We start from the raw sequence: 144,179 nt of genomic DNA, 5'->3' as shown, positions 1-144,179 counted from the left end.
AACAACCTATATTCAGTAAGAGGTAATAAGGGTCACTGGCATATTTGTCAGATACCTGTACATAAAGGATTGTGAAACTCTGTTTGATAGAACCAGAGTCACTTTTCAGTCATGTAACCAACCATGATAATTTTAAGTATATTTATTTCTTTTCTAATACATATTATATTAACATATGATATGTGCTAAGGTTACAAAGAAAAACCAAAAAAAAAAGGGTCCTGCTCTCAGGGAGTTCCTAATCTGATGGGGAGAGATAACATGCAAACAAGTAGTAAAGGGAGCAGAACTAATTGAACATTGAAGGAAGACAAGGAAACCAGGAGATGAAGTCAGAGAATTTCAGGTATAGGAGGCAGCTAGGGAAAATACCCAGTCAGGAGATGATGGGAATGGTTTATAAGAAAAGTGGAAAGGTGGGATGTTATTGGAGGCAATATGGAAAAAGATAATAAAAACAAGAGTAAAGAAAACAAGGAGAGTAAAACAGAATACAACATAAGTAAATAGAGATGATTGTCCTTGAAAACGGTAATTAAGCTACCCTTTATCCTTATCTAAATTTCAATTCAGTCATTAGAATAATTACAGCATTTAAGAGATAGAAAGAACCCCAGAGATCATCTAACCCAATCCATAACCAAATAGTTAATTGTGGGCTAACAATCTATGATCTATTTAATGGCTTATTCTGACTGTGGAATCACAATATGTATCTGCTTGGACATATCTTGGAAGAATAAAAACTAGCAATTTGTCTGATTTTTACACCAATTAAACAGCACAATATGAAAATAAAATCCTTCTGCTACATTCAACTTCTGTTTGAAAGATAGTAGTGTGGTATAAAGAGAACCAGATCTGAAGCATCTAGCTATTCTACTTGCTACTCCAATGACCTTAGGCAAGTCAATTAGTTTTTCTAGGACTTATGTATTGCCTGAAAAAAAAGAGAAGGAATTAGACAAAATGAGTTCTAAGGTCTTTTCTGTTTATATTTATTTTCTAGTGATCTTTAGCAATGGATAATTCAGCAGTTACTAGTCAGTTTCTATTATCATCATAAAAAAAAGAGTTATAGCTAAATAGCAACAGCTTGATAACACCAGCAGAAGTGAAAAAATCAAGCAAAGGTCCTTCCCCATGGACCTGGGACATTTTGTAATGGAGAATATTTTACTTCCTAGGAATTTTCCTGCCTAGGATTTTGAATTAGACAGTCTTTCCCAATGCAAATTTAACAGGTGTTGGATAGATTTCAAACTGAACCTAGAATCCAGAACCAGGTTATGTTTGTGTATGTGCATGTATTCTTCTCTACTTTGACCAGTTCAAATTAGAGTGAGGTTCAAATGTCAGTTGGTCCACCCATTTTTCTTCCTTATTTGTATAGATTTCTTCTGGCATATATTGATTACATGAGATACTTTCCCCTAACCTTCCTTAACTTTCTTCTTCTAGAGGAGAAAGGGAGGCTGGAGATTTTGCACAGTATCCCATAACTTTGCAAATTCAATTCAATCCATTATATATTTCTCTTCCTCCTTTCTGTTTTTTTAAGATAATTAAAACATAGCAAAACTACTCTGAAACCTTTTGGCTGATTAGACTTCCTTTATAGCCCCTAATAATGATAGGGTTCAAAGAAGCATGTATCATTTCCCTATATCAGAATGTGAGCTATTTATCTTTGCTTAATCATCATCATTCATTTGTATTTGCCTTTCTTTGCTTCTCTTCATTGCTATGTTTGAATTTCAAAGTTTATATGCATTTCTGGTCTTTTCATCTGCTGTGCTTGGAAGTCCACTATTTTATGAAAAACCTATTTTCCCTCTGTAGGACTTAATTTTTCTAAGTCATTCTTGGTGTTAAACCAATATCCTTTTCCCTTGAGGAATATCACATTCTAAGCTCTCTGCTTCTTTTATAGACGTGGTTGCTAACTTTTGTATATTCTTAACTATGACATCTTGGCACTTGAATTCTTTTTTTTCCTTTGATCTGGAAGACCAGAATATTGACTTTCTCTGATATTTGTTTTGATCTGAAAGACTTGGATATTGGCTATCAATGTTTCTGGGAGTTTTCATTTTTGGAATTTCAGATGATTGATGAATTCTTTCTATTTTTCCTTTGTGATATTTAGGTAGACTGCTGATTCTTTTTCTGCCTCCTCAACAACCTTTGTAAGTCATTCGTTTTTGCTTTGAGATACCTTGTTTTCTTGTTTTTAAAGTCTTTTAACTTTATTTTAATCTTTCTAGTCTCATAATGTCATTTACTTCTATTTGGTCTATTCTAGTATTTAGGGAGTTTGTTAGTCATGCAAGGTTTTGTTTTTCTTGAACCAAGCTTTAAATCCGATTTTCATTTTTTTCCCCATACTTCTCATTTCTTTTCCAATTTCCCTCTGTTCTATTTTTTTCTTCTACTCAATGGAATTCTCATTTTATTGATAAAATAATTTTAAACTTAAAAAAGCAATTCTTGTTTTATCTCTTTCAAGAACTCAAGTTGAACTTGCAGCCAAAGTGTATTTTTCTTTTAATCTTTGCTCACAGATTTTTGGAGTCCTTTTCTTAAGGGTTTATGTCTTGAGCATTTTTGCCACCATAATATCTCTTTGTGGTGGGATTATTTGTTTGTTGTTGTGCTCATTCTTTTACCCTCCTTCTTGACCTGATGTCAAGAAGTTACTTTGGAAGGAAAGATCTTGTTTGCCTTGTTGCTGTTTCCTTAGTATTGACTATTATACTTTTCTAGGCTCTTAGAAACAGTTCAGGTTTAGGTCCTACTAGCTTTCAGCATTCCCAAAGTGCTTACTATATCTAGTTCTGACACATCTTTGTGAGACTGTAGTATGACCTTAGAACCCAGTGCCAGGATAATATCAGAAAAGGTGCCATGCCAGAAAGCGTACACACACACACACACACACACACACACACACACACACACACACACACCATTAAAATGATAGTAATTTAGGAATTCTAACCATCTTCCATATCTTATTCTTATGAATGTAAATTTTAATAGTTTGCTTTTACTGAATAAATAAAATCTTTGCTCTTATAGCCTAAGGACTTATATCTACTTTTGTGCTATAAATGAAAAACCCTACCTAATCAATTTTATGTGTCTTCAATAGTAAAAAACAGACAAAGAAACTGGAGGACTGTTTGAAATGAAAACTGACATTAATTTCTATATTGTGTGTGTGTGTAAAAAAACCACAAAGAAATCTCAAAGACAATAGAATTCTGAAAGGACACGCATTTCTTCTCCCCTTATTGGAATACAAGAACCTTATCATCATTAAACTCTTTCCAATTACTCAAATTTATTTATCTTTAAAAGTCTTTCTTGTCTTTTATGTTTGCATTTCAAAGATTCTATTTAACTCTGATCCTTTCATCAGGAATACTTGTAAGTCTTCTATTCTAATAAAATATTTATTTTCCCTCTATTGCTTTATACTCATATTTGTATAATGCTATTTTCCCCCTTACTGTTTACAGATTGTGATCTTCTTGGTGTTTTCAATTTTGAATGTTTTTCAGGAGGTGACCAGTGGAATCATTTTTCTTTTAATTTACTTCAAAGATTCTACTCAATTCTAGTTCTTTCATCAGGACTACTTCTATTCTACTAGAAATCCATTTTCCCCCTGTTGAATTATATTCATATTTGTAAGATGTTATATCTCCTCCTCATTCCAGCCCCAATAAGATTTTGGCTGTGACATTTCCGTCTGTTACCAGTTTCATGTATCTTGTCCTCTCTCTCTCTCTCTCTCTCTCTCTCTCTCTCTCTCTCATTCTCGCTCTCGCTCTCGCTCTCGCTCTCGTTCTCGTTCTCTTGCTCTCTCTCACTCCCCCCCCCCCATATTTCAAAAAATGTTTTACTGATGTCTTTTATTTTAGGTATTTATCCTTGACCTGGTCTTTTCCATCGCATCCTCACTCCCACCTTCAGCTCTCCCCATGGAATACTTTTCACTTAAGCAAAACTGCCTCATAATTACTATATCTGACAAGGTATATAACACTTTACTCCCTTACCTCTATCTATTCTCCCTTATCCTTAATCTGTTCTCTAGAGCTATTTTTTTTTTTTTGCTTTTTTTCAGTGACTCAGAACTTGGGTTTCTTCTCAAGATTTTTGCCTCCTATTATAGTAGTCATAGTGAATATTCTTAATTCGGCTTATTGTACTCCATATGAGTTCATAAAAATCTTCCTAAATTTCTTTGAATTCCTCCAATTTTATTGCATAAAAATATTCTTAACATTTTCATACCACAGTTTACTTAGTTTTCCATTGGCTGAATGGGAACCCACTTTGTTTCCAGTTTTTTTCTATCACAACGAATCTTGATCTGACTTTTTAAATTTTTATCTTGGAGGTGCTTGAGGAAAATACCTATAGAAGGAATTTTTGAGTAAAAGGAATAAACAATTAAGTACATTTTTTGCATAATTTCAAATGAAGAGTCAGAGGATTGGACCAATTCATAGCTCTACTAACAATAAAATAGAGTTCCTTTCTTCTTACGACCTCTCCAGCATCAAATATTCTCATTTGTGTTATGTTGGTCAATTTTCTGGCTGAGGGTGAAATTTAGAATTGTTTTAATTTGAATTTCTATTATTATTATTATTATTGATTTGAATATTAATATTTAGAAATTATTTTTAAAATTATTCATTTCTTTGATTACTTATCTATTGAGGGATGGATTTTGACACTACTTTCTATTCTCATTAGTTTCAAAATAATGTTATGACTGGTATTTCCTAATTCTTCTTCTTGATTCAATTTAGTAATTATTTATTGAAAAAATTCTGAGGTTAAACTATAGTGAGAAGAAAGGTTCTTGGACCAAGTAATAACCTTTTAAAACCAGTTGTAAAAATAATATTATCCTAGTTGAAACTGGACATTTTTCCCCTTCCCCTCCTCTTTAGAAAGTAAATTGAATCTTAGTTCAAGACTATTTCTTTCCCCTCCCCTGAAAATTGGTAAAGTTCAATAGTCTTATTTCTGCAGTTCCAAATTTTATTCTTGTATGTATTTGAATTCAACTAGTTTTATGTCTCTGACTTACTCATACAGAGCAAAATGAGTATGAGAAACCAGACTCCAGCTGATAACTACCACAATCCAACTGCATTTCAAATGAGAGAATATTTGTAGCATTGCTTAACACAGTACCAGACACATAAGAGGTAATTCTGTAAATGCCCTACCTTTTCCCCTCCATCCATTCCATGCTTACAACATTGGGCAGCTTGAGAGCAGAAATCTAAATGAGGTCACTGTGTTGAGAAAAATGGGTATGAGTTAGGAGTAGAAAAAGATGAGGAGGGGCAGCTAGGTGACGTAGTGGATAAAGCACCGGCCTTGGAGTCAGGAGTACCTGGGTTCAAATCTGGTCTCAGACACTTAATAATTACCTAGCTGTGTGGCCTTGGGCAAGCCACTTAACCCCATTTGCCTTGCAAAAACCTAAAAAAAAGATGAGGAGTTATGTGTCTTTAACTTCACGAGTGACAAGAAGTACAAAAATAAAAGTTCTTTCTTGTGCAACTTCCCCTTTTCACCTTGCCCTGGGAATCTAAGCAGAGCTAACTAGACACAAACTTAGTCCAATATAGTATGACCCAGGAAAAATGAGACTTTTTCCACATACAATGTAGACTTTTCAGTGGAATCTATTTTACTTTGCCCTCTGTTTCTAATAGAGCTGGATAATTTTAAATATGGTCTCCAGACGTTTTGTTTGGTCTAGGTTTTCAGAAACTGTTATTTCTTATTTTATCTCTCTTTGACCTATTTCCCTGGTTAGTTTTTAAGTAGTCTCTTACATGTTCTAATTTTGACAAAGGAAAACACTACTATGGGGAAAGAGTTCTATCTTTTCAATCATCTCCAGAAATTGGTATTTCTAAGACTGAGACATAACACAAAAAAATAAGGTCATGGATCAAGATTTACAAGGCAATAACATAGGAGCTGTTTAGAAGACATGATAGTCCAAAGCAGATGATTTAGTACCTTAAATTCCATGAGAAACAGAGAAATTAAATAAAGAATAAATAAATATAAGTGTCATCAGTGAAAGAATAAATATAGAATAGACAGAAAGGGAAAATAAATAATGAAGGAAGAAAATAAATCTTTTAAAAAATGTTATTTTTCCCAATTACATACAAAGATCATTTTCAAGATTATCTTTTTATAAGCTTTTGAGTTCCACATGTTTTTTACCTCTCTCCCCATAACATCAAGGAATCTGATATAGATTATACATGTACAATCACGAATAAATCCTTTTAGAAAAATAAAATTTAAAACTCACAAACAAAACATATTTAAGAAAAATAAAGGGAGGAATACTTAATTATATCATTGAGAGGAAAAAAGAGGAGAGGAATTAAGAACTAGGTAAAAGGAAGAAATAAAAAAGAATAAGTTAAGTAGTATAACAAGTGAGGGGAAGAGAGCTGATGGAATAGGGTTGTCTTAAAGTATATTTTCATAAAATAACTGAAGAGACAAAATGTTATCTTTAAAGAGGAAATCTTAACTTGTAAAGGGGATCAATATTAGAGTCAAATAGAGAAAAATATGAATATAACTCATAACTTAGATATGAAAGATTTTAAAAATCCAATAAAATTTAAAAAGAGATAAATTGGCTAAGAAAACAAAATTCCATAATCTGTAACTTGCAAGTAAAACAATAAAAATAAAAAATATACAGAAAAAATAGACTAGAACAATATTAATTATATATTAGTTGAATTAAAAAGATATATTGTAACCATGCAATTAGACAAAGCAAAAAATCCCCCAAAATATAAAAGGGATTAAAAACAATAACATTATGCTGAAGGGAAACCTAGGAACAATAAATCAGTATAATCAATCAATCAATATTGATTGCCTGCTATGTGCCAGGCACTGTGCTGTCAGTATTATACTCTAAAATTTTAACATATAAAGATATATATATATATATATATATATATATATATATATATATGTACAAAGAAAAAATAATTGAATTGCAAGAAGATATAGCATGGCAAGAGATTTCTGGCAAGAAATCTGACTACTACAAGGGATTCCAATAACCATCTTTCAATTTTGGACAAATCTAACAAAGATAAACAAAAATAGAAAGTATAGAATTGAACACATTTCCAGAGAAACTAGAGGCAATAAAATTTGGACTATTATAAGCCTACTAAAGAATATGCATCTTTATAAAAATTTTTTATGAAAAAATTAAAAAGTCAAAATAGTCAAAATGAATCCTTAAAGATCGTATTACAAAAAAATACTAATCAGTTCAGAAAGAACAAATAAAAGACACAGATCTACCTAATGGAGTCTTAATAATGAAATTATAAATAATGGGTTGGTCAAATACTAAATGATAGGGGCAGCTAGGTGGCACAGTTGGATAGAGCACTGGCCCTGGAGTCAAAAGGATCAGATACTAAATGATAGAAACAAATAATCACTATGTAGAAGAAAATAACAATTATGAAAAATACACAAAATTTCTGGAATGTAAGTAATGCAGTTCTCAGGAGAAAATTATATTCCTATAAATATACATTACCTAAATAGAAAGAGTCGGAGCAAAGATGACAACTTAGCTGAAATCTCTCTCTCAACATTCCCCTCCAAACAACTTTAAATTAATGACTCAAATAGAATTCTGTATCAGTATAGCCAGCAAAAAGTTGGGGTGAGATATTATTTCTAGCCCAAGACCACTTAGGTGATTGGTATACGAGTCCTTTGATACCAGGGGTGAGGGGTGATTCAAGAGCAGTACATGGCACAACAACAAGATGGTGATTGCAACAGGGACACCAGTTTTGAAAGCTTTCTGTCCAAAGACATTATGGGAGTTTGACAGCTTGATCAGAAGGTGATTACAGGGAACCCCTTGCTGTCACTGGGTACAGGACTCTGATGCATTACCTATATACAGCTCTAGGTAGCAGTTCCAAGGTGAAGAGGTACACTTGTGCTTGTGATCATAGGGAAATGTTCTAGGTCCAGGAGGAGTGATAGTACTTGCAGCTACAGGGTAGCAAAGTCCCTTCCTAGGTAATTCTACTACAGAAAATAACACCTTAAAAGCAGAATTGACTAAATATTGTAAGATGGACAAAATTCACTGAAGAAAAGAACTTCTTAACAAAAAGAATTGATAAAATGGAAAAAGTTACAAAATTTCACTGAAGAAAATAATTCCTTAAAAATATATAGCACTGGGGAAAACAAATGTTTTGGAAAATAGATCAAGTAGAGATAATTTAAAAATTACTGAACTACTTAAAAGCCATGATAAAGTCTCCACATCATATTTTAAAAAATTACCAAGGAGAATCAGAGAGTAAAATAGACACTGAAAGAATATACTGATCACATCCTGAAAGACATCCCAAAATATAAGCTACCTGAAATATAATAATAAAATTCCAAATATTACAGGTCAAGGAGAAAATAATTGCAAGAAACCAGAAAGAAACAATTCAAATATTATAGAGTCAGTCAGGATCATACAAAAGAGAGAGGTAGAAAGAGAGATAGAAAGAGACAGAGACAGACAGACAGAGAGAGAGAGAGAGAGAGAGAGAGAGAGAGAGAGAGAGAGAGAGAGAATGTACAGGGGAAAATAGGGTGGAATAATCATTGTTAGGAATCTTTACTGTAGTTGTGAATGGGATAAGCACATATTAAATGGCACTGAATAGCAGAATGGATTAGAAATCATAATTTTGCACATATGGTATATCTATTTATGATTACTTCCCAAATGCATACACATAAATGAAATCATAGCTATAATTTTATTATATACATGTACACATTTCATATTTGTGTTTGTATTTACAGAAACTATTCACTAATGATAAGTTGTAAAAGTTGGAAACAAATTGTTCTCAAAAAATAAGATTATCATATTATTAGCAACTATACCAAGGAATTCTCTAAATAACTAATAAGAGAAATTCACAGTACAGCATTACTGAGGTTTCATCTTAACATTTAACAATTTGTAAAAATGTGCCTAGTCAATATTGAATGGGTTGTGGGAAGATGGGCATGTTATTGTACTATTGTACTATTGGTAGCACAATAAATCCAATGCAACCATTTTAGAAGGCATTTGGGATTATTAAAATGAAGTGACTATAATGTTCATAATCTTTGTCCTGGAGATCCACTCCTACTCCTTGGTAGATTCAGAAGGAAGAAAATCATACACCACACTATTTATAACAATTTATAACAATGCTTTTTTGTATTCTATTGATTGTGGAATAGCTAAACAAAGTGCATATATGAATATAATGGAATATTCATGTGCTTTAAAAAATAAGCTGTAACAAATATAGAGAAACAGGAAAGATCTATGTGAACTGATGCAGAGGGAAGTAAGCAGAGCCAAGAATGGTTGTTCAATTCAAACAATTCAAACAGAAAGAACAACTATAATTAAAAGTAAATGTTGCAAAATTACAAAGACAAGTATCGCTCAAAATAAGAAATATGAGAAGGCAATCTCTCCGGTCACCTCTACAGAGTTGGAGGTCCACATTTGTCGTACATACTTTTAGACTTTTTTAAAATATTGATCAGTTACACTGATTTTGTCTCCTTTTGAAATATATTTTGTTTTTTAAAACATTCATTATATTGGTTGATTTTCTGTGAAGGGGAAGGATACATAGAAAAATTGAGGTGATGTAAAAAAACACAAAATAGCTATAAAAATAAAAAAAAAACATGTACATGTTCACATAGGATATTGGCAGACTCTAAAGAGAAGTTGTGGTGGTTTTTGCTTTTAATTTTTTTACCCTCTGCAATCCTTATTGATGTTTAAATTACATTTATCTTTGTGATGTTTCACCCTCCATCAGAGGACTTTATCAGTCCCCACCATTCCCTTTATTGATAATGCCGTCCCTTAAAAAATTATCTTCTCCATGCTTATCTTATATGTACACAGCTTTACTTCTGTGTAATTTCTGTCATTAGAATGTGAACTTCTTGAGAATAGTGACAATATGGGGCAGCTAGGTGGCACAGTGGATAGAGAACTGGCCCTGGAGTCAGGAGTACCTGAGTTCAAATCCAGACTCAGACACTTAATAATTACCTAGCTGTGTGGCCTTGGGCAAGCCACTTAACCCCAATAGAGACAATATTTTTTGCCTTTCTTTGTATTCCCAGGACTTAATATACTGACATATGGTAAATACCTGCTAAATGGCTGTTTGTTTTTGCTCAGTTGCATCTAATTCTTGGTGACACCAAGTCCATGGGACTTTTTATTTTTGGCAAAGATACTGAAGTGGTTTGCCATTTTCTTCTCCAGTGTGTCCCCATCATACTGATGGGAAACTGAGTCAAATTAGGTTAAGTTATTTACCCAGGGTCACTCTGAGATTGTTTGAATTTAGATCTTGAGCTCTATCCACTTCTATAAAATAGCTGATGAGTACTAATCTAGTTTTTGCTTAAAAGTCTCAAAGGAGAGGAAAGTTACCATATCTCTTGAGATAGCCTATTCCAACTTTGGACAGCTCTAACTGGCTCTTGATAGAGAACTGGACCTAGAGTAGGAAAGATCTGTAACCAAATCTGGACTCAGACACTTATTAACTGGTCAATATAATTAACTCTGTTTACCTCAGTTTCCTCATTTATAGGATAAACTGGGAAAGGAAATGTTAGGGCAACTAGGTGACATACTGGATAGAATACTGACCTGGAGTCAGAGGACTTGAGTTCAAATATGACCTCAGACACTTAATACTTACTTAGCTGTGTGACCTTGGGCATGTCATTTAACCCCATTGCCTTGAAGCAAAAAAAAAAAAAAGGAAATGGCAAACTACTTTTGTAAGAAAACCCCAAATTCGGGGCGGCTAGGTGGTGCAGTGAATAGAGCACTGGCCTTGGAGTCAGGAGTACCTGGGTTCAAATCCGACCTCAGACACTTAATAATTACCTAGCCTTGCGGATTTGGGCAAGCCACTTAACCCCATTGCCTTGAAAAATATCTAAAAAAAAAAGGAAACCCCAAATTCGATCACAAGGAGTTGGGTACAATTGATCTACTGAATAACAGCAACTTGACCAATTATTGATTTGATTAATGATTATTATTGTGATTATTATGACTGTGGGATTATGTAAGTATAATGCTTCATAATGTGATGCCTCATAAAATGATATTTCTTATTGTCTCCTGACCCAGGATATAATCAATTGCACCCACACACTTACACATTTCTTGGAGGAGAATCAGGTTGCAGTACTTTCATGTAACTTCTTTGTGTTTTCTGGTTTAATAATATGTAATAAAAGCATCAATATGAATATGATTCAGTTCCTCCTGTGGTTTGCCAGTTCATTATTACTCAGAGCACAAAGACTATTTATTTAGAGTATCAACCATTAGTTTTCCTAGATAATTTAAGAGCTGTGTAATTCTTAACATCCTTAACGTGTTTTCAGTTTCCTGCTACCATTCCTGTGGAAATAGAGGGAGCTATACAGGAATGAGGTCATATTGAATTTCTCTCTATTTCCCAGGTTATGATGGTTAGAAAACAAATCATTCCCTAGTGACCTTTCTATTTTGCAGATTTAAAAAATTTTAAATTTAAAACACAAAATGAGAAAAGAAAATTGTCATAAACACAACGACCAAAAGAGATGATTCAATATAAAACAGTAAATTTCCTCAAGGAAACCTATATAATAAATACTACATACTGTTTTCAAAATGTCTCTTTTTGTTTTTCTTTTGTTCTCTGTTGTTCACATTTTAGTTTTCCCCTTCTTCCCCTTACCACCCTAAAGAAGACTATAATTAAGCAAAGATATGTGTGTATGTATAACTGTATACATATAGATATCTTTAAACACATATATGTGTGTATATATATATATATAATATTTGCATACACACTCAAACACATATATGTAAGGCCATAATATGCTTATTTCCTCCTATTATCTGTGTCTCTGAAGATGGATAGCATCTTCCTTCACAAGTACAAATCTTTCCATGTTTTTCTAAATCAATCAGCGCATCCTTTCCTACAGTACAGCAATATTCCAAAATCTATCACATTCTATCTAAAAGACTGTATAAGAGTTTTTCCCCTCAAATTTTCTGCATTCCTTCTATTATTACCTATATAGATTTTAATTTAAAATAGTTGAAATTATCCTTTATATACCTTAACATTGCTTTCACTTTAAAATATAGTTTAACATCTGATACTGCTGAATCTTTCCTTTATATCTTTATTCCCCTTGGTTTTCTTGAAGTTCATGAACTTTTGTTCTTCCAAATGAAATATTATTTTTCTAACTCAGAAAAATACTTTTTAGTAATTTAATTGGCATGACATTGAATACATAGATTGGTTAGCTAAAATTTGTTTTTAAAATTATATTGGCTTTACCTACCCATGAGCAAAACATATTATTTCAGTTATTTAGATTAGATTTTATTTGTATATATATACTCTCAAGTATTTTATGCTGTCTAGTTATTTTAAATGATCTAAAACATTACAAAATAATATTGCTGACACAGTGTAGTTTCTGTATTTTTCCCCTGATTAAATCTATTTTAGTTTTACTTTTGAGTTAATGATTTCTATCCCTGCTTTTTTATATATACTTAATTCTATCCCTGCCCTTTATCTGTAAGAGACTTGTGTATGAGAGTACTAGCCTGAGGAAGTAAACCTTTATCACCTGTGTTTCACAATCACCAGCACCAGAGTTGTTGGACTTGTAACTAGAGAATGCCCGGGGATTGAGAGTAAAAAAGGGTATTTAAGCACTTGCTTGGGGTTGAACAAATGGAGAACTTGCCATCTTTGTCTCCAGCCTCTTCAGTGTTTGCCTGAGAAATTGACTACAGCTGGACTGAGTCAAGTCATAGGTTATGAATAAGGATAGCCAACTAGAACATAACATATGACTCTTAGTGTGGTGCATGAAGGCAAGGAAAAAACTGATTTCAGGGTCATCTGATCAGAGTCTAGGATAAGGACCAAACAGAACCACACATCAAAGGACAGAGACTTTGGGCTGTCATACAAGCAAAGGAAAAAAAAGCTTCCAGGTGACATCCCAGAGCAAAAGACTTTGGAGAGGTAATAAATTAGTTGTTACCATGGGACAGATATTAGGGGTATTTGAAAGGAAGTTGGAACAAGGAGGTGTGGAGGAATCGATGATAAAGGGGGAGTGTATTCTCTGAAAGAAGAAGCAAATAAGTATTGTCAAGAAAAGCCTAGGATAAGTCCTCCACTACCACCTAGTGAAGCAACTTCAGCATTATAAAAGGCCATCAAAAGTACAAAGAATAAGGGAGATAGTTTGGGAGATTTAGGAGCTGACTCTCAGTCATATTCTATTATGGAGGAGTCAAATCCTTTAAATCCAGGAAACCTTAGGAGGAGACATGAGACAGTCGATATAAAAGCAGTCAGAAATTTAAAGAAGGCAGTGGGGGAATATGGGGCAAGATCACCTTTTGTCCAGTTATAATTGGATACTTTTGCATATTCCATATTAACACCTAATGATTGGAAACAGATAATTAGGGCATGTTTTCCACCTCGACAATCTGTCTTTTGGATGACAAAGTTTATAGAACAATGTAGATAGATGGCTCTGAGGCATGCACAAAATCCCAATGCCATCACATATTATGAACAATTAAGTGGCACAGGTCAGTTTCTAAACAATACAGACTGATTTTATTATGGGTTAGAACCATATGAAAGAATTGCTACCTGTGTAAAGAATGCTTGGAGACATATTCCAATACAAAATGAAAAGAAAGAACCTTTTGCACTTATCAGACAAAGAAATGATGAGGCTTTTGTAGATTTCTTTCTCCGGTTACAGGAAGCAGTAGGAAGAATGTTAGGAAATATAGCAGGAATAGACATATTAATAAAACAATTATCATGGTCTAATGCTAATGCTGATTGTCGGAAAGCAATGATTGGCTTGAGAAAGGATGACACAATTGAGGAAATGATTCAAAGATGTGACAGAATAGGGTCTCAAGTGTAACATGCAGAATTAATGGCTGAAGCATTTACTAATATGCACATGGGAAATAAAGAGAAATGGACTTGCTTTGTTTGTGGAAAGCCTGGACATTTAGAGAAAAACTGTTGTAGTGCCCAAGGAGCTAAACCCAAAAAAGGTCAGGGTGCATCTTCCTAAAACTCTGTGCCCAAAGTGTAAAACGGTAGGGCACTGGGCATCAGAATATAGACAAGGGAATTTAAATGGGGCAAGGGGCCCTCTCCCAGGGCCCCTCAAAAACAATCATGGTTCAGGGCCAGCAGGGGATGGAAATGGAAAAACCAGTATGCAGCTTTGGCAGCAAGCCAACCCATACGAAAATACTGATGCTCAGATTGATGCACATGTTTTTACTGAAGTGCCTATTCACCCTTTATGATTAGCAGATAAGGAGTTTGCAATCATTTTGGCTCCAGAATATACTCACATTTTATCTTTAGTAAAGCACGTGAGTGGGGAAACTTTCTCTATTGCAATAGTGAATGCTAATGATGATGATAGTTACATAAATGAGAACCAATGTATAACTCAGTTACAGGTTTTCTCAGGATCTTGAATAAATTGGAAGGAAAAGGAGCTAACAAAGGGGACAAAACTGAGAAACAACAATGAAACTATGTTTACTACTACAATTTCTTCAGAAAAACCTCTTTGTGTTATCCAGGTTGAAGGAATTGCTTTCCTAGACTTGATTGACACTGGGGCGGATTGGACTGTGTTCCCTATACAGAAGTGGCCACAAACTTGGACTAAACAAGCTGCCTATACTAACCTAGTAGGCATTGGAAGTCGACAGGAAACAGAAATTTCTTGTCAGCTCTTGAAATGGAGAAAAGAAGATAAAGCAGGGATTATTACTCCTTTCATAGTTGAAGGACTCCCCACAATATTATGGGCAAGGGATATATTGTGTCAATTACGGGCAAAAATTAGCATAGATTCTTTGATTGGGGCTGTTGTTGAGTTGGGAAGGATTAATGTACAGATTGTTAAATTAGAATGGAAGAATTCGCAACCTATATGGGTTGAACAGTGGCCCCTTACTGAAGAAAAGAAATACCTTTCAAAGACTAATATTGTTATGGACAAATCCCACCCCCCAAGATATTCACTCATAAACAACATCGGAAAAAGAAGGAATTATGAGATTGAGACACCTTCTAAGGATAATGAATGTAGGGAATGTAGGGAATCCTTCAAGAGTACTTCAAATCTTTTTAAGGGTCATAAGACATATAATATAAATCATAGGCATGGGTATAATGAGTTTGGAAAACACTTTATTCAGGGTAAACACCATCCTGATCATAAAAAAATCAGTACTACATGGATGATTCTCCTTAGTGTCCAAGAAAATCAAGAAAATTATGAAAAGAAAGTCAACCAGATTCACATAGAGAATCAGAAACAATTCCTTAAATTGGACAAAAAGAAGCTAATGACATTCTAATACATTAAGGAATAAAACAAAATCAAAAGAATGAAAAAAATCAAGAGAATGTGAAACATTTCATCAGAAAAAAATCTCATCTGGAGAACAGATTGAGGAGAAATAATATAAATATATAATTTAATATATAAATTAATATAAGAATAGTCAGACTTCCTGAAAATTCTATAGAAAAAGAATTTTGATACATTATTACAAACAAATTACAAGAAAAATTACCATGAAGCTCTAGTTTAAGAAGGCAAAATAGAGATAGAGAAAAAATTCACTAATCACCACCTCTAAAAGAGATCCCAAGTGGAAGACAAGAATATCATAGCCAACCTTCAAAGCTTCAAGGTTTGGAGAAACTTTTTCAAGAAACCAAAAAAAAAAAATAACCAATTTAAATATTATGGAACTACAATAATGATTACACAAAATCTAGCAGTACAGGAAGTCTATTCTTATATTAATTTCTATATTAAATTATATCAATACATTGTAATATAGCAATTACCTATAACCAGAGCTTCAGGGTGGATTTCTTTTTATTGTTTTTTCTAATTTTTCCTCAATCTCTTTTATTTGATTTTAAAAGTCTTTTAAAGGGCATTCAAGAAATGCTTTTTGTGCTTGGGACCACCATTTGATATTTCTAATTGAAAAAGGTAAGGCTTTATTAGCTCCATTATCTTCCCCTGAATATGAACTCAGATCTCTATTTCTATAGTAGTTTCATATGATAGGGTTCTCAGAGCCTTGAGGTATGGGGAATAATGATGCCCCAAGTCTCAAGTCCTTCTTGCTGTTATTTTCTGAAGTCTGTCCTGTCCGGGGTCTTCTTCCCTGGAGCCCCGAGTGAGCTCCTCAGTGGGCACTGCTTCGGGCGTCCCCGGTTTTTCCCTCCCCCGGGGATCAGCGAGGAGGGACTCAGGCAGACACGTCTTCAGGAGGCATATGTTTTATTAGGTGCAGAGGGATCCCCCGAATAGCTCAGGGTGTTGGCTAATATAGGGAGCTAGTCCTGGGCTGCCACCCCAATCCGCCCCGAGGGCAGAACCTACCACCCGATTGGAGCAAGCGACACAGGCCAACCAGGCGAAGCCACTGCTCCCCTTAAGGAGCCGTGTCTTCTTTGGGTTGGTCTGACCTCACTCCCGGGGAGGTCCTATCCACCCAGGCTGTCAGGGCCGATCCCCGACACTGTCCTGAGGCTTAACCTTGGGATCCTCCCCCCTCCAATTCTCAGCCATGGCTTGAGCCTCTAACCTACTTTCCTGCAAATGATCTTACTCCCTGAAGTCCCTCAGCGTCTGATTGAAAACTTGAGCTATCCTCTCTAGCCTGGAACTGAAACCAGGGACTGCCAAGGCTTTCCTTCAGTGCCCACGGTCAGCAGGATTCCCTCTTCTAGTGCACTTACCACATGTGTACTTGGTCTTTCTCCCACCTCTACCCCCACCCCCACCCCACACTTCCACCTCTCTGCAGCAGCAACCCAGTCTAGGATGCCTGGGGTCAGCACAGCTGTGCTTGGGGTCCCTCATCAGTGCAAGGTCCTTCAATCTCTCTCTACTCAGCCATCAGACTCAGACATGAAACTTTTTAAGGCTGGGGCTGCCTTGCAACCCCAGCTGCCCTCAGGGCTTGATGTTTATTGATTCCACAGAGTTGACCAGGAGGTGTTTGCACTTCACTCAGATTGAACCTGTGTCCCTTGAAGTTAGATCTATCTTAGGGGTCTTCTTAAGTTGTCTTAGGAGAAGAGCCTCTTTACCCTGATTTGTGTTTATTTCTGCTTCCCTACATTCCCTCTGAGGCAAAGTTCTGGAGAATCAAAAGTTTTCTGACCTTCCCAGAATTCTTCCTAGTGACCTACTTTTTTACTGGTGACTCTTTCTTGTCTACCCTGGATCCTTGCAGTGAATACATGGAGCAAACTGTTCCCAGAGATCAACACCGCTACAAATGGGATGTCAGCCATGGGGGAAGGACACATTCTAAGGGAGATGAGCCTAGGGAATACCCCGAAATTCCTACTTCACAGACAAACTTGTTACTCAATCAAACATCACTGCCCACTTTGATTTCAGGACCTAAGTCAATCGGAGATCAAACTTATCAAGAGTTTTAGATAGAACTGACATGACTTTATTAGTGAGTCATATAGACTACTGAAAACAGTATATTCTGAATTGCGCAACAAGGAAAGTGAATGAGAGTCAGGGACCCAGAAAATTTAACTAATCTTGTGTTTCAAAGAAACAAGTGATTGGGGAGGGGGGTAACTAACATTTACTTAGTTGTTTGTTGAAAGCATACATCTTGGAGGCTAGGGCTGTAGTCATAGCAAGTCATCACTGGGAAACTTGTGGAACACTGAGTAAATAATAGGTACTTATTAGATACATGTCCAGTGGTTAGCCAAGGATTCTTGGAAGTAGTGGGACCTAAATATTTTGTTTTGTTTTGTTTTGTTTATTTGTTTTAGGTTTTTGCAAGGCAATGGGGTTAAGTGGCTTGCCCAAGGCCACACAGCTAGGTTATTATTAAGTGTCTGAGGCCCGATTTGAACTCAGGTACTCCTGACTCCAGAGCCTCTCTCTACTGTGCCACCTAGCCGTCCTGGGACCTACATCTTTTGTGAGGACTGTTCTTGAAGAAAAAGTTATCTTAGATTACAAAAACCTTGGGATACAAACCTTAGCAGTCTAAAGACTTTTCTGACAATATTGGGTGACAAAAACAAAAATGACTTCTGATGGAATTAGGGGAATAGCTCCTTTGGTAGGAATGGTATCCATATATCAACCTCCATTTAATCTCCACTCCTAGTCAAAACAACATTAAATTGATTAGGTCTTACAGCATCATGAAGGAGTATTAAAAGATCACTTCAAGAGAAAATTCAACGAAAAATTTTAGCTTGGATCCTAGATAATTTACAGGGCAAGGAGGCATTTGATTTTCCTAAGGGAAAATCCCATAGGTGTTTTCTACAATATTTCACACAATGCTCATTAATTTTTACCTCCAGAAACAGTCAAAGACATGACTTTTCACTTTCCTTAAAGGCTAGGAGTAAGAAGCTAGGTGACACAGTAGATAGAGGACTGGTTCTGGAGTTAGGAAGAATTGAGCTCAAATATGACCTCAAATACTGTGTGACTGGGCAAGTTATTTCACCTGTGCTTGTCTCAAGTTTCCTTAACTATAAAATGAGTATTATAATCGCACCTATCTTCTAGGCTTGTTGATCAAATGGTATACTGAATATGAAGTGCTTAGAATAATGCACTTCATTTTGTTGTTGTTCAGTTGTTCAGTCATGTCCATAGATCATCTCACAACAAGACTGTCCATGGGACTTTCTTGGAGAAGATATTGAAGTGGTTTCTCTTCTCCAGTATTCCAGTATTTACTTCTCCATTAGATTAAGGTAAATAAAAGTCAAGTGACTTACCCAGGGCTCCATAATCAGTAAGTATTTGAGATTTCTTTCCTTTACATTTGAGAAAATAAAATCAGGATTTTTATACTTCTCTCCTGATATAGTTGGTTACTTTTGAAGGATGAGAGAATGGACTGTTTCGGGGATTCAAATTCATTTTAATAAAATGGTCATTAATTATACCCACTTTTCTTCTTTGAGGCCTTTGATTTAGTAGAGCAACCTCTATCACAAAGATCTGGTGTATTTTCATAGACCTAGGGTCATTGTGTAGTGTTTCCATAAGGAGCAGATCATTCCTGACCCATTGAATTTGGGCACAAAAAGTTCAGATTACAAAGTAATGAGCCATTGAAGTCATTGAATTTTCTTCAGCTTAATCAAGCATTTTTAATTTTTTTTTTTACCATGGACCTTTTTGACAATTTAAGTAAACCTATGGACTCTTCTTGGAATAATGTTTTTGGATGCAGAAGATAAAATGCATATGATTATAAAGAAACCAATTATATTGAAATGCATTTATCAAAATATTTTAAACCAATTTATGGAACCTTGTTTAGTGCCCTCTAAAATTTCTTTTGCCCCTATCTTTCTTTCCTACTTAGTGAAACATACCAAAATACCAGTTCAGTGATAGAAAATATTTACCTATTTCAGGGTGTACATAAGGAAAACCATAAGACCTGGCATGTGGTCCTTTTCTGTTCTTTTTTTTTGTGATCTCACTCATTTTAGGAGCCCTATGTCAAGTCATGCACTGGCAGGATGTTTCATATGGTTGGGAAGAAGATGATACCGGCAGTGATGATCAGCCATGCCCTGCTCCAAAGAAACCATTTTGGAAACAATGGACAACAATACCAAATGAAACAGACTACTGACATATTTCAAGAGAATGCCAGTGAGATAGTCCCCATCTATATATCACCATCACCAAACCACAATGGCAGAGGATCAAGCTATCATTTCCAGATGACAAGTATTTCTTCTGTGGTGAGAAAGGAAAATACTCAGTTTTTCCTTTTGTAGTCCCATCCAGAATGATTTGAAGAGTTAAAAGGATAGTTCAAAGAGGAGATGGTTAGGGATGCTACAATTAAACATGAGTTTCTTAAATAAATAAACCCTGCCTCCATTTGTGGCTGCCTAGACACATATAAGTGAAAAAACCTGGCTGCATCACCCTGTCTTTCCAAATGAACATCATCATCATCACACAAGCTAATTATAAAACAGATTCAAGTCAGGCTTTAGCTTATGTATAAAGGGAAAAATTAGTTAGTATTCTGATAATTGACATTTTAGAAACAGTATTGATAGAAGGAAAACTACCCCTGGGGTTATTTACTATTTCATCATTACCAGAACAGATGGTCATGGCTACTGTATAGCCTCAGTATTTTACTAATGAGAGAGAGAGAGAGAGAGAGAGAGAGAGAGAGAGAGAGAGAGAGAGAGAGAGAGAGAGAGAGAGAGAAAATGATGCAGGGACAGGGTACACAAGGGAGATATGGGATGTTTTGATTTTCTCTCTCAGAGGGATTGACTAAATAAGGACTTAAGTTGCCTTCTAGTTCTTTCATTCTAAGAAAGATTCTATTTATTTCAAGTGCTGTTGTTAAAATTCAATGATGCATTAGCACCACCTAAAGGTTTTATTCAAATGTTCCATCTTTATACTGTAAAAATGAAGGCTGATGAAATTCTTGCCTGCTGGAGTGATAAGAATCAACTATCAATTGCTACCCTGCTGGCTAGCTGTGCTCTCCCTTGCTATTAAAATTTAGAAGCAGATCCTCTGAGTAATTTTGCAATGTTTCCTCCATAGAAGTTGCCAATTCTTTTTTGTACACCAGTTTTCTTTTCATAGGAATCTTTTGTAAAATGGCTGTCCACAGGTCTTTGTCTTTTAGAAGCTGTCATAGTATGTCTCTTTGTACAGGTCTCTTTCTCAATCTTGTGTAATATATTATTCAGCATAAAGGATTGAAGTTTGTCATACAAATGGGGTAAGAATGAGTGCATAACAGATAACACTTGTGGAGAAAGACAAATATTTTGAAAAGAGTGTAATTTCCCCACCCTTTTTCCAGAGGAAAAAAGGTGATGGATACTAGATGAGTGTGTACATATATATATATATATAATTTGCATATATAAATATACTAATATATGTATATATTTAAATATACAAAAGGTGAGTATATTTATATATATGTGAGTATGCACACATATTTACATATATATATAAATACAAATATATACACACAGAAACATATATATATATATATATGTTTAGATAGATAGATAGATAGATAGATATACACCCTATTCTACCCCTGACTCTGACATTAATTCATTGTTATCTTGAATAAGTCATTTATTTCTTATGGTACTCAGTTTACTTATCTGTAAAATAAGGGCTGGACTTAATGAATCTCTAAGGTCTCTTCACTTAGAGTATTCGAATGTAGTTAACATGACCTGGGGAGGCAGGTGCTATTATTAACCTTATTTTTCAGTTGAAGACATTGATCCAATCAGAGGTTAGGTGATTTTTCCAGAGGTGACATAGCTAGTAAATGTCTGTTGCGGTTCATTCTTTGTTTTCAAAAAGGACCAATGACATGGGGTGATATCTTGGCTGGTATGTGAATGGGATTTAAGTGAGGTGGGATCACACAAGGTTGCCAGTTTTACTTTCTCTTCCAGGGTCTTAAATTCCAGGACAAAAGTCAAGACGACTGGCGATGGTCCAAGATAACGGTGGGTGACTGTGGTATCTTCAACCTCTGACCAAGCTCTAAATGCTCCACAGCACCTGTTTCAGTCACCATCATGGCCATTGGAACAAATTTTTCTTATCTTCCCTTTCACATTCTTGGGTTAGGTGAGACTTTTCATTTACCGCCCCCTCCACAGTTTAACTCATCTGCCATGATGGTTTTACTAGGTGGTGGCATGCTATAGCTTTTTGAAGCCACAAGTGACTGACTGACCTTGATCAAGTATTTCTCCTTTATTGGGTCTTAGTCTCCTCCAATCCATTAGAATGAGAGATCCTAGAGACTAAGGACTGTTTTCATCTTTTTTTTTTTTTTGATTCTACAGAGCTTAGCACAGAGTTTAGCAATAGGCATTTATTAAGGGAATTTCTAACCCAGATTTAAACTCAAGTCTTCCTGAGTCTACATTCATCACTTATAGGCCTCTAGTAAGGATGCATAATTAAACTTCTTCCCTTTTCTTACCATAGATGGTTCTTAATGAGGTAGCTTTGTATAGAGTCAGTCTTGAATAGGGTACCCTGTAAGACTTGGATTTAGCCACACACTGTGAATTTCAAGCAAGTCATGGGATGACTCTTTAAGAGTACAAACTGCAGAACAGCTGTGGAATCAATATAGATTCCATAGAGAGTTTCTTCCTCTAGAGTTCCCTTACCAAACAAAATTACAGGTCCCCAAAGTAAAACATTGACTCATTTTTTACTCCCTATAGCTATTTGAGCCACATAATGCAGCAACATCTTGGTCCATAGTCTATAGCCATGAGATGGCTCCTTCCTTTGGAAGTGTGACACCTCTAGGTTAGAGACTAATGAATAGAACTAGTTTTCTTAGAAACATGTATCCTATAAAGGATTTGAAGTTCCTTGAATGGTTTGTCAATAATATTGAAATGAAATGAGACTGAAGCAAATTGGGTTAGAATATTAGAAAGGGTTTGATAATCCTGAAGAACTAGAAGAGAGGACAGAGATTCCAATTGCTTTTGATGCAATGTTCATCTTTAGGTTCTCAATCTGCCTTTTTCTCTCTCCTTTCTTACTTTTGAAACAAGCTCTACTGATGGATTGTTAATAAAACAGACATTAACAGCTAAGGTACTTTCCCAATATTTTTTGGCTCCTGATTATTATACACCAAGTGTTATACTAAGCCTTGGCATGAAGGGGGTGGGAATCCCTGCTCCTAAGAGAATAATAGGTAATGAAATGTTGAATGGATCCCTAGATAAGTAAATTGTCAAACCTTTTCCTGTATTTATTTGACCATAATTCTAGAACTATATTGAAGAAGACTAGGGAGTAAAGCATGGATCTCAAATGAATGTTACAAGTTTTCCTTCCAGGATTCTCTGATTCCAGCTCGGATCAGTGTCTTTTCTTCTCAAATGATCTTGCTTTTTCATTTTTGCTTGATACTTATCTTTTCCAAGATAAAAAAAAACCTCAATGCAGCACAAGAATCTCTATACTGCCTTTGCAGTTGGGATATATGTTTTTCTCTTTTCTGGAACAAAACCAAAACTATTTAATTTAAGTTGAATAATCTTCCTAGGAGTGTTTATTCAGCATATGTTTTATAAACCTCTGAGCTTCAGACGGTCTCAGAGTAGTTAACAAATGGAAGGGCTTTCATCCACTCACCAGCAACAACAAAGATGCCTGTCCATCTGTTATTGAGGATTTTTCTAATAGGGAAGAGAATGAAAGAGGAAGATAGAACTAGATGAAAAGGAGGCATGTTTGCAAATTTGAGGTGGAATATATCAACTTTAAAGAGTAGTCTTCTCAAACAAGAGCTTGCCTTATCTGAAACTCAGTTTGAAAAAAATTAACCACATTTCACTTCTTCTGTAATCAGGCAATACAATGTGTGCTTTTGATGGTGCCTCCAAATCAAGTTGGGGAAGCTTGGTGGAATATTGGATAGATCACTGGTCCTGAAGTCTGAAATACCAGAGTTCAAATCTTATCTCACTAGCTTTCTGACCTTGGGCATTTTACTTATCATCTGTTTGCCTAGGTTTCTTCATCTACAAAATAGGAATAACAGTACCTATTTTGCAGTGTTTTGTGATTGTGAAATGAGATAATATTTGTAAAGATAATATTAGCAGAACACTTGGAACATAGGAGGTGCTATAAATGCTTATTTCCTACCCTAGATGTGAAATAGCTCTTGAAAAAATAGAGAAGAGAAGCTATCAGGAGGCAAGGGGAGAAAGGGTGCTCTCTGTTAGTTGAACCAATTGAAGAAATAAAATGAACTCTCAGAAGAATATATGTCTCACCTCAGGCACAATATACATGAGAAGTGGTGGCCTGGATTGGATAACAGGAATTGGGTTAAATGCTAGTTCTGCTGAAGACTAGCTTTGACTATGGGTATAATTTTACCTTTTGGTGTTTCAGTTTACTCATCTGTAAAAGGAGAGAAGTAGACTTAATTACCTCTAGGGTTTCTTCCACCTCTAAATATAGAATCCTCTATGTACCTGGAAACATTGTAAAGAGTTCTGATCTTAGATTCAAAAACCCTAAGTTCTTTCTTTTTTTTTTTTTAGTGTTTTTTTTTGCAAGGCAATGGGGTTAAGTGGGTTGCCCAAGGCCACACGGCTAGGTAGTTATTAAGTGTATGAGGCCGATTTGAACTCGGGTACTCCTGACTCCAGGGCTGGTGCTCTATCCACTGCACCACCTAGCTGCCCCCACTGTGCCACCTAGCCGCCCAGGTCTTAGGTCTTAATCTAAATTCAAGAACAGTCCTCACAAAAGATTTAGATTCCAGGTGGCACCACCTAGCTGCTCCCCAAAACCCTAAGTTCTGATACTGATTCTGTTACTATGTTTATTGTTGCCATTGTTCAATTGTGTCTGACTCTTAGTGACCCCTTTGGGGGTTTTCTTGGAAAAGATACTGGAATGGTTTTGCCATTTTCTGATTCAGCTCATTTTACAGATAAGGAAACTGAGGCAGATAGGGTAAGTGACTTGTTCATGATCTCATAGTTATTAAGCATCTGAGGCTGGATTTGAACTCACAAAGATGAGTCTTCCTGACTCCAGGTTCAGCACTCTGGTCACTACAGTGCCAACACTATACTACACTAGACAAATTATTTAATTGCTTGGTGACAGTCTTTTCATCTGTAAAATTTCTTGCATTATATACCTCATGGGATATTTGGTAGGAAGATGCTTTATATGCCGTAAAGTATTTAACAATATTATTAAACATGCTTACATACATAGATATATGGACACAGGGATGCTTATATTTCAATGTGTAGAATGAATTTGATGGAAGTTAGAACTGAAACTTTAAAGAACATCTAGTCAACTCCCTCATTTTATAGATATGGAAATCAACACCCAAAGAAATTAAGAGACTGACCCAAGGTCACATACCAGATTAAGGAGAGAGTCAGATCTAAAGGCCCTAGTTAATGTTAAACTGAAACTATCTCTTACTCACAATATCATGTTGGCAACTAGTAGGATAAGTTCCTTAAATTTAACAGTCAATTGATTGACAGTTTATCTAGACTCTTCCCAAATTTAAGCTCTTAGATGACTTCTCATTTGCAGAGATTTTTCAACCATTTTTAAAAATATGGGTACTTTGGAAGACTTATCTTTCCATGAATTTTAAAATCTATATAGTTTCTCTGAATTAACTTGAAACAATTTTTAGATGCTTTGATATATTTTACTGACATAGTCAATTAAATGATTTCTGTTCCCTGGGAGGTCACTTGAACACTAATTTTTCCTTATTTTAGCAATCCTGCTTTACAGTCCCAGGATTATGTTTGAGCAGTATACTGATGTTCAAATGCATTCTATACTAAATGCTAAATATAAACTAATACAAAATACTAAGTATATTTTACTGTGTTGTTATTGGTATTGTGAACCATGGGACCTCAATTCTTATCTAATTAGTCATCAATTTAAAATTAATTATGAGCCATCAACATAAGGGATTAGCTTGCAAAGCTTGTTCCCATTTGGCCAGACATGGTCAGGAGTGTGCATAGTTTAGAAGTTAATGGAAAAGGTTTATGGAAGGTGTAAATTGGGGCAATTGGATGATACTCAGAGAGGAATGCTCTGGATCAATAATATCCTACTGATAGACAAAGCTGAGACCCACATGTCCAATTGCTCTAATAATTTTAAACTAGGCTTTATATTGAATATGTGATAACAGTGTAGGAGGACAAACAAAGGACCTGAAAGCCTCTGCTGAGTAAATTAATGTGGCTAGAACAAACCAAAATTATGCTTCATAGTACCTACTCGGTTTTATTTATTGAATGGTAATATTACCCTTAAGGGATCTGAATTCTTTTACTCAATGAATATTGTAGTCTATCTCAATAATCATAGAAATTTGTTGGAAAAATATATGAAAGAATTATGTCACTTTTATGTTCATATATTTATATCTATTGAAGATGACTAGATAATGATGTAGACTAAAAATCCAAGATTGCATATCATAAAATAAAAAAGCAGTTAGATTTGGGTATTGAGTAGGAAACTCAGAAATAAAGAAAATATTATTTCTTTTCTTCAACAGTAGTAAAGATATTTCTTTGCTTTTGGAAACTGTCATACAGGAGGAATCATAACCACCCTTAGTTTCTTCATCTGAATTAGAGAATTTCTAAGATTGGAATAGATCTGAAAGTTATCATTGTATTTATTACCCTATGACATATTTTCCAAGTCCTTCTAGAAGTGCCATGAATGGATCTCAAAAGGGAATTTCTAGGACCAAAATTAGAAAATAAAAATAAAAAACTGTATTATTTAATTTGTAAAAATTCTAATTTTAAGAAGGGAGTTGCCTAGAAATGTCATAACTTTATAACCCAAGACACTCTGTGATGGAATAGACATTATGGACTTCCTCATTTTATAAATGTAGAAAACTGACATCTAGAGAGTTTAGGGCATTCTTTCCAGTTTGCTCAGGTAATCCATGGTTGAACTAGCACTAGAACCTGAGTATCTTTTCTTACCAATAGAAAAAAGATATTTTTAGAGGACCACAGATTGAACTGTATACTATGTAAATAATTTAGTATTATTCCTTAATGAACAAATAAGAAGAATTAACTTCATAAACCATTTTAAGGAAGGAATATGCTTAGTTAGTTAGCTTCACATTTAAAGTATACAAAACTCTTTGAGAAAAGTAGTAAAAGTGTCATTATGCTCTTTTTATTGATGGAGAAATGGAGGCCCATAGGGGTCCAACGATTTTCTTAAGACCTAATAAAAAGAAAGTAGTATATAGTATATACAGGGATTTGAACCCAGGAATTCTTGATCTAAATGTACATTATGCATTTCCTAAAATGTGTAATGGTGAAGATGCTGATACCATTTGTCAAAAAATTATGGTGAGCATTTAACTCATATGCATAGCCTTGGCTGGTCCAGAGCAGGTACCTCATAATTTCCCACCTTGATGCTCTCTTGAACTTCATTATTGTCATCATTCTGTAGATTGCATCAACTCTGAAAATTCACATCTACTTCCTCTTCTTCTTTCCTTTCTCTGATGGGGAAAGGGTCGAGACTTGACCTTGGAAAATTCCTCCAAATTCCACCATTTAAGAAATGGGCAAAAATATCCTTCTCATAAATTCCCATCTTTCTGCAGAACTTCATCATAACTGGAACCATGTACCCTCCTAATCCTCTTCTATTCCTTCTTCCAGTTCAGCTTCTTTTTAGGTCTTTCCCTCATTAGATTGTGAACTTTATGAGGTCAGGAACTAATTATTTTGACTTCTTTGTGTCACTAGAGCTTATTTAACTGGCACATAGTAGGAGCTTAAATGTTTATTGACTATTTATGCCTTATCTGGTATTATGATTCCTTCAGAGGTAATCTGTTTAATAGATTAGAAAGGGTGTTCCATACTCATCAATGCTTTATACAAATATTTCAAAGTCCCTTATAATTGATTCAACCTACATCACCCAATCTAGAGTTAAGATCCTTTATGGAATCTAAGACATCCTAATATCAAATGGTAGGGGGAGTTCTTTCCTTCTCACAGAGGCTTTTGTTTGTCATTCATGCAGTACCAAATTCTTGATTTTTCAACATCTTCTTTTCTCTTTGTCCTATTGCTTAACTTCTCATTTGAAACATCTTTCCTCCTATTCACTGAATGTTCTGGTCAACCACACCAAAACATCACAGTTAGAGCTCCTACCAGACTTGCCCAAAGGAAAATTCATTTTATTGATTTACAACTGGAAAATTTTAAGTTCATAATACAATTATTTCCTTTTGTATATGTGACAGCATTATATGAAAGGCATGTCTGTATTTATTCTATGTCAAACTCTGGAATTTTGTTAAGTCAATTGAAAGGCTCAATGAGGGGTAAATGCTTATATTAGTAATTTTGAGAATGGTTATTTCTGATTGTTGTTTGTCCTTAATTCTTTTTTCTTTTGGATTTTTGCAAGGCAATGGGGTTAAGTGACTTGCTCAAGGCCACATAGCTAGGTCATTATTAAGTGTCTAAGGCTGGATTTGAACTCAGGTACTCCTGCTTCCAGGGCCCATGCTCTATGCACTGCCCCACCTAGCGGCCCCTGTCCTTCATTCTTGAAGAAGACCATGACATCAGGGAGTGATGCCATGACATGAACATGAATTGGATTAGAATGAGGGGAGTGCTGTGCTGAGTCACCAGCCTCACTTTCTCCTTCAGAGTCATCTGAGTCCAGTGGTCAGATATGGATCAGGAAGACTGGAGATGATGCTGATTGTAAGGCAATTGGAGTTAAGTGACTTGCCCAGGGTCACAAATCAGCTCTCCTGAGTCCAGGGCTGGTACTCTATCTACTATGCAATAGTCCTGAGCAATATCACTGAATCCTCCTCTGAGGACTACAAACTTTTGTGTGTTGCAACTGCCCTGATCTTTTAAGGAATTGAAAAGTAGTATGGGATGCTGTTTACAAACAATGAAAATAACTTAATAACATTATGCAGTTGGAGTTAGGAAGACCTGGATCCAACTTCTGTTTTAGATATTATTAAATGTGAGACTATGAGTCTCTTCATTTCTCTGAGATTCAGATCATTCCTCTGTCAAATAATGATAATAGTAGCCATCTCAAATTGTAAGGATCAAAGGAAATGTGTGTAAATGATTTTATAATTAAAAGTTATTATTATTGTTACTGTTATTAATGATGATGCTAAGAGTATAGGTGTCAGTGCCAGGACAGTAGATCTATAAGAGGGAAAGGGGGAGAGCTTCCGTACTACTGGACTCACTAGACTATTGTGAATAAAGCATTTTGTAAAGCTTAACTAGCTCTTGCAGTGTGAGCCATAGTGAGCTGAAGGACTTCAGTTCTACACTTTAATATTCTCCAATCCTTCCTGGTTTGAAAACTACCCTTATTTACTTTCATTCTTATTCTACTCCCACCCTTCATTAAAAAAAAAAAACTATTAATCTAAGAAATAAATATTATATGTCTTAGTAGTCCCATCTTCCTTTTTTTTCCTTGGGTTGAAAAATGCTTCCCAGGATGCCTGCCCAATGATTATGACAAGTATGTGCATTTGATGTTATGGTGCATATCATGGGTCATTGAGTAGGAAAGGAAACCTTCCAAGGAAGGGTGAAGAAATTTGAATGGCAGGGACTGTGTAGGTTTTATATTAATGTCTAGAGTGAAGGGGTGGTGCTGTCATTGAGAATAAGAAGAAATTACCTTGTTTTATAATAGGGATTTTTGGGTTTGTGCTGCTGGGTGCTTTTCCTTTCTTCCCTTTCCCTTTCTCCTTGACTGTCCCTTCCAGTCACTGATTCTAACAGGAGTTCTTAACCTGGGTTCCATGGGGAAGGGGAGGGATCTTTATTTTCCCCTTTCTTCAGAAAGATACCTTGGTTTGCTTTGTAATTCTATGTATTTACAAATATTCCATGACTGAAGAAAAAAGTTAAGAAGCCCCACAATCTGCAGGTGAATTAGAATGGCTCCTTAAGAAGGTCATGATTTGGGGACAGTTAGTTGATGCAGTGGACAGAGCACTGACTCTGGAGTCAGGAGGAGCTGAATTCAAATGCGACCCCAGGCACTTCATAATTACCTAACTGCATGATCTTGAGCAAGTCACTTAACCCCATTGCCTTGAAAAATCAAAAAAGGTCAGATTTTTCTGTAATTTGAAACAATGAATGGGGGAATGGGGGAGGGGATGGTGGCAACTTCATTTTAGGATTTATAACCCTCAGAAAATGCCTTCTGGTCTATCTACTGTGTTGATTTTATAGGAGAAATAGTGAATTATTTTAACCTTTTCAACTGTGCTATTTTAATTATTAAATTAGTAAAGTATTTTAAAGTAGATTTTGTGGTCCACCAAGGATTCATTGCATTTTAAACCTCAAACTTGAATGATAGGCTAAATCTATGATAATTTGACTAAGAAACCATTGTGGGAGATAGTGCTATAGAGAAAGAACATTATGTGATTAGCCAGTTGACCTGAATTTGAATCCTGATTAAGTTAGTCTCTGACTGCACAGCCTTGGGCAAATAAATCACTTAAAATCTCTGGACCTCAGCTTCTTCATCTATAAAAAGAGGTGTTTGGATAAGACCACATGTCAAAAGAAGTTTTTTTCCCAGTTATCCCCAGAGTTTATTTTCCTTAAAAATCAAGGATTTCTAATTTAACAGTTCAAATAGCAGCCCAAATTGACTGTAATAATTGTCTCAAGGACCAAAAGCATCTATGGGTCCAGTGTCCAAAAGTTGAAAAAAATAGAGTTAGGCCACCATTTTGGCACCTGGTAGAAACACTGAGGAAGATGAGAAGAATATACAAATACAGCTACTTAAGCCATAGTGCATATACATATTGGTTGATATCTGAAGTTTCAGCATTTGAATACATGAATATAACTATTCCACATGCATCTATACAGGTCTTTTAAATTCTTTCCTTACACTCATTTTACTGATGACAGTCATAATTTATTTAAGATATCCTACGGGTAAATGCCCAAATATATATTGTTGTGTTTGCCCTAAGCCATTCCTAAATGAGCCAAGTAGATGTTAAGGTCTAAACATTCTAGCATCCCAAAAGAGAGCCTGAGTTTTCTTGTTAATTATTTTTAATGCCAGCTAAACTTGGTCAAGCATGTCCACATACTTGGTGTTTGGAATAGACAAGTGACAACTTTTAGCAGCAGCAGCAGCAATTGTAATCAAGATCAATGTAACGTGGAGATGAAAGTTCAACAATAGAAGAACGCTTCATAAACAAGGTTTAGACCTCCTCCTGTCCAATGTCATTTCTTCCATGGTCTCTAATGAGTGATGGCTTACTGTCTACCTTCTTTTTCCACTAATGCTCAGGAGTGGTGAGCATTGAAAGCAAAGTGGAGAAAAGATAAATATTAAAAACTACTAAAAGAACTTGGTCCAAGGGGAGGTAGAGTGGGGGGGGGGGGGGAGGAAGAGGAAACCAGAAGGATACCAAAATCAATACCCTATGTTTTCCTCTTCATGAACAAACTCATCATGTCTGTTAGTAGAACACGAACTGGCCAGGGCATAAAGTGTTATTTTTTTCCCTGACTCTTTCTATTTCCTTTGTGTTCCCAATGCCTCATCTGGAAGAAGTTAAGCTTCTGAGTCATGCAGCCATCTGTCCTTTGGGGCTCAAGAATCCCATGGCAGAAGCCACAATGCCAGCCAGTCCTAAAGCATTCTCCAGTGGGCAAGTCTTAGGAGCTGCACTCTTCACAATGACAGGAGAGGATGTACCGGTAGGTAGCTGTGAGTCTCATTCCCCCAGAACATCGAAGCCTCAGGGCCTTCAATTTGGAGGTTTGGGGCCGGCAGCAGTGACAGGTGGAGCGGAAGGGCTGCTTCAGGACAGTGCTGAAGGAGACAAGAGGCTCTGAGCGGGAGGGCTGACTGCAATGTCCCTCACACCTTGCCAACAACACCATCTGAAAGAGAGTGGAAAGGAGATAGTCAATCTAGTTTACATCAGTGTGAGAGTGCGTGTGTGCATATGTGTGGCAAGACAAAAGAAAGAACTGTGGTGCACTTGCAACCTGTGTGATCCTGGGTGAGGTCTACCTGTTTGCCACAGTTTCCTTAGCTAATAAAAGAACCAGAGAAGTAACCCCAAATAGTTTTACAAAGAGTCAGATACAATTGAAAATGATTGATCAACAAGAAAATGTATTTCCTCAAAGACATTGTGCACATTTACATACTATTTCCCATTGGTGTTTCTTTTTTTTATGAATAATTTATTTGTTTTCCAATTATATACAATTGTGGTTTCTATTTATCATTTTTGTAAGGTTTTGAACTTTACGGTCCCCCCCACACTCCCTTCCCTACCCCCACAGAAGGCAGTCTAATCATCTTTACATTGTTTCTATACTATACATTGATTGAAATTGAATGTGTTGAGAGAGAAATATCCTTGAGGAGAAAAGATAATAGTAGAGTTAGCAAAATTATATAGTATATAAGACACTTTAAAAAATTGAATAGACTTTGGTCTTTGTTTAAACTCCAAAATTCTTTCTCTGGATACAGATAGCATTACCCATCAAAGTACACTAAAATTATCCTTGATTATTGCATTAATGGAATAAGCAAGTCCATTAAAGTTGATCATCACCGCCATGTTGCTGTTACCTGTGTACAGTATTCTTCTGGTTCTGCTCATCTCGGCATCAGTTCATGCAAGTCTTTCCAGGCTTCTCTGAAATCCCATCCCTCTTTGTTTCTAATAGAACAATAGTGTTCCATAACATACATATACCACAATTTATTCAGCCATTCCCCAAATGATGGGAATTCACTCAATTTCCAATTCTTTGCTACCACTTCAGGGTATAGACCTAGTAGTAAGGGTATGCACATTTTTATTGCCCTTTGGGTATAATTGCAAATTGCTCTCCAGAAAGGTTGGATGAATTCACAGCTCCACCAAAAATGCATTAGTGTCCTAGATTTCCCACATCCCTTCCAGCATTGATCATTGTCCTTTCTGGTCACATTGGTCAGTCTAAGAGGTGTGAGGTGGTACTTCAGGGATTGCTTTAATTTGCATTTCTCTAATCAGTAATGATTTAGAACAACTTTTCATATGACTATTGATAGCTTTGATTTCCTCATCTGTAAATTGGCTTTGCAAATCCTTTGAGCATTTGTCAGTTGAGGGCCCATTGGTATTTCTAACCAGATAGAAACAGAAATAACCTAGACAAAAGTGAAAGTATCTAATTTGACACAACATTAAGGGCCCATACCTGAAGGTAATTCAAGAATTAGTAGAGTACACTTGAAAGTCAGTAGCTGCTATATTTTATTCTAACTTTTTTTTTAAACTAATGCCTTTTATTGAGGTATTGTGTCTTTCCCTTCTGTTTTCTACCTGGGAAACCATCCCTTGTAACAAAAATTTAAGGGGATAGGAGCAATTCAACAAAACTAACATTATATTGATTATCTGAGGCAATATTTCATGTTTATGATCTCCCACTTCTAAAATGAAGGGAGAATGGGGTTTTTCCCTCAATGTTTTTCCTAGGTCAATCTTAGTTGTTATAAATTGTTCAATGTTCAGTTTTGTATTTTTGTTACTTCAGATTAGGTTGTTATCATTATGTATATTGTTTTTCTGTTTCTGCTTACTTTACATTGTCTTCCATGGAATTCTTCATATTCACTGTTTCTTAAAGTGGAATAATATTCCGCTTCAATCATATTGTATAGCCCTTAATCAACAGGTACCTGCTTTGTTTCTATTTCTTTGCTATCACAATAAGTACTGCCTTAAATATATTGATGAATGTGGAACATCTTCTTCCATTTGTTTTCATATGGTTGTTTTATTTTGTTTTTCTTCATGGGGTACATGTCTCACACTGGGACCTCAAGGTTGAAGAGAATAGATGTTATAGTCACACCCCCCCCAATTACTTGCAAAGGTATTTTTCAGCATTCATCCATTTGCAAATTTGAGTTGCACATGTTTCTACCTCCTTCCCTTCCCTTCCTTTTCCCAATCTTGTAAAAGTTATACATGTACAATTGTGTTTAATTTATATCTATATTAGTCATATTGTGAAAGAGAAATTAGGGTGAAAAAACCATGAGAAAGAAAGAAAACAATATAAGAAAATTTTTAAAGTCAATATAGTATGCTTTACCCTACATTCAGACTCAATAGTTTGATGGGGATGCAAAAAGAGAACCCAAAAGTTCCTTCCCTCAAGGAGATCACAATCAAATAGGGAAGAAAGTCAAATAAATAAGTACAAAAGTGATAAATACAGGAGAAATAGGAAATAAATAAGAAGAGGAAAGGATAAACTTGAGAGTGGTTGAGACAAAACTTTCTGAGAAAGATGGGATTTTAGTTGTGCCTTAAAGGAAGTCTGGGAACCACCTCTAGCTCTTTCAGTTATATGATGGATCTCATCTACTCAGTTCTAGATCCTGTTTTATTTGTCTTATATTTTTGACCTCTATCTGTACATATGTACTACCCCCTCCTCCCTGACCTAAATCAGAGAAATTTCAATTGGTAGCATGTGCTTCACTTTGTCATAGCCCTTAATGACCCCTTTAACTGTCCTCACCTCTTTATATTTTCTCTAGACAACAATACAACCCTAGCTGTATAACATTAGCACCATTATCTAGGGGATAACACAAAGAACCACATAAAAAACAGAAGATACTCGTATTCAATTATAATAAATTTGCAAAGAAAAAATGACAGACCAATTTAATTGATTTCTTCTGCATTTCATAAAAACAGCAAAAATAAGATATGGAAATTATTTTCTTAATCAGCCTTTTTACTAGTCCTATCTTGATAAGTTAGGAAAGTACTATATTGGTTTACAAGTTCACTATTTCTCAGATTGGCTTCTTCTACCTTGGTCATATCTTTTTTTTTTCTCTCTGAGCAGTATCCACTTCCTTTTCCAGAATCCTCTTGGATAAAACTCCCATCCCATAGGTAAACTTGGTGATGAGCACAAACCTGCCTGTGACCTGGGGAGCAGAAAATCAATTAGAATTGAGCAAGTCCTCACTAGTTCCTATAAAACAACTAGTCTTTTCAACATTGTTAAACTGAAAGGTGGAGAGTGGAGGGAAGCATTCTTGGAGTTAGCATGGATGTAGAAACCTTACCCATCAAACCTAGGAGAAGCAGAGAGAGAGAGAGAGACAGAGAGAGAGAGAGATTTTTTTTGTAAAATGTACTAAGTTCTTGGGGAAATCTGTCAAAGAATCTTTTAAAATTCTTTTTTCCTGCAACAGCAGCAGTTGGTCTTTATTATCTCCTATTGTCTCCCTTTCTAAATGCTGGACCAAATGAATGACCAAATAAATGCCTTGGACTGTCATTAATTTATCTGATTCTTCCATGAAGCCTTTACATCTATACCGGATCCCATTATATCTGTATTAGAGGTTATCAGCTATACAGCTTGTGTGCCAAAGATGGCAGGCAGTCTAGTTAAAGTTACCCATATCCAATGCATCAAAGAGAAAAATCATGATATTCCACCACCCACCCTTACAATGGTTGACATAATTATTCCTCCCTATTACATGCTCAGAAAGTCAATGACCCCCAGTTTCCACAACTCCTGTATATCAGAAGAGGAACCATTAAATTGACACATGACATTTGGAAGATTGTCACTATCTAATCCAGGTCATGCTAGGTGGATAAAAAAAGTTAGATCAAGAGTTCCACCCAAGGAATAGTTTTATTTACCTTGAAAAACATTTTATTGTTATCTTTTATCTTCACAACACCTTAATTTTCAAGTATAGCCTTCCCCACTCCCCTGTTGAAAGAACCATTCCTTGTTTTAATAAAAAAAGAAAAAAATGTTGCAAATTAACTAATATTTGACTAATATGGTAATCAAATTAACTGATTCAGCTGAGTGACATTATTATTAATGTTGTTGTTATTGTTCCTTCATTTTTTGAAGACTAGTGACATCATGAAGCAATTTCTTTACTTATAGGTGAGTTGGATTTAGTAGGTGCAGCAGTGCCCAAAGTTATCATCCTCGGTTTCTTTTTTTCAAAGTCATCATGGTTAGCATCTTCCTAACTCACTAACAGAATTGAGGTCTGTTGGCTATACTCAATCTGATCTGCTTAGATGATTATATTGGCATGTAGTTTTTGCTAATGCTAAAGCTTCTTGGAGCCACCGGTGAGAATTGGACGATAGGTGGACATCAAAGATGATTAAGAAGCTTTGAAAAAAGTTTAGCAAGCCTTTTCACCAGATGTGTTAGTCTTCTTTGAACACTTCATTACTTCAAGTGGCATTATATGCAATATTTCATATCCATAGATCTTTGCATGGAGAAGAAGATGCATTTTGTTATCTTCTTTCTTCTTAGGTTGACTTTGTTCATTATAATCACACAATGTTCAATTTCAAGATTTTGTTGCTAGTGATTTGATTTATATTTGTAGTTTATAGTATATTTGTAGTTTGTTTTATATATCTTAGAGGTGGGGATTTAGGAGAGTGTTCCCTACTCTCATGTGGACAAAATTACTCTTTTCCAAGTCTTCCCTTCCGGTATCTCTTGTTATGACTTTCCCCTTAATCACAAGTCTTTATTCTGCCTATCATGAGGACTTTTTAAAAGGTTTTTGCAAGGCAAATGGGGTTAAGTGGCTTGCCCAAGGCCACACAGCTAGGTAATTATTAAGTGTCTGAGACCAGATTTGAACCCAGATACTCCTGACTCCAGAGCCAGGGCTTTATCCACTGCGCCACCTAGCCACCCCTATCATGAGGACTTTCAAATAGTCATTGAGAGGACTCATGGAGAGAGGAGATGTCCAACTTGGGAAAAGGGAAGTCAGAAGAGAAGGGAAAATGGGAGAACAGTGGAAGAGGGTATGGGTCTTCAATTTCTGTGAGTCAATCTTCTTCAAAATTGCTGCCTCAAGGCTCAGATTCTCCCTGAAAGTCATTGATTTAGATTCAATGCTTTTCCCTATTTTTAAAGTGGGGGGTAGAGGTGAGAGGATTTAATAATATTCAATTCAATCTTTTTGGAGCCCTCAGCAGATACCCCAGAAATTTTTCAGAGAAGGAAGAATCTTTTTGAATACAGATGATCATAACTAAGTTTACTTTTCCTTAAAGACACCAGCTTATCTTGAGAACAAACAGGGGCAATACAAATTCAAAAAGTGAAAAAGACTAGAGAGTCTGAGGGACAAGGGAAGAGTCATATTGAGACTCTTGGTGAAAACCAGAATAGCTTCTCCAGCATTCTGTATGAGCTACTGGAACTTCCTCCCATGCTTAACTCTTCTGTTGTCCCCTAATCAGGTTAGTGGGGATAGCAGCAACAACAACAGCTGTGCACTGAGCTCCTTTCCTCATTCTTTAGACTACTAAACCAAAATAGGAACTGATCTGGAGGCATATATGTTATTGTCAAAAAAGTTGATGTGATTTCGATGTTAGAAAAAAAGGGAGTGCAGCCATGAAATATATGATAAATCATTATATGTTAGTACTTATTGTTACTATTAGTGTTCATAGTATTAATGGTAATGATAGTAATGATAGCTGATGGTGATGATGATGATAATGATGATGTTGCAGATCTCAGATATTCATCACTGGACTGGAAAAGTAAGGCAAAGAGGATGCAGACTAGAAAGAGCAAGGTGGAAAATGGGTCAGTCAAGCATTCAAAAAACATTTATTATGTGCTAACTAGGTGGCAGGCACTTTCCTAGATCTCTGAACATAAATATCAGAACCCTCTCTAGACTGACTTTGACACCTTGAGGATCCCCTGATTTCATAAGGTATGGGTGCTCCCTCTAAGGATTCAGATCTCAATCCCTTTGACAGACTATGTAGGAATCACTTTCTCCATGACCAGAGTAAAAATGAATTTTGGTTGTAGAATGTGGTTCAACCTTGAGTTCATTCAAAGACAACAACCATTTATTAAGTGTCTACTATGTTCTGGGCAGTTCTGTGCACAGTGGACATAGGGCCTGGTCTGGAGTCAGATAGATTTGAATTCAAATTTGACTTCACATACTTATTAGATCTGTGACCCTGTATAAGTGACTTAACCTTGTTGCCTTATCTATAATGTGAGCTGGAAAAGAAAATAGCAAACTACTTTAAAATATTTGCCAAGAAAATCCCCAAATAGAGTCAGATATGAATGAAAATAACAACATTCAAACAACAACATCAATTGAACAATGACAATAACAACACTATGTTCTTGGCCCTGGAAGTCCTGTTTGAGAATTCGATGATATTGAAGATTTCTAACTAAGAGATATGAATGAATCCCTAAAGGGAACATGTTTGTAATAACAGGATCAGCCCCATTAAACCAGTGGGTTCTCCATGTGAGGATAACTTGAGAAAGCATAATTAAATTGAAGAGAGCAGGGGAAGAAAGAATGGTAGCAGTCTAATTAGAATGTAGCACAATGTATGTATAAGGAAGTAATAGAAAATCATTGTGACCAGATTATGGATGGCCTTGAATTTGAGGATAAAGACTTTATACTTTGTTCTGTAGTAAAAAAAAAAAGATGATGATAATGATCATTTATATATTGTTTTGAGGTTTCCAAAGTGCCTCATCTATTCTAACTCATAAGATCCTCACAACCCTGTAAGGTAAATGCTGTTATTATCCTCACTTTACAGGTGGGAGAACTGAGGCACAGAGAGGTTAAATGACCTCCCCAAGGTCACACTGTTAGTATTTGAGGCAGGATTTGAATTCACATCTACCTAAATTCCAAGTCCCATGCTCTATCTACTGAACCTCCTACTTGCTAAAAATTGGCTAAAAATTACAATATTGTTGTGAGAATCAAATGAGATAATATTTATAATAATAATGGCTAACATTTAAATACAATGCCTACTATATGCTAAGCACTTTATAATTATTATCTCATTTGTTCTTTACAACAACCCTGGCAAGAACCTACTATTATTCTTATTTTTACAGATGAGGAAACTGAGTCAAACAGAAGTTAATTGACATGCTCAAGGCAACACAGCTAATAAACATCTGAAGCTGGATTTGAACTCAGATATTCCTAATCCAGGTCTGGCACTCTACCCACTGTGCCACCTAGCCATACTTAATTTAGAAACTGATTGATACCTGGTAGGTATAATGATAGTTATTTATCATTATTATTAAAATAATTTATTTCATTGACAAGAGAATAAATCCATTCTGTTGTTTTCTATCCATATATGGCCAAAGAAATCATGATATAATTACATATATATCTATATGTGCATGTATATATATATATATATCATTATATATCAAGGTCATATATATGTATATATTATTTCTCCTTGTTAGAAAAAGAAATGGACTTAATTCATTAAATTTTTAGTAACTCATAGGTCATGCACTTATGTCTTTATCTGAATTGCTAAGCCTCCCTTTCTTTAAGGCAGGACCCAATCTTTCTTTCTTTCTTTCTTTCTTTCTTTCTTTCTTTCTTTCTTTCTTTCTTTCTTTCTTTCTTTCTTTCTTTCTTTCTTTCCTTCCTTCCTTCCTTCCTTCCTTCCTTCCTTCCTTCCTTCCTTCCTTCCTTCCTTCCTTCCTTCCTTCCTTCCTTTCTTTTTTAATTCCTTCTTTTCATAGAGATAAAAATATGTGGTGGTCAAAGTAAGACAGTCAACTTGACAAACTAACTGCCAATTGGCATGGGTATGTCTACTGAATTTCCCTTGAATGTGATGATTGGGAAAACATTGTTTTGATAAAACTGACAAATATTTTAAGATGTTTCCAACCATTTTTCAGTATATTCATCAGTATATTTCTGCCAAAACATATTTACTTTTTTAAGGTACATAATAAATATAATTCCAACTCTATAAAATAATAAAACCATCAATTCAGTCTAATTGAAAGAAGGCTGGACCGATTTAGTAAAAAGTCTGAATTGCCAAATATGTTAAAAATTAAAATGATTTTTCTTCTAAGATTAGCACATACAGAAACATACATCAGTGTTTGAAAGTAGACATCCTAATGTCTAGCTTTAATGACTAGATATGAATCATCTACAAATAATGGCATACTTTGCATAAAAGTTTTACTCTACTAACATTCCTAGGAAGCAGGGTTTGAGAATAATTTGCTCTTTTTTGAGAATTTCCAATATTCTCCCACTGCTTATTTTAAAATGATCGACTTTTACTATTTCCACAGAGTGGAGAAAGTCCTATCAAATAATACAGATCATTGTGGTATGTAATAGACTATGTATATAGGCTATGTAAGCAGAACCCTAACTGGCAGATGCTACCATACAATAGAGACCAAGTCTGCTTTCCCAGAACCAACTTAACTAAGCATGCAGAGGTTTATCAAAGGTTGACCCCTTATTGAATGGACTGCTCTATAAACGGCAACTTATAAGAAAGGAAAATTGCAAAATGGTTCCTTTTCAGCTTTTGCAGTAATGGTGGCAGAGTTGCAGAAAAGTAGGGAGGGGAGTAATTAAAATGATATGTTTTTAATACCTTATATAAACATTAATGTTATCATTGATACTCTAAATGTAAAATCTTATGTCCAGTGACCAATCATTGGAAATAAAATTGCAGGGGCTTGATTAATTTAAAAAGCATTTATTTATTTGTTTGTTTGTTTATCTGTCCTGTTTGACCTTCAAAGTCCCTCCTAACCTACTTCTCCCTCTCCTACCTCTCCACCCTATCTTTCAAGTCTTCCTACCTTTACCCCCTTTTACTCTTAGATACAGCTTCCCAAGCTCTGTCTCCAAACTCTGGAATTTTCAATTATGGTTGCTAACATGAAATGCTTTCCCTCCTCATCTCCACCTCCTGGTTTCCCTGGATTTCTTCAAGCACCAGACAAAATTTTTGCTATAGGAAGTCTTTCCTGACTTTGTTTTAATCTGGAGTTTCCCTCTGTTAATTTATTTCCTATTTATCCTAGATATAGCTTGTTTGTACATAGTTGTTTGGTTTTTTGTCTGTTTTTACACATTTTGTTTGTTTATTTTTACACATTTTTTTCCTCCATTAGACAGAGTTAGAGGAGCAATATAGACAGATTTCTATCTTTGAAATGTATTTTTGGCTGCTGCATGGAAGATATATTAAGAAAGGGAGAGATGAGTCAGGAAGATCAAAAAGGAGGTAGAGCAGGAAAGAGATGATAAGGGATTGATTCCAGGTGGTAGACAAGATCAATGAAGGTAAGGGCAAGAATGTGAGAGGTATTGTGGAGAGAGAATCAAAATAACAACAAGTAACATTTATAAAGCACTTTCTATTTTTCAGAAGGGTCTCAGGGCATGCCCAGATCACTCAACTTCTAGACACTTTTCTTCTGTGTTCTATCAGGTGGGCAGGTGAAGGCAATTAAATAGCTTCAATTGGCTAATAGCCAGAACAGGCTGGGTCTTTAAAAAAAATGTCAGTCTGGGCCAGTTTCTTTCCTGTCACATCCATAGAGTGAAAATCTTACACAATTCACCCACAACATGAGAACCATGAATTGAACCAGGGGAGGGGGAAAAGCTCCCCCCCCTGCACCCAGCTTTTTAATCTGGCCCAAGCTCTCTGTTTTGTCCTCACTTAATTGTGCCCTCTCAGTGGGAATCCCCACTGATCCTGGGAATTCCAACCATGGGGAACATGAAACCAGGATTCCAGAAAGGGTAATGTGCCCTGCCAGCCTGATAGGAAAACCTTGAGAAGTCAGTGCAAATGGGACTTGATCCTGAAGGGGATTTGGGGCTTAGAATCTGGAATTGGGCTCTACAGACACTGAAATAAGTCAAGAAATGTATCTCCTTCCCCTTCCTTTGGACTAAAATAGAATAGCTGGGGAATTAAGCCTAGGTGTTGTGGAGTAAATTTGTATATTTTTCATTATACCTTTTGAAGCAAATATTTTTTTGTAGAAGCTATTCTGTGGTTAAATAGAACTAGATTATGGGGCACCAACATCAGTAACTTCAGGGAGACACCATTAGTTGGGGATGATGCCATTGTCAGACAGTCTAGACTTGCCAAATCCCCAAGGGTACCTGAGAACTCTGGAGGTGGGATGAAATATACCCTAATTTCAGGCAATGAGGAATTAGGTTCTCAGACTGTTGTTCAGTCTTGTGCAACTCTTCATGATCCCATTTTGGGGCTTTCTTAGCAATGATACTGGAGTTTTTTCCCATTTCCTTCTCCAGCTCATTTGTGGATGAGGATTAATTGCAGGGTTAAGTGACTTGCCCAGGGTCACACAGCTAGTAGGTATCTGAGGCCAAATGTGAACTTGGGAAGATGACTCCAGACCAGGCACATACATTATTTCACTTGTCTTCTACAATAACCCATGATGTAACTGATGTTGTTATCATAATTTTAGAAATAAGGAAGTGGAACTGAAAAATTGACTGGTTCTTTGAGAGCTAAGTCTAAAGTAGGATTTGAATTCTGGTCTTCCTCTCTTGAAGTTCAGACCTCTTTCCACTACTCCAAAATTCTTCATATACAGATGAATGAAATATTGGACTTGACCACTGCGGGGGTATGTGTGTATGATTTAATAGTTAGCAAGCATTTATGAAGCCCTTAATATGTCCTGGGAAGTAAGCTAAGAGATAGGAGAAAGAAAGAGCCTTGCTTGTAGGGAGCTTAGATTGTCTTAAGACAATGGGAAGACAATTCAATGAGGGCAGACCACAAAGGGAAACAAAGGGAAGGGGTAACAGCAAGGGTATAGATATTACATAGCGAAATATCAGAGTTCAGTTTGAAAAGGAAAGAGACATGCCTGGCAATAGTGTCCTCCTCAAATGGAAGTTCTGGGAGGAGCTATCCAGTCAAAAGGAGAGGGGCATAGGGGCACAGAATACTTTCAATGTGTGCATTGATTATAGGAATGAGTGAGACTTCAAGATGAAGAAAAGGTCCAATATGTCTATATCTCCATTTCTCTCTCTCTCTCTCTCTCTCTCTCTCTCTCTCTCTCTCTCTCTCTCTGTCTGTCTTCTATGTATCTTCTCTCTAATTATCTATTCTATTTATCCTTTTATCTATTTATCCTTTATCTATTTATTCTATTTATCCTTCTACCTGTGTGTATCATCAAACTCCCTACCTACATATTATCCATATTATCTATCTAACTATCTATGAATCTATCTAACCAACTATCTAACTACCTAGGTATTAATCTCTCTAACCATCTAATTATCTACCTATGTATCATCAATCCATCTACTACATATGTATTTCCTATCTAGCTAACCAATTATCCTTCATCTACCTACATATCTATCTGTCTGTCTGTCTATCTATCTATCCATCTATCCATCCACCTAGCTAGCTTGAGCAGGCACTAAAAATGGGTTATGAACTGGGTCAAGATTTGAAATTATAAACTTATTTTAATGATTCCAAGCTTTTCTTTGAAGAAAATGTTATCTTTTTTAAAGTCAACATTGTTCGAGTGATGTTGTGTGACTGTAAATTGTGTGATATTCTATTGCTGACTTTTGTGGTGGGACAAAAGAAGGTTGTGGGAGAAGTAACAAGAAAAGAGGGAAGGACCTAAGATGAGTAAGAAGGAAAAGAAAATTGTCAGATATTCTGGAAAGATTTGGGCAGAGATTGAATTCAGAGAAGATACATTTGGAAGAAATTGGGGAAAATTTGAAAAAAAATAATCTTCAGGCCCAAATTCTGCGTGTTTTTCTATGGGGGTGTGGAAGAGGAGGAACTGACTCAGAAAAGACAAAGGAGAACTAAAGAGTGAAGAGAGAGAATACTCAAGAAGGAAATGAAATCACTGACAAGCCGAAATAAGTTTTAAAAAAAGACTCATGGAACAAAGGGTGAATAATGAATATCTTCATATCCATATTTTTCTGGTTTTATTGAATAGCCACAAATACTGAGAATGATACTATTTCTGAGGAATTGACAAAGAGTATTTCCCAGAGGGCAATTGAAATTGCAGGGTGGACTCAAACTGGCTGACAAATATTAGAAATGAGAAATTATGAGGAAGAAAAAGAAATAATGTCATCAAAGAAATGTCTGAGTGTCTATATCCCGAAGAGATCATGAAAAAAGGTAAAAACATCACTTGTACAAAAAATATTCATAGCAGCTCTGTTTGTGGCGGCAAAGAATTAGAAATTGAGTGAATGTCTATCAATTGGGGAAAGGCTGAAAAAATTGTGATATATGTACCTTATGGAAGACTGTTGTTCTATTAGTAATCAGGAGGGATGGGATTTCAGAGAAGCCTGGAAAGATTTGCATGAACTAATGCTAAGCAAGATAAGCAGAAACAGAAGAACATTGTACACCATAACAGCAACATGGGGTTGATGATCAACCTTAATTCACCTGCTCATTTCATTAGTACAACAATCAGGTTTTTTAAGGTATTTTTTGTAAGGTATCTGCAATGGAGATCCAATCATCTGTATCCAAAGAAAGAACTGTGGATTTTAAACAAAGATTATTACCTTCAATTAAAAAAAGTTGTCTTATGTAGTATGTAATTTTTCTATCTCTTATATTTTATTTTTTCCTCAAGGATATGATTTTTCTCTCAACGCATTCAATTTTTATCAATGTATAGCATGGAAACAAGATAAAGACTATCAGACTGCCTTCTGTGGGGGGATGGGGGAGGGAAGTGAGGTTGGGGAAAAATTATGAAATCCAAAAATATTACAAAATCTAATAGGTAGAAACTACTATTATATATAATTGGAAAACAAATAGAGTAGTTATATTTAAAAAAAGAAATGAGTGAAATAAATGAGTCTGTCATAAGACAAGAGCAAAAGCTAATTTTCCACTGCTTCAAAATTCTTCATATACAGATGAATGAAGTATTGGACTTGACCACTGGGTGTGTGTGTGTGTGTGTGTGTGTGTGTGTGTGTGTGTGTGTGTGTGTGTAATTTAATAGCTAGTAAGCAAGAGAAATGAAGAAGACACCCTGGACATTGGATGGTGCTCTCATGATGAAATCAAGGGAAGTCATGAATAAGAATCACACAGGATAGAAAGGCATGGCTGGGTTGTAGTCTGTATTATTGGATTGAATACATTCTGGTATTGTTTGCATACCTGAAAGTATCTAGTCAGAGAATAATTTGCTAAACTTTAGCCTAGTTCTTGTACAAATGATTATAAACTGTGAGTTAATAAACTATGAATTAATATGATTTTATTTTTTCCTGTTATATGTTTTTCAGCTAAGGAAGGAAAGGAAGGAAGAAAGAAAAAAGAAAAAGAAAGGAAAATGGAAGAAAGAATAAAAGAAAGAAAGGAAAATGGAAGAAAGGATGAAAGGAAGGAAAAGAAAGAAGGGAGGAAAAGCAGGAGATGAGTTGCAGTTAGAGGGTAACAAAATTTTGTGCTTATCAGAATATAGCACAGAATTAAGCATTTTATTGATAGAAAATATACCTAATAAAGTCAAGAATGTGAATAAGAGGAGGGGGAGTCTAAGACCTCACCTTTGCTAAGCTTTTTTTCTTGCTCAATTCCATTTTTATGCCCAATGTCACACAGCTAGGTAATTATTAAGTGTCTGAAGTTGGATTTGAATTCAGGTCCTCCTGACTGCAGGGCTGGTGCTCTATCCACTGCACCACCTAGTTGCCCTCCCCCTCCCCAGTTCCAATGATTGATTTGTTTTGGTTTATAAATATATTAGGGCAGGTAGGTGGTACAGTTGATAAAATGCTGGACCTGGAGCTAGGAAGACTCATCTTCCTGAGTTCAAATCTGACCTCAGACACTAACTGTGCTCTGGTAGGGTCACTTAAACCTGTTTGCCTTGGTTTCCTCATCTGTAAAATGATCTGTAAAACAATTCCAGTATCTTTTCCAAGAAAACCAAAAATGGAATCACAAAGAGTTAGATACAATTGAAAATTATTGAACAATAACAGATATGTTATAATTCCCAAACTAAAATTTAGGAGCCCAGGTTTCCTCCAAGAGGTTAAATGTAATTACAAGAAATTTCTTATCCCAAGTAAGATAATTTTCTGGCACTATGGACTTTGAATTAGGACAGGGAACAAGAAGTCAAAATAACAGACTTAATCTTTGCCTGGGATACTTTCTGTGACTTTTGTGTTGTACTTTGCCCTAAAGAAGCATTAGTATGTATTTATTTAGGGAGAGGCTTTCTAGTCACTGTACTTTAGCAAAGAAAAGCTAAGGACATAGATGATCTTGAGAGACCAAAGCCCATAAGATGATAGATAGCAAAGAGAAGCCCAACATTAACCTAACCTAATAGGTATGACAACCAGAGACATTGTAAAAATGCCCATAGAAGAATGTGAATACTACAAAGCAAAGAGAGATGGGGTGTTCAGCTTAGTTGACCGGAGTAGCAGAGAGCAATATGATGATACCACTGAGGAACATCAACATCCCTGAAACACTATGGCTATGAGTTGACTTGGTTACCGTGTTCCCTATTTGCATGTTCCTGTAGTTAAATGGATTCCTTACACATATATTCCTTAATTCATAACTTATGCTTATTTGTATTTACCTACTTATCATTTCTCTTGGTATAAATATAAATTTATCTATCTATCTATCGATCTATCTATCTATCTAGCCATCTAGTCCTCTTTACTCTTCCTCTTTTCTCTATAGAACATATGACTTCTAGGTGTCAAGACCCTTTTGACCTTCCCCCTTATAAACTTTTCCATGAGTTTGAGTCAAGGAGGATGTGTAATAGACTAAACCTTTATAAGAAGATGATATAATCTGTGGTCACATCAATAGAGAAGCTTGAAGTCACACTCTAAAGAGAGATAGGAATTTACAATATATGTAAATCACATTGTATGTAAATTATGTGCATCTATGTGTACCCACATATTCATTTTACATGTGTGTCTTCCTTGGTCATGTGTGTAAATTTGTCCTCTTTGGGTATCTTCCTTTACTTTTAGGAGAGTATACCCTACATATGCATGGAGAGATTTTAAAATGATCACTGTATTCTGTTGATTGCTAAAAGCAAACACATTGGTGGAGGCTTTTTAGTGGTGGTTGATGCTAACACATTGAATGTCTTAAAACTAGGGCAGCTTTTCTGGGGGGGGGGGGGCTCTGAGTTTCCCAGACCTAATTTAATTCCTATTGAATATCTATTGGACACCTGCTATTTGTAAAGATAAATAAAGCATAGTCTTCTCTCAATGATCTTATCAAAATAATTTAAGCAAAAGAGAAAGTTCAAATAGTTTGGCCATCTGCCTCAACAAGGGTGATGGGAAAAACTAGCAAATAAAACACTCCAGTGACATACTCAGGCCAGTCATTTTTGAACCATTACAGTTGTAAAAATGCCTTTCTATCGTATTGTCAAGTTAGATTTTCCTAACAAGGATTGTGGCCATATAAAATTTTAATATTGTTACTTCAGGCACTGTTTTTGAGTCTCTTAAATGCAAATAAAAATCTGAGAGCTTTTCTTAGTGTGGAAAATGTGTATCTTTTCCCACAGTCATATAACCCAATAACATAATGGCCAAAGTGATTTAGCTCAGAATCTGGAAAAAATAAAAATAAATGTCACCTTTTTGAAACTTAATCATTCAAAAAGTCAAAATGCTAATCAGAGAAAAAAGTGATAATTAAAAATATGAATGCTTAACAGAAATCAGTTTGACCTCACTTTTAATGGTTGGTATCACTCACTTATTATCATTAAAATGGTAGTTTCTAAAATATTTTCCATGTTTATTGGAGAATATTTATATGGTTCCCTATGGCTAAAAAGTAGCATCTCCAAGGCCAGTCAGAATCACTCTATTTCTACGATTGAAAAAATCGGAGGTCAACTGTCCTGTTTAGTGGCAGAGAAGTGAAACTAAAGTCATGGTTTCTGAAAGCCAAATTTTATCTAACCCTCTTCCTCCTTTACCTTCCTCTCTTCTGTATAATATACATGACATCCAATGCCCTTTGACCAAGGCCTTCCCCCTTGCAAATTTTTCCATGAAATTAGGTCAAGGAGGACATGTCTTTATACGTCTTTATAAGAAGATGACTTAATCCATAATCATATCAATAGAGAAATTTAAAGTCACAAAGTACTTCCCTGGAACCTGTGAGGTTACGCAAAGTATTATTATTCCTTTTCTGAAACTAGGACTAGAAACTGAACTCATAGTCATGGCAAGATTTAAGACTTGAAATGAGTTTTCTGGGTTCTACATAATATATTTTACATTATACCATGTTGTCTTTCTAGTGTCCAGAACAGTTATCACAATATGTAGTATTTAATTTGCAGTAAGAACTTAATAAATGGATACTGAGTGAAAAAAATGAATAAATGAAGTAGATTATGAATGGAAATACACTATTGATTCTTTGAAAAAAACCTTTATGCCATGATATACCAAGAGTATCAGTTGCTTAGTTCAAACTCAAAACAGAAATGGGCTCTAGCTAGTTGTATATTGACTTAAAACTCACCAATGAACATTACCTATACTGTATATTGTATTTTTATCTATTTTTGTTAAATATTTCTTGTTTACATTTTAGACTGGTTCAGGCCCCTTTGGGGAGTCTGCCTGACCTTATACACCTCTGACTTAGCATAGTAACTTAAAAGTACTGATTATCTCTTTGGGTTAATTCTACCAAATCAAACCAAACTACCCAAGGGATTTGCTATTTGTCATCCTTCACAGCAACTGCTATGAAGCAAGAATGAAAATAGAAATCATCTTTCAGACATAAACTTTCCAAGAAATCAAAAGGATTAGAGGACTACAGATTTAGAATGTGAATGGACATTAGAGTCCACCCCCTTTGTTTTACAGATGAGGAAACTGCCAGACAAAGAAGTTAAGTGACTTTTCCCCAGACACATAGTTAGGAAATGATGTAATTTCATTGTTACTCTTCAGGGACCCAGGGGCTTAAACTTTAGAGTTTAATGCTGTTAAAATAATAATAATAATAGGTAACAGTTTATTTAACAAGATCTCATTTGAGCCTCACTATAATTCTGGGAGGAAGATTCTGTTATCCTACCTATTTTACAGATGAGGAAACTAAGACAGACAGAGATTAAATAATTTGATCAGGGTCACACAGCTAGTAAATATCTTGAGTGTGGATTCCTGACTGTAGTTGGGCAACTAGGTTGGGCTATGGATAAAACACTAGACTTGATGTCAGGAAAACTCATCTTCCTAAATTCAAAACCAGCCTCAAGACACAAGCTATGTGACCCTGTTTGTCTCAGTTTCTTCATCTGTAAAATGAGCTGGAAAAGAAAATGACAACTCTAGTATCTTTGTCAAGAAAGCACAAAATGGGGTCATGAAGAATTTGAGATAACTGAACAACAAAACCCTATATATTGTTTGTTTTCTTATTCCTCCTCACCATCATTTATTCTTTCATTCTCTTCACTACTAAAATAACATGGAAAACAAGTACTATGTGTCTTTTTTAAAGTTTTAGATGCAAAAGAATTTATTATACATAACCCCAAGGCAAACATTTTCTTCAAAAAATCTCCAGGTAATGGACATAGCTTCCATAAAAGCAGATGACAATCCTTGCATAGAATCTTAGAAATCCTAAAAGGGACCTTAACAAATAATATGGTCAAGCCTGTTCATTTTACAGATGAAGAAACTGAGGCCTAGAGAGATGGAGTACCAAACACAAAGTCAAACAGGTGCCAGAGCAGAGCCTAGATTTGAATCCAGCTCCTTTCCTTCCAAAGCCAGTACTCTCTGATACCACGCTGAGAGCACTGAATGATCAAAAACAGTCTTTCCTCAAAGAATGTGCAGTCCATAGCAGCAAGAAGCCCTGAAAAAGTCATTTTTTCCTAAATTGGTTAGTGCCCTCAAAGACTGGATTTCCTATATGATAAAACAAAAACAAAACAAAAAACTCATAGTGTTTCTTTTCCTTATGTTCCTAATGACAAATCTCCAAATAGAGACATTTTAACAGGGATTCACTTACCTTTGAGCTGCATTTGTACAAAGGGTGACTGATAGAATCCACATAATGATGTCTCATGCAACGCCCAGGGTCAGAGTCCATCAGAAAGGTACTGTCCATTTTGCTGTCTGTATCTCCCATAATCGCCAGCAGGGAGAGCATTGAAATTGATGCAGCTAGTACATGATTTCTCATTGTTGTAAAAAAAAAAATTCCTGGTAATAACAGTAGAGGGAGGTAGAGTATTAAAAAAACTTTAAATCTTAAGACCTAGTTCTTTCCAGGGAAAATGCAAAATCCGACTGAGGCCTCTTGGTGGTCATTGTCTTTTGGATGCTGTATTCCTTGGCACTGGGAAGAAACAAAAAGATTTGCTGCTTGGAATCCTTCGGCAACCCTTGCACAGCTGGAATGAAAATATAGATCATCTTTCAGACATGAACTTTCCAAGAAACCAATAGGATTAGAGGCTATAGATGTAGAACTTCAAGGGACATTAGAGTCTAACTCCTTCCTTTTAAAGATAAGGAAACTGAGAACCAGAGAAGTTAAGTAACTTACTCGTGGACACACACTCAGGAAATAAAATTTGAGCATCAAACTCTCCAGTCTATTATTGTTGTCGCTTCTCTTATTATTATTATTATTATTCTCTAATTCTTACCTTTTTCAGTGGAGTAGTACATTATAATATAGTTTATTATTATCTTAAGCAACAATAAGAACAGTAATCAAAATAGTAATAGGATGCTGGCAATCTAAAAATACTTTTTGGGATCAAAAGTCATTGCCAAAGTAGATCCCGAGACTCATCTGAAGATATGTTTAGTTAAAGTTACTTCAGTGATAGGGTCAAGTTGCCTTTAAGCTATACTTGCCCTCCACCCATCCCCAAAATCCCAGTTAATAATTCATCGAGCATATTCATCCCAAATCCAGTGGCACATTCTGATTTAATGGAAGCATGTGGTTGTTTTAATTGGTTAAAAGCATATTCTTAAGAATGATTATAATTTGTTCCCCATGTGAAAGACGATATAGCCATATCGTCTTTTTATAGCTATAAATATGAGTGAGTTGGGTGGTCTCATTTCTTTCTCTTTTGGATGTCTGTCCAATTTCTCACTAAGCCATCAGTGACAGTCTCTATTCACCAGAGACCTGGCTCTCAGAACTCTGAGAAAACAGGGAAGATTCAGGGTCAAGAGTAATGAGCAATCCCTTAGGGATGGAATCACAGCCCTCATTCTCTATCAGTTAAAGAATTTATTTTTTCCCATCTTTATATATCCACCCATCTAATTTTTGACTTCTATTATTGTCTTTAAGCTTGTGCCATCTACTTAGATGAGATGCCACATCTGAAATATACATTCTGTTTCATGTTGTCCCCCAGTGCATCTTAAAATTCCTAAAGGGAAACACATATGGTATTTGTGAGCCAAATCACACATTTCTGCAGATTCTCTTTGTTTTAAATGAATGTAGGAATTTGAGAGGGCAAACGATCAGTGGAGTAGAGGCTCCTCATTGATGTCATTACAAGTTCATATCACAAAGAGAAGAGGACAGCCATCTTCCCAAATTATTTCACTCTAAAACCTTCATGCTGCTTGGGAAGTATGGATATCACAAAACAAAAAGAAACCAGTTTATACATCAAAGATTAAAAATGTTTCAAAAGTTTGGAAAATTTAGGAGCTATACTAAATAAAGAACAGTAATTACAAGTTTAATCTTCTGTAGTAATTACAGTTGAGACAGATGATTCTAATTTTATTCATTATTGAGGGTTTTATACTTTGGGAAGCTAGTTAACTTTGCTTTGCAAAGGACAACCTGGGTAAGAGATCATAGAGCTCTAAGCAGCTATTTTCATAAATATTATTACATACATACATACACACATACATAGCTACATAAAGGAGTAATGACAGTGTAACAGAGTAAGGAAACATGGATGGGTTAGGTTAAAGTATTGAATATTTGCAATTGAATTTTCAGTATTGGGAAAAAACCTTTTTCAGGTATATTTATAGACAGGATCCACAACTTGGATAAAGGCTGTATTCTTGAGGTCCTTTCTAATCAACTTGAAATTCTGGCAACCTAGAGCAAATTCATTTAGGAGAACCTAGACCTGTTTAACTATATCTTTTTCTCAGATCCTGGGAGGAAAAAGTTGAAAGATGTGGCAGCTGGTGGAAAATACAATGGAGGAAGGTATGATTTAAGAGAGAATTACTACAGTAATGGGTCCCTCAAGTTTAGAAACTCATTTGAGATGAAGATGCAAGGGACCAACATTGAAGTAGACTTTAAAAAGTAAGGAAACATCATGGGAAATAAGTACATCTTCTGGGTGATAGTACCCTTGGCTAGGGACATCAATAATTATGAAAAAATTGATCTGTCTACAAATACAGGAAAAAACCAAGTAGATAAATAACACAGGACTCAGTACATAGTGGGTGCTTAATAAATGTTTATTTATTGAATGATTGAAGATTGCCTATTACCCAAATTTCAAAACAAATTTGGCTAGATACATTATATATCTTATGTAATAATATTCTTCTCTGGTACAAACAGTACAGATGGACAGTGAATTGGGCTTAGAGTTCAAAATGTGAAAGGGAAAGGGTTGATTTACCTTTGGTGAATCACATATTTCTTTTCCTGCTACCTAAGTTTCAAATGAAATATTTTTAGATTTGGATAATGTTATTGTAGAAATGGGTAGAAACTAGTCTGAGAGAATTTCTGAGATAGTAGCCCCTTAGAGAAAAGTATTTTGAAACAGAGACAGTTTGGAAAAGACATGAAGAAAGAAGCTATCCTTAAATAACAAATGTTTACCTTCAGTAAAAGGCAAAAATGTCTAAACTATCTTGTTTTTCAATAGTTAACATATAATAATTATGAGAATTTAAAATTGGTAGTTGGAAAACTGATAAGTAGAACTTTTGGTAAATATGGGGCAACTGTATATTTCTTATTTGTAGTTTATCTGAAAGAAATATGAATTTGGAGTTCTCCCCAGAAGAACAGATGAGTAAAAGGAATGAAGAAAGAAGAATAGAGAGGAAAAAGGAAGAAGAAGAAGAAGAAGAAAAAGAAGAAGAAAAAAAGGAAAGGAGGAGGAGGAAGAGGAAGAAGAGGATGAAGAAGAAAAAGAGGTGGAAGAGGAAGAAGAGGAAGAAGAAAAAGAAGAGGAGGAAGAGGAGGAAGAAGAAAAAGAAGAGGAGAAGGAAGAAGAGGAGAAGAAAGAAGAATGGGAAGAGGAAGAAGAGGAGGAAGAAGAAGAGAGAGAAGAGGAAGAAAAAGAAGGAGAAGGAGGAGGAGAAGAAGGAGAAGAAGAAGAAGAAGAAGAAGAAGAAGAAGAAGAAGAAGAGGAAGAAGAAGAAAGAAGACAAAAATAAAGCAGAAACTTCATCCTACTGTTTGAAAGAAGCACAGTGGAGAAGAGCCAAGCTTAGCTGAGCCTGGATAAGTGGAAAACTCAGAGCTGAGATTTCCATGTTACTTTAAAGGGATTTCAGCTCGGTAGAGTGGATGGCTCATAGAAAAGTAATCAAAACGAAAGCTGAATAGGGCTATGCTGAGATACCTAGAATAAGACAGATTTTTGCATCTGTTGGGAGGATAGGAAGGAGGAATCTGAGCTGATTGAATGGACAACTCTGTTGGTTGAAAGGTATGGTTGGAAGAAAATGATTACTAGAATTTCTGTTACTAAACAGAGATGTTTAGGGGAAAGAAGAGGATTTCTCTTTACTAACTCTTATGAATTGAGAGAAGGAAAATCCTTCTGAGGTTTGTCTTCATTACCCTTTGCTGTTGCCAATGGCTTGAGAAAGAAAAAAAAACAACTTTCAGATTACAGGCAAGAGACTAAACCAAATAATGCTTCAGACATCAGCTTTAAAGTTACTTCTTTTGCTAGAAAAAATACAACACTATTTTAGAGCCTACTCATGGAGTCATTTGAGTCTGATAGTCAATGGAGAAAGTATCAGCCTGGACTTGTGGTGTAGTCTATTCCCTTAGGAAACCAATAACTTCAAGATCCAGAGTCATGAGTTAACCAGAGCACTTGAATTTCTCTACTCATGTCCCTACTAAATGAGTTCCTACTCTTTCCATACCCCCTTTATGAATTAGTGAGAGAAGAGAACACAAGTTTTATGGGTAGATAGATAACTTTATGAATCATAATTAAAAATGCTATCATATTGGCTAACCTGGGACAAACATATTGACAAAGACTTGGGAACTATAGTTCTGAGTACAACACTTGCATCAACTACATGACAATTATTCCTAATACCTTGATAGAGTGAGTTATGGCAGTTTGGCTACCAATTTGAATTCAAAGATGGATAAACTAGTCTACCCAGAAGGAGAAGAGAAATGGTTGGTAGATATGGTTATTCATAATCTTGTAGATTCATATCTGTATTACATTAATATTTTGCTCCATTGTTGCTATATGACTGTGAAGTGGAGAACACTATTACCATTTAGGAAATTAAAATTTATATTACATCAAAGGCACTGGAGATACACATAGTAGGTTTGAGCAGTCTGCAATATGTAATGAATAAGAAAGACTGAAGAACAAGAATAAAAGTCATCATCAAGGAATTGTATGTCAGGAAGAGATGATGTGCTGATAATCACATTGAGGAATGACAAGGAATGACAAGTAGGTAGCCAGACTGTGGCAGTGTGACCCTCATGATGTCACAAGAAATTATAGAAGACCTCTAGCATATGAAGTGGATTCTCAGAGGCAAAATTTTGAGATAGTATGAACAAGATCCAAACAGGATGTGCAGGATTGGATAGATTATAATCTGCAGAATTAGTGGGGTCTTCTTAAATGATAAGAGCACAGATTGATTTGAATACTTGAGTATACTCCTACTGTTGGAGAATTCATGGATAGAATAAATTAATTAAAAACACATTTATTAAGTGCTTAGTATTTACAAAACACTATGCTAGGTTCTAGAGATAAGAATAGAAAAAAATAGTTTCTGTTCTCAATTATAATTCTAATAGAGGAAGACAACATATAAAGGAGGTTTTAGGTGCAAGGCAGATGGAAGGGGTAAGTGGTCCTTAAAGTATGTCCAGGAATGGGGCAATGTAGCTTTTTTTTAGCATTATTTATATGAATAGAACATATCAATTTCTGATATTAAACCATTTGATGGCACAAGGGTGCTGGCACTGAGTACTTTCATTTCTAAGTCTTCAGTATTATCTTCCTATACAGAGGAATGAACAATTCAGTATTACATTTTATAGAGTATATCTATATTCAGGTTTACAATAATGTATCTTTAGTCAGATTAATCACAGTTTCTAGTTTGATTAATTCATTCAGTTAGAATTAAACCATGGTTATATGGTATAAGTTTGGGAACCCTGAAGATGTAATACTTTATTTTCTCTCTCAATGCCCACGTTCAATTTTAAGCATTTAAATTGCTTTAAGCATTAAATTGAAATTTAATTTAATTCAACGATCATCTATTGAGCATCTATTATGTGTAAGACTCATTGTTAGGTACTGGAGAGAGATACAAAGGTAAACAACCAAATAGTCCCTGCCCTTAAAGAACTTACATTCTACTGAGAATTCAAAACTTTTCTTACTCAAATGATGTGGGTTATTTTTTTGTTTATTTGTTTCTATGTTAAAGGAATGTAGTATTAATGACCTTCAAATAGATTTAAGTCCTGTGGATATTTTCCTAATGATTACTTATTTGTATTGGATTTTAATTGCTCTAAGAAAGATGTGAGATCCCCTGCTTGTTTTTTATCTATACCATTGCCTTTGATTAAATAATAATTAATCATAGCCCATAGTTGTATTTCAAAAAATTTCAGGGTCAAAGTAGGACTCATGGATGTTGGTTTCAACTCTTTGTCTAGAGGCTTTAAGAGGTGATTGGTAAAGCACAATGGGATGAAACTAATTCTGATTTTAATTTCCTGTTCAACAATTATATTTTAAATGGACTCTTTAAGTTAAGCTGATGACATAAAAGGAAGAGGATTCCAGCTCTTCTATAAACAAGTAAGACAAAGTAAGAAATTGTTATTAGGATCTGGACTTAGTGAAAATAAGAACAGTGAAGTCAGAATAGATCGTATTAATTATAGTTTAATGACATTAATAATATTATTTTTCTTTTAAAATTACTTTTTAAGAATGAGATGGGAGAGTAAAGGAAAATCATAAGAGCAAATTTTGGAGGAAAAATGCAATTAACAATCATATGAATGGGATGAATCACCCATAAAATGGAGGAGAGTATAAAATGAATTAAAATGCAGAATTAAATAATATGTTTTTTACAATAAATATATATGAAGTATAAACATTTCCTCAGTTAAAATGAGTTGAAATTGAATTTATTAATTTTCCAAGTAAATACAAAATAGCAAGGGGTGTCATCAAAATCATAATGTTATTCAAAGCTACAATAAACCTTGATATATTTAAAACAATAAAATTAGGTTATTCTTAAAGGAATCATAAATGTTAGAATAATGTCTATATTAATATAAAGGTGAATATATGTACACACCCACACCTTCCCACACAATATGCATATAGATATAGATACATAGATATATATGTATATATTTGTTGAAAGAGAGAACCAAAAGTCTTAGTATCTTAGTATAGTTCTAAGCTTTGATATTTTAAAATTATTAGCTTTAATTGCTTAAAACTGCACTAAGACTTTTGGAGCCATTTAAATGCATGTATACAAACATAAAACACACACATATATATAAAATATTAAAAAATATATATAAATGCATGTATAATTTATATATATAACATGTATATAATATATGTATATATATATATATATATATACATATATGTATATATAGGGACCACCCATATGTATGTACATTTATGTATATATGTGTGTTTATGCATTAAACTATAGAGACCGACTAAAAAAATCATGATAATTGTTTTCAATATACCTCTTTCAGATCTAGACCAATCCAACAAAAGATAAATAAGAAATAGGAAGGATAGAAATAGAAATTCTGCAAAAATTAGGATTGATCTCTGGTGATTGTTAAATAAAATATGAAAGAGATAGGCTTATATATTAATTGTGTATTATACTTTTACAAAAATTGACATTGCTCTAGTGCATAAAAATCTTACAAGGAAATGGAAAAAAAGTAGAAATGTGAAGATCCTTACAAAGCAATTATTAATATAAAAATAATGGACATTTGAAGAAAGTTTTCAAATTTAAATGGAGTCAGTAATATTATCATAAAGAATATGTTAGTCAGCAAACATAGAAACAATAGATGATTTCATCAAAGAAAATTATGACAGTGGGACATTTTGCCAAAACTTTTGGAGTGCAGCCAATGCAGCCATTAGGGTGAAATTTATGTCTCTAAACACTTTGATCAACATAAGAGAGAAAGAACTTAAAAATAAATAGAGCATGAAACTGAAAAGAAAGCCTAGAAAAGCAATAAATAAAAAAAACCATTAAATATAAAATCTTTGAAAATCAAAATATACGAATAAAATTAAAAGTGAGGAAAAACTCTAATTGATGAATAAAATTCAGAACTGGTTTTGAAAAATGTACTGTTCTGCTCTTTTGTTATTTTGAATGACCTTGGATTCAGAAAAGAGATAAGGAAATGTATCATTCTACTTTACCTACTTATAGAGATGGAGACTATGGATAAATGATTTTGCAAGTGCTGTCAAACATGGTTGCTGTTTCAGTTGGCTTTTCTTAAATCATTTTCTTTGTTTTAAGAGAAGGTTTGTGTGGAGGTGGGATGTGAATGTGGGTGTGGAGTTATGTTTGGTTGGTGCTAGTGTATATATGGGGAAAATGTGATTTAAAAACCAAAGACTTCTATAAAACTAAAAGCAAATTTAAATGGACTATTTTATTGTAAAATAATAAGCCCCTTACCTAAGGTAGTTTATCGATCATTCCTGGTAACAATAAACTCTAAGCAGTAATAACAATTCTTATTATAGAAAAGACAGCTTTCTAGTCAAAGTAAAGAACCATAGAAAATATGTAGAAGATACACTCAGCAGCATGAAAAACTTGTTTCTTTCTCGAAATAAATTACAGACACTTTAACACTAAATTTGTCTTTTATGAAGTAGCCTCAATTAACATTTGTTGAATGAAATAGTGAAAAAATAAATTACCCCAGGCCATTCAAACATCTCATGAGAGAGAAGAAGTAGTCTAATCAAAGATGTCTATAAAATTTTACTGACAAAACAGAAATCTACTCCCAGGAACTCCCTTTCTTTTCCTACCATACACCTCAAAACTTCTTTACAACATCACCCATTTTTGCCTCTTTTGGGACAATATTTGAGGAACAGATGAACTCTTTTCCATTGTCTCTCTTCCAGTGTCTTCCAGTCATTCTATTCCCTCCCGCATCAAGGAGTTTGACCTTTTTCTTTCATCTTTTATCTCTCTTAATCCACTGTCCATTCTTAAAGCAACAATAGCCTGCTGTTTCATCGTGTTTACTTTCCCAAGTTATCATCTTTTTTTCTGTTCCCCGTTTTATAGACTAAACTTCTAAAGTCATGTATACTTTTTGTTTCTATTTCCTTACATTCTTTTCAATTCTCAACACCTTGCATTCTGGCTTCTAATGCTACCAATAATCCAATATTTCTTTTCTCCAATATTACCATTGATTTGATCACTGTGAATTAAAACAACCTTTTTGTAGTCTTATTCTCTTTAACTTATCTACAGCCTTTGATAATTTCTTCCATTGGTTTTCATAACAATCTTCTCTCTGTTCTATTCTTAACAGTACAACTGCCCTTTTTCTGTCTGTATCTATAATATCTAATTGCCTGTATCCCTCAAGGTTTTGTCTTAGGCTTTCTTTTCTCTCTTGATTATCTCATTTCATGGACTAACTTATTAACTCTACCTAAATGATTCCCTGAATTAATCATTAATTTCTTTTAATTACAGTATAGTCTCAATAACAACTGCCTATTGAACATCTCCATCTGGATGCTACATAGGCAGTTGAAACTCAAGCTGGAGGGAGGGAGGGAGGGAGGGAGAGAGAGAGAGAGAGAGAGAGAGAGAGAGAGAGAGAGAGAGAGAGAGAGAGAGAGAGACAGAGAGACAGAGAGACAGAGAGAGACAGAGAGACAGAGAGACAGAGAGACAGAGACTGAGAGGCAATGAGAACATATTGTCTTCTCCATTAAAGTGCTTTACAAAAATCACTTTATCACTATTGAGAGTACCAGCATCCTTCTAATCAGGTAACTGTATTGTAATTTTAGAATCATCTTTTTTTATCTCATAACTTCCATTAGTTGCTAGTTACTAGGTACTATTGATTTCAAACTTTTCACATCTATCTGCTTATTCCCATTCCCTGGTTCAGAACCTCTTCACCTAGACTCCACATGTGTGGACTGTTGTAATAGCCTTCTCATTGGTCTCTGATTCCTGAGTCCTTCCTCTCCAAATTACTATTTTTATATTTTATATATTATATATTTTTATATTTGGGCACAGATCTCAGCATGTCACTGCCCTGCTAAAAGATCTAATAAAATAAAATCTCAAACTGATATTCAAGGTTTTCTACTACTCTGACCATGATCTTCCTTTCCATCATTATTTTGTATCACTCTCCTTCATAAGCTCTAAATTCCAACTAAACTAGCCTATTAGTTATTTGGTGAATCTCACATAATACCCTACTTCCAAGCCTTTGCACAGGTCTAGAACATGCTCCATTTCAACCTCTACCTTTTAGGATTGCTACTTCTTTAAAGGTTTAACTTCAGAAATATTTCCTGATGCCTCCCAGTTTTTAAGGCTTTCAGTCTACTTAAATTCACATGAATATTCAAGTTCAGACTGAAGAGAGTTGGTAAAGAAAGCTAAGAGCAATAAAAAGGATTAAACCCAGGATGTATATAATTTATGTTTTGGTATATTGTGTTCTATATGTATGTGATGAGTATTTCAAAAGTTTCTGGCTATTAAAGCTTACAGTTGCACTAGGACTTTTGGAACACCTTGCATAAAAGTTATATGGAGATAGGAAAGATAAAAGCAAAATAGAATTAGACTATCTCAAGTGAGTGGGACAATGTTAACCAATAACAAATCAAAGCTCAATTCCTATTTTATTTCTATCTTTTTCCTTCCAAGATAAAATGTTTTTCAAGTTGAAAGAGAACAAAAATGGTAAAAGGAAGTTGATATCCAAGAAAAGTAAAAGGATAGTAAGAATTTTTAATTGTTCTTGATGAATTCATGTAATCTGGCCTAGTTGACTTATAACATGGACAGATATGATTGTTGAACCAGTAAGATTTTTCAAATTTGTAGGGACTAAAGTACTTTAGGATTGGAGGAAGGCAAATGTTATCTTAGTTTTCAAAAAGTGGAAGCTTGTTGCCAAACTATAAGTGAACTTGCATTCAGTTTTGGTAATGTGTTTAGAACATATAATTAATAGCAATGTGGCATAGTTGATAGAACCTTGAACCTATAAACATTTGGGTTTAAGCCCCTTTAAGCCCCCCCCCCCCCCCCCCCCCCCCCCCCCCGCATTGATGCTGCCTGAGTGATTCTTAGCAAGACACTTAACCTCACAATGCCCTAGGCAACTAAGATTTAAGTTCCAGAGAAGGTACTACTGAAATCACAGGAGTTTCCTCACTTGGAATTCCCCATATTGGTGAAGTTTCAGATCTAACCATGATTGCTATGATAAAGGGAGAGTTAATGAATATTTAGAAAAGAGAGGAGTGATAATAAAGAATCACTATGACTTCCATAAAGATAGATCCTGACAGAGGTACTTCATTTTGTTTGTGAAAATTAGACTGGTAGGTCTGGGGAATGGTGTAGGTGGAGTCTGCTAGATGTTATTAAAACATTGGATAAAGTATCTCATGTTATTTTTTGGGGAAAAGGGGAAGATAGCAATAGTGAAATTAAGTGAGGGATGGCTTGGTGGTGCAGTATATAGAGCACCAGCCCTGGAGTCAGGAGTACCTGAGTTCAAATCTGACCTCAGACACTTAATAATTACCTAGCTGTGTGGTCTTGGGCATGCCACTTAACCCCATTGCTCTGCAAAAACCTAAAACAAAAGGAATTAAGTGGATTCAGAGTTGTTTAAATGGCTGAACTCAATGAGTAATGATTATTAATGGCTCCAAACCAACTTGGAAGAAGATTTTTGGTGGATCATCCCAGAGATCTGTGCTTGATCATGGGCTATTTCAAGTTTTTTTTAAAAATCAATTATTCAGTAAAGGCACAAATGATTATTACATTTTCAGATGACCCAGAGCTAGGAAGATAATTAATACATCGAACAAAACACAAAGATTTTTACAGGTCAAATCTTTTCATTAGTTCAAATATAATGAGATGAAATTTAGTAGGGATAAATATAAATTATTATGCTAGTAATTTTTTAACAAGCCACTTCATGGGTATAATACAAGAGAAAAACCATGGCTAGATAGCACAGCATAGTTGAAAGAAGCCTGGTCTCGAGGTCAGGAAAATATGTATTTTAATACTGCCTCTGATAAATGACCATGACCATGACCATGATCAAATCATGTAATCACTTAAGGTCCCAGGGAACTTTCTAAAATAGTAGAACAATTATAGATGATCAGTTCCTAGTTGGAAGTAGATGATTTTCACACTGGGGAATCAAATACTGTTGAATGATATGTAAGAATTGTATCTATTGGGGTGGCTAGGTGGTGCAGTGGATAGAGCACTGACCCTGGAGTCAGGAGGACCTGAGTTCAAATTTGACCTCAGACACTTAATACCTATCTCTGTGGCCTTGGGCAAGCCACTTAACCCCACTGTTTTGTAAAAAAAAAAAGAATTGTATCTTCCTATCCATCTTTCTAATATACATATAAATAAATATATGTTAAGATGTGAAATGTTTTCTAATATGGCATAATTTATAAATATAAATAATGTATAATATTTTGTTACATAATGGAACTAATATCATATAATATCTTATATAATAGGACTAGCATAAGATCTCTATAGTATCTTATATGGCAGAACAAAAAATATGCAATGTATTATATGATATAATAAAACATATTATCTTATTTAACAAAATAGCATATATGTTAGTCCTATTATATTCATCATCATTGGGAGTCATATATATGTGTATATGTATAGATATTTATATAGCTATATATGTATGTTTGCAATTATATATGTGCACAGTTATTCTTTTGCATATATTATATACACATGTAGAAGATCCAAGACCTTGTTCATGTGCCTCTCTCTAGAGATTCTGCAATAATTTCCCTAAGGTGAGATCTAGGACTGTTTTTCTCTTGGTTGAACTGAGATATCTTGTTCCCTGGGAGAGCTCATTCACTCTGTATATTGTCTGGCATATATTCTCATGTGTATACCTTCTGTCATTTATGTTTGCTATCAGCTCTGTCAATGGAAAGGAAATAAGATTTCACAACTGTTCTGGAATGAATGAGAGTAAGGAGTCTAGAATGACACCAAAGTTGGGAACATGTGTTATGCCTTCAGTCAATAAATATTTATTTATCACTTTCTATGTTTTAGTCACTGTGCCAAGAGCTGGGCATCCAAAAAAAATAAAGGGCAAAACAATTGTCCCTACTACCCTCAAGGATATCATAATGTAACTGGAGAAATTAATACATAAGATAAAAAAGAAGCTGACAAGTTGGGGAAGTGAGTACCTGCATAATGAGGTGACTTCACTGGGGCCTCACTTTAAAGGGAGGATCTGGGAGGAACTATCTGATGTCCACCCTTCATCCTTTTGAATCAGACCGATCTTCTGGAGGGTCCCAGGGCCAGGGGAGTATTGAGGAAGTACAAGTTCAGAGCTGACTCAGTCTTGCTGGAGGTTGTTCCTGGAGACTTATCCAAGAAGTAAGTCTGGGTGATAGAAATAATGGGGTTAGCTTCAACAGCAATAGGGAAGTGAAGAAGGATAGGATAAGGAGGAGGTGGTGAATTGGGAATTGTTCAGGGTTCAAGTTATGACTTGTGATACATACTGTCTGTGTGATCAGGGGCATCACATTTTAATTCTAGACAGTTCTCCAATACCAAAAACTACTAAATGGTTGTAGTTCTATATCAGTATAGGGAATTTTCTCTCTAGGAATTTCCTGCCAGAAAAAATATAGGTTCATAATGAAAAAAAAACAAAAAAGCTAATTCATACTCTCAAATAAAACTTCTGTTCATAGTCTCAAATAAAATTTCTCAATCTGTTTTTTTCACTTCAGAGATAGGAGAATGGACCCAGTAGTATTAATGAAAAGGGCATAAAAGGGAAATGGTACAATTTGGGATCTTTAACTGTAATTAGTGGTCATTCAATACTCCAAGGCAAGACTACTTTCCTACCAGTAAGAGTCAATTTTCCTTTAAAACTCCAAAACCTCAGCATTTTAGTTCTGGTTTTTCTTTAAAACCTGAAATAGAAGTAATCTACAACTATGTAAAAGGTTCTGACAAAGAGAAAGCACGCAACAAAACAGAAGGCTGTTTCAAAACAAAACATTAAGAATCCAGAGCAATTTAAAATAAGTGTTTTTTTTCTGTTAACATTTAGAAGTAATGCATCAGTATTCTTGATTTCATAGAAGAAATGAAGAAATTCAGAGTGGAGGAAATGCTAAAATGGGACAAAGAATGGCAGGACAACAGTTCCCAGAATGGCATTGTATGAAATAAGTCATATGATATCTATATCAGTATAGGGAATTTTCTCACTAGGAATTTCCTGCTTAAAAAAAAAAACTTAGGTTCAGAATAAAAAAGCAAAAACTAATTTAGAGTCTCAAATCAAACTTCTCAATCTTTTTCCACTTCAGAGATAGGAGAATGGACCCAGTGGTAGTAATGAAAAGGACATAAAATTTATAAATCTTTATTGTTTCCTTTTTTCTTGTTGTTATCCCTCTATGCAACTTAGATGGGCTAGAACAAAATTAGGCAAAATGAGCAAGAAAATCAGGGCAGATCAAAGCAAATTTTAAACAAATGTAAAAATTTAGAGTGCTTGCAAAAGCACACTAAAGCCTTACAAAGAAGAATTTTTGCCTTGGAAGGCAGTATATTTTCCATCAATGGAAGTCTTTAAGTAAAGTCTATTCAGTTATGGGTTAAAATTGATAGCCTTACGTTCCATTCAACTTGAGTTTCTGTGAACCAGTGATTTCAAATTCTGATTATGTGGTACTATGGGGTATATCTGATTATCTTGAAGGCTACTAAAATATTTTCCAAATTAAATTACTTTTCAAGTAAAATTTAAGTCCTCCTCCAAGGTTTCATAATGACATAGAGATGATCCTACATACTTCATGCCCATTCCAGCAGAGCCCACATTGTTAGATCTTGCCAGTCTAGAAAGATCAGTCCTCAAATATCAGATATATTCAAGATATATGAACCAATTGAAATCAATTCAGTGAAATTCATCACCAGGTTGGTCATAGGATAATGACATTTTTGGCTTTAGAGATTATAAAAGATCATATACTAAGTAAGTCCTGGGTGTGAGTATGATCTATATCTTTGGAAAGGAAACCCATATTGATGAAATCACAAATGTTTGAAGGGTTGAAGAAAATGAATTAATTGTAGTTAAAAAAATTTAATGCCATTTATTTTAAAGCAAGAATAGTAAACTTCACAATCCAGAAGTATTAGGTATCCTTGATCTAATCAGATGCATAGTGACAGAAATCTATTATTTATGACAAATTTTTTCTATATGTTTGCAGATATAGGATTCCACACAATAGACAAGATAATGAGTGGCAATCATCCATTGAGCTTACATTTTAATATCTCTAACAGGAAACCACCATAGTAAGAGCTAGTACCTATTTTTTAGAACTATTCTCCAAGTTGTTGTAATGGAAAAAAAATCCAAACAACTCATGCCCAGTTACCCCACCTGTTATCCATGAGTGGTATAGCATAATATAGTTCACAAAGAGGCCTAGTTTCTTGGTAAGAGTTCATTTTATGCCCAGAGTCTGGCTTTCACGTATGTTGACCTTCCAACCTGGCAGATGATACCATGTAGGACTCACATAATTTATTTCAGTGACAGGCTAAGCAAACTTACAGAGGGCAAAGAGTGCCAAAGCTGGCCTCATTCTGGCTTTGACTCACCTGGCAATGAAAAGAGGAGGTTTGGGATTCACATCTTTCCCCACAGATGGCTTTTAGCACTAATAAATGTAAGTTCCTCCTCTGGAAATTTTGACTTTGGAAGCTTATTCAGAATTGCCTTTAAAACCTGTTGCCCATCATTTTAGCTCTTCTTGATGGTGGCAACAGAGGATGTGTTTTTTTGAAACTGCCAATTTAATTCAATTCACTGGATTCAAGTAACGCCTAATTCTTAGAAGATATTGTGCTAGATGCTGAATCTTTAAAGATTATTTTGTTTTGTTTTTAAGAAATGTTTCCAGCATTGGAGGATTTATATTAAGGTACATAGTACATACACATTTTAAAGTTCTGATAAAAGAAATTAGATTTTTGCTCTCTGTCTTGTTTCTGTCTCTCTACATATGCATGCATAAGCATAAATATACAATATAAATATATTGAAGGTACTTCTTTTTATATTTTCTGAATTAGAGTCTTTAAAAAAACAATGGATAAGGTTTTCAATCAAGCTAACCAGTACTAAAGCTTTCCTCTGTTGCCTTGCAAGAAAGTTCTAAAGAAAATTGCAGTCCCCAGATTTCTAAATGCAAGTGTAAGATACACATTTACCTGGGAGTGGGAGAATGAGGGAGGAGTGGTTACTCACTTTTTATTCTTTCTGCTAAGCTTCTTTGGGCCTTGAAATAAGTTCTAAAGAATGAATTCAGGTTTAACGTCCTTGAACCAATTTCTGGGTTGAGCAATTAAGATGACAAAACATAACCCTAGAAAAGTTTCAGTGTCTATTCTGCTATCATTGATAGTAGTTTTATTAATTTATTTTTGAAACAGAGAAGAAGACAGTTGATTATAATTACTTTTTATACTGACTTATCAAATATTATCTGATAGTGTAGGAATTCCCAATGGCATAGTTCTCTTCACCAAGGCAAATTGTGACTTCTGTAATTAAGAGATAAATACTAGTGAGTTAATTATCTTAGGGACGTGGAGGTTAAATGTCTTGTCCATGGTTAATCAACTGCTAAATGTCATAGTCTTCCTAACTTTCAATATATCTATTACTTGAATGTATATCATATAAAGGTATACTTAAAGAACTGGGAATGTTTAGCCCAGAGGTTGGCAGATAGGGGGCAGGGTGGGAGTGGGGGGGTAAGTTATCTTCTTATGTAGAGGAAAGGAATTAGACCTGTTCTAATTGTGTCCAGATCAGGCACAATGAATGGAGGTTACAGAGAAATAAATTTTAGTGTGAGGTGAAGAAAAACAATCAGAATTCTCCAATAAAAACTAATGATAAAAAAGGTTATCCACCTCCAGAGAGAAAACTGATAAACTCTGAGTTCAGATTGAAGCAATTTTTTTCACTTTCATTATTTTTCCTGTCTTTTCTCTCCCCCACTCCCCTCAGCATGGCTAATATGGAAATGTTTTGCATGACTTCACATGTATAATAGGAATTGTATTCCTTGCTTTCTCAGTGAGTGAGGGAGGTGCTAAAGGGACAGAAAGAATTTAAAACTAAAAATTAAAATTAACAAAGAAAGACCTCTCCAAGTGGAACAGGTTGTCTAGGAAGGAAAATCTTCAATCAAATATCGCAAGATTCTTATCAGGACTTTTTTCATATATTTGTTGGGCTAGATAGTCACTGAAGTCCTTACAATTTTCAAATTCAACAACATTCCAGTTTTCTCTTTTAACTAGATAACTTAAAAAATTTTGGTGACTGGAAATACAAAAGGGCAATTTTCTGCAGACAGATATTTTTTTACAATAAAATTAGAAAATCAAGGAAACATAAGTGAAATTTGAGAGTACAAATTGCTAGCCATCACCTTCTTAGCTACCCAGAGTCTTCTAGTTGGCTTTGGCTAATCAAATGCCTCAAAAAATAAATGGAATGCCTTCTCCCATGGTGCTTAATTTATAAACTGCAAACAGCATGTTGGATTGTGTAAAGCATTTAGCACACTCAATGAATGTTTTTTTTTAATATTATTCCTATTGGGCTACATGTTTAGTAGCAGCCAAGAGAGGGTTGAACAATAACACAATGCTTGACAAGCCAAAGAACCCGGGCTCCAAACAATGGCTGGCCCATTAGGCAGTAGCAGCTGTGGTCATTATTTCAGGATAGACCCTGCAGTTCCCTTGAAAGGCACTGCTGCTCTCTCTCCCACAGTCATTGTTTCTCAGAATTCCAGATTTCGAAGGGATTTCAGTGACTGTCTAGTCAAACTCATACCTGAACAGGGATTGCCTCTACAATATACCAGGCAAGTTAACACTTCAGCTTTATCTGAATATCTGAAATGAGAGAAAGCTTACTTATTATCTCCGGAGAAAACCTGCTCTATTTTTGGATAATTCTCATTTTTAGGAAGTTTTTTTTACTGATAAGGCACCTACATTTTCCTCTCCCACCAAATATATCTAGCCCCCAATTAGTGCAAACAATAGAGCTCCCCACAAAACAGTCACATTATTGAATTCATACTACATATTTCCTTTGGGTTGAAACCAATGACCACATTTTACATAATTATAACTTCCAATAGTGTCTGAATGTCTAAATACATTGAACTACTAGGGGGGATTTATTATTTACACTAATCAGGACTCAACTGTATTACTAGTTCTGACCTCTGGTAGCATGCTGGATAATTCAAATCCCTCTCCTATGAGACAATCCTTTAAATACTTAAAAAACAGTTATCATATCTCATCACCACCCCTCCCCACCTTTGTCTGTCCTTGTCTTTGCTAAATACCCTCGGTTATTTAAACCACCTTCATTTGTCATGACCTTAAGCCATTTCAGCATCCATATGACTTATTGCCAGTTTATCAATGTCCTTCCTAATATTTCAATTATTCCATTTGGAGAAAGAAAAAGACTGTAATTGTTCTACATAAAAATGCATAAAAATTATGGATTTAAAATACTATTCTACCTTTATGATAGAGTTGACTTTATCGGCTTCTCAAAGTCATCTCACCATGAACGGAAGCTTCAATTACTATTATATTTGTCTTTGATCAAAAGAAATGAAGAAAAAGAGGGCAATGATGAGTAAGGAGAAATTAATAAGGAGGATAACTGGGGGAAATTATAATAGATAATACTCCTGATCAAAAAAGATGCCAAAAAAGAAAGAAAGCATAAAGTGGAAGCTGTTTGAAATCCCTTACATAGCTGTCAAGTATCTACTGGGAAAGCTAGATGGTGCAGTGGATAGAGTATAAGCCCTGGAGTCAGAAGGACCTGAGTTCAGAACTGGATTTAGACACTTATTAGCTCTGTGAACCCTGGTCACTCCAGTATTTTGCCAAGAAAACCCCAGATGGGGTCACAAAGAGTAGGACAAAACATTTATCACTTTCACATTCCCTATTTGGATAATGTAAAAAGCAATAAATAAGAGTGAGAAAGAATTAAATCTTTGGTTGAGTTACAATATTTCAATCTTCAGAATCTACCCAAGCTTTGAGGACATCAGTTATTCCCATAATTACAGATTATTGTTTTCTAGTAATTTATGCTTTTTTCTCTCTAGTTCTATTGAATAACCTATACTGTTACTTCCAATTTATACTTACATGTTGGAAATGAGTTAATACCCTAATAATTCTTCCTCTCTGAGTGATACTAAACTAAAAGAATATATAGAAATTTAGTGTCTACAATATGTGTATATCATATACTCTGAGATGCCATGTATGGGTCAGTTGAAGGACCTGAAAATATTTTAGCCTTATGAAAGGAAGACTTTGAAGAGTGAGGAGAATGGGAAATGAAGTAGACATCATAATTGTCTTCACATATTTGAAAGACTTCCATGAAGAAAAGGGTTTTAGACTTTTTTCTCTTTAACACAAGAACAATAGGTAAAAATTGAAGGAGAAGCAAATTTCAAGGAAATAAGGAGAAAACTTAAGGCTTAATATAAGGAAAATACTCATATCTATAACAGTCCACAAATGAAATAGGTTACTTTGGGATATAGACAATTATAATGGTTATTAGTTATATTTGATGACATGTTACCTTGATTCTTTGATGGAAAGATCACTGAATTTGGAATCAAATTCTAGTCCTGGCGCAGCTTCTACTCATCTGTATGACTATGGGCAAGTCACTTAATTGCTCTAGGTCTTTATTTAAACTTGTAAAATGCAGAAGTGCACTCAGTGACTGCTAAGGTCCTACTCCTTAATATTCTATGACATATATGTGTGTGTGTGTGTGTGTGTGTGTGTGTGTGTGTGTGTGTGTGTGTGTGTGGAACATTACATATATATATGTAATGTTCAGCACAGAATTTGAGAGTTGTAAAGGACCTCAGTGGTCACCTGATATAGATCCATTTTATACACAAAAAAATCTTCCAAGGTATTCTCCACCCTTGGAGGAAGCCTACCCTCTCTGAACAGTTCTGTTGTTGTTAAGTCATTTCAGTCTGTCTGGTTCTTTGTGACCCTATTTAGGATTTTCTTGGCAAAAGATATTAGAGTGACTTATCATTTCCTTCTCTAGTCCATTTTATAGATAAGAAAACTGAGGCAAATGGGTTTTAATTGACTTATTCAGCATCACAATACTCTATGTGGCCAAAGTAACCTATTTCATTTAGGGACTGCTATAAATATGAATATTTTCCTTATGTTAAACTTATGAAGCTGCATCTTTCTGATGCCAGGTCTGCCATTCCATCTACTGTGCTACACAATAGTTGAAGTGTTTTTTCTACTAATATCATCACTCCAAAATTGACTTTTTTGCTCCTGATAGATTCATTTGCAGACTTTGCTTCTGTTTCTGCCCTCTGAGGCCAAATGGAAGTCTAAAGCTTCTTTTCCTTTCCCCATCTTCCTTTTCTCTAGGCTAAATATATCCAGAGTACATCGGTATTATCACTTCCATGTTCTGGAAGTTATGTTTCTTCTAATTCAATATAAGATTGCATGAGCCATATTGGCTGCTATATCATAGTATTGGCAAATAGCAAGCTTGCAGTCCACAAGAAACTTGAGATCTTTTTTAGAAGGGTTACTTCTTTATCCCTTTCTTGTCCATCTTCCATTTGTGGAGTTCATTGTATATAACCAAGGGCAAGACTTTCCATTTATACTTACTGAATTTTATTTTATTAGATACATTCCACAAGTTTAACCCATCAAGATCCTTTTTTTTTATCCTAAGTTGTCTGGTATGTTGGTTATCCCTCCCAGCTTTGTGTCACCTGCAAATTTGATAAGTATACTATGTAAACTTTTATTCAAATCATAGATTTTGCCCATGGCATAACTAATCACTAAGGGTACTCCTCTGGGGACCTCCTGTCAGTTTAATATTGACCCATTAACAGCTACTCTTTGCTTGTTTCTCTATCCAATTACTGTTATTTAATCTCATGGTTCTCAAAACTTTGAGGGGAAACTTAATGATACTCTCATCTAATAAATGCACAAAATACAAGGTAACACACAATTCTAATAGTAGATTGTGCTAACATTCCTCTTGATGTTACTCTTCAATGTCTGATAATTGTTTTTATTTTCATGTTTTTTTTCAGTTATTTTCAGTTACTCTAGTAATGTCTCATTCATAATGCTATATTTGTGAAACTGTTTTTTGGGTGATTACTGTGATAAAAGGAATTCTCTCAAGAAAATTGATTTAAAACAGAAATTATGGTATTGTCTAATCTTATTCTAAGATTTGAGAAGCTGTGCAGTACCCAAAAAGATCCCACATTCTTTAAGTAACTGTGATTACTTAAGAATAAAAAAATTCAATTTGTATGTATTGTTTTTCTAAAATGGCTACTAAATTGTTAGGACATAAATACTTATTATGTTGTTTGGGCTTAACTGCTTAAATGAAACCATTTAAGTATTTTTTTTTGGTCTTGCAATTCCATGAAAAAATTGCTGAGACACTAAGGGTACCAAGAGTGGAGAAAGTTGGGGAATTACTGGTCTATTCCATATCTCTCCATTTCCCCCCTAGGGACAATATTAGAATTTTTGTCCAGATCTTTACTAAAATTTAAGTAAACTATATATATAGCATTCTCCCAACAACAACTAATTTGGTAATCTAGTTTGACAAAAGGAAAATGCAGTTAGTGTAGCATAACTTGATTATGTTGAACCCATGCTGGCTCTTTGTTATAATTGTTTCACTTTCTAGATTTTGCCAACTACTTCTTTAATGGTATTCTCAATAATTTATCCAGGTTTCAAAACAAAACATACTGCCATGTATTTTGCAAAATCTCTTCTCTTTTTTGAAAATTGGTAATTTTCTCTTTTTCAGTCTTATGATATTCCTCTTATTTCCCATATTTTAAGTATTGCCAGGAGTTTCTGTAATCCTGTCTGCTAGTTCTTTAGGGTCCTTGAAGAGAGGTCATTGGGGCCAAGTGATATCTTGTCTATCAACTCTCTATTAGTCATTTTTATACTATCATTTCTAATATAAACTTTTTTTATTCTACTTTGTAGGGAAAAATAAAAACAAAATAAAAACCAAGCAGCTATGCCTAGTTTCTATTGTCGGTACTGTCCTATTCGCCTTAAGCAAAGATCTTATTCTTTCTTCTTATACTCCCTTTATCAATATAACTTTAAAAAAAATCTCATGTTATTATGTTTAGCTTCTTTTACGTGCCACAGCTTAGTCTTTTTTAAAGTTTTATTTATTTAAGGCAATGGGGTTAAGTGTCTTGCCCAAGGTCACACAGCTGGGCAATTATTAAGTGTCTGCGGTCATATTTGAACTCAGATCCACCTGACTCCAGGGCTGGTGCTCTATCCACTGTGCCACCGAACTGCCTCCATATCTCATTCTTAAAACTATTATTAATACCAATTTTAGAGGGCTGTCTCATCCTCATAATCATATTCTGTTACCCAGTTTTTTTGGAAGATAAACTTAGAAAAAGAAATAAAGATGGTTGGTGAGTTAGTTCTCCTTTTGTCTCCATCTCTCCCTACATATCAATTCTATTTTTCTTCTCCTCATTTTCTTCTACATCTTTAGAATTTCATTCTTGATCATCTTCCATTCTTCCTAGGATGATGTCTCCAAAATATTTTATTCCATGATATTTCACTATCTTTTTCCTAAACCTTCTGAAATCTGTTTCCCCAAAATCTAGGGTACTTATTATTTTATGCCAAGTTTTCTTTTTTTTCCTTATAAAAAGAATTATCAGTTCCCTTCAAGGTTCATAATATTTCTACCTCAGCAATCCACTCCTCCCTCTTATTAAGAAATGATTTACTTCCTATTACCTCCGTGATCAAATAGAAAATATTCCTTTGGAAACTCAAAGTCCTTCATAACCTAGCCTCATTCTACTTTTGGAGCTACTCCCTTCCACAAACTTTTTAATCCAATGATGTTGATCTCCTTGTCATTCCTTGAACAAGAACTAGGTCTTGGGCTTTCTGACTGTCTTCCATTTCTGGAATGCTCTCCCTCTTCAACTCCACTTACTGACTTCCTTGGCTCTCTTTAAGTAACAAGAAATATCCCATCTTTTACAGGAAGTCTTTCCCAACTCCTTTTAGTTCTAGTGTCTTATTTCAAATATTTCCTTTATAACCTGTACATAGCTTGTATACATTTTGCTTGCTTCTTTTCTCCCCTATTAGATTAAAAACTCCTTGAGGGCAAGCTGTCTTTTGCTTCTTTTTGTATTCCTTTGTATCTCTTTTGCTTGGCACTTGTATGACAATTAACTAATGTCTCTTGATTGATTGAACTGTTCACTTCTCTGTTTTTCTCTTATATATTGCTTGAACACAAGGATGGGCAATAGTGAATAAAACACCTCCTGTGCCATGATGGTCTTCAGTTTCTTGTTCACAACTTCAAAATCATTAGCAAAACTTTTAAAATTTCTTCTGATAGGGTCATTATTCTTGAAGGAATCTCCAAGAGTCAGTAATTGTCTTAAATTGGAAGATTTTCTTTTAATTCCTGAATTTCTATCTTAAGGAATACATTTCTGTTATTGTTATCAATTGGAAAATCGCTACCTAAATACCCCTGAACTGGAAAATCACCAACTCCTATTGCTTTTCTCCTTTTCTTTTTACGCTTCTTAGTGGATATCACCTGAGATTCTTTTATAACATTTTTGAGGAAACAAGTAGCTTCTAACTTTTTAGTGCATTCAGATTTTTTTCAAGAACAGTCTTCAGGGGTGGCTAGGTGGCACAGTGGATAAAGCACCGGCCCTGGAGTCAGGAGTACCTGGGTTCAAATCCTGTCTCAGACACTTAATAATTACCTAGCTGTGTGGCCTTGGGCAAGCCACTTAACTCCGTTTGCCTTGCAAAAAAACCAAAAGAACAGTCTTCAATGTGTTTTAAAATTTTAATTGTAAAGCTGTCTTCTTACCCCTTTCCCCCTGTGACATTCTTCCAAGCTGCATTATCCTTACAAAGGTCATCTTCTCCCCTTCTTCAAATCAGTTCATTTCCCCCTTATTGGAGCCTTTCATCTGCTTCCTTTATGACCCCCTCAATTCTCCTTAATGACCTGGGGTACAGGTCATTCTCTCCTTTAGGAGAGAAATCAGCCCATACTTGGAACAAAGATAATAGTCATTCAACTGTGTCAGAAATACAAACATAACAAACAAACACAGGTCTCACACACAATTTTCCCTATCACCAACTGGTTGAGAATTTACAACCATGTATCTTCAAATTACTTGTGGATATTTATACTTCAAACCTAATCACATGGATAAAAGTTTTTTTTTTACAGTCAATTATAACTTCTTAATAACCAACCCTATCAAATTCTTTTCTTTTGTCTCAACACAAATTTCATAGTTACAGCCACAGTCACATCTTATTTTGTTGAATATGTTTCACCAATTTGCCCCATCCACCAATCCACTTCTTATCCATTTACTTAACTCACACATTAACCTTTAGAGCAAGGTCACATACAAAGTGCCATGATTATGCCAAACTTCACTTTACTTCTTGGATGATGCTCAAGCTAACACTAATCTTTTTAAGATGACCCCTTTGTGATTGATGATACTTTCTATGATCCAGTCAGAGACAACCTCCTCTGTGATGTGTCTTCTGATTCTTTGTCTTCCCACTCCATCTGTTAGTGTTCTCTCTTTTCATATTACCTTGTATTATACTGACACTTGTGTATATTTAGTTTAATTTTCACTATTAACATTTTCTCCATCATTTTATTAAATTTAGAATTAGATAGCCAACAAAGTAATTTTATGCTCTAATTTGTAACATTTGCTGATTTTTAGATATGAATTGTACTTTGTAAATTTAACAATTAAAAACAATTCTGTTGTTTTTCAATCATTTCCAACTCTTTATGACCCCATTTTGGATTTTCTTGGCAAAATCCCAGACTGGTTTGTTATTTCCTTCTCCAAATCAATTTACAAATAAAGAAATTGAGGCAAATAGAATTAAGTAACTTGCCTAGGGTCACATAACTAGTAAGTATCTGAGACTGGATTTGAGTCCTCCTGACTCCAGGCTTGGCATTCTGTATATTATGATTTCACATAGTTGGTACATACATATACATGGTTATCCTTTATATGTATAGATGCATCGAAAAAAGAATATATATGATATACAAACAACTGATATACATATGTGAGTTTGTATGTATGTAGATAGCATTTTATCTCAGGACTACTTTTATCTAAATTCTATTAATGTAGAGGATAGAGTGTTAAGCCTGGAGTCAAGAAGACTCATCTTGATTTCAAATCCAGCCTTAGACAATTAGGTATGTGATCCTGGACAAGACACTTAAGCCTGTTTGCCTCAGTTTCCTCATCTATAAAAGAACTGGAGAAGGAAATGGGAAATCGCTTCTGTATCTATGCCAAGAAACTCCCAAAAGGAATCATGAAGAGTTAGATGACAGAAAAATGACTAAATAACAACTATAATTATATATTATTTTTATTTAATTTAATATCCTGTAGCCTATTGCACAGTTGGAAAAAGAACTGCTTTTCATAATTGGTAATTTTTTGCAATAGAAGAAAAGCATTGGGATGTAAGTTCTTCTTTTGAAGTCTATATGAAATCATCTGCAGAATAATTATAGTAGCAGACAGCATAATGATATATCCTCAGTCCTCATCTTATTAACCCATAGTTTGAATTTCTTCCACTAGTTCTCTATGTTTTGAGAGCTTCTTATGCCATATTGCTTGGAGGTTATGCATATTTGGTAGGACAACATCTATTAAAAAGGTCATTCTTAAATTTTTGTGATTTGACTTTTTTCTCTCCTGGGTGATTGTAGGCAATAATTTCTTCTGTGATATCATTTTCTTTGCTGTACAACTTATTTACTGAATTCACTAGGATAATTTGAGGATTCAATAGTACAGAGATTTATTGTTTATTAGTTTATGAGATAATGAGCTTATCAATAGTAGTAGTAGTATAATTTTTGCTACTGTGGTCTTTATTATGGAAAATGATGACATTAACAAGCTCAATAAGGTTGAAGAAGGTAAGAGTACTGCATCTTTATAGCTAATCACAAAATGACTGCCACATTTTACATCTCTTTACCAGTCCATCATTCATGGACAGTCATTTCAGGAAGGATAGATCAGTAAATATGACTGAGAATGCTTTTCAGAATGCTTGTTTACCCCTTAAAGCTCCAGGGGTAAGGAAAGGTATGCCATCTTGTACCCAGTCTCAGTTGTGATTTGATAAGATCCTTGGAGGAAGACATTTGGTTTCTGGAATCCCCATCTCAAGAATTTCAAGAACTGTGTGTGTGTGTGTGTGTGTGTGTGTGTGTGTGTGTGTGTGTGTATGTACTTGATATTTCAACACACATAACGACATGTAGACAAATCCATGACAAGTTATCATAAAAGGCACTTATGATCCTAAGACCCCCTAGATACTTTGAGCTTTCACGCTTTGGATACTGGAAAACATCCCTAGGAAGAGAGACATCATATATACATATATATATATATATATATATGTATATATTTTAGGTTTTTGCAAGGCAATGGGATTAAGTAGTGCCCAAGGCCACACAGCTAGGTAATTATTAAGTGTTATTAAGTGTGTGAGGTCAGATTTGAACTCAGGTACTCCTGACTCCAGGGCCAGTGCTCTATCCACTGTGCCACCTAGCTGCCCTGACCTCATATATTTTAATAATATGACTTCCAATCTGAAATCAGCTGGGATTGCTTTTCTAGGGACATTTTTCCCTTCTTCTACTTCCTAATAGAGTGTTTCTGAAACTGGCTTTGTATCAGCAGAAACTTTTTTACAGGGTAGTTGGTGATTTCATCTAGCAGCTGTATATAGTCCTTGAAATGGGTAAGCATAAACAATAGAAACTACTTTATCTTTCCATTCACTATTAAAATAGACTTTTTTGGGAGATAGTCAGTGAATATGAGTAACAAAATTCAATGCTCCTAATTTCAATATTGTTACATCTGAGCAAGACTTGTGTCAGAGACTGTTAGAATAAATACTATTGGAAACATTTCTCCAAGTTGCCGAAATCCCAAGTCACACTATTGGAACAATGCATACTAGAACTCTCACTTCTGATTTCTATTTCTTCTGCAAATAATCTTGTTGGGCTATTGCTGGGTTTAAAATGCCAGAAACAATAACACAAATTCTAAAAGAGAATTATTTTCTGAAATTCAGTAAAAATCTCAAAAATGCCAACTCCTGAAATCTTTCCTTTTTTTAAAAAAGTCTCAAACCTCAATTAAAGGTCAAATTTCTTTGTCTTTTCACACTCTCTTTTCAATATGTGTGTGTCTCTTTATCCACACATTTTGTAAGGGAAGGTTTTCTCACTTAAAATATTGTTCTCTTCAGTTTGCTTGGCAGAAAACATTCACATTTTAATTACCATCTTTCTTTTTTAATTTAAAGTTTACATGCCACATCACTTTAAAATGATAGTGCTATGGGTCAGAGTAAAGTTTTGTTTTGTTTTAGGGGTTGAAGGCTTGGTAGAAAGATTTTTAACCATCAAATATGAAGAAAAGATTTTATCCACTGCAATCAAATAAGGGTGCTACAATCTTTTCTTGAGAACTTGTCAGAACTTGACAGGAAATGGACTCCAAAAGGGAAGATTTTCAAAATATAAGGATTGTGTGAGATAGGATGGCAAAATAGGTAGACAACTAACTCTGGAATTAGGAAGACACAGATTAATATTTTGCCTCTGACACAAAATGGCCATCTTACTATTAGCAAGTTTTTAATTTTATAACTTTTTAAAGCTATATATTTTGGAGGAGTTATCCAACACTAACAATTGAGAAAGTTACTACACTGGGAGATTTTTTGAAAGAGACTTTATAAAGACAACTTTCATTTCTGTGATGTTTTATGTTTTTCATGAAATAATTTATTTTTAGAATTGACTTATTGTTTCTGGTATTTAAATCCCAGAGTTAGCCTAGCAAGATAATGTGCAGAAGAATTAGAAATCAGAAGTGAGAATTCTAGGATTTTTAAAACTACAAATTATAGATGTGCTGTCCATTTGTGGCAGTAGAGGGAAATAATTTTCTACACAGAGCAACCTATGAAAATTCAAATTACCCTCCCCCTCCCAAAAGGCAATTGGAGGAAACAAACAACAACATGGAGAAGGGGTTTCCCATTCATGGAATCTCTCCAACTCTGACTCTCTTGGATAAGCAAATGCTTGTTCCAGAATGTAAATCCCATCTTGTGCTTGAAACCCGGGTTACCTGATGTGGGTGTACTGTCTGTGACAATAAAATAAACCCTGACACCTGTCAACCCTTGGCTGTGAGCCCCACTGAGCCAGAGGCACAGGGGCAGGGTGGGAGTGTAGGAACAGTGACAGACAAACCTCTCCCAGGAAAGGCAACTCCTGTGGATGGTCAATCAAGTTGGCATCTCAGTCAAATCTTCCCCCAAATACTGACAAGGTAACTGTGTGTGACTACATGTATGTGCATTTACAACATACAGTATACATGGACAACTGATGTTTCCCTCCCCTGAGGCCCCTCATAGGTTTCAAAAGGATTCCCTGTCTTTGTCTTCCATGGAAATCAAATATAGAAGTTCATGGCTGCTGACCTGACTGGTAAGCAATGGGTACTCCTAGCTGGAATGCTGCCACTGGCAGGGGTAGACAGGAAAGTAGGAATGTTCTTAATGCACTCCCAAAGAAAACCATTGGTGGACAAAAGAGTGGCTGTATTTTTACCCTCTCCCTTCATGCTGCCAGGAGTCTTTAAATAGAACCTCTAGGGACTTGTATGGAATAATTCATATTAAAACCCAAGAAGTGGTAAAGGAGGAGGGTGTTGTTTTTTTCCTGGTAGAGCTGGAAGGAAAGAACTCATTTTAATTCAGCTGTGTTAAATTTTCTCCTTTTGGGCTTTTTAATGGACTTTAGCTAATTCAGTAAAGAGTATTGAAGCCCCCAGGAAAAGAAAAGGAATGGGTAACAGCACTACAGATTACATTTCCATTCAGAGGATATTAGCTATACCACTTATGAATGCAACACAGTGGGCTGTGTGAGACTTTTAAATGGGAAAATCTAATTGAGATGTCCAATTCTTTCCATTTGCATCTTATAAACCAAACAGTTGCTTTGTTATAAAACAAGCAGAAAGTCTCCATTGTCAGGGCCCCATGGACTTTCAGCTTAGTTCATGTCAAGGTCCATTCCCAACTTGCTCTTCAACAAATTGACTTAGTGATGACAAACCAGTTTGTTAATTAGAATAAGAGGCATCCAGATCTTTCTTTACAGGATGAATGGTAAGGCTAAAGATGAGGAAGGGGCAGAGACTTTTTGGATTAGTGGAAAGAACACAAGATTTGTGGTTAGAGGACCACAATACTAGCTCTACTACTTATTATTGGAATGACTTTAAACAAGTCAATTAACCTCCCTCAGTTTCTTCATCTAAAAAGTAAAAGGTTTGGAACAGAAGATCCTTATAGCTCTTAGTCTCTGATCCTGCACCCTATTTGACTCAGAGAACTTTATTTTCTGTTCTTTCAAATTTCCTCTTAAAATAAGAAAACTACTATTTCTATAGGATTAGCCCTGTTAACACTTATTCCATCAAAAGTGAATGTTACAAAATTATTAAGAATAAATATGGTCCCACAGAAAAAAAATGTGAAAATAACCTCATTTCACTTCTTTGAAAGGGTGGGAGATCCACGAATGTGGTACATTGCATATGTTTGCATACTTATTCAATATATTGATTAACTATGATGATTTTTTTCTCTTCTTTTTTTTAAAAAAATTATGTGATATAACTCTCTGAGAGCAGAGTGGGCCAGGGATACTGGTAGAAATTCTGATGATGTGGAAAAAAAGAGATGAATAAAAAAGTGTTTAAAAAATAGACCCTTCCTTCTCACCCAACTTGCACCTCAGCACTTGGACAGAGATGTCTTCAATATTTACATTATGGCTAACCTTGGACCTCAGTATTAACTCCAATGTGTCCTAAGGAGCAACAGAACCACAATGCTTCTGCATACTTAGGGGTGGGTTCAAGCTTCGATTTTTTAAAAGCTTCAAAACTGTATTATCCAATACTGATTGGTGCCAATATAACATGTATGGAACAATACAGAATAAAATCTTTTTAGTGTCTTTCCCCAGAATGATCTGCTCCTGAATAGTCTTGAAAATAAGTGGAAAATATGTCACTGCTTTTGTTTGAACATAATAATTTGTTACAAGTGAAGGATTTTGGATGGTATTGGGAAAGGAGTGATAGAAAGATAGGAGTAGTGAGATCCTCTATTCTTCTCTTAGTACACACACACACACACACACACACACACACACACACACACACACCCCAAAAAAAGAAAAAATGAATTAAGCATTAAAAAATAAAACTGAAGAGAGAAGAAAAGGGGGATACAAACAAGGCAGTGTTGGAGTTACTATGTTAAATTTAATATATACTTTAAAAATCAGCAATATTTTATAGAGTTTTGCATTGTACACAGTCTTCTTTTCCTATTGTATAAGAAAATGCTTATATTTGTTATATCTGTCAAGTTCATAATTAATAAAAGAAAAACAAGTGGATTAAAGGGAGGACTCACAATTGAAGGGGATAGGTTGAAGATGTATCGGATAAGGAGGTAAAGAAGTAGAGAAGTAGAGAAAAGCAATATCTTTACACACATACACAGACAGTGACACAGAGGGAGACAGACAGAGACAGACAGACAGATAGAGGTAGACAGAGAAGAAAAGATGCTGGGATTACATGGGGAGATTACAGAGGAAGGATATATGTGGGATGTTCAGAGACATGGCAGTGCCAAGGGTGCCCAGATTCTTTTTACAATTAGATTATGTAAAAGAAAGAGGGGTGAATATATAGCCTGCCATCTGTTCAAAGGCTTACAACCTTGCTTTTATTGTTCGGGTAACTTGGTGAGGTGGGGCATCAGAGGGATTCCAAACATACCATCCTGGAGAAATTTTAATATGTTCCACACTGTCATACATAAAAAGGAAATAACAGCTGATCATGTCTAGGACTGTCAACAGTGAGCACCCCCCCCACACACACATCCCTATTTCCCCTTTCCCTTATATGTACTGACCCCTCCCTTAGCCCCCCTCCCCAACAAAGGCAGTTGGTTTTAGGGAAATGAGGTAAACCCATTGCCATGGGGAGAAATGGGGAGGGGTGCAGCTGGCTAACAGTGCAACTAGGTTTGGCCTAGGAAATGTTATGAGTTAGACCCTCTCGGGAAGTTATAAGCATTTTAAACCCACTGAAACTGATTATCTCCTGATAAGCACCAATTCAGTGGACCCTGATGATCCTGTTTTTTGGGATGCTTACAAATAACTTAATCAACTACAGAGAACATGAGATGAGATGAGTTGATTTGAAAGCAGCACTGTGTGTGGCTCTGAGAGAGACCTGGGTTTTGGGAACAACCTCCAGCTTCCAATTCCCAGAGACCTTTTGAATTCAGTCCAGGCTCAGAGGTCATATGTTTTGACCTTGGGGGTGGGACTGGTGGTGGGAGATAGTAACTGCATCTCCTTCCATGAATGATTCTAGTTGAACGATTCATCTAGTGCCACTGATGTCAGCCTCAGAGAAGGTGACTCATATCCATCCAGATAGAGAAAGAGAGTGGTTGTTTTCAAGATCTTGGTGGGAGGGGAGGTCCAGGGAGGAGAGAAAAAAAGGCAAGTTGATATTCTCACAGATTTCTTTCAACACTTCCAAAAACCTCTGGGCTAGATTAGTTGTGAAAATGATTTGTACCCCAGGATCAAATGATAGGTAATAAGGGAAGGAATCACAGCACTACAGGTGGAAAGAAAAATAACTCCTAGGTTAAAAAGATTAAAAAGCTATGTATGCATAGGATCATAACTTATCATAATAGGGAAAGCATTGCTCAATCATCCATTTCTAAGGGTCATCGCCTTATCATAGAGCAAAAATCTAACTGGTGCCATTACAGAAGGGAAAATAAAGCTGTGATGTTTTAAGGCAGTTATAATCATCTACCTCTGAAAATACCCTTGGTGAAAACATTCAGCAAAATACAGTGAAAGCACTCAGTGAAAGTCATCACATTTTTCAGGAGATCAAGTGACTGAATGAATTGGAAACTGTTAAGTATTATTAAAAATTGCCTTATGGGCTCTTGGCAGTGACTTTTAAACTTGAATTACAAATGAGAGTTATACAGGCATGTTTCCATCTCTGAATATATTACAAACCCTGTATTCATGGATTTTAATTTCTGCCAGTGCTCTTTACCTGTACTGATAGCATTTGTGAGCAAATCATGCAAAATTAATTTGGATGATGATTTCACAAAATTAATCCGAGTTAGGTAAGTGTCATATTTAATAATGATTTTTGAAGGGGGTTGTTTTTGGTTAAGAATCACCATGTAATCGCAAGGCAATAGAATTCATGATTTCTTTAACGATGATTCTATAATATTACCTCTCTTTTTCCCTATATACCCAACGTCTTAAAGTACCTGCACCAAAAGTCAGATGTATATTTCAGCATATTTATTCAGGAAGTTATTAGACAAAAAAAGAAAATTTCCTAACAAGCCTTTTTTTAAAGGGCAAGAAGTAAGCATCCCTCTAAAACACACATTTTGCCCTCTTCTTGGCTATGTGCTTCTGATGAAGGAGATCATTTTAACATATTAAAATAGGGGCCAACTTAATCATCTGGCATTTAAAAGCTGGTTTCAATAATCTCTGCAGAAGCTCTATATCGACATGCACTGCCCCTTAATGACATCTGAATATTGTACACATTTGGGACAGTTAAAGATTTATAAATGTACCTGGTATTCCATATGCAAGCATTGGAACAACTCATCACTATTGGATTCCTTTTTGTCATTCAACTAATGCAGTATTATAAATGAAAACAAAAACAATTTAACTAATCATTCTAATTATGAAAGATGGATTCTCCTAAAATCCAGTCTTCCTGAGTGTCAGTCTTTAATTTAGCTGAGCTTTAGAAACATAGAGGTCTGTCTTTTTAAATTAAGTTTTATTGCGTTTCACCCACTACAATGAGCTCCAGTTCCACTATACTCTGACACATTAACATTCTGTTCACAGTCAAACGCTTCTTTTTACCCAAACAAGAAAAGAGTTACGCTCATGCTTCCGACAGTGAGAATCCCATTTAAAGAGAGAACTTTTCTACTGGAAAACAATGCTTTCAGGAAACTGAAAAAAAGGAAAAAACCCTCCTTTTTCCAAGAAAGTCTTTTGGAGCTTGCCCCTAGCATTTCTGACTCTGTTACTGAGTTTGAGCATCCTTGCAAAGCTATTCCTTGGACCTCCCCATTGTGTTAATTGTCACCCCTCAGGGGTAAGCTGACTACTAAATATAACCAACACTCAGTGATGTGGCCAAGACCGGTCCTGGAAATTTCCTTGGTGTTTTTATGCAATTGGAACTATATATTAATTCCTTCTACATGCATGCCCTTCCCAACAAAGTATCCCAAGTCAGAATCAGCAAATGTGCAGATTCCTAGTGTTCCTACAAAGTATGACACACAAAGCTAGAAATAAATATTGCCTATTGTTTGAAATTATTCTAAGCACTCCAGCAGATGACTGGCAAGAGATCAGCAGCATACATAAGTAGCAATAAAAGTAAACAACTCTCTTAAACTAGCAGGATTTGGGTCCTGCATTAATAGTGCCCCCATTGTAATGGGACAAAGGCAGTGCAGAAGATGCCTATGAATTAATACTGGAGGAGTGGTGCCTTCTATACCCCTTTCAACTGATCACATGGTAAGAACCATTACAAAATTACATATTTAAATATAGACAGTTTTCAAGTAAAATATCTTTAAACCTACAGAATAAAAACTGTGCTTCCTTTTTAGAGTTAAGGAACACTTAGTGTGTCTTCCCTTGATCTGTCACAGACTTCAAAGGCACTGCAATTTAAGAATAAATCGAATACTGAAGTGCTTCAAATGAATACAAATTAAAGGAACACAAATTTAAATGGTATTTTAAGACCATGTGTTTATTTAAGAAGAAGATGAAATACTCAGTTTGGAAATAAGTAACTTGCTATGAAAGTAGTAAGCTCTTGTTTTCCTGCTTACCTTGGGGAAAATGCAGGGCTCGTTTCTTCTCAGACTTTTCTGAGAGCTAGAAAGAGGTCCTGTTACTTCCAAATGCTTTTGTTCTTCTGTCCCTCTGTCACATGGCTTTCCTTTTATATTTGCAACACACAAAAGTTAGGGCTGTTGTTTAAGCCAGGCGGGGGGGGGGGGGGTGTAGGAGAGTGGGGGGAGAGAGAGAGAGAGAGAGAGAGAGAGAGAGAGAGAGAGAGAGAGAGAGAAAGAGAGAAAGGAGGGAGGGAGAGCAAGGGAGGGAGAGAATGTCAAATGGAAAAGTGCCATTGCAGTCATATATCAATCAAGCTCACGGCAGCAGCAGCTCACTGGCAAATGGAAACTCTAAAGAAACGGGAAAGCTCTCGTTATCAAGAGAAATCATTATACCCTGTACTAGCTCTCTTTCTGTAGGAGCATCTTATTGCAGAACCAAAAAAGAAAAGAAAAGAAATGCGATTCTTTAAATATGTATGTGTATATATATATATATATATATATATATATATAGAGAGAGAGAGAGAGAGAGAGAGAGAGAGAGAGACAGATATAGATATATGAGCATATATGTGAAAAGGAAACTTTTCTTTTTAAGTATGTACACTGAAAGAAAGATGTTCACTCTGTATATAATTTAAGACACAATTTAAGAAATAAAAAGAGGTAGAGGAGTGAATGCTATTTCAGCTTTTGAATGAGATGCAATTGGAGTTCTAAGGAGACAAGAAGAAATTGGAACCAGAGGCACTTCTCAGGCAATTAATGCATATCTAAGTAGCTGCAGAGCTCTGACCTATATTGTCAAGATCTATGTAGATGGTGAGATATTTTATTTAGCAATGACTATGCCTCCACTATGCAAACTTCTTATATTACTCCTTCTATATAATCATCACCTGAATAGGTTGAAAAATACATGGTTGGAAATACATAACCTGGATAATCAGAATTCTTTTATATATCACATATAATTAAAATTTATTTTTTTCTTGGAATTAAATTTTTAAAGATTTGTGGTCTGTCTGCAGGGGTATTACTTAAGTTGAAGTATGAAAACTTTTTTAAAAAGTGATAAATGCATGTCTGTATAATCAATTACTCTTGTAAATACATTTTATTTTATTAATTTAAAAACATTATTCTGAGAAGGGGTCCATAAGCTTCATCAAAATGCCAAAGGGCTCCATAGCACAAAAAAAGGTTAAGAGCCCCTGCTCTGGGGTTCTCCCTCATTATACATTTAACCAATATCATCATCTATCATGCCTGCTCCTGGGTTTTTAACCTTTTTTTTTGGTAGCACAGATTCCTTTGATAACATGGTAAACACTATAGAATAATTTATTGCCTACAGTCATAATTTAAGGAAATGCTAAATTTCAGTTAGAGGTTAGTGGAAAAATATATGTATTTTTTCCTATCCAAATTCATAGCCTCTTTTAACTCTATCCACATGTCCTTGATCTAGATACTATATAGCTTGTAAACACACAGGCTATGCCTAAAACTAGCAACCCAACTGATCAACAGAAAAATTCATTATTTAGCAAATATGTCTTAAGTGTTTTGGTTAGGCACAAAAAAAATAAAATGCACATCCCCAGTTCATAAGTTATCTCTAATCTGATTGAAAAATGACACACTGTATCCCTACATGCAAATATGCACAGAAACTTAAAAATTATAGTTTCAAATGGTATTTATGGCATGATTAAAATCCTTCAGTTCTTAGAATTCCAACTTCATTCTTTCTTGTAAATGAAATGGCACTTCCCAACCTCTTGGTAGTTTCCAAATTAATTGTTTTGGTTGTAGGATAAGCATCCTTCTTTGAATCCACATGCTTGAAAGATTTTATATATAATGTATATATAAAAGTTAAATATGTGTATATGCACATATAGGGATGGCATATTATATATATATATATCATATCTAATTAATTTAAATATGTGATTAAAAATTGATACAGTATATACCAATTGGGGGCATATATACACTTACCAATGTTTATTTGTTTATCTTTACTGAACTGATTCTTTTTATATCAGATGTAAAGAATCTCAAAGTCTACTTTTTAGCACTTAATAAAGATCAAAATCTTAATATAAAGATTATCTCTTATAGGGGATAGTGAAATATTTTTCCAAAAACCTAATGGAAAATTTTTCCATTTTTAAGTGTGTATATTAGGGACTTGACTGGTTTCAATGTTATAGGAAACTCTCCATGAAAAACCCTCCACTATTGTAAATTAGCAACAGCTTTGCAGTTTACCAACTTATAGAATTGCCTGGGATGCTTAAAGATGAAAGTCACACAGCCTATATGCATAGATGCAGCATTTGAACTCAGGTTTTTCTAAATACAAAACTAGCTCCTTCTTTCACAGCATTAAGCTACCTCTAGAAAGTATCATTTTGCTTCCATTTGTTAAAATATCTCTTTTTTGTAAATAGCTATTGTCCAGTACTGATAATTGTCACATGATCTCTTTTTCATGTGTCACCCATTCCTCCAAGAAAACTTAGACATTCTACAAAAGAATTTTTAAAAAAGGCTTTGAACTTTATCATGTTACCTAAAGGAATATTGTCTTAGCCATCTGGCCTGGTGGAATTGTACTGGTTAGTCACGAGCTACATCTATTGACTAGATGGATAGAGTCCTAGATTCAAAGTGTCTAAAGGAAACTTGGCACTTGATAAATGATGATATTGGCTAAATGTCTAATGAAGCAGATCAAAAATCAGATGGAAACTGGGCCTAAAACAGAGTATTCAGAATTAAGGAAATGACTTGTCATTGAGTAAGCACCATGGAAACAATGAGTGCACTCTGTGGCTTGACTTTAAAGTTCTTATTTAGTAGGAGGATAAACTGATTGGACATAGCCACTGTCAAATATCCAGACTTGATTTTCATTAAAAGACAGTGCAACACAGTGGATATACCTACAACTTTAGTCATAGGGTTTAAATCCCATCTTTGACATGTAATAGCTGTATCACTATGGGCAAGTCACTTATAAATGTCTTTGTCTCAAGGCACTTCTCTAAGATCCGTCTTCTAAATTATCATTCCTTGACCTCTCTGTAGCATTTGGCATTGTTGATCACTCTGAACATTCTCTCTTCTCTGTATTTTTATGATGCTTCTCTTTCCTTTTTCTCTAAATGTTCCTTCTCAGTTTTTTCCCCCTGGTTTTTTTATCTTTATCATGCCCCTACTAACTGTGTCTCTGCCCTGGCCTTTCTTCTTTTTCTCTCTCCCTACATTATCTGTCTTGGTGACCTTATCAGTTATTCAGGGTTTAATTATTCTCTCTAAACAAATAAGATTTAGAGATATCCATGTCCACCCCAGTCTCTCTCCTGAGCTCCAGGTTTGCTTATTGGAGATTTCAAATTGTATATATTCCAAAGACATCTCAAAGTCAACATGTCCAAAACAGAATCCAATATCACTCCATTCCCTAACTCAACCCTCCTAAGAGCTTCTCTATTTCTATCAAAGGCATTTTTCCAGGCTTCAAGATTAGTACCCGGGTTTTAACTTCAATTCGATTTCCTTCATTCCACATATCTAATTAGTTGCTAAATCTTTCTATTCGTACCTCCTGTACAAGTTTTCTCTCCACTCACACAGTCACCACCTTTGTTTATGACCTGTCACCTCTTACTTGAATCATGGTAGTGGCCTCCTAATTGGTTTTGATTCTTTAAGCCTCTTTTCACTCCAATATTCCACACAACTGTCAAAATAATTTTCTTTCATTTCAGGTCTGACTATGTCACCTTCCCACTTTCAAAAAAATTCCAATAGATCCTCATTGCCTTTTGGAAAAAAAGAATACATTTCTCTGGTTTTTGAAGCCCTAACAACGTAGATGCAACTTTTCTTTCCATTCTACTTATACATGGCTGTTGTTCAGTTCTTTTTGACTCTATTTGAACTTTTTCTTGGCAAAGAGAGTAGTATGTCATTTCCTTCTCCAGCTAATTTTGCAGATGAGGAAGCTGAGCCAAATAGGGTCACACAGCTAGGAGTTGTCTGAATCCACATTTGAACTCAGGTCTTCCTGACTTTAGGGCTTATGTCACTTAACATGTTCTAAGTAGGTCGCAATGATATGATTTCCATTTTTCTCATTTTAAAAAAGTCAAATCCTTGCTCTATGTCTGGCTAAAATTCCATCTTCCTTCCCTTGATTTTCAGTCAGCCAATATTCCCCAACGATGGAAAGATAGAAGAGCATGGGTACTCAGTTATCATGAGCAATGGTCTGGCTTCTCTAGTCCCACAGGAATAGGTTCTTCTGAAAAAAAAAAGCTTTAAGGAATGTGTAAAAATGACAAACACTTGTGCATTTGGCCTGTGAGAACAGGTTCACTCCTGAATATAATCCTAGCAATTTCTTCCATTATTCAGCTGGCATAGGGAAGGACATCATCTTATGATACTTTGCCTTCTCCCCAATGGACAACAGCCTATACATTTCTAAGTCAGTTCCAACTAATTATGTTTTTTTCAAAATAGCAACTATAATACATATATATATATATAATATGTAAAAAATATATGTGTGCATATACAGCTATCTTTTCCACATCTAAGGGGGTTAAGAACAAAGTTGCAATCTGGAAAATCTGCACAAAAATTTTTGCCCCCCCCATACCAGAGAAGAGGTCTAAATTATTAAGGTATTAAGATAAAAATATGTGATATTTTGCAATACTATATTTTTACATAAATTTTATGCATTTCTGAGTTTCTAAGCTTTTTTCTGAGTTATCTATTGGTCTTTGTGCATGTTGTCTGGGGCTTTCACAAAACTTCCCCAAAATTCCCATTTAATTTCTTATGTTGAACTGTGATTTAGTGAAACTGTGATGGGGAAAGTTGTAATGTGAAAGGAATAACTGTGTGTATATATATATATATATGCATATATATCTATATCTATATCTATATATATATATACGTGTGTGTGTGACTCAACTATGAGTTTTCACTCTTCATAAAAAGAAACTACCTTTTACTTTTTATTTCCAGGGAAAATGAAATTTCTCCATCAGATATTTCTTGCTTTAAAGATGAAGAATGCATGAAAGATAGGTTTCATATATTACCTGAGCAAATCTTTCTTCAAGGTAGGGCAAATGTCATTTAGGAAATTCTTATTCTCAGTCTCCACTCAATTCTAATGTCTCCTTAGCTGTATAAATGTGATCTCTTCTAAGATCCTTTCCCCAGTTCCCTGGAAAGGCTATCCTGGTCTTTCAGTTTATTCAAATATGCATTCATTCACTCCCTTTTCCTAGTAAGAGTCAACAGTATTCTGGATCTTTATATGCCTGTTTCTTTAGATGTAGAAAATTCTAAATATGAGAATCTACTGGGCTCATAGATCTCATATGTAGTTACCCAGATCCCTACTTAACCATTGATATTAGCATAATATCTAAATTTCTACAACCCATATGAACAAGTAGCAATATCTTTCAGTTAAACTTTAACTAAAAGATCAAGAGCATATTAGTCTTTATGTAGGAGTGGAGTAGACCCAGCTCAAACTAGCTTGTAAAAACCTGATTATTAAATTTTTAGTCTATCCACATTTCAGAGACTGACAAATGCTACAAAACAGGGTTTGATTTATTGTTTTGTGGATAGTCTAGACTTAAGTGCTTAAATAATTGCATAAAAAAATGTTAATGATGCAGATTAAGCTTTAAAGTGATTCATGCATGCATACATGCTTCATCCATCCCCATAGAGCCAGTTATTAAACATTTACTAGTACACTATTCTATAGGATCTCATAAAGATCAGTATAAGGTTTTGATTCAACAAGGTGAAAGGGAATGAGTACCAGCACCCAGAAGACCTGGGTTCTAGTTTGATGCTACATGTATAATCTTGGACAATTTACTTAATCTTTCTGAGATTGTTTCCTCCTTTTTAAGATAAAGACAAAATATTTATATAGTCTACCTCACAGGGAAACTGCTTCAAAAGGAAACTGCTTTATAAACCATAAAACCTTTTCAATACATGTCTTATTATCACTCCAAGTTAATAAGTGCATGGGAAATCTAGCTAAGATTTCCAATTCCTTTCCTTTAATCTTGCTGTGACAATTGTATTTAAGTCTGGATCTATATTTTTTTTAATTCATATCATCTTTTATTTTCCTAAATATTCCTGATCCTTCTTCAATTGTCTTCCTCCCCAGATTGTTCCCCTTCAGTGGTGAATCTAAAGTGACTGCAGATGCTAATGGATCTCTTCTAGGTTGATCCAGGATATTAGATGAGAACACCTTGCTGCCTCTCAGAAAGATCCCTCAGATTGCTACATATGGAATCAAGGGACTCATATGCTTGACTCATCCTCTTATAAGCTTTGTGATCATAAGCATGTGAATTCATTTTTCTTTGTAAGTTCTCACATCTATAAAATGAAGTGTAAATATTTATTATAACAACCTTATAGAACTATTGTAAACCTTAAATCATTATATAAATTTAAGGTACTAATCAATATGAAGAAATAGGTTTAAGGTTAAGTCATCTCAGATTCACATTGCCTTTCAGTTGAAACAGTGTGGATGTATTTTATACTGAATCTATGTGTAAGTGTAGATACAACTAAGGCATAGTGGATAGAGTGCCAGACTGGTGTCAGGAAGACTCATCTTCTGACTTCAAATCTGGTCTCAGGTACTTACTGTATAACTCTGGGCAAGTCACTTAATTATTTGCCTCAATTTCCTTATCTGTAAAATGAGCTGAAGAAGGAAATGGTAAACCACTTCAGTATCTTTGTCCAAAAAAGTTCCGAGATGGGGTCAGGAAGAGATAGATGGTCATGACTGAAATGATTCAGTTATAAGAGACAGCTTGGCAAAGTGAATGGAAAGTTGGCCTCAGGAAGCTGAATAGGAAGACCTAAGTGCAAGTCTTTAGTGGGATCCTGGGCAAGCCACTCTCCATGTCCTCAGACAATTCTCTAAAGACTATAGATTTCAGAGTGGGTATTAATTACATTCATATAAGGAATTATATATCTCTGGAAAGTTTTCCACAACCAGGAAACTGCAAATCTGGTACAAAATGTTTTATTCAACTTATTATCAAGTAAACCTCCACTAAAATTTTATTCTGATGCTCCATTGTGATGTGAAGATGAAAGGTAGGTCAGCAGGATATAGGAGAGTCCTTCCAAGTTAGATTTTGGCCACAGGACTGACTATATTTGTCATTCTAGGATTAGTTACTTCCAGAAAAACTCATTACCAGATTGGCTTTAAAGTGATAGATTGGTCAGTCTTGGAAATCAATCAGTCAGTAATGCATTCGTTAAACACTGCCATGTGCTAGAAAATATAAGGTACTGGAGATAAAGTCAAAACTACACACTCCCTGCTTTCAAAGAATTTAGATTCTACTGGGAAGAGAAAACATTCCTGCATAAATATGAAGAAAGTAGCTGCTCCCCATCTTGGCTGGTGTAATTATAGAATGCAAGACACAAATAATGAGATTTTAACACATAAGCAAGATGCTTTGTGTTTTGGGATGTGAATATGTCTCATCTCAGATTGAAACAAAAGGGAATAATATGATTGACTGAGCAAGCAAGTTAGTTCCCCTGAGGACTTTAAAGAGTTGAACTTACATGAATGAGTTTCTAAGTTAAAGAGTTGGAAGGATTTGTAGAGGAGATGCCTATGCCTGTACCAAAGCAAAAGTGGGGAGGGAGTTTGATCCAACAGGTAACAGATTCAAATTCCAAACAAACAAATTGAAAGAGACCCAAGGGAGAATTTCAAGGAACATGATCCCTGGTGACTAAAAATAAGACTGAAGAAAGCAACTATTCCTGGGACCCCAATGTGAGGATGCTATAAAAGAGAGGAAGGACTTCAGGGTTTTTGTAGTATCAGGAATCACATGTGATTCCTTCACAAAGACCTTACTTCTATCGTTCTCCAAATCTGAATTCATTCTATCTATGGATATTGTGTTTCCTTGTGGAAGAGTATGCCCCCAGATAAATGGGAGGAATGCTTTATAATTACTATTTTTTCCCTATATTATCTGAGTAATTGCCTTTGCAAATAGCTCATTAAATCTATTGGTTGATTGCTGATGGGAAGCACACCAGTGGGGTGAGTATTCAGGATCTATGCCAGGATCACCGACCAACAGGGTTACCCCTTGAATCTGATGCATCAGTGAGGAATCAAACCACAGTTCAAGTAAAAGTTGGGGGCCTACCAGTTGATATAGTGGCTGGAGTACCAGCTCTGGAGTCAGATGAACTTGGGTTCAAATTCAGCCTCAAACAGTTCCTAACTGTGTGATCATGTTGGAGTCACTTTGGAAATGTGATTGTCTCCAAAAGAAAAAAGGAGTACATATTGGCAGATCCAGAAGAATATTGAATAAATGTACAAAAAAATACATATCACTTCAATCCTGTAACTATTTATTATATATCAACTACCACAAGCACCATGCTAAATGCTGGGGATTCAACTTATTAAAAATATTTTTTCTACTTTCAAGGACTTTACACTCTAATGGGAAGAGGAGTGGAAAAACAACACCCAAAAAGAGTCAGGGAAAGACGGATGGGAGCTTGTAAATGTGTTTTGTAGAGTTGAAGCCAGGCAGAGTGAGCAAATGTCCACTTTCTGTCATCTGTAAAGGAAGGCATGGGAAGAGCTTAGCACTCCATTCTAAGATTTATTTGGGGTGGGGTCTTACTTAGCATGTGGAGGAAATCTTGAAGGGCATCCTGGAAAAGGAGGCACTGGAGCAGAATTCTGAGGAAAATAAGGAACTTCAGAAATGGAAGTAACCTCTTCAAAAGCATTGAAACAGGAAATGGAGTGTTGTATGTAGAAAAGAGGCCAGTTTAAACTAAATAATATAGATTGGATGTGAAGGACCAAAAAGAAGAGCTAATATTTTATCCTAAAGGTGAGAGTTGTTTAGGGAAATGACATAGAGCAGTGTAGGAAAATCCCTTTGGCAGGGGCAGAGTACAGATGAAAGAGCATGGGCTCTGAAGTAGGAGAACTTGAATTCAACTCTTATCCTGGGATTTACTATCATTGTTATTGTTGAGTTGTTTTAGTTGTGTCTAATTCTTCATGACCTCATCTGGAATTTTCTTGGCAACGATATTGGAGTACCTGCCATTTCATTCTCCAGCTCATTTTTTTATGAGAAACTGGGGCAAATAGAGGTCACACAACTAGTAAGTGTCTTGGGTGAGATTTGAACCCAGAAAGATAAGTTTTCATGATTCCAAACCCACTGGTGAATCTATTACATCACCTAGTTGTGCTGCTTAACCTCTTTAGGTCTCAGTTTCTTCAACCTTAATTTGAGGTGGTTGTGCTAGATGATTTCTGAGATCCCTTATAGTTCTAGAACTCTGATCCCATGAAATGATTGGAGAAGAGATTCATAGAACAAAGTCAATTAAGACACTATTGCAATGGTCTAGGCAAGAGGTAAAGATGTGTGAGTCCAGGAGGGGATAAATGTAAAAGATGTTGTAGAGAAAAAAATAATAAAATTTTGCAGCTAATTAGATATGACATCCAACAGGTAACAGATTCAAATTCAAAATATACATAGATAGAAAAAGACTGAGGAAATATGAACCCTGGCCACTAAAAATAAGGCTGAAGAAAGCAACCATTCCTGATAACCCAATGTGAGGACTCTAAAAAAAGAGAAAGGAGCTGTGATAACACTAATATTTACTAAAATTTTCCTAAAACAGTTTATTTTCCTCACCCACAACTTAGGATAAACCTGTTCTTCCCTGTTCCCTTAACTTCAGCATGAATTAACTTTCTCTAAAAGGAGACAAAGTTATCTCCAGAATCTGACTGGTCTTGCTCCCCCTAACATAGCTTCCTGGTCACACTAAGGCATAAAAAGTCCTAGCTACAGACAGTCATTGACCCTCCAAATTGGTGAATTTATGAAGACCCCACGACCATGGTATCCTGCCCTGATAATCTTCAGTATGCCACTGTTACCTGGCAGGGCACAGCAGAGACTAGAACAAATTTTCACTATGTGAAAGAGTTTAGTTGAAGCCAGAACCCACAGTGACTAATAGTAAATAGACTGAAACCCAAGTTAGGGAATTAAGAAAGAGAAGGTCCTAATAAGATTTATCACTTAGGCATTGGCAGTAGAATCTAGACTTTAGAAAGGATAGGACCAAATAGGAACTACTCAATTCATCCAAGAGTGCCTGAGCACAAAACCCCAAACCAAGAACTGAGGCTGAAAATAAAGGTAAACAGAAGAAAATGCCAGTGAAGAAATGCGAAGTGTTGAGAGAAATCCAGAGAAGTAAACCCTAGAAAAAAGAGAGAATAACATCCCCTCTGGGTTTTTTCCCATAACTCATCCCCCACAAAACTCATATTTATACTGGTAGAATGAGTTACTACAGTTATAATTGTTTCCTCAGTATTTTGTGTGTGGGGGGGTGACCCCTTCTACCACTTTAGCACATGAGCCCCCCATGGTAAGCTTCCCAATAACAATCCATCAGTGAATTCAATTAGCACTTAGAAAAGAAATTTACTTTAATGGCATAGCAAAAAAAAAGTTGTTATAAAGCATTTCCCTCCCCACCAGCCATCCAACCCAAAACTATAGTGGTCTCCCATAAAGGAAATCAGAGCCTGAGTCAGATATAGTGACTACACGCTTAAATTACAATGGTCCTGAGGCAAATGGGCAGTGAACACATGAGTCAAAGGCAATTCAGAGAACAGGGTCTTTCAGTGTCTTTTCATTCTTCAGAATCTACACAAAGTTCACTGGAGGGTGAGGGGGTTGGTGATAGATGAGTTCATCTGTTGCTAGTCTGGGCTTTTTACTACAGAGCACAGGATCTCAGCTTGGTGGGTTTATTTGGAAGTTGTTCAGTTGCTAGGCTAACACCACTTAGGGATTGGGATCTGTCATGGATAGGCTGATCTACTGGACTCTTGTATACTATTCCCAGATAAGCAACTGTGGTTTCTAAGCCTCAGACTCAACTGAGTGTTACTTTGCTATTTCAGCTAAGGTGATACAATGCCCTTTTCACTAGAATACTACCATGCTCCTTTAAAAATGGCAGTTATCTTTGCCTTGGATTGCTCTAATCTGCTTCTAGGTGACCTTAAATTTGAGGTTATTCCAAATAGGAAGTAGGAAAGATTAGATTCTACAGACAGAATAGGATAGAAGTTATTGCATTCTACAATTATTGATGATTCAGATCTGGGTTCCCTCAGTGATAAGGTTCCTCTATTTAACCTAGGATGATCATCTATGATATTTCTAAAACTCCTGTTAAATCTTATTCAAAACTAGGGTCTGGGGACTAAAGGACTGAGGAAGTCTGTACTTGTAGGCATAGTGGTTTATTTAACTTCTACCCCCTTTTTTAAATTTAAGGCAAATAGGGTTAAGTGACTTGCCCAAGGTCATAGAGCTAGGCAATTATTAAATGTCTGAGGCCAAATTTGAACTCAAGTCCTCCCGACTTCAGGGCCTGTGCTGGATCTACTGCCCTACCTAGCTGCCCCTACTTCTACCCTTTTCATATGCAACTGAGACATTCAGAGCATCAGAAACCCTTCCAGTTATGTAATGTTTCATTTTCACCTAAAATAGCTTTACCTTTTTGTTTCATTTTCTTTGTTTTTGCTTCACTTGAAGATCAACTTTAATTAAGACAAAATGAAGTGCACCCCTAGAAGAGTTACCCCATAACAACTATAAGCAGAGCCTTGGAGGAAAGAAAAATAGTTTGGCAATAAGAGTGACTGGAAGAAAGGAAGTAATACAAAAACAATTAATAAATGAAGTGAGAGTCTGGAAGAAAAAAAAATTTAAAGGAGGATAAATAGTTGAGAACAAAAAAATAGAAAATCTTTCTCAAGTAGCAGACTCCTTGAAAATCATAATGGAACAAGCAGATCTCAATGATTCCATGTGAAAACAAATCAAAACAAAAGAATAGAAGAAAGTCAAATGATTGAAACTAATGAAGAAACTATAAGGTATCTACTATAAAATACAACTGACTGGGAAAACATCATTAATAACCTTGAAAACTAAGATCTAACAAAAAAAAACCCTGTATACCATATTTCAGGAAATTCCCACCCCACCAAATGCCCAAGTCTTCAGGATATACCTAAAGTCTTAGTATAGTTTTAAGTTTGAATAGCTTAAAACTGAATTAAGACTTTTGAAGTACCATGTGTTAGAAACAGAAGACAAAATAGAAATACAATCCATTGATTCCTCTACCTAAAAGTAACCTCAAACTGAAAACATGCAGAAAGCTCATGGCCAAAATTCAGAGCTCCCAAGTCAAAGGAAAAAAAATAGTTACAGGTAATGAGCCAGAAATAATCCAAGCACAAAAGAACCACAGTTAGAATGGCAAAAAATTAATTCTGCACTAGAAAGGAGAGAAAATCTTGGAATATAATTTTCCAAAAGGCAAAAATTAAAGGCTTATGTAAGCATAATTTGCCATGCAAAACTAAGTATAAACCAACAGAAGAAAACAATAGATTTTTAATGGAATAGAGCTCTGATTTTGAAACATTCCTAATACAAAGATGAGTAGTGGCTATCAACATTGAAATATATGTATAGAGTCACAACAAATATAGTGAGGTAAATACCTTTCAGGAACTACAGAAAAACTATAAGATGATAAAGAGATTATAGTCTAATGCATGAAAAGAGAGAATTCATTCAAAGGGTCATGTAGAGAGGAGTTAAACCAGAAAAAAAGGAAGGGTAGAATTTTGTTTTGTTATGATTTATTGGTTTTAAGAAAGAAAGAAATGATTTTTTAAAATGAAAATTTTTTTAAAAGGAAAAATGAGAAAGCAGAGTGAGGAACTTACATAATAGGGTGTATAAGAAACATGGGTCTATAGAAACATGGAGGAAGGAGTGAGAGGAATAAGAAACTCATGGCCTCGTTATTACTTCAATAGGACAAAGGGCACACACACACACACACACATTTTACAGTAGAAATAGATTAAATTCATAAGGATACGGAAGAGCACAATAAATGGGGAAGGAAATCTGAAAGAAAGAATAGAGTTAGAAATGGAATAATCACAAGAAAAATAGATGTCAGTTTCACAAAGTTGATTTGTAAGGGTGATTAATAAGGAAGTAATGAACTGTAAAAAGCAAAGACTGATTGGAGCTTTGTGAAGAAAGGAGGGTAGCAGGATTATAATTACAGGATTATAACTTTCATTAGATTGCTTCTCTTTATTGTCTTTTACTTTGTAAAAGATGGGTGGAATGAAGAAAAATTTAAAAATTATGATATGTGAAATACACAATTAACTGTCATAATTGGAAATGTGGATGGTATGATTTAATTCATCAAAACAAGGAGGATGAATTTTAGAGTAGATTCCAATGATATGTTTAAAAGAAGCATACTTGAAACATAGATATTCATTTGGAATTAAAATGAGAGGTCAAATTAAATTTATTAAAAATCAAGGAAATTTTAAAATAAGAATGACTCCCACAGTAAAAATAGACATGTTTTTAAAAGAGACATAATGTGTGAATACTTGCTAAATTATATGGAGGTGTCATTCCAGACCGGCATAGACAGATTCTTTCTAATACCTTTTTCACCTCTTCAGAAAAATAGAAAGAGGAGAGCAGGGAAAGTAGGATCAGGACTATGAGGCTAAGATATCTCATCTGTCTCCAAAAAGCTTATTGGGCTAAAATTATATCTATCTGACAACCTTCAACTATTTCTAATTTTGAATATGGATTTTAGGGGTTCAGAAGGAAACCTAATTCTCTGAGCTAATAAGTATATATATATATATATGTATATATATATATACATATATATATATATATATATATATCTTTAGCTCTAAACTTAACACTCACTTGCTTCTCTCTCCCCAGCAAAGAATGATTACAGAAAAAGATTAGAAAAAAACAAATATTGAGAAAACATATTTATCCAAAACATACAGAAACTGGAGAACCAATTAGAATATATCAAAGAATACATGAGTATATAGGCTACTCTTCAATTGAAATCAAGATCTCAGCCCAAATGAATAAAGAAAAATTTATTTCATCTGAGGAAAGTCTTCTCTCAGACATTGCAAGTCCTGGAAGTAAAGACTAGTTTCCCATACATATCTGTGTTCCAGTGGTTTTAGTCTGCCATTCAAAAGTTAACCCTGTTCAGAAATTTATCTCAATCTCCACTCAGAAAGTTCTCTGCTGAGATAATAAGTCTCTTATTGGGAAATAAGTCTCTTAATTTTGTATGTAGTGTCAAATTCAATATTCTCTTAACCAGTTGGGCATCACAATAGAGCTTTGCACATGGAAATTCTATTAGGTACCTACCTATCAAAGGTATAATACTCAAGGGAGTATAATGCTCAAGAGAATATTAGAAAACTAAGCAATTATGCTAAAAGGTATCATATATAATGAAATTATATCAAAACAATATATGTACTCTGAATAACATCTAGATTCTTGAGGTATAAGTTTAATTACATGAAAGGGACAAATACAAAATATATTCATAGTATTTTTATTCCCCAATGTGTCAATTCCAGATCTAGATGAATAAATAAAAAAGAGAAAGAAAAACAGATTAAAAAAATAAAGGGAAACAAAAAAAGAGGTTTTCATACCTGAATATAATTTTAAAATTTATGTGTGTATGTGTATGTGTATATATAATTATATAATATATATATATATATATAATTACTGAGGGAAAAAATACTTATTTCTAAGAAGTCATGGAACTTTTAAAAAAATGACAGTATACTAAGACATTAAAAACCTTAGGACAGTTTTCTAGAAAAACAGAAATATAAAACAATCCTTTATTGACCACAAAGTAATGAAAATTCCAATCAGTGAAGGGAATTAGAAGAAAGGACTCAAATATAGAAAGGAAGGATTCAAATAATTTAATTCTAAATAAATTGTATGGCAAAGAACAAAGCAGAGATAATAAATAATTTCATTAAAGAAAGCAAAACAATAACCAAAACTTTTGGGGATGAAAACAAGACAAGACTTAGAGGAAAACTTATATCACTAAATAAATTCTATCCCCTCAAGAAGAGAGAAAATATACAAATTATAGAATTAAAAAAAATTAGATAAACAGCAAATTTAAAAAATATGAATCTCAATCAAACACAAAATTTTAAAATTTTAAAATCAATGAAGTTGAAACAAAGCAAAATAAAAATGTTGAATTGATAAGTAAAAAGGAGCTTTAAAAAAACTAAAAAAAGATAAATAGCTAATCTAGTATAAAAGAAGGAAAATCATGGGAATGGCTAGGTGACAAAATGGATAGAGCACTGGTCCTAGAGTCAGGAGGACCTGAGTTCAAATTTGACCTCGGACATTTAATAATTACCTAGCTGTGTGATCTTGGGCAAGTCACTTAACGCCATTACCTTTCCAAAAAGAAGGAAAATCAAAATATCAAAAACGAGGAAAAAGCAAAATTCACAACAAATTAAGGGGAAATAAATTAGGTTATTAGAAACAGTTTGCAAATTTAAATGCTAATGAAGTAGAAAACCAAAGCTAGATTAACAATACAGAATAAAAAATTTAAATAACCCTATCCCAGAAAACTTTCAAAGTAAAACGGCTCAGATTAGTTGAAATTATAAATCTATCAAAAATTTAAAATAAAAGTTAGTTATAATATTGTATACGTTATTTGTATAAAAGTAAAGAAATGATTCCTTATAAATGTCTTCTATGAGACAAATATAGTCTGATATCAGAGAATGTAAATCATAGAATAGTATCGCTCATGAATATCTATTGAATAATACTGAATAAAAATCACAATAAGTTTACAGTAAATGATTTAAGAGATTATATATCATCAATTTATATTCATAATAAGAGTTCAGCATTAGGAAGACTATGAACATAATATGCCAAATTGGAGAATGATGAAAAATTCACATGATATCATCAATTGGTATAGATAAAACTTTAAAATATAAAACATTCCTTTATGTTGCAAATATTGCATTGAATTGTAAAAAAACAGACTATTCTTACATATGATAAACTTTATTTACATAAAAGAAAAAGCTTGCAATATTTATAATGCAAAAAACATTAGAAGCTTTTCCAGAGAGATCTGGGAATAAGTAAGGATATTCATTATCACAACTATTATATGACATAGTTCTAGCAATGTTCTTCTATATGAGTCATTAGACAAAAATAAGAAATTTAGAGAATAAGCATATTCAAATAAGACAATAATTTTTGATACAAACTGTGCTTTAGTTCAAAAAATATTTGTCAATTAATATTAATTGAAATAGTTACTAACTTAATAAGTTTCAGGACAAAAGTAAAAAACGATCCTATTTTTGTTGTTCAGTCATGTCAGGTCATATCTGTCTCTTTGTAAATCCCATTTTTTTGCAAAGATTTTGGAGTGGTTTGCCATTTTCTTCTCCAATTTATTTTAGGATATTTTCAGATAAGGAAATTGAGACAAAAAGGGTTGAGTGACTTGCCAGGGATTTCAGAGCAAGTAATTATTTAATGCTGGCTTTGAATTGAGAAAGATAAATCTTCCTGACTTTAGGATTGGTACTCTAGTGACTGCATCACCCAATTTTCCCAATATATATCTATCATAAAAGCCAATATGAAAAGTTAGTGAAATGTAATTCAAAATAACTAATAAATGCATAATATATCTAGGAGTTCAAGAAATACATAGGAATTAGTAATGATGACTCACCTACATAACTGAAGAGATACTAAGGGCTCATTGTTGGATGTGCCAATAGAATAAATATGGTGGCATTATTTTAGTTCATTTCAGATTCACTTGAGATACCAATCAAATTACTTAAGAGTTACTTCATATAATTAGGGGGGGAAATAGCAAAATCTACCTAGGGGAACACTAGATCAAGATTCGTTTGTTTAATTGATATTTTATTTTTCCAAATACATGTTATGAAAGTTTTTTCAACATTTATCCATATGCCTATATATATATACACACACACACACACACACACACACACACACACACACACACACACACACATATATATTTAAGTTACAAAATTTCCTTCTACCCTCCTTTCCTATTCTCCTTCCTCTCAGTGGCAGTCAGGTTAATGTTGTACATACACATTTGGGTTAAACATGTTTATAGATTAGTCATTTTTAGTATGAGGAATTAGGATTAAGAGAAAGAAATACATAAGTGATTTTTTTTTTAAAAAGTGAATGTAACATTCATCAGATTCTGAAGGATTTCTATTTGTTTTGTTTTGTTTTTTCTTTCTCTGGATGGGGATAACACTGTCCATTGCTGACCTAATAGGATTGTCCTAGCCCTCTGAAGCTGAGAGTAGTTGCATCTATCAGTGTTGATCATCTTACAATATTGTTAATATGAACATTGCTCTCTTGGTTATACTCCCTTAGATCAGGATTCTTTTGTTTTTTTGTTTTTGTTTTTTTTAGTTTTTTTTTTTTTTTTGTAAGGCAATGGGGTTAAGTGGCTTGCCCAAGGCTACACAGCTAGGTAATTATTAAGTGTCTGAGGCCGGATTTGGACTCAGGTACTCCTGACTCCAGGGCTGGTGCTCTATCCACTACGCCACCTAGCCGCCCCTTAGATCAGGATTCTTAAGAGAAGAAAATTGGGAAGAAAGATGGTCCAGTGAGTATCAAATCTCAAAATGTACTACAGAGTGACATACTAAAATCAACCATGTGGTTAAACATATAAAAGTTGATTGATGGAAATATGTAGATCCATAAATTACTGATGATAGCAATCTAGTGTTTGAAAAAGAATAGATAAGTGACACAGTGAATAGAGTGCCTGAAAATGACTGAACAATAAAAAGTAATAAAACCAAATTATTCAAGCTGTCTAGGTAAGGATTTAGACAATAATTGAATCAGATTAATTCAGAACTAGTTATGTGACCAAACTCATTGGGTAATTGTTAAAGGTTTGAATTGAGAAAGATAAATCTTCCTGATATGGTAGGAGAGAAGCCTAAAAAGTGTTTCTCCCTATACTGTTCATTATTTTTAGTCATTGTATATTAAAGCAAAAAATAGTTTTTTCATTGAATTTGAACATAACACAATGCTGGATAACTCAATTTTATGAAATTCAACAGTGATAAATATGAAATCTTTCATTTAAGTGCAAAAATCAATTTTACATATATATGAGATCAGGGAAGAGTGGAAAGATAGTGGTTATTCTCAGGAACAAGCAAAGGGGAGTGAATAGAGCACCGGCTCTGGAGTCAGAAGGACCTGAGTTCAAATGTGACCTCAAACACTTAAAACTTACTTAGCTGTGTGATCTTGAGCAAGTCACTTAACCCCATTGCCTTGCCAAAAAAAGTCAAAGAGGAATTTTAAGAACTTAGGAATGAGCAGTATATTGGGGGTAGTCACTAAAGGTAATGTGAACTTTGGATTTCTTTTGCCTTTCATTGTATCCTTAATATATAGAATAGTACTTAGCATATACAGACATTTAATAACAAATGCTTGATGACTGCAACAGCATTTCAGGTTTTCTTGACATTGAGAGTTTACTATTTCCTTTGCCATTTTATTGTATAGATGAAGAAACTGAGGCAAACAGTGCTAAATGATTTGCTCAGGGTCACATAGTATCTGAAGAGGAGTCTTCTTGACTCTAGACCCAGCATTCTATCCACTGTGCCCCCTAGCTGCTTCATAGCTTCTTGGAACAGAAGGTTAAACATTATCTGAGTGTTCAGAAGTGAATAATTAGAAAGCTGAAGGAACTTGAATCCATAACATATGAAAATCAATTGAAGAAACTGGGGATGGATGACTGGCCTGGAGAAAATGAGAGTGGGGTGGGGCTTGACTGAACCAATAGCTACTTTCAAGTCCTTGTAAAGCTTTGGATTAGACTTGTTTCATTTAAATGTAGAGGGAAGAACCAGAAGTAATGGGAAGAATTTGCAAAGAATCCAATTTAGGTTTGATATCATGTAAAAGTTCCAAAAGAGTTATCCAAGAGTGGAATGGTCTTAGAAAGTTTATGGGTTCTTCTGTCTTAGAGATCTTCAAGCAGAGGACAATTATTCAATGGGTATAGTACAGTGGATATACCTTCCAATTTGGGTTAGCCTAGTTAATCACTGAGATTCCTCTCAAATTCTGTGATTATATGGTTAAGAAATAACTGGGGGAAAATTAGATTTAAATTGGATATTTAACATTATTGTATCATATACCCTTTTGGCAATAGGATGGAACCTATTAACCCCTTCTTCAAATAATGGTTAAACATGAAATGTGGAAAGAATTCATATAAATATATTAGACTAAGAAATATTACTGAATGGATATATGGTCCAAAAATATGAATAGGCAGTTCTCAAAAGATAAAAAGCAAGCTATCAACAATCTTATAATTGTTCCTACAAATCACTAATAATGAAAGAAATACAACTAAAACTGAGATGGGAAAATGCCCTCAGGGAAAGGGGGTCTTAAGGATTGGTTTGTTTGGGGGTGAAAAACTCACCATTCTGACTCAGGAAGGTAAGAAATGTTTACATTTTAATTCACAGGTTGCACAAAATTCACAGATTACTATAAAGTGTTCACAAGTTACTAAACCTTCACAAATGCTATTAGCAAAGACATTTAAGAAAGGGGTGAAGAGGAAAGGAAAAGGAATCTGATATGGGATATGACTGGATTTAGACTCATGTGGATCCAGCATGGAGAAGGGGGTTGACCAAATTTTTATAAGGAGTCTACCCCACCTCCTGTGCAGGGAGGAATCACGAGGAGGCGATCAAGGAATGACCCAAATGGATGTGACTGGAGTCAGGTATCAACCTTGGAAGACTTAGAACCAGGAAGTTGGAGAGAGGTAGGAGAAAGGGATTAAGCTTGCTTTCTATTATCCTGGTGATTTTACATTTGAGAAAAGGATTAAACTGAAAAATGAAGAGGAGTAAGAGACTCACAGAAAATCAGAAAAGCACAGATATTAGTTCCTTAATAATATAGGAAAGGTTAGACAAACATTTTTCCACTATTTCTCCTTGATCAAAACAACTCTGAGTTTCCACCTCACACCCATCAGATTGACAAAGATGTTACCAAAAGAATGACAACTATAGAAAGGGATAGATACAATGACAAGCCTGCTGATACAATGTTGGTGGAGCTATGAAATTCTTCAGCCATTCTGGAAAGCAGTTTGGAAACTATATTCCCAAAGAAAATAAACTGTAACTATCCATTGGCCCAGAAATAACCTTATTAGTCATATATGTCAAAAGAGATAAAAGACAGAGGAAAAATCCATTTTTACAAAAAAATATTTATATCAGCACTTTTTATAGTGTCAAGGAGTTAAAATTAAAGTGTGGACTCATCTATTGGAAAATGTCTGGACAAATTACAGCATGTATTTATGGGAGTTGTTCTACAAATTAAATAAAAGGTGCTAGATAATTGAGTTTTAAACTTATTATGAAAATAAGTCCATGTCAGGTGATTACTTTATGCTAAATAAATAGCATAGTAAATAACATTTGCAAGTCTGTGTGCACTTAATAGGAATACTGTTGGAGGAGGAGGAATGCTGTTGCAGGAGAAATCTTCTGGGGGAAGAGAGAAATAGCTCCATTCCTGTTTTGCCAGAAGCACCATCACTAATGGGGACCTGGAACAAACAAATGGATAAAGAGAATTACAATTCCATTGTTAATACTTTTCAGAATAGAGATGGACTATTTATATGAAAAAAAAATAACCCAACTGGACAACTAGTCAATAGAACAGTAAGGATGGGAAAGAATTATAGCAATTGTTGAAACACCCTGATTACTATACCACCATGAATATAAAGGAATATTATTTATACCATAAGAAATTATGAAAGGAACAGATTCAGTGAAACCTGGAACTACTTGCATGAAGATTTTACACAGTAGTCATTGTAAAGAAAAGCAAGTGTGAAAGACTTAAAAACTATGATTAGTAACATGATGTGAGAAGATGAAACACACTTCTCACCTTTTGACAGAAAGTTAATGACCTAGAAGAATGAAACCTATTTTAAGTCATAGTCAATATTTATTCATTACAAGCTTAAACTTTTATTTGAAGGTGGAAAGTCAGGGGTAGTGGTGATTTTTTTTAAAGGAGGGAAAGAATGAAAAGAGATTAAATGAATCACCAAAGAGATAGATGGTAGTAGAAAGAAGTTCGGAAGGGGATTCACATATGTAAGGTATTATTGGAACAACTATGTTTAATTTGAATTATGTAAAAAAAAACAAGGTGTATGTGGCACAAAATTATATATGACAATTTTCAGTTTTACATCTAAATTTCCTTTTTTGCTTTTTTTACAAATTGAAATGTTCATATTTGTTGCTGTCTATTAAAGAAATTCAATTTTTTTAAATAGTAATAATTCTTTAGAATAGAATCCAGATATAACAGTCACATAAATAATCAAGGAGACAGAGCAAAAATAAAACACAAACTCTGGGCATTATAATCATAGGTGGGATGTCAAGTGAACTTGGACTGAAGAAACCTTACTCTTAAGGGGAAAAAAGGAAGATTAGACTTGGAAAGACCAATAAAGCATGGATATTAGGAATCAAAAGTTGCAGAAATTTTACTTATCTCTTAGTATCCCTCTTCTCTCACTTTCAGTCTTCAGAAATTAAAAACCAAAATGACTTCCTACCTCTGATGTTCTTTAAGAGTCTGCAAACTACCCTAAGATCAACTATTTATACTATGTTCCAATTGGGAATGGGAAGAGAATTCCAGGTAAATAGAGAATTCAATTAATGAAGTCAGTTAAATGCAGTAATGAATAGAAAAGAATTATGATACTGTATAGCCTGAAGGTAATAGGCCATTTTTAAACTGTACATATTAAAAAGGATTAAACTGAAGTTTTAAGACTAAAGCTATTTAAAAAAAACAATTTACAATAAGATAAAAGCTATAAAGATTATGTATATTGATTTTAAAACAAGTGGTTATTCTTCTGAAATCATTGAATAGACTCATTCTGCTGAAAACCTCAGAAAGGACAACAGGATTTTCAGATTATTTCAAAGGCCTAGTCAATCAGCTGGAAGGATGAGTCCATTCCCTCCACTCTAGTTAATGACTTTCTAGATAAATGTTTTATTTTAGTGAGTAACACTTTGGCAGTCTGTTTGACATTTTATGAGTTTCTTCAAAGCAACAAGAGGATATCTTTTCTTACAACATACTGTACATCTCACCAAAGGCATAAATCAGGAACAATCTTTGAAAAGCACAGAAAAAAAGACTCAGCTATAAATTGAAGTACCTTTTGAACTTATGGAAGGGGGGGGGTGGGGAGAACCACTTTAAGAACAAAGTTGTTTCTGTAAGAAGAAAATGAAAGATTTTATCTTGAGTTTCTTTTAAAATAAATTTCTCATTCTATGAGTTACTTCATAAAGAGGAGAAAAAATGTTTTGAGTATAAAGTTAGTAATAAAAAAATCTAGAGGAAGCCCAAAGAAGAAATGTTCAGGGAACCTAAAAAGATCTCTGTTTATAATTATTTTTATTATTATTTTCCCTTCTGGTCCCTTTTGATCTAGAAAGGAAACTGCCTGTATGTCTATCCTGCAAAATACTTCTTATTCTCCTTTGAATATTATTGTACAAACAGTACCTTTGCTGGATTGCATGGTATTTTGACTTCTACTATGCCCTGGGTATCAAAACCATATGTCATTATTTCCTGAAAATTCTGGGGATTCTGTGGTATGATAAGTAGAGGTAAAAAAAAAGCGTACTTAAAGAAGAACCAGGATTTAAATACAACCCTGTGCCTAAAAAGTCTGCAATGCCTTTTAAGTTTTATTTTTATTACTTTCAATTACATATTATAATAATAATAATAATAATTCGATTTTATGAAGGTGTAAGGTTTACAAAACATGACATTATCTCTTTGCATCCTCACAACCTTATGAGAAAAATACTATTATCATCCTCATTTTACAGATAAGGAAGTTGAGGCTCAGAAAGTTAAAGGATAGTTCCAAGTCAAAGCATAAAGCTAAACACTCCATCTACTATTCTATTACTCCATAGCATATTAATCAAATTTGACTAGCAGTAGATAATGTTCCAAAAAGCCATTCTCTTTTGTTGAATGTAGCCTTTCTTGCAGAACTATCCCAAACTCCTCCTCCTGACTATTATCCACATTGCAGTCTCACCTACCAGAAGCTTATCAATTGGGAAATTCTGTCTCTTTAAGTGGTATTTGTCTGTTGATGACATCAGAAGTAGATAGTCAATAAGGCATACCTACTGGAGACCCTATCTCTCCAAAAAACATTTGACCCTTGTCCTCAGCAACAAACAACCCTAATGTATGAAGCATGTGCATCAACACAAGATTAGGATTTATGTCAGTAACCTGGAATAACCTGGGTACTGGTTCTGAAGGGAGACTCCCAATGTATCCCTTTGTTCTTCTTATCATGTCCTGAATTGAAGATCATCTCTGGAAAACCTGCAACTGGTTCTCAACTAGGACTCCTTTCAAATTGTTGATGTATCCTGGACCTTCAGAGATCCCACACAATTCTTGCTTCTAGACATATCCTTGTCTTCTCTTCCCTTCCCCATTTCTTTATAAATGTCTCAAGTTAATTGTTTTCCCTTATGTGAATTACAATAAGCAAAATAAGAATAATTTTCAACATCTACTGACTGGTCTGTCTTTACTTTAGAAATCTCTAAAACTCTCTCAAAGCAGCTGTGATATGCTGGGGCACAGTAAGGCAGTTGTCTCCAAAGTATATGTGAGAGGATTCATTGGAGATTAAGAAGAGAAAATTAGAATTTCTATTTTTTATTTTATCTAAAATTATTTTACTAATATTTACTATAGTGCTTGACATTGCTTCCCTCAACTTGTCCTTATGCTTTATAGTTACCCATCACATTCAGTATAAAAATGTAGCCTGAAGAGGGTCTGGGTTTGAATGATGGATGTCCCCAGGATGTCAAGAACCCATAGCTTGCTAGCAAAATAATTTATTGAATGGAAATGAACCCTTGTTTCCAGTTCTGAGAGGAAGCTCCAGTGAAGACTCCACAAAAACTACAGCTTATGGATCATGATCCAGTAGACACTTCAATGTGCCTGTTTGGGATAGTGTCTTATTCAGACTACTCCCTAGATAAATAACTTAGAGAGTAACAAAATTAAGTCTCTTAAGTAGTTAAACCTAAAAAAGTTCACCTGTCCAGTTGTTCACTCTACTTCCTGTCTGAGCAGCTATGACAAATACTTCAGCTGTCAGGGGATGGAAATGAGGCTTGAGAGGATGAGGAAGGGGAGAAACTTGCAGTGATCACTACTATAGCTGAAATTGAGAGATACTTTGTTCATCTTGTTTTTTCATATAAAATCTGCAAATCCCTTGTTATTGTTCATTGGTCCTTTCTGAATATGAAGTAAAAACAACAGGGTTACAGTTTACTCTCTGAACAAAAGTGATTTAATAAGATTTCAGGTTTTCAGGAAGAATCTGGGGTTAAGATATTTACAAATGCAAAGCAATACAAATAACGGGAGTTCACATTTTGACAAATTAGAGATACAGTCCTAGACTTTGGAATTTTTCAGAATGGCCTCCAATCCTGTGATTCTGCAAATTGTCTCTTTGGGCATGGGCAGCAACAGTCAGTCATCTCAGCATCTTCCCTTCATTGAAAGGCAGGAAATAAATGAGGAAAGCTATAGAAGTACTTCCCCATTCCAGGTACAGACTTATTAAGGATCCTTAGAGGAAAATGAAGCAGCTACTCAATGGCCCAGGATACTATAAGAGTGCTACTACAAAGATCTTTCCAGCTTTCTATCACTGTGAATAGAAACACCAAATCTTCTCTACCTCACAAGCATAACAGCCCTGTTTCAGCCTGGGTATAATTTCTAATGGTCCTGATATTCTGAGATGACCTTTAAGAGATTCCTGTGCTCCAATTCTTTCCATCTTCCCACTAGTTAACTCTCAGAGGCATTTTCTAAAGCCTTTCTAGGAACAATTTTCTGATCTAGTCTCAGCCACCTCTTGGAGGTAAATATGCATCTATGTGGGAGGATACAATAAGCCTGACCCATTCAGGATCCTTTTCTGACTTGAGCTTTGCCCAACTCTTTTCTGGCTCAGAGTCCAGCACCACTCCCACTATTCCCTGGTATAACATATGGCACATGTATATAGCCAATTTAAATATGCAAAATAGTGTAATGAAACACTAATTAGACTTACACTTCTTAAGACATTCAATCAAACTTTATTAATCAAGGCATGCAAATAGTACCCTCTAAGAACAAAACAGCAACCTGAGTCTTAGAAGTTCCAATAATTATTTTTTTTTCATATTAGACTCAACAAGATTTCCTCTCTACCTAGCTGGATGCTATTAATCTCCCTCCAAGCTGGTCATCTGGCATTTCTCCATTAATCATAATTGCCCTCAAACCAACACAGGCTACTTGGTACTCAAGGGTAGAGAATATAAGAGCCAGTCCTAGTCCCTATCTAGAATCAGGCTAAACACAGATATCTTAAGATGGTTTTTATACTTTTAATTAAGGTTGTTTGCTACATAATTTGATTGATGATTTACTTCAAAATCACCATTTAAGTTATTTGTAATTATTTTTCCAATGATTCCAATGGTTTGTCTTACCAGAGAATGTTTTTAAGCAAGGTAAATGCTCACACTGAAAATTTAACAATGGACTTTCAAGAGTGAGTTCCAACTATCTCTAGCACACCCCAATAAGAGAGTTCACTTGGTCAGGTTCACACCACTATCTAGCTGAGAAGTTGTGTCAAAGAATTTCAATATTGTGTTTAGTAATATAATTGTCACTATCAGGATTAGAATAAAGACAAAGACTTTTTACTCATGTTATCTTTCTCTATAAAGTCTGCCACAAAATTCCTGTATCCTATAGAGGGCTATTCTGAGTCAAAAGCAAGACTTCTAAAGTACAGGATGGTTACTATTGGCAAGTCAATAATTTATGTTTTAGCATATTGCAGTTTGCTTGTGCTTGGTCAAGCAGATTTATAGACAATATAATTTAATTTTAACTAAACTAACCCTATCAAAAGATATAAGTGACTTAAAAAATAATGTAAGCACCAGTAAAAAACAATATGGCAGAGATTATATTTCTTTTATTCCTAAAATCAGTTCTTCAGACTCATTCTAAAGAAAAACAATTCATGAATAGCTAACATTTTATAGCACTTTAAAGTTTGCAAAGCATTTTACATATATTATTTCATTTCATCCTTACAATTAACTCTCAATCAGATCTGAAAAGAATTTGACTAAAAATTTGAAATTATATAAAGGGTTATTTGTAATGTGTCATATCTATGATATTTAGTATCCCAAATGTATATTATACCTTGAGATATTAGCTAAAGATGATTCTATTACCTCAAATAAAATATTTAAATATTAAGCTTTTGTTAAGGCAAATGAGTCTGCATATATAAAAGCTCTCATATCTACATATACATTTTTTTAAAATGCAGAAAAGCAAATTTTAATTCATTTCAAAATCTTTCAAAATAAGAAATTCAGTGTGTTTTGACCCCATGTGCTAAAAATAAGAATATGCAACATTTCATGATAACAATTGAATGAAAACAAAGATGATGGAAATTAATTAGCTGAACACAACAAAAACCTTAGGAAAATTAATAGTTTTGAAAAAGGAATATAATTATTCAGTAAGTGTACTTGTCCTATTTGAATATATGTATGTATCTTTCTGGGGTATCTTTTTCAGCTTTTATGGTCACTAAAACTATGACTCAAAATCAACTAAATTTAAAACCAAGTCATCAAATAACCATTTTAGATACTGTCATGTTAAATCAAGACTTAAAGAATTGTTGAAACATCTTCAACAATGTTACTTTCACTAGTATGAAAAGTAGTTCTAAAAAAGAACAAAAATTATTTTCGTATAGTTAATAAAAAGGAAAACTGTTTAAAATATTTAACTTAATCTTTATCTTTCCCTTTAAATTTCTTTTTATGTATATTTTTTTATGTATATTTTATGTATATAATATGTATAAATGCATGGTATATAATTATCAATAAAGAGACATATACCAAGAGTGTGTGTCTACCCTCCCCAAGTTTTCCTGATGGAGGTGTTTCTTTGAAAAAGTTTGGAGACCACAGCAATAAGGAACCTTCTCTGTAGAATAGTTAAGAAATATTGATACTTAGCACACTGACTATACTCACCTCAATGGTTCAATAGAGCTTTGAGGAATCTTGAAGTCAGTTTGTTCTCTTACATTATACAAATATTTTCTGACCATATTTTTCATGCTCATATTTATTTTTGAAACCCCTTTTTCAAAAATTGAAATGATAATTTTTTTCTCTTAGTTCATATTAGTAGGATTACAAATACTCAATTAGTGACATCTAAATTAGTGAAGTTTTACTGTAGTAGCACATCCTAAACTTTTTTACAATCTTAGGTATTTGGATAAACCTTTGAGAAAATGAGTAGTCAAAATAGGCAACCCCCCTAAATTTCTACCACATGGGCAACTATCAACAACTCTGTGTACTGAATCAGTGTCATATTGTAATTGTTTAACAACTAGTGCTCTTAAGGAAAATAAAAAAATGTTCTTTAGGTGTACACTTTAGCGTTTAATCTGCATTGTTAACAGTTTTCCCAGGACTTTCTTAAAACCAGAAATCAACAAAACAATAAATTAAGCCCAGATTTAAAAGAGTTTGCCAGTTTCTCAGGTGTAAATGCTCACATTCAAAATTTTAAAAGAGACTCTGGAGTCAATTAGAGCTGACTCCAGCACATGGCTGGTGCTGGTTTTCTTTTAGTTGATTCTATACACATCAACTATTTTGAAGGATGATCATACCAAATGTTTATTATTAATTATTAATTATTATAATTATAATTATAATTATTATTATTATTATTTAAACTACTAGCTAAACTTCCTTCTTTTTGGTAGTGATGTGCAAAAGACTGCCTATGCTGTAACAATGGATTCTGTTGCATTATTTTCCTTTGTTCTGTGGAAAGGTTTTATGAGAATAGTGTAGATCAGGAAATGTCTAAGGTATGATAAACAAAAGGGAAATGGAAGAGAGAAAGAATAAGGATATAATGTGGGGGGAGAGAGAGAGAGAGAGAGAAAGAGACAGAGAGACAAACAGTAAGACAGAAAGACAGAGAGGCAGCCCAAGAGAGAAAGACAGAGAGAGAGACATAGAGTCAGAGACAGAGAGAGACAAAGAGATAGAGAGGAAGGAAGAAAGGAAGGGAGGGAAGGAAGGAAGGGATAGAGGGAAGGAGGAAAAGATGGAGGGATGGAGGGAAGGAGGGAGGATGCATCATTGGGACATCTTTTTAAAAATAATTCAGAGAAGTGAGCAGAAGGAAGGTAAGAAGTGTAGACAAACAGATCAGCTTTGAAAACTTCATATTGAACTTGATTTAGTAGGAATCTATAGTGTTATGTACAATCCTTTTTTTAACTATTGAACTATATATGTGAAAAGGTCACTTCATTTAATTTGTTAAGTTTGTAATAAAAAATGTGATTTTTTTAAAAAGTCAACAATAAAATTTTTTAACAAGGGGAGGCTAGGTGGCGCAGTGGATAAAGCACCGGCCCTGGAGTCAGGTTTACCTGTGTTCAAATCCATCTCAGACACTTAATAATTACCTAGCTGTGTGGCCCTGGGCAAGCCACTTAACCCCATTTGCCTTGAAAAAACCTAAAAAAAAAATTTAACAAGAAACACTAGTTGAATTCATGGTTTCTTTTCTCTAATTTATTGTTCTTTTCTTTCTTTGCAATTTTGTTCTGTCAGATTGACCATATATTAGTTTCTAAGTGATTGTTAAAAAATGGATTTGGCTTTTAAAGTAAATTCATCCAGTGGTTATGCAGTCTAAGAATGTGGTTCCTTACAGAATTAGATAGAGGAAATGATGATCAATTAGGCATTGAAAGAAAGGGTCTCAAGACATTGGCTTAAGTACTATGGATCATGTGAAAACCCTGGCAAGTTAGGAAGAGAAAACATTTTTCCTAAAATGAAAACCCAACAGTTTAAATTATAATTGAACTTAGATTTAAAATATTCTTGCTGTTACAGAATAAATAGATCTTCCTGTCATTTCTTATTTGTTCAAGTTCTAAAATTTCACAGTATTCATATATTGTCAACATCCCTTGTATAAACTTGACATTTACTTGAAAATATTTTTAAATTAACTTTGCATTTCTGAGCCACCATCTAGAATCTTAAAGAATGGTATGGAATTAAAGTTGTTTAATTCTATTTAGGGTTGGTATCACGTGGGAAGAATTATGGCATGATTTCAGAATTACCATTTGTATGCATCTCTTTCCACTTGGAACAATATGTCCAAGGCATGATCCTCTTTGCTATGTATACATTATACACTTGATACCTCACCCACAATCTCATATATTTCTCTACTTATGAAGGATTTCATCAAATCTCAGTGTTCACATCAGGTGTGCTGTCTCAGACAAGCCACTTCACTTTTCTGAGCCTCACATGAGGAGGCTCAATTAAATGATCTCTAAGTTCAAAATCTTATTCAGTCAATCATTTTTAATTACAACTTTTTATACATCATTTGAAAGTTTCTCTCTTTCTCATATGTGTATATATATATATATATATCATATATATTTTGTTTTTGTATGTGTATGTATGTATAACATATCCACTATAAGAAAGGATAGGCTTTTGGAAGATTCCACAGTAACTCTACAAAGTAGAAGGATGCAAATACTTAAATTTTTGGTATCGTTCAGCAGATATTACTGCATTCTGAATTTCAGAGTTAGAAGGAATCTGAATAGTGATTTACACAAATCCATGCTGGATATTTAATGACCCTGATGATACACTCTGTAGGGATATCTAAACTTTGATTGAAGGATTCCAATGAATTGGAGGATTACCACCACCTCCCAAAACACATCAATTCCACTTTGGAATAAATCTAATTGCTATGGAGCTTTCTGTGTCAAACCTAAATTTTCTTCCTATTACACTTGGCTCTGTTCTCTGGAACCAAGCAAAACAAATCTAATTCTTCTTCTAGTGATTCCTTTCAAGTACTTGAAGACAGTTTCCCTTTCTCCCTAGAACCTTCTCCCCAGTTGCTAAATAGCCCCAGTTGCTTTGATTGTTATTCCCCTTTCGAATTCTCTTTATCCTTTTCTGGATATGCTAATCTAAGAGATCTAGAATTGAAAACTGTAGATATGGTCAGACCATAAAAAGAGTGTGCTATAATAGCATCTCTGTTATGGTTGTATGGACACTATTTGCAAGTGAATTGGATTTAAGTGAGGGATGGCTGGGTAAAGAGTCAAGGCTCACTATTTCCTCCAGAGCCATCTGGATCCAGTGGTCAGATATAAATGAAGAAAACTGAAGATGGTTTCCATCACCTCTCTACATAACTAGCTGATTAAAAAGTCATTACTGTCCTAACTATGGTGGCTTCAAACAAAATGAAACTATTGCCAGCAATCCACAATCATCAGAGGGATATGTCAGGGGTATAATAGCCCTCAATAAGTGCAAGGGAAAAAAATCAAGAATTTAGAATAATTATCTCTACAATTCTGTGGGATTTCCTTTTCACTTTCTTATCTCCATTGTATCAAGTGCACCAACAGTACTTCTGGGGTCAGATAATCCATTTCCTGGATTAATGTGGAAAGGAGAAAAGGTGGAACACCTCGTAATGTAAGAGAAAGAACATTAGACCTAGAAAGAGGAATCTGGATTCTGGTCCTAGTTATGTTAGTCACTATATTATATTATATACAGCAAGTTACAATTAAAACTTTGTGATATGGACATTTTTCTGTACCTCACTGGACTTTAGTCAAGGACCATAACCAACTATTCCCACAGCCATGACTCAATTTCATTATCATCTCTTGCTTGAACTATTGTCATACCTCCTAAATGGTATACCTGCCTTAAGTCACCTCCTCTGTCCAATCCAAACCTAACCCTCAAAGCCAAAGCACAAAATAAAATGTCATTCATCGCTCAATAAACTCCAGTGACTGCCTATTCCCTTCAGAATCAAATTCAATATTCTTTGTCTAGCATTTAAAACCTATTAAAATCTGGTTCCAACATAACTTTCTATCCTTATACATGAGTCTCCTTCACAAATTCTACAATCCAACCAACCTGACCTTCTTATTGTTCCTCTCATAAGATGCTGCATCTGCCACCTCTGTGCTTTTGTATAACATTGTTCGGAAGGTTATCCCTTAACTTTGCTCATAGAATCACTAATTTCCTCCAAAGTTCTGTAGGTCACCATCTATAGAAAACCTTTTCTGATCCTTTCAGAAAGAATTCCCCTTTTCCCCCACTGAAACAATTTGTATTTATTGTGTATGCATTTATATAGGTACATGTTGACTCCCTAATAGAATGAAAGATGGCAGGGACTGTTTTATTTTTGAATTTTTGAATTATTTAAGAATACTAGGTATTCTGACCTAGTACCTAGTACAGAGAAATCACTTAAAATGCTTATTGGTTAATTGATTTGTTGATCTGTAAAATATAGAGGTGGTACTAGATCTCTAAAGTTCCAACTAGTTCTACTGCTCTATGATTGTGACCAATTCTATCTGTTTGTGTGTGTGTGTGTGTGTGTGTGTGCATGTGTATGTGTACTTGTAAGATTTTCCCTAAAATTTGGTTTTCTCCATAGACTCATACTAATATCTGTTTTTTTGACCATGTCATGAAAGGCATTTTTATTAGTTATAAAGGAGATTTTAAAATATAATCACAATAAAGTCAGGAAAAGTTGCTCCAAGAATATTGTGATTATGACATGCAATCTAAGGTTTAAGACTGTAATTTGAGTCTCTTTTGATCCTTTGTGCATTGATCCTTATGGCCTCATAGAACTGGGGGGTGACTGTTTAAGACTCATTTAAAGGACTAATAAACATGGAAATGATTTACTTATGGAGAGACTCTGATAATATTCAGAAATTTTACATAGAGGTTACAACCAAGGTTGAGTTCAAAAGAAAAACCTCTTCTGTTCACATGCAAAAATATTCTTAATATTATTATTAACCTGGAGACAATTTTTAATCTTCTTATAAGTAAAATTGTTATTCACTGTAAGGGATGTTTTTTGTTCAGTGTCAAGTGGCATTTGAATTTCTTCTCCTGTTGTCCTGTTGGTGCCCATTTTCAACGTGGCCATAGCCTGGTCTCATTTCCCTTTACTTTGTCTCATAATTCCAACCTATCTGCTGGAATTGATGTTACTCATAGTCTTTTATAATGGCAATATATTTTAGCAAAACAGTATATTGTTAAGAACATTGATTTGAAGGCAAAGACCCAAGATTTGAATCCTAGATATGCTATTTAAAATCTATATAACCTTAGAAAAGTCAAATCCTCTCTGAGTCTCATACATAAGGAAAGGGTTTGACCCTTTCACCAGTAATTTTTTTTTATGTGTAATTTTTTTTATGTGTAAACAAGATTATCCACACTCTTTATGAGGTGTGAACTTCTCTATAATTAGGTTAAGAAGGTAACCAATTGATCAGTTAACTAAATGAACTAAGCACACACTTGGGAGCTTTAAGGAGTGAGAGAAATTTTAGCATTTGGCAAGTTCAACAGTAAAGCAATGGAGGACTCCAAGCTCAGGATTATATTGAGGAAACATACTCTTGTGTCTATACCAAAATTCAACAGAGAGTAGGTTGTGAGAGCAAAGGGAGGCCCCCAACCCTTTTTATCATGTTATTATTGAGTCAGGACCAGCATCAGATAACATATCCCAGCCAAGAATAGCAAAAGGCATACAAGGACAAAGACCAACACAGTCAGATACATTAAGATAGGTATGTGAAGAAGGAGAAAATAGTTTCAAAGAGCATGTCTCCTTATTCCAGAAAAGAGGTGGTAGCAATGGAATCTATATAAGCACTAAATCTTACACTCATAGAGCTGGGGGTTCCCTATACTCAGGGAATTCTTCATGAAGTCACTGAGAAGGGAGAAAAAGACTCCCAGTGACAAGAAGTTATAAATTAGCCCTTGTCATATGTGCAATTGTACCTAAACACCTTCATACTTAAGCTTAAGTTAAAATTTAGTTTCCTAAATTTAGAGAACTTATATGTCCAAGGAGAGAATGTGGTATGCAATACACAAATATATATATATACAACAGACATTAAATATACGTGCATATACAAGTAGTGATTTTTATAGAGGTGACATATTGATGTGTATCTACATATTAATCTAATTATGTCTATACAACTTTTCTCCTTTCTGTAGAATGACTCCAAATATTTACTGAACAATTCTATCCTCTATTCTTTCAAATACAGCCATCTAAACAAGAGATTTATCATCTTACAAATGAATCTGGCTGCTTCTTCTATCTTCCCTATTTCTGTCCATGATATCAATAGCATGGTCACTCAACCTTACAGTCTTCCTTTCATTCTATTTCCACTGTCACTATACTAATCCACATGGTAACATAAAATCTGAATTCATTACAATAACCTCATAGATGGTTTCTCTACCTCAAATCCAACAGAAATTTTAAGCAGCTACAATGTGCATTTCATTGTGCTAGGTGCTGGAGATATCAAAAATTAAATGTGAAATGGTCCTTGCTCTCAAGTTTAACCTTCTTTAGTAATTACGGCTATAGATACTTATACAGACAAATAAGCATATAGGTCATAATTTGAGGAGGATGAAGAGAACATTAACAACTAGAGAGACCAAGAAAGACCTCAGCTGGGAGTTGAATTTTATTCTAAAGGGAATAGGCAGTCACTGGAGTTTACTGAGCAAATGAATGACATTTTATTTTGTGAATTGCCATTTGAGAGTTGGGTTTGGTTTGGACAGAGGAGTGACTTGAGGCAAGTATATCAGTTAGGGGGTATGACAATAGCTCAATAATAACTTATTAAAGGAAACTAGAAACTAATGGCAATGGTGAAGAGGGTTTGAATTCCAAGTATAGGGAATGACCTTTACAAAGGCATAAATATGGGAGGCAGAATGCCATGTTTGTTTAATATAGAGATCAGTTTGATTCTTATGTCTTTTGGGGGGATGAATAATTAGCCTGAGAAGATAGCATAGAAGCATATTGCCTAGGGCTTTAAATGTCAAGCTAAACATTTTGTAGTTTAGACCAAAGATTGTGGGAAGCCATTAATGTTTCTTGAGTAAGGACATGATAAGGCTTATTTTTAGGAAGATTTAGGAAGATTAGCTGAGTTGAGGATGAATTGGAAAAGGGTCTTGAAACAAGAAGTTCAATTACGATGCTGTTTCAATAGTCATGGCAAAAAGTAAAGAGTCTTAAGTCATCATGCTGACCGTATAAGTAGAAACAAATGTGAGAAGGTTTGTAAGTGAAGCACTTGGCAACTGATATGGAAGGGTGGGGAGATGAAGGAAAGTTGAGAGTTGAAGATGACTCTGGGGTGGAAAATTTGAGTGACTAAGAGAATGGGTAATGCTCTTGATATAAACAGTAAAGAGAAGGGGTCAGTTTGGAGGAAAATATGAGCTTTATTTTGAAAAATAGAGTTTATTGGGGGTGGCTAGGTGGCACAGTGGATAGAGCACTGGCCCTGGTGTCAGGAGTACCTGAGTTCAAATACGGCCTCAGACACTTAATAATCACCTAGCTGTGTGACCTTGGGCAAGTCACTTAACCCCATTTGCCTTGCAAAAACCTAAAAAAAAAGAAAGAAAAATAGAGTTTATCATGCCTAATAGACATAAAAATGGTGATATCCAGAAGACAAATCAGTAAATTGAACTAGAGCTCAGGAAAGAGGATGAGATACATGTGTTTGCAGACATGGACACATGGGTGTATAACTACATATAAACACATGCAAGTACGTGCTTATATACATGTAAATGTATGTTTATAAGGATTAAGAGTGATAATGAAACATGGAAATTTGGGAGGCATCCAATAGCAATGGGATTTAAATGATGATCTTGTGAAAGAGATGAGAAAAGTCAGGTAGGACAGAAAGCAGAGGAAGCAATTTCACAAAAATTCAGAGAAGACAGAACATGCCCAAAGAGGAGTGATCAACAGTGCTCAGTGCTGCAGAGAGAACAAAACAGTTAAGGACTAGGAAAGGGTCATTGTTATTAATTAGTTAAGAGAACATCAATTTTGGAAAAGGGTGCTAAAAGGTAAGAAGCCACAGTTTTTCCTGAAATGATTTAAAATACAGCCTCTAAATAGATCCTAAAGTGATAGAACCCACAAAAAAAGAGTGAAACAAGTTTTCATCTCAAGATATCAAGGAAGAACTTTAATAAATGTCTGTCTCATATGGATAAAAGGGGAACATAGCCCAGCACAGATGAGAAAACTGGAAAAAAATCAGGGGACTCTTAACTACAGTACTGTTCAGGTCCAATCTCAGCAGGTCAGCAGTGAGGATCTCAAACCGTTTGACAAAGTTCAAACCCCAGGATCTCTGGGGCAGTAGTTTGGACTGGGTTGGGCTACCCTAATACAGGGAACAAACCACTAGCACCTAAAACACCATATGCAAAGTCATAGACAAGCAGTAAACCAGGGACCAAACCTTTGACTTTAGCACAAAAAAACTTTGAACTGTACTCTAGGAGCAGAGTTCAACTATCAAAATTAGCAACACCCCCCCCCCCCAAAAAAGCATGAATAATGAAAAACTACTATTCTAAGAAGGATGATAAAAATGTAATCTCTGAAGAGGAAAGTAATGACAAAATGCTTTCATGTTAAACTTGAAAGGATTTTTCGAATTGGTCTAAAATCAACGAGATCTTTATACAAGTTCAAAAAGAATTTTAAAAATCAAAGAAGGGGCAACTTGGTGCTGCAGTGGATAGAGCGCTGGCCCTGGAGTCAAGAGTACCTGAGTTCAAATGTGGCCTCACACACTTAATAATTACCTAGCTGTGTGGCCTTGGGCAAGCTACTTAACCCCTTTGCCTTGCAAAAAAAAAAAAAAAAAACTAAAAAAAATCAAAGAAGAGGGACAACTAGGTGATGCAATGACACCAGTCCTGGAATCAAAAGGAACTGAATTCAAATTTGACCTCAGACACCCAAACGTTATCTAGCTGTGTGACTTTGGACAAATAATTTAACCTATTGCCTTGCAAAAAAAGAAGAAAAAGAAAAATGGAGGGAAAATGAGTGCAGGAGAATTATGCAAAATTGACTTAAGAAGACATTACCTTTAAAAATAAAATTGGCCAAATGGAAAAAAGAAATCAACTCCTTTAAAAGTAAAAATTGTCAACTGGAAAAGGAAACAAAAACTAGCCGAAGAAAATAAAACCTTAAAAATTAAAATTGGACAAATATAAACTAATGACTTTATGAGAAATGAAGATTCCATCAAAAAAACCCAATAGGCTGAAAAAATAGAAAATGTAAAGTATCTCTTAGGGAAAATGATCTACTTGAAAAATAGATCCAGGAGAGAAAATTAATGAATTACTGGTCAAACTGAAAACTATGATTTAAAATAAAGAGCCTGGATATTATCACACGTGAAATTATTATGGAAAACTCTCCTAATATCCTAAAATAAGAAAATAAAATCATCCCTTAAAGAATCCATTGATCATTTCTATAAAGAGATCCCAAAATAAAACCTCCAGGGAATGTTGTAGCTAAATTTCAGAATTCTCAACTGCAGGAGAAAATACTACAAGCTACCAAAAAAGAAGTAATTTAAATACTAGAGATTCATGCTCAGAATTACACAGGACTTATCAACTTCAACTTTAAAGGGTTAGAGAGGGGAAAGGAACTTGGATTACAACCAAGAATCAACTGCCTTGCAAACTTCAGCATATTCTTTCAGGAGAAAAGATGGATTTTTTCAATGAAATAGACAAGTTTCAAATTTACCTGAGAAAAATACCAGAACTGAATGGAAAATTTGATCTTCAAATACAAGACTCAAGAGATGCATGAAAAGGTAAACAGAAAGAAAAAAAAGTTGGTCAATAAGGGACGAAGGAAAACATGTTAGTCAATAAGACTAAATGGACAGACAATACTTGTATTTTTGAGAATTGTATTTCTTTTAAGACAGTTGAAAGGAATATGCTAGGAGAGTGAGGGTATTTCTATTAGGATAATTGGAGGGAGGTTACTCAGACAGAGGGTTTGATCAAAATGTGATGGTTCTTTAGCTCATGAGGGTTGTATCTCTATTGGGACAGTTGAAGGGAAGGTATTCAGACAGAGGATATGAGTATAAATTGATTACAATGTGATAATGTTTATGACTCTTGAGAATTCTGAGGAATTTTTATGGAAAGTGCCATCCACCTCCAGAGAAAAATCTATGGAGCCTGAATGGATTCTATCAGGACAGCTGAAAGGAATATTCTCTGACAAGGGTAGTGGGTTCAAGACATTTATTTATAAAACAATACTTGATAAAATTATTATACTGGGAAAAGAAGGTGGAGGCATTAGAGGATAATTAGTACCACATGAAAAGGCATAAAGGACCCTATTAAATTAAAGGAAAAGTAGGGAAAGTATAAACATGGAGTAAATCTTACTCTTAACAGATTCAGCTCAAAGAGAGAATGATATACATTCCCAATAGGGTTTAGAAGTTTATCCCATCCTACAGGAAAGTAGGTGGGATCAAGGGAAAAGACAGCCTGAGATATATAACAGTAAAAGCAAAATGTGGATGAGGAGGGATAAGAGGAAAGGAGAAAGATAAAATAGGGGAAAAGGAAAAATATTTTGCAGAAATAAAACCAATACAAGCAAGATATGAAGGAACAGAGAAAGTTTTTCACAGTTCCTGCTTCTATAAAAAATAATGAGTGTAAAAGCCTAAAATGACTTGCATGAACTGATAATTAGTGAAGTGAGTAGAACCAGAACATTGTACACATTAAAATAACTTTTTGAGATGGTCAATAATGATGGATGCAACTTTTCTCAGCAGTACAGTGATAAAGGACAAGTCTGAGAGACTTGTACTGGAAAATGCCATCTACCTCCAGAGAAAATCTATGGATATTAAATACAGAAGAAAGCATACTATGTTCACTTTTTATATTGTTATGCTTTATGTTTCTCTTCTTTTATGTTGTTTCTTTTGCTCTCATGATCATTTTTTGCTCTTAGTTCTGATTCTCCTTTAACAACATACCTAATACAAAAACATGCTAAACATGACTGACCCATAATTAAAATGAGCAAGAGAAGAGACCTACAATATTTTCCTCTATTCACTTTTTAAAATTCTCTTCATTCTCTTTGGGCTCTGCAGTCATTTCTAGTACTTCTGGGTTCCAGTTTCTTTATCTAAGATTAATAAAGGGACTGGTCTTAGCAAAGAAAGGGGCTAGCTATTGATAGAGACTGCGACAGAACAGGAGAAAATTGGATATTGGAGGCACAGTATTAGGTAGAAGAGGGTGCAGGCAGCTAGGCTTATTTGCTTCCATATGTTATCTAACTAATATATATATATATATATATATATATATATATATATATATATGTATGTATATATATATGTATCTTGATCAATTTTTCTATTTTTCAATTAGTTTCAACTTGTTTTTGATGATTATTGCTCTATAATATTGTTTGAGAGCAGCTACCCCTTCTACCATAGTTTTTTTAAGTTTTTTCCCATTAGATTTTTCATTGATATTTTTTCCAGTTACATATTATTAAAGCTTTTCAACATTCATCCACATGCATATACATATTTTTAAATTACATAATTTCATTCCTCCCTCCCTTCCCACCTCCCCTTAAGTGACTAACAGTCAGGGGAATATTGCACATATACTTTTGTGTTTAACATGTTTACAGATTAGTCAGTTTTGAGGAATATATAAGGAATTTGGATTAAGAGAAAAGAAATAAAATCATGAGATAGAAAAGAAATACATAAGAGAAATTTTTAAAAAGCGAGTGTAGTGTTATTAAGATTTTGTAGGATTTTGTTTTGTTTTGTTTTTCTTCCTCTGGATGGAGATAGCACTATCCATAACTTGTCTCCTAGGGTTGTCCTAGTTCTCTGAATTGCTGAGAGGAGCTGCATCCATCAAGGTTGATCAACTGACAAAGTTGTTGTTAATGTGTACAATGTTCTTTTAGTTCTGCTCTCTTCACTCAACATCAGATCCTGTAACTCAATTCATCCATCTCTAAAGTCTTACCATTTATGGTTTCTTATAGAACAATTATATTCCATAGTACTCATGTACCATAACAATATTATTCCATAGTTTTCATGTACCATAACTTAGCCATTCCTCAATTGATGGGAATCCCCTCAATCTCCAATTCTTTTCTACTACAAAAAGAGTTGCTATGAGTATTTTGGAACATGTGGAACTTTTCCCATTTTTTGTGATTTCATCTGGATATAGTCCTAGAATTGGAAGTTCTGGGTCAAAGGGAATGAACAGTTTTATTGCTTTTTGGGCATAGTTCCATATTACTCTCCAGAATTCACAAGTTTCCAAGCAATGTATCAATGTCCCAGTCTTCTCACAACCTCTTGAATACTGATCACTTTCCCTCTTTTTGTCATTTTAGTCAATCTGACAGGTGTGAGGTGATACCTCAGAGTTGTTTTACTTTGCATTTCTCTAATCAATAAGGATTTTCGGCATTTTTTCATATGATTGTATAGAGAGCTTTAATTTCTCCATTTGAAAACTGTCTATTCATATCCTTTGATCATTTATTAATTGGGGAATGACTTGTAATCTTATAAATTTGATGCAATTATCCATTTATTGAAGAGATGCCCATCAATTGGGTAATAACTAAACAAGACAAGAAGCAACCATACCTATATCTTCTAAATTCAATCTCTTCAATTATATTCAACCCTTTAACTATCCTAAGAGAAATACAATTTTTAAGAGTTACAAGTGTTAATATCTTCCCTTATAGAGTTGTAGAAAATTTGATGTTCTTGACTAACATTTAGGGTCTTCCCCCTTTTGTTTACCTTTTTATGTATCCCTTGAGTTCTGTATTGGAGATTGAATTTTCTGTTCAGTTCTGGTCTTTTTATCAGGAAATTTTAGAAATCTTCTATTTCATTGAATATCGATCTGTTCCCCTTACAAAATATGCTGGATTTTCCAGGGTAGTAAATTCTAGGTTGTAATCCAAGGTCCTTTGCCCTCTGATATATGGTATTCCAAGTTCTCTATTCCTTCAGTGTTGAAACTGATTAGTCCTATGTAAGTCTAATTGCATTTCCTTTATAGTTAATTTGCTTCTTTTTCACTGTTTGCAAAATTTTCTCCTTTATTTGAGAATTATGGAATTTGACTATGATAGCCTGTAGAATTTTTATCCTGGGGTCTCTTTCTGGAGGAGTTCTGAATATTCTTGTTCTAACATATTTGGAGAGATTTTCCTGATAATGTCCTGCAAGATGTTTTCCAGGTTCTTTTTTGATCTAGCATTTCTGAAAGTCCAAAAATTTATAAATTATCTCTATTGAATCTATTTTCCAGGTCTTTTGTTTTTTCCTAAAAAACACTTTACATTTTTTTCAATTTTTTCAATCTTTTTGCTTTTTTTTTTAGGTTTTTGCAAGGCAAACGGGGTTAAGTGGCTTGCCCAAGGCCACATAGCTAGGTAATTATTAAGTGTCTGAGGTCAGATTTGAACTCAAGTACTCCTGACTCCAGGGCCAGTGCTCTATCCACTGTGCCACGTAGCCACCCCTTTTTATTTACTTTGTTTTATGAAATCTTGTAGTCTCTTAGATTTATTGGTTTCTATGTCCAATTCTAATTTTTAGAGTTATATTTTCTTCACTTAGCTTTTGTGTTTCATTTTCCAGTCAGTTAATTTTATATTTTGCTGAACTGCATTCCTTGTCCATATGGTTGATTTGATTTTTTGAAGAGTTACATTCTTTTTCCAGTTGGCTATTTTTACTTTTGTCAATTTTTCATAATTTTCCTGCATGACTTTAATTTCTTTTTTTTTCATTTTTCTTCTTCTTTTCTTGGTTTTTAAATTCTTTTTAAAGCTTTTCTATGAGCTTTTCTTCTTCTGAGGTGGCATTGTTATCATCTTTCTCTATGTGTAACTTCTATAGTGAGTACTCTTTTAACACTTTTGCTCATCTTGATAGTCTGAGCTCGAATACTGGGGTATAGAGAGTATAGATCCAAATTTTGCTGTTTTTTTTTTCCTTTTGCTGGAGCTGGAATCTGATCCCTGGCTTTTTTGTTGGCCAAGATGCTGCCTAAGTAGTCCAGGTGTTGCCTTTGCAGAGGTTTGTTTCCTCCTTTATGTCCAGATTCAGCCCTTTCACTGGTTTGTTTCCAATCCAGTCCTGTCCTTTGCCCCATTGTTCCTAGGGTTCAGCCTGCCTAGGGTTGGGACCTTCCCTGCTGGTTTGCTATCTTGCTGCTATCATCAAGCCGTCAGGACCTGAAGTGCACTGTGGCTAAAAGCCTTCCACTAGCTTTCTCATTCTCCATTGGTGCTGGGTTTTTACTTCCCCTTTTCCCCCAAAGAAACAGACTTTCACTGAAGATCCTTCAGGATGTTTACCATTGAAAACTTCTTTGGATTTTGTCATTTTTGGTGGGATATGTAACTTTAGTGTCTGTGCAGAGGCTTCATTTAGCTTTGTGTAGAGAAAAACTCCAGGAACATCTGAGCTTCATGCCACCCTCCACCCAAGTCAGTCCCTTAAGACATTAAAACTTTTATTCCTCCATATGAGTTCAATTATTATTAACAATAAAGTAATCTTTAGATAATTTGATTGGTATAGCACTGGAGCACTGGTTAAGTAAATTTTTTTATTACATTAGATAAGCCTACCAAAGAGATATTAATATTTTCCTTGTTTATATGTATCTTTATTTCCATAAAGATATTTCACTGGATGTTCTCTATATCCTTCTCTATCTATTTGCTTTCCTAGATTTCTTTACAACTCAATTTAAATTCTAATTTCTGCAAAAGGTCTTTCCTTCTTTATCTCTGCTGCTTCAATATTAGAATTTTTTGCATCTGTCCTGTGTTTATCATGTATATATCTTTTCAAAAATATCTTATTTTTTATCCATATTTAAATGTATATTTTTAAGTTTAAAAATTTCCTTTCCTTCCACCCTTGCACCCTCCCTTCCCACCCCCTCCCCTCAGCAGCAAACTGTCAAGCTAGCATTAGTCATTTTCAATATGAAGAATTAGGATTAAGGGAAAGAGATACATAAGATATAATGTTTATAGTGTTCATCAGATTCTGGAGGTTTTGTTTTTCTTTTTCTGGATAAGGATAACATTGTTCATAGCCAGTCTAATAAAGTTGTCCTATTTCTTTAAATTGCTGGGAGGAGCTGCTTCCATCAAGGTTGTTCATCTCAAAATGTTGTTAATGTGTAAATTTTCCTCTTGATTCTGCTCTCTTCTCTCAGCAAGTGATCCATTTCATGCTTTTCTAGAGTCTGACTATTTATGGTTTCTTGTAGAACAAAAATATTTCATGGTATTCATGTACCATAACTTGTTTAGCCATTCACCAATTCATGGGCATCCCCTCAGTTTCCAAATCTTTGGCACTACAAAAAGAGCTGCTATGAATATTTTGGAACATGTGGGATTTTTTCTATTTTTTTATTATTTCTTCTGGGGATATAAACCTAGAATTGGAATTGCTGGGTCAAAGAGAATGAACATTTTTATTGCTCTTTGGGCATAGTTCCATATTGCTCTGCAGAGTGGTTGAATCTGTTCATAAGTCCATCAGCAATGCATTAATGTCCCAGTCCTCTCACAACCTCTCCAACATTGATCATTTTCCCTTTTTTCTCATCTTGGCCAAATTGATAGGTGTGAGGTGAAACATCATAGTTATTTTAAATTTGCATTTCTCTAAATAATAATGATTTGGAGCCTTTTTTCATATGATTATATATAGCTTTAATTTCTTCATTTGAAAATTGTCTATTCATGTCCTTTGACCATTTATCAACTGGAACACAGATATACCATTTTATGTATATCTAGTTCTTATCCATTTCTAGTATAGACTTTTTTATTGTTTATCACATTAGGTAAAAATTCCTAGTTTCTACTTTTAATTGTATCCCCTATTATGGAGACATGTGAAAAAAAAATATAAGCATGAAGGCAAGACTAGGAGGAGTGAGCATCTTACCAACCTCACTTATTTGAGCAAAGGAAGATATAACAACAGATGATGTCAATGGGGGAATATGTAGAGAGATAAAATTGAGAGAGCAGGTTTTAAAGGGATAATATTGAGAAAGGAATAGTAAAACTAGACAATTATAGAGGAGTAATTATGGAGTAATTAAAAGAAGAGGGAAAAAAACTACTAAAATAAGGTGATCTATATTAGTGAAGAGAGGAAGACCAGAATAGGATCAGTCTGTGACAATTATAGATGACTAGCAATGATTTTATAAAGACAGAATTGCCTAGTAGCTAATAAACCAGTAGAATCTAGAAGATCTGATTGACATATAGTGAATAATAAATGATTTTTATTAATTCCCTTATTCATTTATTCACATAAGAATATAAACTGTTGATCTCCATTGGTAGAGGGAGTTTCCTTACTAATTATTCTGTTTCAATTATTATTTTTCCTGTTAATTTCTCTTGTAGTTCAATTAACTTTTCCATTTAGTACATAGATATGTCATTTATTCATATCTATTTACTATTTTTTTATCTTTGGTGTCTTTTAAGCATAATGTAGTTTCACTGCTTTTGTCTTTTAAATTTGTCATTTTTCCTTGTAAAGGATGATGAAGAAATAAAAGAAATTATAAAAATTCCCTTTGACAAATTATATGTTAAAAAATAATGACAAATAAAATGAAAGGATAATTGTAAAAATATAAAATGCTCAAATTAACAGAACAAGAAGCAGAGATTTATATGTGATTCTGAGAAAAACTGAATGAGTCATTAATTAACTTTCAAAGTTAAAAATAAAATCCTGGGCCCAGAGGCATTTGCAAATGAATTTTGACAACCATTATAAAACAATTAACTCTAAAGTTATAAATTTGACAGAAACTGGAGATCCAACTAGCACTCTAGGATTTGTAGTTCAAAGATTTTCCTGAGATAATCTGGGCTTTTGTCATCTTTGATTTGAAAGTCAAACTCCATCCATACCCAGGATTTTAAAAAAGAACATGTAGTTTATGACAGGCAGTCAAAGACCAAGTTGACATGTACAGAAAGACAGACTGCATGGGAGGACAGTGGCACAAACTGTGAGAGGATGACAGGTGAAAGTGTAGAAGACAGTGATACAACTAGACATATGGACCAAAGAATTTGGATTGGACCAATCTATTGTCATGGCCAATTTAAGAATTTTAGAGAGTTCTCAATTCCCTTCTCAATATCTGATTCTCTATTAATATCCATAAAAATTCCATAAAATATCCATAAAAATCCCTAAAAATATTCCATAAAAATTAATAATCTATCATGTATTTTATATTGTCTGACTATATAATTATTTCATGCCTTGAAAAGGGAGACAATGGAGTAAGTTAGTAACTGAGTTATATAGAATCTTTTAAAAAGTAAAGGAATTAAATTCTGTCTTAGTCATCTGACTTTGCTTCTGATCAAGGAGTTCAGATAATTTGTTATTAATAATCTATATTTGATTTGCAATAGGTATTGCAGTAGAAAGAGCACCTGGCCTGCAATAAGACCTGAGTACAAATTCTGCCTCAGACCTTAATTAGTTGTGTGACCCTGAGCAAATCACACCACCTCTAATAATAGCACCTACCTCTCCAGTTTGTTGTGAGGATAAAATAAGATAATTGTAAAGTATTTATTACACATAGTAGGAGCTATATAAATGATTGTTTTTTAATAAAGTTTGTAACATTGTTTAATAGATGTTGTTAAATAACTATTGTTATTTAGCAAGGGAAAGAATCTAAGACAAGTCTCTAACTTCCAAAGGGAAGAGGGTAGGAGTAGAGGCACTGTCCAAAAAAAAAAAAAAAGGTTGCACCCATAAGCTATTCAGGTAGAAAAAGACTCAGAGTTCAGCTAACTTTGCTTCACAACAACACCTAGTGTTTACATAAAAACATGAAAAGCAGATATCCTATTAAAACTTCTATTAGACAAATATGCCTCTGATAGCAAAACTAGGGAGCAATAAAGCAGAGAATGAAAATGATTGAGCAACTAATCAAACAAAAATATTATTAAGTACCCACTAGATGCTAAATTCTAAAGATACAAAGAGAAAAATGTTAAAATTCCTGTTCTCAAGGAATTTATTGGCTGTTGTGCCTGAAGTCTGGGAACACTGGGGCAAGAGACTGGATTTGGTTGGGAACAAATCACTGCATGGACAGAGCCTGGACATAAAAGAGGAAACAAACCCCTATATAGGCAATATCTGGGCCGCATAGGCAACATCTTGACCAGCGATAAAGTCAGGGATCAGAACCCAGCCCTAGCATAAAAAGCTTGGGTCCATACTCCCTAAATCCCAGGAGCAGAGCAAAACAAACAAAATGAACCAAAAAACTAAAACAGTGCTAACCCTAAAAAGCTATTATGCAATAGATATGATAAAAATGTCAAGTCAGAAGAAGAACGCAGTGAATAATTTACTATATGGTAAGTCTTAAAGAAGTCTATGGGCCGTGGCTAGGTGGCATAGTGAATAAAGCACCAGCCCTGGAGTCAGGAGTACCTGGGTTCAAATCTGGTCTCAGACACTTAGTAATTACCTAGCTGTGTGGCCTTGGGCAAGCCACTTAACCCCATTTGCCTTGCAAAAACCTAAAAAAAGTAAAACAACTAACTGGAAAAATAATGTAAGTCCAACAAATAAAATTGATCAACTGGAAAAGGAATGTAATTCAACTAAAACTCAAATCAACAAACTGGAAAGGGAATGCAACTCAAAAAGTAAAATTATCCAACTGAAAAAGGAAACAGAAAAACTAAATAAAGAAAATAAAATCCTAAAAATTAGAATCAGAGAAAAAGAAACTAATGAATCTATGAGACACTAAGATTCTATCGTACAAAATCAAAAGGCTTATTTATTCCCTTATTCCCTTTTAGGGAAAATAAATGACCTGGAAAATGGATCCGGGAGAGATAATTTATGAATCACTGGACTACTAGAAAGCCTAGATCAAAAAAAAAAGAACCTGGAAAATATGCTTGAGGAAATTAACAGAGAAAATTGTCCCAGTATAATAGAGGAGGAAAACAAAATAGTCCTTGAAAGAATACACAAAAACACCTCCAAAAGGAGACCCCCAGGATAAAAACTTCAAGACAAATCATAGACAAATTCCAGAATTTTCAAATAAAGGAGACAATACTGCAAGCAGTCAAAAAATTAACAATTTAAATACAAGGGAAGCGCCCTCAGAATTGCACAGGGCTTATCAGCTTCCACATTAAAGGATCAGAGGGCCTAGAATATGAGGTTTTGGAGGGCAAGGGAACTTAGATTATAACCAAGAATTCATTACCCTGCAAAATTCAGCATATTCTGCCAGGGGAAAAGATGGATGTTCAATGAAATAGAGGACTTCCAAAATTTCCTGATAAAATGAACAGAACTGAACAGAGAATCTGAACTTCAAATACAATACTCAAGAGATGTTTAAAAAGGTAAACAGAAAGGGAAGAAAACCAAATATTAGTCAAGAATGTTAAATCGTATACTATCCTATGAGAGAAGATAACATTTGTAGCTCTTGAGAATTGTATTTCTCTTAGTATAGTTGAATATAGATGAAGAGATTGCACTTAGAGGATATGGGTGTGGTTGCTTCTCATAATTCCTTGTTGATGAAAATCAAAATAACATCACTATGTTTGAGACAAATTACAGTGTTTCTGACTGGCTGATCACACCAACATGAGCTCAGAAAAGTCTACCACAGGTAAGACATAAATAGTCCAGGTGAATGTCTGTGGAGTTTAAACTTATGCATCTCAAGTTTCCTTTGAATTAATTTAATTCTGCCTTGCTCATAGAGCTCAGCACTTTCTTTTAAAAAAAATATTTATTGAAGACAATAGGGTTGAGTGATTTGCCCAAGATCACACAGCAAGGTAATTATTAAGTATCTGAGGCTGAATTTGAACTCAGGTCTCCTGATTCCAAGGTCAGTGCTCTATCCACTGTTCAACCTAATTGTCCCAACTTCAACACTTTCTCCGAAAGAGAGCAACCCTATGCTGGGTGGTCCAATGCCAGTGTTCCCCCTGCCTTACAATCACTTCAAAAATTCTTAAGAGAAATTGTCAGGGCGTTCTAATGCTTAGTACTTAAAGTACTTAGAGGCTCTATACATAACTAAACCAGAAGTGAAGTCATTTTACTAGATATCTAGAGGTTTGTAGTAAGCAGAGTAGGAGTAAATTTAGTAGAGATTAAGAAGTGATCATGTTTAAATCCATACTTTAGTTAATGAGGGGTTTTGTACCATGATTGTGGTGTTAAAGGGACAGTCAGAAAGGCGTACCTGATACTTTGGGGAAGGGTTCTAGGGCTATAGTTGGAATACTAAAGAGATGGAGGGGGAGAGGGTATATTTAGAGGCTCTGGACAAGAAAATATGAAGAGAGTTTGCTTTGCTTGACACTTTGGCTACAATTGGAGGGAGTGTGCTTGGGGGAGGGAGGTAATAAATAATTCATGAAATGATTTGACTTTGCATGCTGCTGTGGCTCATGAGGATTGCAAAGGGGGTAAGGTAAAAAGTGATTGTAATTTGATGTGATTCATGATTCTGGAGAAGTGTATTTTTAATGAGGCAGAAGGGGGAAGTACTTAGTGAATATCAGGCAATGCTACTTATGAATCAATTGAGCAATCAATCAATCTACTTTGAAAAGCTATCAGGTCAGATAAAAGGAGACTATATATATATATATATGTGTGTGTGTGTGTGTGTGTGTGTGTGTGTGTGTGTGTGCAAGATAGGGTTAAAACAATAAAAATAAAAGGACTATACTAGGAGAAGGCTAGGCATTTAGTGTATAAATAACATCAGGTGAATAGGCACTATAGGCAATGAAGTTATATCATATATGCACCTACTGGAGTAGCATCTAAGTTATTTGAGGAGAAGCTGAATGACTTACAAAGAGACATAGCAAAACTATGATAGTTGGGGACCTCAATCTACCTTTCTCAGAACTAGATAAATATAACCACAAAATAAACAAAAAAGAAGCTAAGAAGATGAATAAAATCTTAGAAAACTTAGATATGATAGACCTCAGGAGAAAACTAAAGAGGAATAGGAAAGAATAATCCTTTTTTCTGCAGTGTATGGCACCTATACAAACCTGACCATGTACCAGGGCACAAAACCCTTACAATCAAATGCAGAAAGGCAGAAATAATAAATGCATACTTTTCAGATCATGATGCAATAAAAATTACATGTAATAAAGGGTCATAGAAAGATAAAGCAAAAATTAATTGGAAACTAAATAGCTTAATTTTAAAGAATGAGTGGATCAGATAACAAATTATAGAAATAAATCAATCATTTCATTCATGAAAATGATAACAATGAGTCATCATATCAAAATTTATGGGATGCAGCCAAAGCAGTTTTGAGGGGAGACTTTATAGCTCTATATGCATGTATGAATAAAATAGAGGAAGAGGAGATCCATGAATTGAGTATGCAACTAAAAAAACTAGAAAAAAGAGCAAATGAAAGATCCCTAATTAAATACCAAATTTGAAATTCTAAAGCTCAAAGGAGAGATTAATAAAGCTGAAAGCAAGAAAGCCTTTGATCTAATAAATAAAGCTAAGAGTTGGCTTTATGGAAAAAAATCAATAACATATATAAACCTTTGCCTAATCTGATTTTTAAAAAAGTAAGAACGTCAAATTACCAGTAGCAAAAATGAAAATGGTGAACTAACTACCCATGAGAAGGAAATTAAAAGAGATAATTCAGAGTTACTTTGTCCAACTGTATACCAATAAATTTACTAGCCTGAGTGAAATGGATAAATATTTACAAAAACATAAACTAGATTAACAGAAGAGGAAATAACATATTTGAATAATCCCATTTCAGAAAAGAAATTGAAACCATCAATAAACTCCCTAAGACAAAGTCTCCAGGACCAGATGGATTTCAAGTGAATTGCACCAAACATTTAAGGAACAATTAATTCTAATTCTACATAAACTATTTTAAAAAGTAAGATAAGTTCTTTCAAATTCCTTTTATGATGCCAATATGGTACTGATATCTAAACCAGGAAGGACCAAAACAGGCAAAGAAAATGATAGACCTATATCCCTAATGAACATTGATGCAAAAATCTTAACTAAAATTTTAGCAAGAGATTACAGCAAGTTATTAATAGATCAGGTAGGTTTTATACCAGGTAAATGAAGATGGTTCAATATTAGGAAAATATTCAACATGATTGAACATAGCAATAACAAAATCAATAGAAATCATATGATTATCTCAATGGATACTGAAATACATCTATTCTTATTAAAATATTACAGAATTCAATAATAAATGGAGTTTTCCTTAAAGTAATAAGCAGTATCCATCTAAAACCATCAACAAATATTATCAGTAACTGGAATAAATTATAAGCATTTCCAGTAAGATCAGGAGAGAAACAATGAGGCTGATTATAACCATTATGATTCAATATAGTGTTAGAAATGTTAGTTTTAGCAGTAAGAGAAGAAAAAGAGATTGAAGGAATTAGAATGGACAATGAGGAAGCAAAATTTTCACGCTTTGCAGATGATATGATGGTTTGCTTAGAGAACTCTAGAAAATCATCTTAGAAACTCCTTGAAACAATTGATAAATTCTGCAAAGTAGTAGGATATAAAGTAAACCCCCATAAATCATCAACATTTCTACATATTAACAGCAATTTCAAGGGCAAGAGTTAGAAAGAAAAATTCCATTTAACTGCAGACAATTATAAATCTTAGGGGATCTACTTCCCCCCCCCAAGAAAACCCACAAACTTTATAAATTACAAATTCATACAAATTCCAAATGCTAAATTCTTTTCACAGAAAGTCAGATCTAAACATTTGGAAAAAATGATAACTGCATGGTTAGGTCAAGATAATATAATTAAAATGAAAATTTTATCCAAACCAAATTACTTATTTAGTGCCATACATTAATCTGGAGCAACCAAAAGTCAAGAATATCAAGGGAACTGGTGAAAAACATATAAAGGAAGGAAACCTCATAGTACCAGATCTACAGCCATACTATTAACTGGCAGTCATCAAGACTGACTGGTTCTGGTTAATAAATAAAGAAATGGATCTGTGGATTAAGACAGGTACAAAAGAAACTGTAGTAAATGACTCAAGTAATCTATTGTTTGACAAAACAAAAGACATTAGCTTCTGGGATAATAACTCAGTATACGACAAAAAATGTGGGGAAACTGGAAAATAGTCCAGCAAAGATTAGGCATAGACCTATGACTCCTATTCTATACAAAATATGGTCAAAATGGGGACAGGATTTAGATATAAAGGATGATACCATAGACAAATTAACAGATCAAGAAATACTCTCTCTGTCAAATCTATGGAAAGCAGTGAAATTTATGACCAAAAAAGAAATAGAGTATATTGTAAATTGCAAAATAGATGATCTTTGACTATATCAAATTAAAATTTCCACTAATAAAACCAGTGCTGCCAAGATTAAAAGGAAAACTGAAAGTGGGGAAACAATTTTCACAGCCAGTGGTTTTGATAAAGATCTCATTTCTAAAATATATAGAGGACTTCCAGCCAAGAGATGGAGAGAAGACAAGCACTATGTAAGGTCTCCTTGTTTCCCCTCAAAAATAATATGAAACAAACCTCTTAACAGAAATACATGAAGAGGTATAAATGACCTATTGCAATAGAGGGGAAGAAGGGAGAAGGTAACTGCCTGAATCTTACTTTCATCAGATTTGGCTTAAAGTTAATATACATACACTCAGTTAAATTAAGAAACTTAATTTTACCTTTCAAGTATTAAAAGGGGGAAAGGGGAAGGGGGGAAAGGGAACCAACAGAAGGAAGGGAAGGAAGAAGGGGCAAAGGGAAAGGGAAAAGAAAGGGCAAGGAGGGTTGGATATAGGAGGGCACACACACTGAAGGTGTTGGTATTCAGAAACAAAAGTACTGGGGAATATGGGTAAAGTGATAAAAAGGGGAAAAATAAGGGAAGATAACATGGAGGTCAATAAAGAGTTAGTAATTATAACTTCGAATGTGAATAGAATGAATTATGCCTTAAAATGTAAGTGAATAGCAGAGTGGATTAAAAACCAGAATCTTACAATATACTGCTTACAAGAAACTCATTTGAAGTAGAGAGATACATTTAGAGTAAAGGTAAGAGGTTGGAGCAAAATATATTTTGCTTCAGCTGAAGTGAAAAAAACAGGGGTAGCAATCCTTATCTCAGACAAAGCATCTGCAAAAATAGATATCATTAAAAGAGATGAGGAAGGAAACTATATCCTACTAAAATGTACCATAGACAATAAAGTAATTTCAATACTAAATATATATGTACCCAATGGTATAGCATCCAAATTCTTAGAGGAGAATTTGAAAGAACTACAGGAAGAAATAGACAGAAAAACTCTACTGGTGGAAGACCTCAACTTCCTGCTCTCAGATTTAGATAAATCTAATCATAAAATACACAAGAAGGAAGTTAAGGAGGGAAATAGATTGTAAGAAAACCTAGATATGACACACTTATGGAGGAAATTGAATGGGGATAGAAAGAAATATTTTTTTTTCTGCAGTACATGGCATTTACACAAACGTTAACCACGTAATAGGGCATAAAAACCTAATAATCAAATGCAGAAAGTCAGAAATAGTGAATACATCTTTCTCAGATCATAATTCAGAAAAAAAGTCACAGACAATATTGGGCCAGGGAGAGATAGACCCAAAACTAATTGGAAACTAAATAACTTCATTTTAAAGCCAATACCTAAGCTAGGAAGAGTTGAAACAGAGAAAGAAAATTATAGACATATCTCCCTGAAGAATATAGATGCAAAAATCTTAAATAAAATCTTAGCAATATTATTACAACAAGCTATCACTAGGATAATACATTATGATCAAGTAGGATTTATCCCAGGAATGCAGGGTTGGTTCAATATTAGGAAAACTGTCAGTATAATTAATTATATCAATAGCAAAACTATCAGAAATCATATGATCATTTAAAAAGATGCTGAAAAAGTTTTTGTCAAAATACAGCATCCATTCCTACTAAAAACACTGGAAAGTGTAGGAATAAATGGATTGTTCTTCAGAATAATAAGCAGTATCTATCTGAAACCATCAATAAGCATTATATGCAATGGGGATAGGCTAGAGGCATTCCCAGTAAGATCAGGTGTGAAATAAGGAAGCCCATTATTACCACTACTATTCAATATTGTATTAGAAATGTTAGCTTCAGCAATAAGAGAAGAAAAAGAAATTGAAGGAATTAGAATTGGGAAGGAAAAGACAAAACACTCACTCTTTGCAGATGACATGATTGTATACCCAGAGAATCCCCAAAAAAATCATCTAAAAAACTACTTGAAATAATTAGCAACTTTAGCAAAGTAGTACGATATAAAATAAACCCTCAAAAATCCTCAACATTTCTCTATATGACTAGGAAGATACAGCAGAAAGAACTAGAAAGAGAAATCCCATTCAAAGTAACCTCAGGCATTATAAAATACCTGGGACTCTACCTGCCAAGGCCAACTCAAAAACTTTTTGAAAACAATTACAAAACACTTTGCAAACAAATAAAATTAAATTTAAATAACTGGGCAAACATCAACTGTTCATGGATAAGTTGAACTAATATAATAAAAATAACAATTCTACCAAAATTAAACTACTTTTTTAGTGCCCTAAGAATCAAAATTCCAAAAAATTACTTCAATGCATTTGAAAAAATTTTAAGTAAATTTATATGGAGAAATAAAAAGTCAAACTTTCCAGGGATTCAATGAAAAAAGTGAAAAAGAAGCCTTACCAGATCTAAAATTATATTATAAAGAATCAGTCATTAAAACTTTCTGGTATTGGCTAAGAAATAGAGTGGTAGATAAGTGGAATAGACTAGGTGCAATAGCAGGAAATGATTATAGTAATCTGCTGTTTGATAAAACCAAAGAGTCCAGCTATTGGGATAAAAATTCTCTCTTTGATAAAAAACTGTTGGGAAAATTGGGAGTCAGTATGGCAGAAACTTGGATTAGGCCAATACCTCACACCCTATACCAAGATAAGATCAAAATGGATATAGGATTTAGACATAAAAAATTATTATAAGCAAACTGGAAGATCAAGGAGTAGTTTACCTATCAGATCTATGGAAGGGAAAGCAGTTTATGACCAAGAAAGAGATGGAGGAGAGCATCATTAAAAATAAACTAGATAATTTTGATTACATTAAATTAGAACACTTTTGCACAGACAAAACCACTGTAATCAAGATCAAAAGAAATGTAGTTTAGGAAACAATTTTTACAATTAGTATTTCTGACAAAGGACTCATTTCTAAATTATACAGAGAACTGAATCAAATTTTCAAAAAAAAAAGCCATTCCCCAATTGACAAATGGTCAGAGGATATGCAAAGGCAATTTGTAGATGAGGAAATCAAAGCATTCCATAGTCATATTAAAAATTGCTCTAAATCATTATTTATTAGAAAATGCAAATAAAAGCATCTCTGAGGTACCACTGCATACCTCTCAGACTAGCCAATATGACCAGAAAGGACAATGATCAGTGTTAGAAAGGCTTTGAGTAACCTGGGACACTAATACATTGTTGGTGGAGCTGTGAACTCATCCAACCTTTCTGGAGAGCAATTTAGAATTATGCCCAAAAGGCAACAAAAATATGCACACCCTTTGATCACCCAATGTCACTACTTGGTCTGTACCCTGAAGAGATTATGAAAAAGGGTTAAAATATCACTTGTACCAAAATATTCAGAGCAGCCCTGTTTGTGGTGGCAAAGAATTGGAAATTAAATGAATGTCCTTTAATTGGGGAATGGCTTAACAATATGTATGTCATGGAACACTATTTTTCTGTTAGAAACCAGGAGGGATGGGAATTCAGGGAAGCCTGGAAGGATTTTCATGAACTGATGCTGAGCAAGATGAGCGGAGCCAGAAAACAATAAACACCCTAACAGCAACTTGGGGGTTGCTGATCAACCTTGATGGACTTGCTCATTCCATCAGTGCAAGAACCAGGGACAATTTTGGGTTATCTGCGATGGAGAATACCATCTGTATCAAGAGAAAGAGTTGTGGAATTTGAACAAAGATCAAAGACTATCCTTAAATTTAGAAAAAAAAATTATCTTGTGTAATGTTGCTATCTCTTATACTTTATTTTTCTTCCTTAAGGATATGATTTCTCTCTTGTCACATTCAGCTGAGATCAATGTATACCATGGAAACAATGTAAAGACTAACAGACTGCCTTCTGTGGTGGTGGAAGAAAGGAAGAAAGAATGAGGGAAAAATTGTAAAACTCAAAATAAATAAAATCTTTCTAAATAAAAATAAAAAATGAAAATGAAACAGATAATATAAGTAAGATTTAGAAGTGACAGAACATTTCAAAATTTTTGATAAACACAAAGACATCAAGATTTTCTAATTCATCAACATTTTCCAAACAAGTTGGCAAAAATTAAATTTACCAAAGTTATATATCAGTCACTATATGCTTAATTGCTTAAATATAAAAGATCATATCATAAAATAATTAAAGAAAAGGAGAAAAAGATAGGACAATTTCCACAACTATTATTGATTAGAGAAATGCAAATTAAAATTACTTTGTGATATCATCCTAGACCTATCAGATTGGCTAACATGATAAATACCCTAAATAACTAAACAATTTGTGGTATATGATAAATAGTACTATGATATAAAAATAATGAGCTATTTATTTTTTAAGAAAAACATGGAAAGACTTGCACTTATGTTGGAAGATGTTATCTATTTCTAGAGACAGAACTGACAAATAGAAATATGTGTAGTACTGTCTTTCACACATATGTATGTGGTGTATATGCATATATATATATATTATATATATATATATATAATTATTTGTATGTGCATTTAAGGAGAAAATTTTTTTGCACAGCAGAGCAAAAAAGAAAGCTTTGAAGGAAGTACAGAAAAGCTAGGTAGCTTTGAAAGTAATGTTTAGTATATTTTGCATAGGTTTGTGTTATATTGAATCTTCTATGTCCTTCTCTGTGCATGGAAATGTTCCTTTTTTCTTATTTGTTTAAAATGATTAAAAATAGTTGTAGCACTTTTTTCTTGCAGCAAAGAACTGGAAATAAAGTCATTGTTCATCAATTGGTCAATAGCTAAAGAAATTATGAAATATGGATCATATGAAATATTATTGGGTTGTAAGAAGTGACAAATGTGAATGGTTAGAGATATTTGAGAATATTTTATGAATTTATGTAAAATTAAATCAGTAGGCACGGGAGATCTATTTACATGATAACCACAGTGATGCAATTAAACACAACTCTGAAAGATTTCAAAAAACTGTTTGATGCAGTGACCAATCAACACTTTAGAAGACATACTGAGACTTGCCTACTGCCTCTTGGCAGAATTATGATGGATTAGAGGTATTGAATGAGTTATATATTTTCTGACAAGACTAATGTATCAATTTGTTTCCTTGACTACACTTGTTTCTTGGGGATGAGGGCCTCTATTAAAAGAGATGCATTAGTTAGGTAGTGATAGAGAAAGAAAAAGAAAATAGCATTAATAAAACATTAAACATACATACACAGAAAAAAATCAGAGAATTAAAGAAATAAAAAGTGATTTTTTTCTGCTTTCTTAATATACATGAAACACATTCATAAGCTCATAAGCACTCATAAATATATTTATATATGTATATACAAACATGTGTACATATGTGTTTACATGTACATTGTTGTTGGTTGTCCTTCTTTCTCAAAGAAGACCATGACATGAGAGAGGTGATATCATGATATGCAATTGAAATAGGTTTAAGTATGGATGAAGGGATAGAATGACTGTGCAAGGTCACCATTCTCTCTAGATATAAACATACATTCCTTCATTTATACAGATATACACACAAAGACACCCCCCCACACATACATATATGTGTGTATATATATATATATATGTATATATATATATATACATAAATTTTTCATCTTTGTTGTTCACTGAATCATTACTAATTTCATTTAAAAAGAGATTTTTTTCAAAGGAAAGAATAGACAGAAGGATAGTAGATCCAAGAGAAAGTAATATCTCAAAAACCAAAAGAGGAGAGTTATTCAGAAAGAGCAGATAGTCTTCATAGAATCTGAGAAGTCAGTATGGATAAGGATGGAGAAAAGTTCAGTGGACTTGGCAATTGATTAATCATTGGTAACTGTGGAGAGTTTTAGTTGGTTGATCAAGGCAAGAACTAGATTTCCAAGTTTGTTGCTGTTTATCTTTTGTTTGAAAAACTCAGGACATCAGGGAGGTGATGTCATGACATATCAGTAAATTGTTTTTAAGTGAAAGTCAATGAGAGGCTAGAAAGTAAAAACAAAGTGTATAGCTGACTTCCCCCCCCCCCCCAAGGAGTGTAACTGTAAAGGAAAGTTGAAAGATTAAAACTAGAGGGAATACTAGGGTTAAGTGAAGGGTTTTTTTTGTTTTGTTTTGTTATAGATTAGGGAGACCTTGGCACATTTATACACATTGGGAAAGAGTCAACAGATAAGGATATATGGTAGAGGAGGTAGTGATCTCGGAGCAGGCAAAGTTGCAGGGAGAAACAAGAAAGGATGGGATCAAAGTTACAAGTAGAGGAGTTGGGCTAGAGGTGGTTGCTGATGTTGTTTGTTCTTCCATCTCAGAGGATCATGACATCGTGGAGGTGGTGCCTTGAAAGGTAAGTAAATTGGATTTAAGTGAGAGAGGACTACAGAAAACCACCAGCCTCATTCTTTCTTCCAGAATCATCTCGGTCCAAAGGCTAGATATAGATCAGAAAGACTGGCAATGGCCCCAAATGCAAATGGAGACAAAACACATACACAGACACAGACACAGACACAGACACACAGACACACACACACACACACACACACACACACACACACACACACAGAAATCACATAAAAAAACAGTGATCAAAGTTGGTTCCTGATGAATTATGTTAAAACAGAAACCCTTCATTAAAATCTCAGAGATTTACTGTCTATGTGACCAAGCTCTTCATCAGGGATTGGAATAAAGGAATAATAGAATGGCAGTTATCTGGGTGCTAGAACAGATCTTTTTAATATACTCTTTCATGCATTTTTTACTTACTAATCTTATTCCAACCTTATTATGTTTATAATACTATGCTAGCTGATAGCTTTAGCATAGAAAAGACACAATTTGTCCTGCTTATTCTTTGTTAAATTGAAATACAGGTAATGATTATTTTGCACATGGTTTTGAAATAAACTTTGCCACTTACCCAGATACTTTAAGATTTCATTTGTAAATAAATCCTTTTGTTTATATTTCAGAAGGTATAGGACAGCAGGACAGCATGTACTTACATATTAATAGTTAAGATTTCTTTATAACAAGTATAAAAAGGCTTATAATGGGGATTTAATGGTGATATTATACCACAAAATAGTTTTTTCATTGCAAAAAATATATTACCCAATTAAATGGTGAACTGATGAAGATTTAGCACTACGAAGAATAGTCATGGCATGAAAATGAAGGTCTCTATTTTAGAATGTGGTATTTAACATCTGTTTACCTACTACAACCTTCATCTTTCCACACATACTTTTGTAAGTTAAAATTCTTATGGGAAAATCTTGAGGAGCTGAAACTACAGATGAAAAAAAGTCCCTCTAATATTCATTGGAATACAAATATACCTTGTTTTATACTGTTTCATTTTATTGTGCTTCATAGATATGTGTTTAGTTTGGGTTTTTTGTTTGTTTTTAACCTGTCTTGAACAAATCTATGAATGTCCTTTTTTCCCAATAGCATGTCCTTGCATCTTGTCTCTTTCACATTTTGATAATTCTTACAATATCTCAAACATTTTCATCAATATTATATTTGTTTTGGAGATCCATGATCATTGATCTTTAATGTTACTATTATAATTGTTTTGGAGTGCCAAGAATTATCCCCATATAAGATGCCAAACCTAATCTATTAGTATTATGTGTGTTCTAACTGTTGCACCAATCAGGAGGTCCCCATCTCTTTCCCTCTTAGCAGACTTCCCTATTCCCAGAGATACATCAATATTGAAATCAGACCAATTAATACCCTACAATGGCCTCTAAGTGTTCCAGTGAATGAAAGAATAATGTGGAAATACTGTGGGAAATCTTAATTATTCTTTTATTTTAAGAAATTACCAAAGTTGCCTCAACCTTCAGCAACTATGACCCTGATCAATCAGCATTCATCCACATTGAGGCAAGACCTTCCACCAACAAAGGCTCAGATGATAGTTAGCATTTTTAGCAGTAAAGTGTTTTAAAATTAAAGTATGTACATTAAAAAAACACAGAATACCCTTTCACACTTAATAGACTACAATGTAGCATAATTATAACTTTTAAATGCATTGAGAAATCAAAAATTTCATGACTTGCCTTACTGTGATATTAACTTTATTGTGGTGATCTGGTACTGAACTCACATTATCTCTGAAGTATGCCTGTATCTCACTACTTTCTAGGAAACCTGACAAAATGGTTAAGGTTATTTGGAATTCATCAAAGGCTAATTAAAATTCCACTACCTCCATGAAATTATCCCTGATCCTACTTGTCAGTGTTAAATTTTCCCCTCATCTTTTTGGCATTTTGTTTCATTTTTCTTGAATGCAATTACTATGTATTGATTGTGCATACATATATACATATATATATACATATATGTATAAAACATAGACACACACTCATATATATATATATGTGTGTGTGTGTGTGCGTGTGTGTGCGTATGTATATATAACATCTAGTAAATGAAAAGTACCAAATAGGCAAAAGACAAAATGAAAAGTCTCTATTGTCAAAGAACTTCTTACAACATGGAAACGGATGGAGATAGAGGCGATATGAATGTGTTGGAATACTATATACTTTCATGATTTCAGAGAAATCAGGAAAGATTTCTATGAATTGATGCAAAGTGTAGTGAACACAAAGAGACCAATTTGTACAACAACAAAATTATTGTAAAGATAGATAACTTTAAAAGACTTAGAAACTCTGAGCAACTCAATGACTAACCACAATTCCAGAGGATTCATGATGAATTATGCTACCCACTTTCAGATAATACTAAAGAAAATTCATTTATATACTGCTAATTATATGTTAATGTGCTAAATATGTTAGAATTATTTCATTTGATCCTTTCAACAACCCTGAGAGGTAAATGCTACTATTATAGCCATTTTGACAAAAAGGAGAAACTGAGACAAACAACTTAAGTGATTTGGCCAGGATCATACAGCTGCTGAGTGTCTGAGGCTAGATTTGAACTTTCAGGACCAATGCTCTATCCACTGTGTTCCCTAGTTGATACATGATGGGCTTGTCATGAAGTTTGAGATTATTTTGGGGGGACATAGCTAATGAGGGAATTTGCTTTGATGGACTAGATGCATTT

At 34.5% G+C, this 144,179-nt stretch overlaps 1 protein-coding gene across 2 annotated transcripts; it reads right to left on the bottom strand.

The window, feature by feature from the left end:
• Window positions 1-27,019: 27,019 nt before the first annotated feature.
• NDP (norrin cystine knot growth factor NDP) lies at window positions 27,020-84,281 on the bottom strand. 2 transcript variants are annotated; one of them, XM_074232636.1, is made up of 4 exons: window positions 83,983-84,281; window positions 62,805-63,006; window positions 49,997-50,381; window positions 27,020-31,865 (listed from the first exon to the last, which is right to left on the bottom strand). In XM_074232636.1, exons 3-4 carry the CDS (start codon window positions 50,168-50,170, stop codon window positions 31,638-31,640), a joined length of 402 nt encoding a protein of 133 aa, XP_074088737.1. In that variant the 5' UTR covers window positions 50,171-50,381; window positions 62,805-63,006; window positions 83,983-84,281; the 3' UTR covers window positions 27,020-31,637. The 2 variants fall into 2 exon arrangements, with proteins under 2 accessions (XP_074088737.1, XP_074088742.1); XM_074232641.1 differs by lacking the exon at window positions 62,805-63,006.
• Between the last annotated feature and the right edge of the window lie 59,898 nt (window positions 84,282-144,179).

Source organism: Macrotis lagotis, chromosome 1 (genome assembly GCF_037893015.1).
Source record: "Macrotis lagotis isolate mMagLag1 chromosome 1, bilby.v1.9.chrom.fasta, whole genome shotgun sequence".
In the NCBI taxonomy this organism is placed as follows: Eukaryota; Metazoa; Chordata; class Mammalia; order Peramelemorphia; family Peramelidae; genus Macrotis; species Macrotis lagotis.
Note: the sequence above shows the minus strand (reverse complement) of the source record. Positions and strands in the feature narration are given on the sequence as shown.

Coding starts and splice junctions, on each gene's coding strand:
- NDP (XM_074232636.1), bottom strand. CDS start 50,170: ATGAGAAATCATGTACTAGCTGCATCAATTTCAATGCTCTCCCTGCTG. Junction 31,866..49,996: donor TGTACAAATGCAGCTCAAAG/GTAAGTGAATCC, acceptor ACTCTCTTTCAG/ATGGTGTTGTTGGCAAGGTG.